This window comes from Pseudonaja textilis, chromosome 3 (genome assembly GCF_049901715.1).
Source record: "Pseudonaja textilis isolate UNSWEBS1 chromosome 3, rPseTex1.2, whole genome shotgun sequence".
Classification (NCBI taxonomy): Eukaryota; Metazoa; Chordata; class Lepidosauria; order Squamata; family Elapidae; genus Pseudonaja; species Pseudonaja textilis.
This window is the reverse complement of record NC_141992.1, coordinates 152,979,585-153,082,488: the sequence shown is the minus strand read 5'-3', so window position 1 is coordinate 153,082,488 and position 102,904 is coordinate 152,979,585. Positions and strand designations below refer to the sequence as shown.

General features: G+C 37.0%; 1 protein-coding gene across 3 annotated transcripts; it reads left to right on the top strand.

Moving 5' to 3' along the window:
• The first annotated feature begins 3,781 nt into the window (after nucleotides 1-3,781).
• Nucleotides 3,782-91,877, top strand: SMCHD1 (structural maintenance of chromosomes flexible hinge domain containing 1). Of its 3 annotated transcripts, none has more exons than XM_087931142.1 (48): nucleotides 3,782-4,158; nucleotides 9,299-9,374; nucleotides 11,694-11,855; nucleotides 13,564-13,646; nucleotides 13,730-13,860; nucleotides 15,656-15,770; nucleotides 16,192-16,311; nucleotides 16,515-16,681; nucleotides 17,043-17,136; nucleotides 19,347-19,542; nucleotides 20,902-21,034; nucleotides 21,121-21,304; nucleotides 22,081-22,275; nucleotides 23,500-23,619; nucleotides 28,426-28,532; nucleotides 29,291-29,373; nucleotides 29,517-29,618; nucleotides 32,552-32,629; nucleotides 32,713-32,832; nucleotides 35,880-36,024; nucleotides 43,619-43,715; nucleotides 44,221-44,293; nucleotides 45,714-45,853; nucleotides 46,083-46,217; nucleotides 50,333-50,560; nucleotides 52,087-52,235; nucleotides 52,993-53,081; nucleotides 53,511-53,626; nucleotides 55,201-55,368; nucleotides 55,616-55,741; nucleotides 56,076-56,155; nucleotides 57,824-57,981; nucleotides 59,625-59,725; nucleotides 60,709-60,770; nucleotides 61,227-61,314; nucleotides 69,241-69,372; nucleotides 70,370-70,522; nucleotides 71,298-71,424; nucleotides 72,284-72,403; nucleotides 80,769-80,854; nucleotides 82,361-82,480; nucleotides 83,345-83,535; nucleotides 84,180-84,289; nucleotides 85,190-85,260; nucleotides 87,745-87,916; nucleotides 88,520-88,672; nucleotides 91,095-91,203; nucleotides 91,665-91,877. In XM_087931142.1, exons 1-48 carry the CDS (start codon nucleotides 4,015-4,017, stop codon nucleotides 91,729-91,731), a joined length of 5,976 nt encoding a protein of 1,991 aa, XP_087787268.1. In that variant the 5' UTR covers nucleotides 3,782-4,014; the 3' UTR covers nucleotides 91,732-91,877. The 3 variants fall into 3 exon arrangements, 2 of the variants coding, with proteins under 2 accessions (XP_087787268.1, XP_026555131.2); XM_026699346.2 differs by having other exon boundaries at nucleotides 20,896-21,034; XR_015743170.1 differs by lacking the exons at nucleotides 80,769-80,854; nucleotides 82,361-82,480; nucleotides 83,345-83,535; ... (4 more) ...; nucleotides 91,095-91,203; nucleotides 91,665-91,877 and adding an exon at nucleotides 79,449-79,648 and having other exon boundaries at nucleotides 20,896-21,034; nucleotides 72,284-72,803.
• Nucleotides 91,878-102,904: the final 11,027 nt, after the last annotated feature.

Sequence of the window (102,904 nt, the reverse complement as noted above, 5' to 3'; positions counted from 1 at the left end):
GAGGTCTAGCATTGTTGTGCATTAGGAGGAACCCAGGGCCAACTATACCAGCATATGGTCTCACAAGGGGTCTGAGGATCTCATCTCGATACCTAATGGCAGCCAGGCTACCTCTGGCGAGCACATGGAGGGTTGTGTGGCCCCCTAAAGAAACACCACCCCACACCATTACTGACCCACTGCTAAACTGATCATGCTGGAGGAAGTTGCAGGCAGCAGAATGTTTTCCATGGCGTCTCCAGACCCTGTCAAGTCTGTCACATGTGCTCAGTGTGAACCTGCTTTCAGCTGTGAAGAGCACAGGGTGCCAGTGGCGAATTTGCCAATCTTGGTGTTCTCTGGCAAATGCCAAACATCCTGCACGGTTTTGGGCTGTAAGCATAACCCCCACCTGTGGACATTGGGCCCTCATACCACCCTCATGGACTCTGTTTCTGACCGTTTGAGCAGCCACATGCACATTTGTGGCCCACTGGAGGTCATTTTGCAGGGCTCTGGCAGTGCTCCTGTCCCTCCCAGCCCAAATTTGGGCTGTTTTGGCCTAAAAGAAACCGGTGGGGGAGATGACATGGATTAAGTGAATGAGAAGCTAATTTCCCTTTCTCAAAATATTGGAATTATGGGTGAAACTGAATGCTGGAAGACTACAGACAAAAGGTCAAACATTACAAAATATATAATTAAATTTTGGAATTGGCTACCACAAAATGATGTGCTATTGACCAGCTTGGCTGTGGTTTTTTTTTTTTTATGATTGATAGCATCATTGCCTTTGAACAATTTGCTAGAGAAGAGTTTGCTGGTGCAATTGATTGGCCACAGTCAGAACAGACTAGGCTAGACAGGGCAGGCGTCCAATCCATGGTTATATTCTGAAATAGAACATATTTATTAAATTTATACAGGTTCTCTAGGGTACTGAAGGAACGAGCTAATGTTCTGGTAAACCTTTATGTAATACCACTAAAGAATTCTGGAGAAAGGGTTAGGTGAATGTTAGCTAAAGGGGGGCAAATGCTTCAGTGAACATCGGGGGGAAATGGCTAGCGATGAAACCTATTCAAGAATGAAACAAAATGCCTTAAAAGTGGTGGGCTCTCCTGGAGGGGAGATATTTAAACAGTCTGCATGACCTTGGTCAGGGATGCTAGACAGGTGAAACTCAAAAAATTAGAATATCATGCAAAAGTTCATTTATTTCAGTAATGCAACTTAAAAGGTGAAACTAATATATGAAATAGACTCATTACATGCAAAGCAAGATAGTTCAAGCCGTGATTTGTCATAATTGATGGCTTACAGCTCATGAAAACCCCAAATCCACAATCTCAGAAAATTAGAATATTACACGCAATTAATAAAACAAGGATTGTACATAGAACAGTATCAGACCTCTGAAAAGTATAAGCGTGCACTTACTGCACCCTTTTGCAGTAATTACTGCCTCAATGCGGTGTGGCATGGAAGCTATCAGCCTGTGGCACTGCTGAGGTATTATGGAAGATCAGGATGCTTCAATAACGGCCTTCAGCTCTCCTGCATTGTTTGGTCTCATGTCTCTCATCCTTCTCTTGGCAAAGACCCATAGATTCTCTATGGGGTTCAGGTCAGGCAAGTTTTCTGGCCAATCAAACACAGTAATCCTACAGTTATTGAACCAGGTTTGGATGCTTTTGGCAGTTTGGGCAGGTACCAAGTCCTGCTGGAAAATGAAGTCAGCATTCCCATAAAGCACGTCTGAGGAAGGAAGCATGAAGTACTCAAAAATCTCCTGGTAGATGGCTGTGTTGACCCTGGACTTAATGAAGCACAGTGGACCAACACCAGCAGATGACATGGCTCCCCAAATCAACACAGACTGGAAACTTTACACTGGACGTCAAGCATCTTGCAGTGTGTGCCTCTCCATTCTTCCTCCAGACTCTGGGTCCTTGGTTTCCAAATGAGATACAAAACTTGCTCTCATCAGAAAAGAGGACTTTGGACCACTGAGCAACAGACCAGTTCTGTTTTTCTTTAGCCCAGGTAAGACGCTTCTGACATTGTTTGTTGTTCAGGAGCGGCTTGACAAGAGGAATACGACATTTGAAGCCCATGTCCAGGATCCGTCTGTGTGTGGTGGCTCTTGATGCACTGACTCCAGCCTCAGTCCACTCCTTGTGAAAGTCCTTTGATACAGCACTTTGGAAACATCCAATTCTTTTATTAAATTATGTCCTTTTTCCATAGCTTCCTCTAAGAAGAAAACCATGTCATCTGCAAACGCTTGTAATTTATATTCCTCTGCTTTGACCCTTACTCCTTTAATTTCAGGATTTTGTCTTATCTGCGTTAAAAGTGATTCTAAAGCAAATATAAATAGGAGGGGTGAGAGAGGGCAACCCTGTCTGACACCCTTTTCAATATTTATTGGACCTGTTTGTTCACCATCAATAACAGTTCTTAGATTATTTAAAAAATTATTTAAAATTTATTTAAAAATTAAAAATAATCCAACTTCTTTTACAATTACCTTTTGAGGCTTTCCCTCCTTATGGAAGGTGTCAATGATGGTTTTCTGCACAACTGTCAGGTCAGCAGACTTTCCCATGATTGTGATTCCTACTGAACCAGACTGAGAGACCATTTAAAGGCTCAGGAACCCTTTGCAGGTGTTATGGCTTAATTAGCTGATTAGAGTGGGACACTTTGAGCCTAGAATATTGAACCTTTTCACAATATTCTAATTTTCTAAGATTGTGGATTTAGGGTTTTCATGAGCTGTAAGGCATAATAATCTCAATTATGGCAAATCACAGCTTGAACTACCTTGTTTTGCATGTAATGAGTCTATCATATATTAGATTCACCTTTAAGCTGAAATAAATGAACTTTTGCACCATAGTCTAATTTTTCAAGTTTCACCTGTAGTTCTGGAGTTCTGCATTGGGCAGTGGGTTGGACTAGAAGATGCTCAATGTAATCTCTTACAGTACATTCTATAAGCCTATATTAACTATTGCTTCTGTTCAATCAGCAGTGGGTTGATCAATAATGAATTTGCCGCAGTATGAAAGTTTTCTCTCCCCTTTCTGGGGAAGAGTGAGTGTGTGTGTGTGTGTGTGTGTGTGTGTGTGTGTGTGTGTGTGCGCGCACGCACACAGTCACTCATGTCCGGGTCACTTCCGTCTTGATTATTGCAACTCGCTCTACATGGGGCTGCCCTTGAAGAACATCGGGAAGCTCCAGTTGGTGCAAAAAAGCCCAGTTGGGAGTTGGGGGGGTGATTTTTTTCCCCATTTTTTTTCCAGATTTTGTTCTATTATACTTTATTTGATTCTTTTTGTTAGTTTTTATGGTTTTATGTTTTTTGTTTTGTTTTAAATATGGTTTTACATTGTGTAAGCCACCTTGAGTTGCCATGGGCATATGGGAGGCAATATACATTTTATACACACACACACACACACACACACTTTCCTTATAGTATGGTATCAGTGCTATGATACCTCAGATATTCACTGAGGTTTTGCCTTTTTAAACATGTTATGTTGTATTCTGTTAATAAAGCTAACAATATTTCTTTTAATTGAATCCAAAATAGAGAAAAATATAAATAAAAAATACCATGATGCACAAAAATTAAACGAAACAATTCTTAAACTTTCAAAAAGTAACAGAAGCCAGAAAGGGGGGGTGGGGTGGGGGAACAGTTCTCTCTTCTGTGTCTTGCATCTCCGAACAGCCAATGGCATTTTGACTTTACTCCGAAACTTCATTCCGTCGGAGCGCTGCTTCCTGAAAACGAAACGAAACCCCTGCGATAGCTTTCGTTTCTTCAGTTCCTCACCGGTCCTCTCCCTCTTCGCCTCGCCTGCTTAGTTTGGCCAGCCCTCGTTCCCTCGTCCCACTGTCCACACCCCATACGATTATATATTTCTCCTCAGCCCCTCCGTTCCTTTCCTCCGCTAAAACGCAACTAGATTGCGTTCGGCAGAACAAGCGCTCGGCTGGGAGTTCGGCCGTCGGGGCAACATGGCAGCGGCAGAAGAGGACACCGACGGCAAAATCCTAAGGGTCTTCGTGTACGACCGGCGTCGGAACCAGTCAGATGACGCCGAAAAAGAACTTCAATGTCACCCGAAAAACTATGGGAGCTTCCTTACGGACGTCCACAAGGTAACGTTAAGGGAGGGAGGCGAATTAAAATGCGGCGTCATTCATGGAACTGCGCCACTGGTCTCGCGGGCGGCGCCCCCCCCCCCCTCGTCCCGGTCCCGGTCCCCTACCGTCGGGCTCCCTTTTTTCGGGTCACTTGCCGGGTCACGCAGCGCACCGGGAACCAGAACAGGAGCTTTTTAGAAAGGGACAGCGAACGGTCAAGGCAGAAGTTCCTTTGACCACCTGAAGGGCGAGAATTTATAGCCCGAATCATAGCCGAGAACAAGACGGCGGCAGCGGAAAGAAAATGTGAACCTGCGATGTATCTTTTTTTTTTTTCCTGCATACCGAGAATGACTTAAGAAACAGTTTATTAAATGAATTAGAAATACTGTAGGCTTCCTGTCTGCTATTATTAGGCTGCTTGGGTTGGCTTGCTTTCTTTTTCTTTTTTTTAATCGTGTTGATTGTATTATTGTAGGTATTTTTCCACCATGAGATAATTGTTATATGCTCTTAATGGTAAAATAATTTAGAAAAGTTGGCATGCAAATATCATAAAAAACTCAGTTTCCTGACAACCTAGCTCAACTGTCATAGTAAAAGTCATAGATGTATTTAAACGCATGCTCATTGCTGGTAAAACTACGGTTCAGTACATTCTTAAATGTATTGGAAGCAGATCAATCTCTTGTAAAAAGCTAAACTTGAAATCTTTCTGCAAATTGAGCATATAGCTCTTGTTTTGTAACATGTCTTTTAGCAGATTTTGGGGGGGAGGGGCGGAAATGTCTTTGAGTTAGTATTGACTCTTTGTGACTTCCTTGACAAGCAAGTTCCAGCAGTTGCAGTTTCCTTTACAAGATTTCAGAAGTCATTTGTCACCTAGAACTGAGACTGGGCTAAGTTACTGAGGTGGCTTTGTGCCTAAAGCAGGAATAAAACTCAGTCTCCTGGTTTCTAGCTTGGTTCCTTAATGGTTATATCAAACCAGCTCTCTTGACAGAGATAATAGTTGTTTCCATGTTTCCTACAACCTAACAATACTTTTTCTTCTGAAATTTTTCTTAAGTTTTATAATCACAATCTCTGTAGTTTTCATGTTCTAATATTTTAGTTATTTTTTACTTATTTTATAACTGTTATATTTTATAGCTTGTAAGCAGCCCAGAGTATCTTCTGGGGAGATGACATAAACATTTAATAAATAAATTTATAAAATAAATCAATTTTGTAAGCTGCCCAGAGTCTCCTCGGACAGCAAGATGGGAAGCATATGCATTTAATAAATAAATAACATATCCCATTATTTCTTGCAGAATTCTTCTAGCTCAGAAATATTCTTAAAGGCATTTCAGAACAAAGAAATTCAAATGGCAGGCTCTGACTTCTTTTCCTTTGTATAGATTTCTACAGCATAATGAAATGTTCTGCAATACTCATTTTCCTGGGATAGTCCATAGATACAGATAATCAGAGTTGGAAGGGACCATCTAGTCCAACTCCCTACCCAAGTGGGAGATCCTACACCATTTCTGACAAATGGCAGTTCAATCTCTTCTTGAAAGTCTCAAGTGATGATGCTCCCACAACTTCCAAGGGCAAGCTGTTCCATTGGTTGATTGTTCTCAATGTCAGAAAGTTTCTCCTTATTTCCAGGTTAAATCTCTCCTTGTTCAGTTTCCATGCATTATTCCTTGTCTGGCCTACAGGCGCTTTAGGAAATGGCTTGACCCCTTCCTCCCTGTGGAAGCCCCTCAAATATTGGAAGACTGCTATCATGTCTCCCCTGGTCCTTCTCTTCACTAGACTAGCCATGTCCAGTTCCTATAACTGTTCTTCATATGTTTTGGTCTCCAGTCCCCTAATCATCCTGGTTGCTCTTCTCTGTACTTTTTCTAGAGTCTCAACATCTTTTTTATAATGTGGTGACTAAAACTAGATTAGGAATCTAGGTGTGGTCTTACTAAGGCTTCATAGTGTGATATTAGTACCTCACTTGATCTTGATTGTATCCCTCTGTTAATGCAACTTAGGGTTGAATTAGCTTTTTTGACGGCTGCTGCACATTGCTGGCTCATATTTAGCTGGTTGTCCGTTAAGATTCCAAGATCCTCCTCACAGTTACTGCTACCTTGTTTCACAAAATAAGGCCAGGCCTTTTTTTTTTTTTTACTTAATTTCCTCCCCCACCTAGAGTGGCCCATGTGCATGTACCTCTCTATGAGGCTGTTTCTATCGGCCGATGAAAGCTCCCCAAAGGCCTTGTCCCCAGCCACTTCGGGGCGAGGCGTGGCTGCCCATGTCCCCTCGCCATTAGGCAGTGTCTTTTGGGTGATGGAAGCTCCCCAAGGGCAGTCACCAGCCACTTCAATCGGACGGTAGAAGCAGCCTCGGGGCGAGGGGAGTGTGCGTGTGCACTTGCCCCAAGGCTGCTTCTACCGGCCAATCAAAGTGGCTGGTGACTGCCCTTGGGGAGCTTCCATTGCCCGAAAGACACTGCCTAATGGCGAGGGGACATGGGCAGCCACGCCTCACCCTGAAGTGGCTGGGGACTCTGCCTTCGGGGAGCTTCTATCAGCTGATGTTTTATCAATAGTAGATCGGGGAATTTTCGCCTATACTACCTGCAGGGCACTCCTAAAGGCAAGTTTTCTCCCCTCCCCCACCCTTCCCCCCCCCCCATTTCTCTTCACCTTGTGTAGTTCTAACGAACAATGTGAGAAATGGCGGGAAACGCATGGTTTAAATAGACCTAAATTTTGGGGGTGGGGCTCAATTTCACCTCATGCCTAGAAATCATGCTGGGCCTTCCTATTGGTGGAGGCCGTATTGTTGGAGAAACACGGTATTCAGCTGGGTTTCACCCAGTCTATATGTGTCCTTTTGGTTTTTCTTGCCTAAGTGTAGGACTTTACTTTTCTCTACATTGAATTTCATTTTGTTAGATACAGGTGCTCCAGGATATTTGAAAGATATGGTGCAGTGGTTCTGAGATGACCTCTGCCAGTTCCTTCAGAACTCTGGGATGTAATCCATCAGGGCCCCGTGATTTGTGCTCCTCAAGATCAGACAGGTGTTCTCTTACTATTATTTTTTTTTTTTGCTTATTTTAATTTTTATTTCTGGTCTGTCTTTTACAGTTATGTTTTGGGTGAGTTGAGGTATAGTTTTTTTTGCATGAAGACGATGCAAAGAATGAGTCAAGCAGTTCTGCTTTCTCTCTGTTGCCTGTTACTTCCTTGCCATCTTCTCTCTTTAGTGGACTGACTGTTTCCTTGATTTTTTTATTGTTATTTATATGTTGGAAGAAACTTTTTTTATTATCTTTGACTTTTGTTTCAAGTCTTTGTTCGTTCTGAGCCTTGGCTTTCCTTACTTCGTCTTTGCAGATTCTGGATATCTGCTGATATTCTGCCTTAGTTGTATGTCCTTCTTCTGTATCTTATGCTGGGACACAGCAAAAGTTTTGTGTTTATGGTCCACAGCTCTCACCCTGCCAGATCCCACGGTTGTCCATACTGCCCTTTTGCTGTAGAATCTTTGTGGTAGTGGGGGCTGGTTAAAATGGCAGCTCAATAGATGGCTGGATTGGGCACCTAATTTCTGCTTGGAGAGCACAGATTAGAGATTCTAGACAGGTAATCTGTCAATGTAGACTAGTAATTTTTTTTACAAAGAGGACAGTACTTGAAAAGAGTACTGCAAAAGACAACTGCAAAACAAGTATTACACTGAACTATCATTTTCAAATAAACTAAAATCACAATCTCAAGCGCACTAACCCTGAATGTATTGGTATTTTTTGTTTATAATTATACGATTTGTGCACCGTTACACACGCGGGCCACTGCCTTTTTTCTTTTGTACTCAGTCTCTGCCTCCCTCACAAGCAACCAGCAGCTCCTCCCACTCGCCTCTAGGAAGCTGAAAGGAAATGGAAGCAGTTCAGACTGCCTTTCTCCTTTATACTCACGCTCTGTCTCCCTCACAAGCAACCAGCAGCTCCTCCCACTAGCCTCTGGGAAGCGGAAAGGAAGTGAAAGCAGTCCAAACTGCCTTTCTCCTTTGTAATCACGCACTGCCTCCATAACAAGCAACCAACAGCTCCTCCCACTAGCCTCTGGGAAGCAGAAAGGAAATTGAAGCAGTTCAAACTGCCTTTCTCCTTTGTACTCATGCTCTGCCTCCTTCACAAGCAACCAGCAACCATATTAACATGATCAATACAATTAAAAACTTTTCTATAATCGAAGTTTATATTGACTTACTTTGGGTATTTCTTGGCTTTTTTTATTGTCCTCAGCAATAATAGCAGTAGCATTTAGACTTATATACCACTTCACAGTGCTTTTACAGCCCTCTCTAAGCAGTTTACAGACTCAACATATTGCCCCCAACAATCAGGGTCCTCATTTTACTGACTTCGGAAGAATGGAAGGCTGAGTAAACCTTGAGCCTGGTGAGATTTGATCTGCCACATTGCAGTCAGTCAGCAGAAGTAGCCTGCAGTACTGCATTCTAACCACTGCGCCACCGTTGCTCTTATTCCCCAGCATTTTTTCAATTTGGGCACATTTTTATATTTAGAGCTATAATCTGCACTGCATGGTCCTGAGCGTTATTTTGATAATGTGATATTAAGGATATTGTATGACAATTTGGATATGCTGTTAAGTATCTTGTTTGTTATTGATATGTAAACTGCATTCATTTTTTTGGACATTGTCCTTTTTCAGATTTGCTTGGCATGGTTTAGTTAGCATGCTTCTTTGCTGATTCTCCTTCTGTTGCCTGTCATATTCCTGGAGTTATTCATTTTAAAAAAGTATTAAGGGAATTAAAAGTTCCCTTAAATATTAGCTTTGATAACTGTCAGGCTTAGAGCTGGGCACAGCTAAAAATCTTCACTCAAGAAATCCTAACCCTGCATTTAATAATTAAATAACAGCAGAATCTTCAGATTGGTAAATTTCCTTATTATAGACATAAAAAGTTATAAATAACTAGAAGATCTGTCTATTGTAGAATCCAGATATCAAGCCAAAGAAATATGAAAAGCTGTTATGGGAAACATTTATTGGATAATTCTTTCATGTTTTTAAATACCTGAATCTCATTCTCTCTATTAATCTAGAGATTTACCTTGTACTTATAGGTATTTGGTATTTCCTCCAGTGAAACTTTTGTTATCACAACAACTGACAGAAAACAAATAACAAGTGAAAACTTTGGTAAGTATATTGTATTTATAATGACAAATCAATTTTATACCAAGGAACTATTAATTAAATATTAAAGTTTTGCTACTATGCTTCACCAATGTTTGTCTTGCAACAACCACCATTTTTCTAAAAAGATTATTTTGGTTTTGAACTTAAAACTTCAATTTTTCTTGAAAGAATGTTTTGGTTCTAAATTAAAAAACACAGATTGTGGATCAAATGATCAGGACTTCAAAAAATTTCACACAAAAAAAAATTCATATGAGAATTAAAAATTAGAATTTTTTTTAAAAATGTCAATATAAACATTAACAGGAATGGTTTGGGATGCAGATAAAGCTTTTATTAGGATATTTTATAAGATATCATACTAAAAAATGAAGTAAATAGAAAAAAAATGACAAAGAAATTCCCAAAGAAATATCTCTTATCAAATTAAACTTTTAGAACTGTTCTTGATATTAACAGTGAAAGAATGGAAATAAAAATGAATTACATAAAGCAAAAAATATCTTCTTTGAATTTGCAAATAACTAAGGAAATTAATAGCATATCATTTAGAAAAGAAAAAGTTATTGTATCTTCAAAAGGGAGATGCTGGATAATGGGGCAATACAAAAAGCATTTTATCATTATTGATCTTACTGCTTGAGATTTGGAAGACACAAATATAGCATTAATATCTAAGTAAGACAAGGTTTGACAGGCCAGGAATTATAGACCAGTATCATTAATAATAGTTATAAATTGTTTAAATGATTTTAGTTGGTGAACTAAAAATAATTTTTGCAAGAGTTTATTCACAAAGCTGAATGCAAATTTTATTTTAAGACAATGTTAGAATTATGTTAGATATTCTAAGAATAGCACAGTGAAAACTGCCAGTTAAAACCCAGATAAAAAGGTATTTTTCTCCTGAGTTTTCTAAAAAATTTAGAAGAGTATAAAGATAATCTTGATGAAATAATGTATTCACCATTAAAAGAAAATAAAAGAAACATTTCAGTCTAGGGAAAAGGAAAAAAAAAAACCAAAATAATTCTGTCAAAAGTAATAAGAGAGGGCTGACTGATACTATGGTAGGCTTTCACAATTGGATTATGCCCAAGAATAGAGTAGTAATTCTGAAATTCTTGTTCTGTTTTCTGACCTCGCCTATCATGAAGGGATGGCAAAAATTAAGTAAAACAGTTTATTATAAAGCTCTCCACTTATTTAAAAAATGCTCCAAAATTACTCAAGAAAAGAATAATTACAGGTTATCGTTCACTTACTGACCACAACTGGAACTGTCAACTCTTTCACTAATCTTATGTGGTTATAAAGTGAAATATTAACACGACCACATGCTTGCTCTGAAGGTCATAAATTGCAGTCCGGTTAGCCTGTTAACTCCCATAAATGTGTACTAGTTGCCATTCACCAAAATCACCATCATATGAGTTATGAGGGTGCTGTGACAGCCTAAACTTCAAATACCAGTTATACCAATAAGTCTGTTTTTCCAATGTTGTAACTTGAACAGTCACTGAATAAATGGTCAGGAATAAGGACTATCAGCATAATTAAAAATCTGCCTTGTTTTGAACCAGCAATCTTCTCCATGCTAAGCAAATACCACAGCCACTGTGCTATGCAAATTCTATTATTAATGAGAAGAATAGATAATATCAGAGTGAGTAGTAAGCATTGGCTTAGATTGAAGGATCAGTCCTTCTGCAAACTAGCAGGTGATTTGCAGATAGCCCTCGACCATATTTGAGACAAGAATTTCCATTTGTAAGCAAGATGGTGCTTCAGTGGGTGCCCAATTTTACAACCATTTTTGCCATTGTTGTTAAGGGATTCACTGCAATTGTTAAGTGAATTGTGGTTGTTAAGCAAATCTGGCCTCCCTCATTTGTCTTTGCTTATTGAACACCAACTGGGAAGGTCATGAATGACAATCATATGACTTGGACACTGCAACTGTTGTAAATCCATGCCAGTTGCCAAGAGCCTGAAGGTTGATCACGTGATGGGGGTATGGGTGCTGTAATGGTCATAAGTGCAAGGACCAGTTGTAAGTCACTTTTTTTCAGTGCCATTGTAACTTTGAATGGTCACTAAATGAATGGCTGTAAGTTGGCGACTACTTCCATTTAAGGTGAAATAACAGAAAATTATTTTGGGAATGGAAGAAAAAATATGAGTAAGGGAGTAGTATGTGGCAATAGGACAACTGGAAGATTATAAAGCAGTATTGGAAACAAGCATTCACAAATTAAGAAATTAGTACATTTTAGTAATGAAATTTTCCTTATTTAAAGTTCCATATGTATCTTGTAGGTCAAATTGTTAAAGACAAGATGACTCTCTACTTGCTACAAAGACTTAATCAGTCGCTCACTTCAGCAATAAGGGAACGCATTGAGTTTTTTCCACATTATGACACACTTCTGAAAAGTGGAATGTATGAATACTATGCCAGCAGAAACCAAAATCCTCTTCGTAAGTATTTAAATATTAACAGTATATCTGGAAGTCCATGAGTGATGCGGTAGCCTAGAGATGGAGCTCTCACCTCAGAATGGCTGTGAGTCTGTGAGTTCGATCCTAGGTAGAGGCAGGTCCCCCTTTTTGGGCACAATGAGAACATATTTGCTGAAAAAAACTCCACATTGACAACAGGAAGGAGATCTTGCCAGTAAACACTCTGCTTGATCCATTCAGTTGCACAGACTGCACCCGCAAGAGATTATGGGGTTGTTAAAAGAGGTGGAGAATATCTGGAAGTCAACTCATTGATTGTGCTTGGATTGTTTAATCAAGTTCTGTTGTTTTAAATATCCTTTAAAAAAGCAGATAGAATGGAAGCTTTTCTTTTTATTTTTCTGTAAAAGAACAGATTTCTTTCTTTCTATTCTCAGTATAGTTAAGCTCTCTTGCTAGACCATCCTTATCAACTGGGTTACTAAGCTTGACATGCCCTGCAGTTTGCGATTTTTTAAACTTCAGTTTGATTTATTTCAGGTCTGTTTCACTTCTAGTTCATTCGTCATCTATTTTCAATCAGGGAATTAAAAGTTTGGGGTGAGGAAAATCTTTAAATCTTTTGCACTAATTTTGGCTTGAATTCCCATGATCTGTTGCTAGCCAGGGGCACGATTTGCCGGTTTTCCGAACTGCACAGAATCATAACAACCAGTTCTATAGAATCGGTCCAAACCAGTAGAATCCCACCCCTGAATGAACCCTTACAACAAAATAGAATCAGTTTATCTAGTCTTCTTTCCTGTTTGGCTCACCTGGGATGGCTGACATCAATCTTGCCATTCTTCTACTCTTTTCGAAAGAGAGAAATTTCAAGAATGAAATCCGATTCTTAAGAAACACCATAAGATATACTAGAATCTTCCATTTGACTTTGATTATATTCATCTTCCAATTCTTTTATCTATCCAGTACAGTAGAGTAGAACCTCTGGTCCACTCTTCTGACCATGACCAAATCGGGTTCCAGCCAAAAAAATCACATTTTTTTTCGCAGCCAATTTCTTCTTCCACGCCAATTTTTTTAAAGCGCCAAATTTTCAAAATTAGGTTTGGGTCACGACCAAATCGGGTTGCGACCAAAGTTATTGAACGAATTATGGTTGTAACCAGAAGTTCTACTGTAATATGAAAAGTAAAGTGAAGAAGAAATTATTCCTGGGACATATTGAACTAAGGATGCAAATGTACTATTACTTTTGTTAGATCATGTTGACTAATACAATGATTTGCCAAAATAAACAGAGCCCCCCAAAGGGATTGTAACTTGAGTATTTTCTAACTCATAAGTTACAGAGTTATAAATAAAAGTGTTGTGATACACTGCAACAAAGGTGGTATTCATCAGGTTCTGACCAGTTCTAGAGAACCAGTAGCGGAAATTTTGAGTGGTTCGGAGAACCGGCAAATACTACCTCTGAGTGGAGATTTTACAGTATCCTTCTCCTGCCACACCCACCAAGCCATGCCCACAGAACTGGTAGTAAAAAAAGTTTGAATCCCACCACTGTACTGTTAACAATACTAAAATGCAGCATGTACAGTGTTTGCAATTTAATTCCAAAAAGGTGGTCTATAAGCATGAACTTGGCATTTGTGTAACTTTTAAAGAAATTATAATTTCTTTTCAGTAATGATAATTCTTAGAAAATTTTCTTTTTATTTAGCATATGCACTTGCAGAATTGATTGATAACTCTTTATCAGCTACTTCTCAAAATTCTGGAGATCGGTACATACGCTTAAAACTGGTGAGATATCAAATAATATTTAAAATGTTTTATAGACAGATTTTATTTTTGTATTTTGATATCCTGTTTTTTTTCTATAACAGTTATTTGATGATACCAAAGGAAAACCAGCTGTTGTTGTGATAGATAATGGAAGAGGCATGACTTCTAAACAACTAAACAACTGGGCTGTGTATCGATTGTCTAAGTTTATAAAACAAGACAATATAGAAAGGTTGGGACATTCTGATGTCAATTTATGTTTAAGTATTAAATGTATGCATTTTGTCTAGCATTTTGGAATAATGGACAAGAAATGTTCATTATCCCAATGTGCTAGACAGTTATTGTAAGGGAAAATGTATGCAATGTTATATATGACTCAATGCACAACACTTCTTGTGGCAAGAAATTGTAAGTATATCTATTGATGCAGTCTCTAAATATTTATTGAGGCATAATAAAACCCTTCCTCCCCATCTTTTAGTTATAGTGGATAATTTGTATTTTATAGTGTTTTATTTTTATTATGTTCATTTTTTCATATTGGTTCATTCTTTTTAACATTGTAAGCTGCCTAGAGTTAGCTTGTGGTGGGATGGGCAGCAACCAAATTTAATAAATAACATAAAAAATAAATATCCATGAAATATATCCCAGCTAATTGTGCATTAGTTTAATTTTTAGTTCAGGTATGGTCTCAGAATATCAGGTGCAAATAACCAGGTACTCATGATCAAATTAAACTGATTTATTGCTACACAGCCTATGTGCAGGTATCTTCTCAGGTAATGAATTAGATAAGGGTCTACAGAATTCAAGGGAGGGAGTTGGACTTAGTCCACTTGTGGGTACATAGGGATTCTAGGTTGATTCCCCTTTTAACTCTGCCCCTGGTCCTTCCACTCTTCTATACAACATAATGCAACAAAGCCTACTAACTCTTTTCTGTGATCCAGCTCTTTCTGTTATTTCTAAATACTCAGAAATACAAATAAAAGTTCAAATACATTTTGATATTTCAGAGTTTATCTTCTACTTTTAATCAATTGCACATTGATTTCTGGGCATCTCCTAACTTGCAAATATAGAGATTCAGTGGAATCTTGGGTCTGGAACACTTCTCTTCGCACCCAAATTGGATGACAACCCAAAAATCCACCCGATTTTTGAATCGGGTCACGATTCAAAAATTTGGTGGCGAACAAAATCGGTGCGGAAAGATTTCTTTTCTGCGCTGATTTCCCCTTCGGCACCATTTGTTGTTTTGTTTTTTGTTTGTCCGCACATGTGCAGACGGTTGTGCTTCAGATCATGACCAAATCGGGTTGCTGCCAAAGTCCTGGAACCTATTATGGTCGTGATCCAAGGTTCTACTGTATTTTCATATTTCTCGTTGTTTCAGTCCTGTAAAATGCTGTAGGACATAGATGGGCAATCAGTGCATGCAAGTTGCATATGGTTCCCTGGCACTCTATTAGTGATCCATAGGGCTCCACCAATGAGAAGGACCAACATTTTTTGCCCAGACATTGTTCAGGTGAAGAGTTGCAGAGTTTTGAGGGACAAATGTGTGATTTAAGTTTTATCCCTAACAAAATCAGATTTGGTTACTTTTTCTCATGAGAGGTTACGGGACAAAATGAATATGTTAAAGCACCCATTTTGCCAATAAACTGTCCCCAAAACAGAAAGTCTAAAATTGTCAGCTCACTCCGATTACATCATCAGTCATTTCCTTTATCAGCTTTGGGCAGAGCCTATAAACAGTGTGTCTCCTTAGGCTAAAAAAGAAATGTATTTCTCCATTTGTAGTTTCCATAAAGTACTGTGGTGTTCCTGAACATTTCTATAAATATATGGTATATGTATTATTTTATAATTAGATATCAAAAGGTATTTCACAAAATGTATATATAACTCTTTTTAACCAGCCCAAAGCATTATTATTGATTATTGTTTTTAATTTCATTTTGTACCTGTACACTTAACAATTTCTATTTTTTTCTTCTATTTGTTTTTTGGATCAGTGATCATTCAGGATATGTACAGCCTCAATTTGTATCTCGCAGCTTAAACAGTGATATATCGTATTTTGGGGTTGGTGGTAAACAAGCTGTGTTTTTTATTGGACAGTCTGTTAGAGTAAGTAAATTTAATATTGCTTAATTAACCTGGATTAATAATAGGCTGACCTATTCCTTCTTCAAAGGAACAGATTGTGAATAAATGGGGAATGGGCCAATTGTTTGTGGTAGAAGACCAAGTTTGCCAAGCTGTATTTGGGATGGTAAAGAAGATTTCAGTGTCAAGTTACAGTGTTGAAAAAACATCTGCAGTCTTTGTGTGAAAACTATGTTGCAGGTATAGGGTAGTAAGTCTTTCCCTTGCTAAGTTTTTATATTTAATAGAATTATAAAGCCAGGTTTATTTTCCATTGAGTGTTATATTTGAGAAAGTACATAATCTTCATCCAGTGCAGTTTTGGTGATGTAAATTGCCTGTATCTGAGTGTTGACTGCTAGAATTGCTTCCAAAGTAACTTCATTTTTTTAAAAATTATTAGATGATAAGCAAACCTGCAGGTTTTCAAGATATTCACGAACTTGTCCTTTCAAAAGAAGATTTTGAAGAGAAAGAAAAAAACAAAGAACCTGTATTTACTAGCCATATAAGAAATAGAAAGGTAAGACAATAGTAGTATTTTAATCATTGGATTATTGCCACCTTTGAAACAGTCCTTTCACATTTACAACCTTCAAGAATTTAGGAAACAAAAGTATTTTATAAAACCATAACTTTCATTTTCCTGATTTCAAAATGAGTGAAAACTAATCAATATCATTCTTTGTCTAATTTAATGTCTTTTTTAAAAAAAAATTCCAATAGCCATATGATTCTTCCCACATTGTTAATGTTGATGAGCGATTTCTGCACACGCTTATTAAGGAAGAGGAAGGCAGAGATAGTTTTACTGCTGTTGTCATTACTGGAATACGGCCTGACCATGTAAAATACTTGAAAGATAATTTTCACCATTGGATTAGAGAGTTAAAGTAAGTATCTTATGTCTCTAAGCTTTCAGGTAATTGAGTAATATGAGTAACTCATATCTTATCATACTTAGAATTTACTCCTCTACTTTTAAACCTAGAAACAGCATTATATAGTATATAGTATTTTAGAATATTAAATAATAGACTAAAGGTTTTTGTTTTATTCTATTTTTGTTCTGCTTTCAGTTGACATGTATGGAGTGGGAATATTTTTATTAAACCTTGAATTTATATATAATCCTTCTGGCTTCTATATACAAGTTGTATTTTGTTTTATATCTTTAAAGTATTCAGTGGCCTGTTAAAAAGTCCTGCAGTGTTTATTTATTTACAGTTTGGTTAATGAATTTTATGATTACAGAAAAATATATCATTACTATATCCATGGACCAAAAGGAAACATGACTGATTTGCCAAAAAACGAAGAACAGGTTTTCAATAATATAATTATTGAGGTAGGATCTCTCGATATTGGAAGTAAATCAATGAAATATACTTGTTCTACTAGTTCTATATAACCTTAAGCAATATTAATGATGAATGGAGCATTTTCATCCTTTTCTTCCATAGTCTAGTCACCAATATATCCCTCCAAAATCTCTCCACTGATTTAGGATCCTATTGTAATAATTAATGATTAGAATATATTTTCTTTTTATTGTAACCAGGTCTGAGAATTTTGGTTAATGGATGCCAAATAAATGCAGTTAAAAAAAATATGAACTATGTTTTACTGGTCATGATAGAAAAGAGAGATAGAAAACATTGTATATAAAGTTCTCGATTTATGATCATTCATTTAATGACCAAAGTTATGGCACTGAAAAAAGTGACTTAACTATTAACAACCATGATCAGAATTCTGGCACTTGGCAACTAGCAGGTATTTTTAAAAGTTACAGTGTCCTAGGGTGTGTACTCACCATTTACGATGTTTTCAAGGGGCTTCCAGCAAACAAAGAAAAAACTGGATTGTCTTAGCAAATAGCAATAATAAAATTGGGCGCCACTCTCTGACCGGATCACTTCATGGGTGGAATTCAGTTTTTTTAACAACCGGTTCTGTGGGCGTGGCTTAGTTCGTGGTCATGTGGCTGGTTGGGTGTGGCCAACTCGACATCACTCATGTCAAGGGGCGCTTCTCCTCGCCTGGCCTCTCATGACAGTGGGGATGCTGCAACGGTCATAAGTGTGAAAAATGGTCATAAGTCAATTTTTCAGTGCCATTGTAACTTTGAATGGTCACTTAACGAACTGTTGTAAATCAAGGATTACCTGTACAAAAATACAAAAAGCTTCTTTGCTTGCAAAAAGCTGCCCTAAATACTAATCATTAGATTAAAAATACCTGCAAGCCAAAATTACAAATCAGGCAGGGTGCCAGAGCGCCTTGAGAAATGAAAATAGTTAAAATACAGTGTTAACTATCAAGCAGCCATCACTTGCTCATAAAGTGAAACTTTTTAGCAGAGAGGTTATTTAAGCTCTCATTATTACTCAATTATTTCTTCAAAGTGCTGATTGTCCAGGGAAGTATTTCCTCCCAACAGCAGTGTAAAAATCTTAAAACAAACTTTCCCCTTTAAGAAAGTCAAGCCTCAGAAGCTCCGCAGACAGGAAGTCTAGGTGTACTGGCAAGAATGTAATAAGGGTGGAAAAAAAACAAAAGGAGATTGATTCTAACTTCCGGTTCTCCAAACTGCTTAGAAAGTTAACAAGGGGTTCTATAGAACCAGACAGAACCAGTAGAATCCCACCCCTGCATCACTTAATAACAGAAGCTCCATTCCCAATTGTGGTTGTAAGTTGAGCACTACCTGTACCTGTAGTACTCTCGTGTTTCAGTAAGTGCCGTGTTTGGATTCAGTTCATTAATATCATCATATTTACCATATTTTTTGGACTACAAGATGCTCCAGACTATAAGCTTTAGAGGAGGAAAACAATAAAAAAAAATCTGCCTCTGCCTCCCAGCAATTTGCCTTCTTGCAGCAAACAGCAACAGCCTGGTAAGCTTCAGCACAGCCTGATATAGCATGAGCAGCTGATTGGTTGGATCGGCCTCCCAGAAAACTGAAGACCATTTTCAGCCTCCACATCCCATTTTCGGCCTCTGTGCACCCTGTTTTCAGCCCATTCCAGGTGGCACTGATCAGAACGGGCTGAAAATGGGGCATGCGCAAAGACCCAAAACAGGGCTTGGGAGGCCAAAAATGGGATGCGAAAGCCGAAAATGTGGCGCAAGGACACAGCGATAGGCTATGGCCATTCCTGCAGCCTGAAACAGCCAGGAGGCCGATCCAATCAGCTGCTCATGCTAAATCAGGCTGTGCTGAAGTTGTCCAGGCTGTTTGCTGTTTGCTGCAAAGAGGCCAATTGCTGGGAGGCAGAGGCCAAAGGGTGGGGGCAGGTGGGCGGGGATTTGTCAACATTCACTGCATAAGATGCACAGACATTTCCACCCACTTTTTTTTGGGGGGGGAGTCCATCTTATACACCGAAAAATACGGTATATGAGTTATCAGTTCTTTGAACTATTGGTTATAAAATTCAAATTTTAAGTAAATTGAGCCATTTAATTTAATCTTCCTTGGGTTTTGTTATTCATGACACCTTTTGTCAAAAAATTCATAGAATGACAAACTAACACTCATTATCTGTTTAGGTTTCACTGTTTGAAAAGGGGAAGAGACCTCGGATTGTGAATCTTAGAGAAATCAAGGATATGCAGACGTTATATATAAATACAGCAGCAGAAAGCTTTGAGTTCAAAGCTTCTGTTGAAGGAAATGGAATAGTGGAAGGAATTATACGTTACCATCCTTTCTTATGTGACAAAGAAACCTATCCTACCTTTTCAAGTGAGTAATTGCTTGGGATAAATGCTATTTATCATTCACATACAAATATGATAAATTTGATCATGTTCCCATGATTTTAAATATTACACTACCTAGCATTAGAGGGCATTGTAAAATGCCTATATTGAAGGACAGCTAGTTTCTGAATACCAATTTTTGGTATATTGGAGCTATATTAAAAATACATTGTGCTATCCTAACTTCTATAATCCACTGATCTCCACTCTATTGCATACCTGCCACTATCTTAGCTATTTCTTTGTTATTTTAATGTATTGTCTTATTATTTTTATCATTTAATTAGCTAAAGTTAGTTTTAATTGTTTTGTCAGATTGTAAGTTTCCCATGACAAAGTCTCATGACAGCAAGATGAGTGATAAATAAATTTAATAAATAAATACATAGGGAGTTGGGGACATAGGATTGTTTTTATGTGTTTGGTGACAATTAAAATTATTTATGTAACTTTCCATGAATCATTGATTAATAAGCTACATTTCAAACCAATTTTATAGAACGGATTGTGATTCATCTGCTAGCTCATCCATTCTCAGTTTAGTTAGGTCTAGATATTTTTCTGTCCTTTAAATATAATAAATACACCTTCAATCTAAGAATTCAAACAAGGAATGGGCAGGTAGGTGAAGAAGCAGGGAATGGGGAGAAATTTCCAGATCAAGAAAGAATTTGATGATAGTAACAAACTTCTTAGAGAGATCTCTTGGCCAGAGAAATTGCAAGTTTAAAGAAAAATAAGAAAAAAGACTCCAGTGATAGTAAGCGTGATGGCATGTGAGAATGAGGAAGCACACTCGCAGCCAGGATAATGGTCTGATAAAGCAGTTCATTCCACAGGTGCATGCAAAGCATTTCAGAAGGAATCCTTCACATTTTCCAGAGACTAAAAAGAAACCAGGAGGGAAATAATTTCAGTCTGCCAAATTCTGTTAATGTAACCTTATAATAAAGTAAGCTTAGTTATCTGGTTGTGCTTCTTGTTTAGACCCTGAAAGCTTGGCAGTTTTTAGCAGCCAGCCACAACTATTGGTGGCTGTACAGTACGTGCTTGATAATACATTGGCCTCTAAAGCAACAGTACCCAGCTTTTTCAAGCCAAAATGTTGGCTAATATACAGTTTAATTATAGGAACTGAGCACAGTTATACAATACTCTCCTTATACGTAAACTTCTCATTTGATTGTATTAGAAATCAATTTTATTATCAATTTTTGAAGAAGAATTTTAAGTAGGCATCTTGTTTGCGTTTCTTTTCCAGAATTTGGAAAACTATTCTGTTTTGCATTTCTACATACAATGATATGAAAATAACTTTTAAATTTATAACTGACAGATGAAGATGATGAAGATGAAGATGAAGATGAAGATGAAGAAGAGGAATGTTGTAGAATAGAAAAAAGAGCCAGAGGGGAAAACGCTATTTTTGAATGTTTTTGGAATGGAAGATTAATCCCATATACAACTGTAGCAGAGTAAGATTGAATTAGTTCTAAAGTTTATACATATACATACATATTTTTTCTTTCTATGTTTCTAAATGTTATCTTTTTTTCCCAAGCTTTGAATGGTGTGCTTTGCCCAAAAAGAGAGGGTCCGTTCCAATTGAATGTTACAACCGAATATCTGGAGTATTATTTACAGATGGCAGCTTTGAAGTCACCACGAACAAACTGAGTTTCATAAATCTGGAATCCAAGTTGAAAGATAAAAATACAGTTTTTACACAAGTGATTAATGGAAAGGTGATATTGAATCTATTTGTTTTCTAATACTGTGTATACGCCTTTAGCAAATAATTAGATCTTGTAAATTTTATTGTGGTTTGTGCTTTTACATAGTAAGAAAATATAATCTATTGCATTTTGGGGGGCAGTCTGAGATTTGAGAGGACCTTGGTAAAGTACCTTTTGTTGGTCCCTAGCATTATTATAACTATAGTGGAAGTGATACATCAACTTATCCTCATTCTTGACACAAAACTATTAATATTATGGTTGTAAAATGAATTTGACTCTCCCATTGACTTTGCTTGTCTGAAGATAGCAAAAGATTATCACAAATCCCTGGGACACTGCAACCGTCATAAATATAAGTCAGTTACCAAGCATCATGTGACCAAAGGGGGTGCTGCAAATAGTCAAGTGTGAAAAACAGTCATAAGTCACTTTTTTCAGTGCTGTTGTAACTGAATGGTCTCTAAAGAAATTACCATATGTTGAGGTCTACCTGTATGGATACAAGGAAATATAAATCAAAATTCCTAATCAGAGACAATGAACATGCCACTGTCTCTTTAATTTTATTGTCCTGACCATCTTTTAAAAATAGGATTAGAATTATAAGTATCACTTTTAAGGTACACATTGGGAAAGATATAAATTATTAACTATTTACATTTAAGCTGCAATTCTGAATAATGCAAGAAGAGTAAGCTTTGTTCAACAATAACCATTCAATAATTGAAAAAAATTATACATGTTACATATATATATATGTATATATACACAACTTTCCACAGGAATACAGAATGAATGATAAGCAATTTGCATCATGGCTCAAGAATTGCCATGAAAAGTATGATAAAGAAATCAAATTTTTTGAGGTTGATGGAACATTTATACGTACTTTTAAGGATTCTAAAAGAACAACGGCACTTTGGACTAAATATTTCGCAATTGAATGGGATGGAAAAATATATAAAAAAGGGCAGTTGGTAAGTTAATTACTTTTGAAAAGATTGCATAATGTATATTTGATGGGCTATGAATACTACACAATCTAATATAATTAAATTATATTCTCTTCGTTGATTAAATACGCTAGTTAAATCATTTCTCAAATTGATAAAGTTTGCTACATGCATAGAAATAATGTTTGGTAGAAATAATGCTTCCTTTTTCAGCTAGTGGAAAAATCAGTAAGATTTTTGAGAGTATATCATTGGTGCTTTTAAAAAATTGTTGCCATTACAACATTTATATATTCATAAAATAGCTTTAACAGTGGATGTAAACCGCCTATTTATTCAAGGCATGATAATGAGGTTACTGATTATATTTGCCTGGCTTTCTACCTTGTTCCCCAGCATATTGCCCAGTAGCTATCCTTGTAAGTGCATATTTGTTCCAATGTAGCTATTTCTATAATATATAGTTTGGAAATTGCCATGGGTATCTTGGAAGACTTCTAAAAAAAATTGCTAGAGGTTGGCCCTATACTTACCAATTTAAGTGTAATATTTTTAATTCATTGTATTTGATTATTAATTTTTTCATGCTGCAAATCTCCCCTGCAAGTTGACTGTGGGTGGCTTAATATAATAAAATAAAAATAATTAATATAATAATTTTAAAAAGTTAAATTTTTTTAAACTATAAATATTAAAATATTATTAAAAGTGTACTAAAACCAAAACTTTTGTTTCAGTTTCATTTGTTCAACTGAGTTCTTTTTATTTGATTTTAGGATTTGTGTAGAGAACAGGTCATGTTTTTAGTCATATATGTGCAGAAAACTTTAAAAAAAATTACAAAAAAGTTTTAAAAGTTTAAAATCACAAACTTTTAAATCCTGGAAAGAAAATCTTAAAATAATTTTAAATTGATTTTTTTTTAGAAACAATCAATTCTAATCATTACAAAAGAATAAACAAAGAAATTAATTACTGTATAACTCCCTATTATTGAAGCTAGTTGCTCCCTAGAAAACAGTGCTTTGTATTATCGCCCAAGAGGAGACCTTAGGAACTGCATTAGAAAATATTTTGTCAAAAATTGTTTCTGAAAAGCTATAATAGAACTATAGTGATGAATCTTTTTATTCGTTATTTACATTTATGATAAAATGTTAGATATTTTACAAATTATAACCACATAGAAATTATTTTTAGATTAAGTTAAATCTTTATGTAAAAAAATAACTGCTGTTTATGTGTTAGGTAAAAACGGTACGATCAAATAAAAAACCTTCACTTTATGGCAGCATACAATATTTTTCTTTACCTGGAAAACATGATGGAATTGTCTATGGTCTTGGTGGAGATGTTCATATAACTTTGGTAAGTAAATAGTTTCAAATTTTTAATTAATCCGTTTATATCTTTGATTCAAGCCTGAATAGAAAAAATATGTAACATAAGAAATGTACTGAATCGTGTTATGTAAGCCAACATTCTATTCCCATGGATTTCCACTTATCCACTTCCAAGCAACTATATTAAGAAATAAATTTATCTGTTATGAAGACTTAGCCACTGTGAATCAATAGCCTTATTCACCAAATATTTATCTACTCCAATTCTAAAATGCCACAGCTTTTCATAGTAAACTACACCAGAATCAAAATGGAGTTGCATGGTGCAAGTATTGAATGTCAAAATTACAGATAGCCTTTGCTTATCTTACCAACTGCCTTATTTAATAATCACTCGAGATTAGGACAGCACTAAAAAAGTACCTTGACAACTGTCTTCATACTTACAACTGAGGCAGCATACTTACAATTGTGAGAGCACTCTGTGGTCATGTGATTAAAATTCAGGCACTTGGCATCCAGCTAGTGTATACAACTATAGCAGTATCTCATAGTCATGTGAGCACTGCAATTAAAAGGCTGGAAAATTACTTCTGGTCATGTAGGGGCCTCGACTTATGACCGCAACAACTTATGACCCTAATTCTGGGCTCAACTGTGATCAAAGTTGAGGACTATCTATACAGAAGAAAGTGCAGGTGGAAGAAACGGTAAACAAGGAAATATTTAATTCAGTAGTGTTATGTAATAATGAATTAGTTACAATAAGATTGGTGCCAGGTCTTGATCCAAAGTCTTTTCAGAAAACAATACTTTTGAAAAGATACTTGAAAAAATATAAGGAAGAGAGGAGGGTTTGTAGATTAAATGTTCACAAAATATTTCTCAAAAATATTTGATCTTTACATACCTATGGTAACAAGCAGCTTCTTAAAAACTGATCAACTATTCTGTAAGAGAAAAATGTTACTTAAGAGCAAAATAGTGCTTGGTGCTTGTCATTAGAAATATTTTGCTTTTTTATTGCTTATTATTTTAGTCAATTCTTAAAAAGACAATATTAAAATAGTAATAATAAACAAGCTGTAAGTGAAATGAAAGAAGTACTTTAAAATGCCTCACCAGTTAATACTTAATTTCTTAATCTGTAAATATTTATTAGAAAATACATTAATAAATTGACTTAGAATATAATTTTTACTACAAATGATTATAAACCAGAATTTTAAAAATTAAGCTGTATTTGATATTGTGGGGTTTTTGGTTTTTTTGAATATATGTTTTATTGGTACATTTTTCTTTTAAAAAAGATAAAAATTCCATGTTTGTTTGAGCAGTGTGTTGTCTGGGCACAATTAATTTTAAGTAAAGATACAATAACCAAAGTAATACTGGTAATCTTAATAAACATATAAATATTAATCACAGCATAGTAATACAATTAGTTTATCCATCTTGCAAAATTTTCAATACAAATTCTTACTATCTTTCTAAATTCTGTTTAGTTTGTAACTTCTGTTTCTGTTAATTAACCATTGGAAAAATAAATCCCATGTTAAAAAATATTCTGTTTCTTCCTTTTCTTTTATCTTAAGTGTCAATCTATCCATCTCAGCACATTCTGCAGTAATATTTTTTTTATTATGCTTTCACCTGTCAGGATCTCATCATTTTTCTATTGTTATGCAAACACTATTCTTGTTGCTGGTACTGCAAAACTAAATATGTATTCCCTTTATTATATTATTCTGGTGGTATACCCAGCAGGAATATTTCTGGTTTCAAATCTATATGTTGCTTTATCATTTTTTCTAACCAAGTACGTATTTAGTCCAATATTTTTTTGCCTTCGGACATGTCCACCACATATAATAATATGAATCTGGTATCTGATTAAAATTCCAACATTTAGCTGATAGATTTTCAAACATCTTTGCCAACCTCTTTGGTGGCAAAAGTCACCTATAAAATATTTTGTATAAATTTTCCTTATAGGCTTTTGACATTGTTAGTTTACAATTTCTATCACACAATTTCTGCCATTTATCTAATTCTATTGCATAACCAAAGTTTTTAGCCCACCTTATCATTGTTTCTTTCACTTGCTCTTGTTCCATTTTAATAGTCAGTAAGCATCTATATTTTTTAAAATTAATTTTTCATCTGTCCCTAGCAATATCTGGTCTAGTTCTGTTGGTTCTTTATAGAAACCATACATTCTTGCATCTTTCTCACATTTTGATTGTATTTGTACATTTGGCCACCTTGCTAAATCAATCCCTTGATTAGTCAGTTCTTGTTTAGATTTAAGTTCCCTTTATCATTGAAGATGTCTTATACCTTACAATTTTTTCCATATTAATCATATTCGGATGTATCAGTGCCTCCATCATGGAGACCCAGACTGGTATTTTCATATAATGTCATTCTTTAATTTTCCTCCATGCTGACAATAGTGCATTTCTAACAAGTGTCTTTGAAAATATACATGTATTTAATTCTTCCCATGCCATAGAAAAGCATGCCACCCCAGTTGGATGTTATGTTCCTCCAAAGTTAATAGTCTTTTATGTCTCAGATTTACCCATTTCTTTCACCCAGAAATGTGCAGAGGCCTGGTAATATAGCTCCCAAACTAGCAACCCAAAGCCCCCTTTAAGTTTAGTATCTTGAAGCAGTTGCAATCTTATTCTTGCTTTTTTCTCTTTCCGGATATATTTTAATATCATTTTATTTAGTTCTTCAAAGAATTGTTTTTCTAATTTTATCAGGATTGTTTGAAATAAGAGTAATAATCTCAGCAAGATATTCGTTTTTATTGTGGCTATCCTTCCTATCAACTACAGGTTTTTCAATTTCTCCAAATCTAATTTGATTTGTTGTAACAGTTTCATATAGTTATCTTCTTGAATAGTTGCGCATCTTGCTGTTAGTTGGATTTTCCATCAACTCTTTTTTTTTTTGCTTGTTTGTTTCTCTATCATTCTTAACTAGTATTTTAGTTTTCTCTTTATTCATTTTCAGTCCTGCAACTTCACCATACTCTGCTATCATTTTTATTAACTTGGATCCAGATTTTTGTGGTTCTTCTAAAATAAATATCAAGTCATCTGCAAATGCCTTTAGCTTATACTCTTCTGTTTTTATTTCCATTCTTTTTATTTCTGAGTCTTGTCTAATATTTTTGTTTAATACTTCCAGCGTTAATATAAATAGTAGGGAGGACAGCAGACATCCTTGTCTCATGCCTTATGTTAAAATTCTCTGTCACATCCCCATTAACTATCACTTTTGCAGTTTGGAGTATATTGCCTCAATCACATTAATAAATTTCTCCCCAAAGTCCACATATTTAATTGTAATAACATACATTGCCAATTTACATTATCAAACGTTTTCTGTGTATCTAAGAATATCAATGCCACTTGTTTTTCAGGATGCATTTCATAATACTCCAACATGTTCAAAATAATTCTCACATTATTCCTAATTTGCCTTTTAGGTAAAAATCCATTTTGGTCTGAGTGTATAAATTCATTCAAGAATCTTTTTAAACTCTCTGCAATTATTGAAGCATAAATTTTGTCATCTGCATTGAGTAGCAATATTGGCCTGTAATTTTTTATCTGCATTAAATCTGATTCTTCTTTCAGTATTAAAGTTATATTTGCTTCCATCCATGTATTTGGTATTTTGGCCTCTAACAGTACTTCATTATAAACTTCCAGCATCGGCAAACCTAAAGTATCTTGTAGACATAAAGTTCGGCCGGTAGTCCATCTGGTCCAGGTGTTTTATTATTATTTTTGTGTGTCTTGATCACCTCCGTTAGTTCCATCATCGTTATCTTTTCATTCATCTTCACTGTTTCAGGTACTTTAGGTAATTTAGCTTTCTCCAAGTATTGTTTTATTTTTTTCTTCTGATACCTTCTCTTTATTATATAGTTTTTCATAATAATTCTGGATAATTCTTTTTGTGGTCTTAATTACAAGGGAATATGTGTATGTATGTGTATATAACTTTATATACACGGGTACAGGTATGCAGGTCTTGGTGTGTTCGGGTCTTTTCCCGTGTAAGATTGAGAGTGTCTTGGCGACGTTTCAACGAGGTCCCACTCGCCATCTTCAGGCTGGTGTTTTCAGCTTCATGCTTGTGCAAGCAAAGCGTGATCTGAGCTGCCGCCTCTCTGTAAATACTGGTGGGGACGTTGGCTGTGTTGTCATTTCTTGATTAGTTGATGGAGTTGATGCTTGCAGATTGGCTGGCTTTTTCTTAAGAACATGTGTGGCTATGGTATTGGCTGTGTGTCTATCAGCCTCCTGTGTTGTAACAACCTGGGTAATGGGCTGTGTGATGGCGTTCTGAGTTCTATTGTTTTGACATCCTGGGTCTTGTGCTGTAATCTCCTGGTTTGTAATGACTTGGGTAATGGGCTGTGTGATGACCTTCTTAGTTCTATTGAATGTCACAACAATAGAATTCAGAACGTCATCACACAGCCCATAAAATCAAGAAATGACAACACAGCCAACCTCCCCACCAGTATTTATAGAGAGACAGCAGCTCAGGTCATGCTTTGCTCGCACAAGCACGAAGCCGAAAGCACCAGCCTGAAGATGGCAAGTGGGACCTCGTCGAAACGTCGCCAAGATATTCTCAATCTTACACGGGAAAAGACCCGAACACACCAAGACCTGCATATATATGTTTATATAAAGTTATATATATACCATTATTTTAAATATATTCAAATTTCAAAATATTCATAAGAATAGATATACATAAATATATGTAGATATAGGTTCCATATAAATATAATTTTCAGGAGCCTCGAGCATTATACAATGAAACAAAGATCACTCCAATATGCAAACTTGATCGTTCGGTGTCTGAAGCAAAACTGGAAAAACACATTGAAGAGGAAAAGACTCGGTAAGTTTGTTTAGCTAATAAATTATTTTATCAATTTAGAAATAAAAAGTAAACACAAATAAAAATATTAGCCTGTCACCCAATTAAACATTACATTAAAAATTGTTCCATTAAAATTAATTGACTTAAGCTGCACAGTTTGATGATATCTGAAATAATACTTTTGAGGGGAGAACATATTTTCTCCCATGTAGTGCACATTTTATTTCTTGAAGCAAGCACCATTTTACATGACTTTTCTTGAATTTTGGTAAATAATTCTTGCTAAGATTACGTATTTTGTACAATTGGTAGTAGGTTAATATTAATAATTAATTAATACATATAAAGACTAAACTAAAGACTCCTTTGAGTCAAACTCAATTCCTTGTGATTGTACAAAGATGGCTATTAGCATTATTTGACAATAAAAGATAAGTAGCTTACCATTGCCTCTTAAGATTTTTTTTCCCAACTTCCCAGTCTTACCTCTAACCCTGAGATTTTTCCCGAGGCCTTCTCATCCAATCCTTCTCACTTTAGTCTATTTGAGTTAAGCTAGAGTTAAGTTACACATTGCTATATCCTGCAGTGGCTAAACAAATTACTATATTGTTGGGATTTTTTAAAGAAGAAAATTGCCTAAGTAATTAGATGCATTTTTATTGTCTTGATAATTTAATTCATCAGTGTTTTACTTGGTTTGTTTATTTATGTATGCAATTTATATAAATAATTATTTCACCAAAGTGGTCACTTAACACTTCTTTTCTTACTAGATTTCCTGATAGTCTGTCAGTAACATGGCCTAAAGGAAATGAATTACTTTCAGGTGACGTTAAGTGTGCAGGATTTACAATAGGTTAGTATTAACTTCAGAGATAGCTTATTTCAACCTATTTCTCATAAGTATGTGGATTGATTATTATTTCAGATAGTAATTTAAATTCTGATTCAATTTATTTGTTTTTCATGTTTGTTGGTTGTTCTGTTTTTTCCCCTTAGGAGATCTACAAATTGAAATACTGAATAAAAAAGGCAAGCCTATCCAAACTCTTCCAGGAGGATCAAAGAAATTACTTGTACAACTTAAGGTTGTTTTGCACTGTAAGCATGCAAGTTGTATTTTTCCTACATTATTAATGATAATAATACAATATTATTAATGTATTAGTATATATTAAAGTAAGATACTGAAATTGTGGCCACTCTTTCTTCTACGACAGTAAACCACATAGGCAAAACATCTTGAATTTTGATTATTTATTTAAGTAGGCATGTATGTGGCAGCCCAACTCTGGGAGGTGTAGAAAAACCTTGCCCAGAATCACTTGTGGGTGGCCATATAAATAGAATAAATAAATAATAAAGGAGGAGGAAATTATCCTTTATTGGATAATATGTTTTAGAACAGGCTTGTCCAACCCGCGGCCCAGGTCGCCTCGTAATGCGGCCCAGTGCCCACCCCAACCTTTGTGCCAGAGCCAGCGAGGAAGAGGAGAGGCAGGCGCGAGGCAGGGCGAGCGCCAGGCCAAGCAGCAAGAGAAAAGGCGGGCACCGTCAGAGCGCCACCTCCTGCTGTTGCTGCTGGTGGCACTGCCGCCGCTTCTTCCACCGCTGCCGCTTCTGCCCCCGCCGCCACTTCTGCCCCTGCCGCCGCCACTGCCGCTTCTTCCCCGCCACTGCTGCTGCTTCTGCCCCGCAGTCGCTGCCGCTGCTGCCCGGCCGCTTCTTCCCCCCACCACCGCCACTTCTGCCCCCCCGCCGCTGCTCCCCGCAGCGGGGGCAGAAGCAGCGGCGTGGTGGGGAAGAAGCGGGGTGGCGGCGGGGGCAGAAGTGGCGGCGGGGCAGAAGCAGCAGCAGTGGTGGGGGAAGAAGTGGTGGAGGGGAAGAAGCGGCGGCGGCGGGGCAGAAGCAGCAGTGGTGGTGGGGAAGGCTTCTGCCCCGCCGCTGCTGCTTCTGCTTTCCAGTCCTGCCTCATCCAGCTGGGCCATTTGCAGGAGGAGAGGTAGGCGTGAGGAGGGTGAGCTTTCTCCCCCCGCAAAATTTGGCCGGAAAATAAACTGTGATAAAAAACCGTGATAAAAATAAATAATTTTTAATAAATAATAAATAATACATAATAAAAACATCTCACTAACTTCATTTCCAAATAACTTTAATATGTTAACTATGTTTTCTATGTTTTTTGGGGATGATCAGGTATCGTTACTGTTATTTTATTTTATGTGCGGCCCAAGCCAAATTTTCATCTTCTAATGTGGCCCAGGGAAGGTGAAAGGTTGGACACCCCTGTTTTAGAATTTTAATATAATGAACAACATGCCGATATAATATACAAATAGAGGTAGTCCTTAACTTGCAGCCACAATTGAGCCCAAAATTTCTTTTTTTTTTTTAACAAATTTTATTCAGTTTTTCACAATAAGAACAAAAATCTCTTTTTAGTGGACAACATGTTTCTGGGTCATCACCTTTACATACAAATATGACAGCAATTATACATTGATATATTATACACTTAATTCTATTATTACCTTTTCCATTCCAAATTTTCAGTAAGAAGAGAAACAAACACATTAATTCTAGCCCATTTCATTAATTTCAATTGAAACATCTTTTTGTTTCATTTCAATTATTTCAAATATAATCCTTTAATATTTATTTTAAAAATAAAGATAAACAATATGTGTTTGGATAATAATGATAATAATAATAAAAAGGTTACCAATGTCTCTCCTCGCTTTTAATAGTCTATATTAACTTATTAATTTAGTTGGTTCTTTAGTGTGTCATATTCCCTTTCCATTACACATTCTTTTTATAAATTCTAGATTAATGCAAATTTTAACATTAAAAAAAAAACAAGTCTAGGTTTCCCCCCTTTTACTGTTTTGAGTGTGACACCTCAATGATTAAAATATACCTTTATCCCTCATCTTGATTCCCAGTAAACCATTATTTTTAAGAAGTTACAATAATAATCATTACATCTTTCACTTGGATTCCACAGCATATTTTCCCCCTTCATTTTTAATAAGAGTTATCAGTATCTATACCTATTTTCTAAATATTTTTAATTGCAGAAATATTCTTATTACCCCTTGTCACCCTGCAGAATCCCCTTTTTAATTCATCAACCATTATCTCTGAAAAAACAATTTTTTTTCAACATTTTACTATTTCCGTATTTCTTTATTTCATGCACCTGTTTCGTACTGCTTCTCCTCCCCCTCTTTTCCCCATATCTTTTCTCATTCCAGTTTATATCCCTCCCTTTCTTAATATCTTCCTTTCCCCTTTTCTGCTGGATCTTTCTGCCTTTCCTGACTTCACAGGTATTCCCCCTTTTGATTGCCTTCTATTATCTCATCTTTTAACCTTCCTTCTTTTCCCCGCTTCTTTGTAGCGTTCTTTGTGTTAATTGTCTATTTAAAATGTCTTTTCCTTGAGTCGACTCTCCTCCTCCAAAGCTGCTTCTTCTTGTTCTTCAGTCGCCATTTCCATTTTTTCTAACACAGAACAAAGTGATTCGCCTCTTTCCTGTAGTAATTGCTACTTTTTAATGCACTTTAAGAACAAATTTGTTATTTTAGTTCTTAAATGAAAATAGATTTTCCATTGTTAAATGTTTGAATTGGTTTTATTTCAGCTTATTAAAGATAAGCTGAAATAAAACCAACAACCCAAATCTATCTATCTGTCTGTCCATCTATTTCTACATATTTACATACATACCCTATTTCCCCCAAAATAAGATGCACACTTTCCGCCTCTTGTGCATGGGCTGGGGGATGGGGTACTGAGCCGGGCTGTAGTCATGTTTCCTAAAAAATAAGCCCCTGTGCTTATTTTGGAGCCCCCAAAATTATAAGACCAGGTCTTATTTTCGGGGAAATGGGTACGTACATACACATATACAGTGTGTGTTTGTGTGTATGTGTATCTATTTATCTACCTATCTTCAAAAATTTTCCAAATGGATTAGAATTAATAACAGATTGATTTATAGTATAATAATGTCTTTGTTTTTCTGTAAGCTTCTGGTCAAAAGAAGGAACTCATTTCTCATACCAGTCAACATACACAAAACTGGGGTTACTGGTTCAAAAAAATGGGTAAGTAGTGTTGTTTTTGTATACCCTACAGTTGAATAATATTTGATATCTTAAATTTAACATTTATGTCTGATTATACACAGAAAATATTGTTGACCTGGGAAACTACACGCTAAATTTGCAAGTGGTGTTGAATGAAAGTAATCCAGACACTCGTGCAGAAATCCCTCTTCCATCTAAAACATTTAAATTTCGTGTAATAGGTAAGTTTTTACCAATAAAGGCAAATATTTATAGCTTAGGAATAAAGGGTCCTTGGTGCTCTCTGAGCTTGCTTGTTTTCTTGCAGACATTTCATTACCCAAACTAGATAACATCATCTGTACTAGAAAAGAGTGCAGTTTGCTGACAGTTTATATTCTAGAACGTTTTATGAATTATATTCTAGAATAAACTGATAGCAAATTGCACTCTTTACTAGCACTGATGATGTTACCTAGTTTGGGTAATGAAACGTCTGCAAGAAAACAAGCTCAGAGAGTACCAAGGACCCTTCATAGTTTTTACTAATAAAGACAAACATTTATAGCTCAGGAATGAGGGGTCCTTGGTTTAATCAAGTTTAATTGATGTTCTCTGTTTTCACTTTTTCTATTCACATGTAACAGATTTCATATTTTTATGCAATGAGATGTACAGTAGGTAATCCTCAACTTACAACCATAATTGAGTCCAGAATTAAGGTTGTAAGTTGTGACAATTGTTAAATGGTTCAGCACCTGACCATGCCTGATTTTATGCCTGTCATCAATGAAACGATATGGTCATTAAAAGAAATCCATTATATGCAATGGGCATTTTTTGCCAGAAACAGTAAGTAAATGCTGAAAACTGGCAAAAAAAAATTGCTGAAAATTGCAGTCATGTAACCACAGGACACTGCAAATGGTCATAACTGCAAGCCAGTTGACAAGCTTCCAAAATGCTATCATCTGCCTGTGTCGAAAATAGATTGTAAGTAGTTCTACTGAAGTCTGCTGTAAGCAAAGACTATTGGTAATACATTGAAAGCATTCTTGAAAATGTTACTAAAATATAAATGAGCTAAGTATTTGGGCAGTTCTCCAAATAATAATTCTTCCAGTCAGTGGAGGAAAAAACATTTAGCTTTCATTTTACTGTATGTAAGAAGAGTGGCTTCCAAAGAAAAACCAACATAGAAATATTAGGAATGTATATTAAAAGTATGATTAATACTTGAAAAACTGATCAACTGAATGTTTTTAGCATTGATTTGTTCTTTTTGGGAATATGCATAATTATATAAATAGTATTGTTTTTCATTTGAACTATTAATTTTAAAAGTGAAACACAATTTCGCTAAAATAAATATATAGTATTATCATATTTTTGTTTATCTCAGTTCATCCCAGGGAGAAAAAAGCTGCAATTTAAAGATGTTGAATTGTGAAAGTAACTCCATGTTTTACTCTTGACAGTCTATTTCTGTTCTGTAAAACAGAAGAAAATAAACGTTGCTAAATATTCTATCAGTATATACTGTAGAATTTGTCTTTACATATAGCTTGCATTAAACAACTGTTACAACTATGCATTTCATGTACCATGTGTTACTGCTATTCCTTAAAATACCATAGGCTATTTAACCTGAGTAAATTTTATTTAACAAAACCATGATACTTGGTGAACCAAAATCACAAACATTGAAGGGTAAGGTGAGCTTTGAGCCTCTCTATTGTATTATTTGGAGAATTATCTTAATGCAGCCGCAGAAAACTGAGCAGTATCAGAAATTATAAATAATTAATTCCATTATATTGTTTTTGTTTTTCTTAATAAATAAATTTTGTAAACATTTTGGCAATTAAGTTGACACTGAAATACAATAAATCCATAGCACTATGCCAAAATATTATTGCCCCCCCGCCAACTCTTGGGTACAGTTCTGATGAACCGGTTGCTTTCATGGTGTGGAGACAATAACTTGGTCCTCAACACCAATAAGACCAAGGAGCTTATAATGGATTACAGAAGGAACAGATCAGACATCCAGCCCTTGCTTATCAATAGAGACTGAGTGGAGCAAGTGGCCAGTTTTAAGTTTCTGGGTGTTACCCTAAAAGAGGACCTGACCTGGGATACCCACACTGCAGCCCTGGTCAAAAGGGCCCAGAAGAGATTATATTACCTGAGACTTCTCAGAAAACAACAACTGAATGAAAAACTGCTTGTGACCTTCCACCACTGCACCATAGAGAGCATTTTAACATACTACACCTCTGTATGGCTTGCAAACTACACAGTGGCATATAGGACAGCACTCCAGAGGGTTAATGTCATGGCCCAGAAGACCATTGGTTGCCCTCTCTTCACTTTGGAAGAACTTTATAGCTCCCGCTGCCTTAAGAAAATTCAAAACATTCTCAAAGATCCATCTCATCCTGGGAACCCTTTTTTTTGAACTATTACCATCTGGCAGACGGTACAGAAAAATAAAAACAAGGACAAATAGGCTGAAAAACAGCTTCTATCCCAGGGCAGTAGCTCTTTTGAATTCTGCTGTATAGTGCAGTGTTGGTGTGGTGTCGGGGGTTTCCATTTCAATGGGTGAAGGGTGAAGCATGTGTTTCTGTTTATTTTCATGGTCATGGTCTTGATGTACACTGAAGATGGTGTTCGATTTCATTGTACGAGGTGCAATGACAATAAAGTAAACTAAACTAAACTGTTCATCACAATTCATCTTTACACTTATCCCAGTATTAATATTAACCCAGGATAAGTATACTGAGATTAGTGAGATATGATATTGTAAGTAAGATATGCCCAAATCATTAGGGAACTATCATTACCTGTTGACCCATGGGAGATCATTTAATGTGATTAATAACTGGATATCATTAAACTGTACATTAATATAGTGAATGGAAGATTTGACTCTGTTGATAGCAGAATTCTACTCTAATTTTCATTGTACTGAACGCATCTTATTTCAAATATATATATTTATTTTTAAAATCACTGTGCAGATCAATGTTTTGTCCTCATTTGAAGCCTTATACATAAAGGAAACAAAGTATTTCTACAGATATGCATCAAAAATTTTACCTTATAAAATAAAGTTAGCCTTTAATTCAGATAACAGGGAAATTCTCTTTCATTTTATGTATGACAAAATTAATAACTGAAAGCTGATGAATATAGCAAAAAGTGAGTAGAACCATCAACAGTGTGATTGAAAAATTCCACTCTCCACCAAGATGTTGACTTTTGCTTTTCGTTTCTTCAGAAGGCAAAGCTCAGAAGTTTACAATAGGTAATTTGGATCCTCCATTTCGGATAGGGCATCCATTCAGTATTCCTCTAGATTTCCAGGATGAATTTGGACATAGCACTCAACTGATGGAAGATATTAAACCAGTCCTTCAAGCAAGGTAACAGTTATTATTTCATTTTTATAGCATAGAAAACTACCATATGATTCTAATTTGGTGTGAATGCTGGGAATTCTGTATTTCATAACTATTTGCTATGTGTTGTCATAAAATTAGAACACTTTCCTTTAAAATCTTATATTTCAGCTAATTACAGGGAAAGTGGAGTGGAATGGAATGGAAATGTTTCTTCTATCATTGTTAATTTTTTTTCTGCTCTCTTAATAAAGTGAGAATACATAAAATGATGGATGTCACAACAGATTTTTTTTTAGGCATGAATCAATAATATCATGTGTCACTATTCTTTAGAGCAAACAGTTAGCTGAGGATTCCTTTTATCTTTTTTCTTCAAGCAAATACAGCTCCCTCTTCTTTTTCTTCTACGTTCTTGTCTCCCTTTTTTAAAAAAACAAAACCAAACCTTGAATCAATTACAGATTTGGGAGTATTTTACTCCTGTGTGTATGTACAATAGTTTGCACATTCTGTTAAGTCTCTTTATGAACATTGTTTAAATACTGCTTCTTGTCTCTTTTAATAGTTCTCTGAAACTCTTTGTTAAATTCCTGAGATTTTTGTCTCCCTTAGGTTTGGTTTTTCTTTGTTGTGATATCTAGTTTGCTTTCTTCTCTTTCTTCATTTTGGGCAGTCTCTTTTCACATTCATTCTTAACAACTTCTTTAAGTTCATTCCATAATTTTCTTCTCTAACAATCAAATTCTGAATTTGAAAGCAATTTCTGATTTTCTCCTTTAGAATGGTGGGAAGAAGTTGAAGATTATATTGTGGAACCTAAATGGCTTTCTTCTTCTTTAACTGTACTTGGAGCCTGCACATGAGCAGTTCCTGATTTGTTCCACAGTCAGTACCCGTCATGTCTTTGGTGCTATAATTCAACTCCTTCACCTCCTTTCAACAATAACATAGTCAATTTTATTTCTATGCACTCCATCTGGGGATGTCCATATATAGAGGCATTTTGGTTGTTTGACAATGTTATTATGATAAAATCATTGGAGTGCAGAAATTGAAAAGATGGTCACCAGTTCCATTTTGGTTTCCTAAGCCATACAGTCTAACCACATTTTCCTCTTTTATGTTTCCAACTAGTCACCAATCCCAGGACTTCTTACTTACTTACAGGTTCCATTGATTTCAAACTGAATTTGATCACAGAAATCACCAACCTCCTCTTCTGCATCGGTGGTTGGAAGTTAAACTTAATAATCATATTAAGGAGCCTTGTGGCACGGTGGTTAGAATGCAGTACTGCAGGCTGACTCTGCCCACTGCCAGGAGTTTGATTCTGATAGGTTCAAGGTTGACTCAGGCTTCCATCCTTCTGAGATTGATAAAATGAAGACCCAGATTGTTAGGAGCAATATGCAAACTCTGTAAACTGCTTACAGAGGGCTGTTAAAACATTGTGGAGCTGTATATAAGTCTAAGTGCTATTGCTACTTTATATTAAAAGGTTTCCCTCAAAATTTAACTAATATTGTTCAGTCATTGATTGTACTGTAGCTAAGTACTATTCTTATATACCATTCGTAACTATAAAAGCAACACTATTTCTTATTTGTTTTTCATGTTCTGATTATAATACAGTACTCTTCTAACTGAAAGTGTCCTATCTCACTCCATCTCAATTGATGATGCCTAAAATATCAATTTATAGCCATTTCATTTCATCTTTCACTGTGCTGAGCTTTTCCGTGTCCATGCTTTTCAAATTCTGTATTCCAACTACAATTCTATCTCTGTAGTTTAAGATTATCTTTTCTTGTATGGAATTAAACACCCCAAAGGCTTTAATCTAGCCACATCATAAACACCATGAGTATTCCAAACAGTTCTCAGCTCTTCCTCAGTAGGATGTTAATGCCATCCGATCTAATCATACAGCACTAAATTATCCATCATTTTGTATTTTCTATCCATGTAGTTTTCTTGCTAAAAATACAGGAGTGGTTTATCATTATTTTCTCCAATGCATTATGAATTGATGCCTTAGGGGGAAAACAAGAACAAAGTCTTTCCCACTTTTATATGATATGAATGTTTCTCCAGTACCATAAGAATTCTTTCCCAATTCTTTCCATTGCTTGGACAGAGTAAATCAGTCTGAACAGATGCATTCCTAGATAGTGATACACTATGCATATTTAGTTGGCAGCCATTGTATTTGTTTCCAGAGAAACAATAAACCAGAAATGATCAGCAGTAATAAGCTCAGTAGCATTATGAGAGGTATGGTACACCTCCCCACTTACATTTTAGATACATTGCCATGCAATACTAGCAGCAGTGATTCTCCCAGAACCCTCTAGAACTAAATGGCTGAGAAAAGTGGTGTGGCATTAGATCTCTCTTTGCATCATCATCAGAAGGCAGTGGAGGTCAAAAGTTCATGAATAGATATTGAGGACATGTGAGCTTCAACAAAAAAGGGAATCATGGATTTACAATAGAATGATGAAGCCCAAGTGGGGGAAATGTAAAGAACTATGCTTCAGAGGCAGGTTATCTCTACAGCATAGATGAACATGTTACGTAGAAGCTTGATTACAGCTTAATGCTGTACAATCAGGCCAGAAACATATTAACAAGAAAGTTCAGAGGGGCAAAAAGAAGCTCTCTGAAAAGTTAAGGAATCAGTTCTCAACAAATGAACCAGCAAACATGTGGAAAACTCTTAAAACTTCACTGGCTGATGGCTACAGCAAACCTCCTTTCCAGGAAGAAAGATATCAACAACTAGCAGATGACCTGCATGTGTTTTACTGCAGGTTTGAAAGGAAACTATAGCCACCTATCTCCACAACCCCCATCTCAAACACGCCATCAGCCAAGCCTCCTACAACTGACCGCAATCCATTGGGTTCACAATCTCTGGTGATGTTGTGGTTAGCCAGCAGCAGGTGTGGACGACTGAGGAGACAAGGACTCAGATGTGGGGCAGGACCATTAGGGAGGGGACTGCTGCCTTCAGAGATTGTGGCGGCTGGCAGCAGTGATGAGGAGGTTTCTGAGGAGCCTGTGCTAAGTGCGCGTGAGCACAGGATTGCTCAGAGGAAAAAGCAGTTACAACAGCACAGAAGACTCAGGAGTAAGGCTGCAAGATAATGGAACCTCTTCAAGAAGATAAAAGCCAGCTGTGAAACTAACCTTCTTTGCAGAAGGCAAAAACGTTTTGAAACCCCAGCCTCGTGGACATTTCCAGTATCCTGAATTTGTATTTGAAGATTCTTATTTTGCAAATTATTTCTTGTCTGTTATCTTTTGGCAAGTCTTGCACAGCTTGGCAAGGCTTGTACTTATCGCAGCTAATTATTTTGTAAAAGCATTATATGGTTTCTGTTTCTTTTTGAATTGTGTTTGATTTGTCGGAAAAGGGCATGGGTCAGAACAGGAGATCACAGAAAAAGAAGTGCAAGATCTATTTCACAGACAAAAGCCAGGAAAAGCACCAGGGCCAGACAAGATAACTCCTTCTTGCTTAAAAGTCTGTGCTGACCAATTGGCCCGCATCTTCACCCGCATCTTCAATAAATCACTAGAGATGTGCTATGTTTGTTCCTGCTTCAAACACTCTCCTATCATTCCAGTGCCAAAGAAGCCCTACATCAAGGAACCAAATGACTACAAACCAGTTGCTCTAACCTCTGTAGTTATGAAAGTCTTTGAAAGGCTAGTGCTGTCCCATCTGAAAACCATCATGGATCCGCTGTTAGATCCCATGCAGTTTGGTATACTGAACAAATAGATTGACAGATGATGCTGTTAATATGGCTCTGCACTACATCCTACAAAACCTTGAACCTCCAAATACCTACGCAAGGGTCCTCTTTGTAGACTTCAGTTCAGCATTCAATACCATCATTCCAGACATTCTCCTAAGTAAATTAAACCAGTTAGCGGTATCTGAACACATTTGTAAGTGTTTGTAAGCTTCCTAACAGACATGAAGCAGCAGGTGAAGCTAGGAATCTGATACCTGTACAATTAGCACAGGGGGGCCCCATGGCTGTGTGCTTTCTACACTTCTCCCTATATACCAATGACTGCATCTTAAGTGATCCATCTGTTAAAATACTGAAGTTTGCAGATGATACAACAGTGATTGGTCTCATATGAGACAACGATGAATCGGCATACAGACAGGAGGTTGTACAACTTGCCTCGTGGTGTAACCGGAACAATCTGGAACTGAACACACTCAAAACCATAGAAATGGTGGTAGCCTTTAGAAGAAACCCTCCCATACTACCACTTCTTACAATACTAGTCAACACAGTATCAACAGTAGAGACCTTCAAATTTCTAGGTTCTATTATATCACATGACCTAAAATGGACACCTAACATCAAAAACGTCATCAAAAAAGCACAACAAAGAATGTTCTTTCTGCGCCAACTCAGAAAGCTCAATCTGCCCAAGGAGCTGCTGATCCAGTTCTACAGAGGAATTATTATTTTTTTAACAAATTTTATTCAGTTTTTCACATAAAAACAAAAATCTCTTTTTAGTGGACAACATATTTCCGGGTCATCACCTTTACATACAAATATGACAGCAATTATACATTCATATATGCATACTTAATTCTATTATTACCTTTTCCATTCCAAATTTTCAGTAAGGAGTGAAACGAACACATTAATTCTAGCCTCTTTCATTAATCTCAATCGAAACATCTTTTTGTTTCATTTCAATTATTTCAATATAATCCTTTAATATTTATTTTAAAAATAAAGATAATATGTGTTTGCCTCATGATAATACTAATACTAATAATAATACTAATACTACTACTAATAATAAGTTGCCAATGTCTCTCCTTGCTTTTAATAGTCTATATTTTAATAGTCTTTATTGCATGCGCCTGTTTCTTACTGCTTCTCCTCCCCCTCTTTTTCCCATATCTTTTCTCATTCCAGTTTATATCCCTCTCTTTCTTAATATCTTCCTTTCCCCTTTTCTGCTGGGTCTTTCTGCCTTTCCTGACTTCACAGGTATTCCCCCTTTTGATTGCCTTCTTAAATCTCAACTTTTTAACCTTCCTTCTTTCTCCGCTTCTTTGTAGCGTTCTTTGTGTTAATTGTCTATTTAAAATGTCTTTTCCTTGAGTCGACTCCTCCAAAGCTCTTTCTTCTTGTTCTTCAATCGCCATTTCCATTTTTTCTAACACAGAACAAAGTGATTCGCCTCTTTCCTGTAGTAATTCTCTCATATTTTTAAGTTCCATTTTTAATTCCCGAAGAGATATCATCATTACACACTCTTATATTTTTTTTTGATCATTAAAGTCCACAAAAAAAAACCACTTTTACTTTCCTTCTTTCTTTTTTCAATTTTCTAAAGTTCTCAATTATTCCAGCCCAGGGTCTATACCAAAAACATCAAATCCCACAGTCAGTCTTTCCTTGCTTTTTTCTTTATTCTGGTTCTGCTTTCACTTTCTAAGATTCTTACTTTGTTTCAGTATTTCTTTAATGTTATATCCACACAAGTTCATTCAGAAACAGGATGCTTTCTCTTTTTGTCAAAAGATGGCATTCTCCATTATACAAAGTCTTCACCTTTTTCCCCTATTTTTTTATTTAGGGTTTTTCGAACCTCAATATTCCAACACAGTCCAGTCTCCAATTTGTAAACTTTACTATTATTATTTTTTGACAATCTTAAGTCCAGCTTTATTTTATACCTGTTTATTGCCAAAATATTTTAGTCCAATTTAGTTAAATCTTTAGTTCCAGCTTCTTCCTTTCTTGGTTCGAAGCCCTGCTTAGCTGTCAGAAATACTTTCTAATTTTTTTTCCTGTCCCTTTGTAAGTTCACCACTCACTTTTCTTTTCTTAAAAATTCCATGTTACCTTAATCCCGGGGTACTTTTGTGTAGTTGTATCACCCAATTGTCCCAGTTCAGATGTTATCCACCTCTTTCTTCCCTACTGCACAAATCTTAATCCAGTTGAGTCCTCCTTTTCGGAGTGGCCATTTTAAACCACTGCTGCAGTTGTCTTTGGGTGGAAAAAGACCAAGCCCAGGAGGGGAAATGCGGCTCCACTCAACCTGGCTTGCAGCTTCCCCTTACTCCACCGCCCCTCCAAGGCAGCTTCAGCCCCTAATAGTAATGACCGGGGCTCTCCAACGAAAGAGCACGGACCATAGCTACAGCGAGATGCGATCTACGGTCTGTCAGAGAGGAGGCTCCGCCTTCTGGAGTCCTTCTACAGAGGAATTATTGAGTCTATCATCTGCAACTCTATAACTGTCTGGTTTGGTTTTGCAACCCAACAGGACAGACACAGACTTCAGAGGATAATTAGGACTGCAGAAAAAACCATTACTACCAACCTGCCTTCAATCGAGGACCTGTATACTGCACGAGTCAAAAAGAGGGCTGTGAAAATATTTACAGACCCTTCACATCCCAGACATAAACTGTTTCAACTCCTTCCCTCAAAATGACGCTATAGAGCATTGCACACCAGAACAACTAGACACAAGAATTTTTTTCTGAATGCCATCATTCTTCTAAACAAATAATTCCCTCAAAATTGTCCAACTATTTACAAAGTCTACACTACTATTACTATTAATCTTCTCATCACTCTTTATCACCTATCCCCTCCCACTTGTGACTGAATGAGTGTAACTTTGTTGCTTGTATCCTTACAATGTATATTGACTGTTTCCTAGTATGATTTGATTGCTTATTGTGCCCTATGACTATTATTAAGTGTTGTACCTTATGATTCTTGACTGTTGACAAATGTATCTTTTGTTTTATGTATACTGGGAGCATTTGCACCAAGACAAATGTCCAATCACACTTGGCCAATAAAGAATTCTATTCTATTCTCTTCTATTCTACTCTATTCTATTCTATTCTATTCTATTCTATTCTATTCTATTTTTCTAGATATCCTTAAATCCAGTGTACCTTGCACTAAGCTCAGTAATCATACTTTTCGACAGTGTTGAATCATACATCAGTCATGTTTAGAAGATTTGATATTTTTATCTACAAAAGATTCTTGTTCTAATAAGAATAAGCCGCACAGAATCACTTTTGCGAGTTCGGTGTTGTAATCAAATAAATAAAGAATAAGTATAATTAAGTAAAATCCCATTTATAATGTATCATTGCCATCTTGTGGTCCATTCAGACATTGTCATATGAGATTTTTCTTTCCTGTTTTATCAAGTTACGTCTCAATCATTCATTGCTAAATGTTTACACTTTGAGTGTTCAATGTTTAGTATTTTTTTATAGTATCTTCCTTTAAAATAAAGCTTTTATTTTTGTGGTATTGAGCTGTTTCTTTAAAGAAGAATGGATGAGTTAAAACTTCCAGCAACTACAAGGCCACGAGATTTCTTTCTAATTTTTTTACCTTTCATTGACTATAAGATAATACAAATTGTGAGGACATGCATCTCTCACACATGCTATTTGGTACAGTATGATTGGTCTCTAAGATGAATTAGAAAGAAAAAATCCTTACTGAAACAACCATTTATCTCATCAATGATAACTAACATTAAAAATGTATTGATGTCTTCTATTGATTTTATTTTGTAGCGGTCTAAGATTACAGTATGAAGAAATAAAAAGAAGACGAAATTGTGTCATTACAGGCATAATTGCTAAAGGCTGTGTAAATAATTGGCAAGGCAAGGCAAGTTAATCTTTTTCAATACAAAATGAAAATTTTTATTATCTAATTAATGGATAGTTTTAAAATAGAATTTGCAGCTATCACAACAAACCTGTTATTCTATTAATAAAACATTTAAAGCTGTTTGCTTTAAAAACATTAAAGTTGTTTGTTTAGTTCAACTGATTTTGATAGATTATGAATCTGAAGTAGCAGCGTGCCTTTCAAATGATGGGATAATCTGAATATAATTTGAAGCAGAGTTTGGGAAGGAACTAAAAAATCAATAGTTGGGGATATTCCATAATATTCACTACAAGTAAAGATGCAAACATATACTTTGACAATTTTTTGTACTTTTATGTAATTGCTTTTTAAGAGTATTCACTATAAGTACTAAATAGTCAAACACAGTTGTACTATTATTATTGGTTGCATAATCAGCTAAATATACTGAATTTCATGTTTCCTGAGGGCCTGACATTCACAAATGTTTTATTACTCTTATATCTTATTATTTCAACAGAACTTTAATCTAAAGATCATTGTTCCTGGTCTAAAGGAAGAATCCCAAGTTTTGAAAATTAAATTTCTCCCAGGTAAGTAAAATATTTGGAATATATTTAAGCATATGTTGAAAATGACACTAATGTAATGATTTACAAAGAGATGTACATTTTGTAGACCTATTGGAATCCAGTTTCTGCATAGATCAGATCAACTTTTGTGGTATTGTTTTTCTGGTTGATTAACATGAACATAGTACAAATAGCTGTACTGAATATCAGGAGAATGAGATGAATATGAAAAATGAAGATTTCTGATTTGTCATATTTCAGAGGAAAAAATAGTGTAAGGGTTTTAGAAGAGAGCCAGTTTGGTGCGGTGCTTAAGGTATCAGGCAGAAACCAACAGATGAGTTCTAATCCTGCCATAGGCATAAAGCCAACTAGGTGATTTTGGAGCCAGTCACACTTTTTTTATCTCAAGAAGCAGATTAAAAAAAACAATCCCTAAATTTTGTCAAATACACATAAGGGATTTATCCAGGCAGAAGCTAGAAGTCAACATTTATTAGCCATCACATATACATACACACGTGCCCACACCCACACATACTTATTTTGGACTTAGACCTTCAAATAACTTAGGCCTTTTACCTTTTGAAAAAAAAATGTCTTTGACATTGCCTGGACAATGAGAAGCCTTATCTTTGTTCAGGATTACTGTGAGAGAAGGGAATGGAAAATGTTGAACCATATAGAACTTTGAAATGCTTAAACACCATATAAGCATTAAAAAGAAAAAAGAAACAGGTAACATTCACTACAAGGGAAGCTTTGTTTATTTTCAAATGGTCCCTGAAATTTTCCAGTTATTTTATATGACCATTTGAAGTGAACCAATACATAATAATGAACATTCAGCATTCTCTTTCACTGTTGAATGTAAGAAATATTTTTTAAAAAATATATCTTTAGTGAAGCTGACTCCTGGTGACTACATGAACATCTCCAAACCATAAGTGTTTTGCCAGTGCTGCTATCTTTTTTTTTCCGGGGGTGGGGGTGGGGTGTTAATCTTTTAGTTTAGTTTCTATAGTGTTTTCTCATGGCTTTGAAGTACGTGGCAAGGGTAAACAATCATCTCCCCAATTTACTTTGGCAAAATAGAGTAACACAAAATATAATTTAAACATTAATTTTACTAAAATATATAAAAATGAAAATGTGAAATCTCTTTTTAACTTTAGGTTATCTTATATAAAAATCATTAATTGAAAAAAATAGAAGATTGGCTGCATTGGCTTACATATCCATATCTTGTACATTGTATTGTATTGTTTATGGCATGGATATAATTGAAAATATTGACATTTTCAAAGTTTTTAGTTTGTTTTTGGACATTTTATTTTTTATTGATAAAATTAATTGGCCACCCATTTTACTTAATGCTAAAAAGGTAATTCTTTTAATGCTTGTAGCAATAAATTAAATGTCAGTTTCTGACCTCCAACAGGCCTTCCTCAGCAGCTAAGTGTGAAACCAGATTCTGATGTCTTGACAATTGAGAATGGAACAGCTTTCTCTTTTCATGTTGAGGTATTGGATGAAGTAGGTAACATAACAGTTCAACCAAACCTGCTTGTTCAGTGCAAGGTAGGCAGTGTCTCTCAAATACAATTGCTTATATTGCTGAAAATAACATTATGGAAATATTCTGTGAACCCATAGCATATGTAGTTACTGAAAACGTCATCCTTTTTATAGGAATAAACCATTGTTACTTCATCATGTTTGTAGTCTTGTCTTAAAATTTAGTTCTAAGACAGTTATGCCAGCTTGAATGGGCCATAACCTTAATCGAAATTATTCTTGATTATATTAGTTTTTAGGAGTTCCAGGCCTTCCTGTATATTCTGTAGATTTCAGCAGCCCTGAAAAAAATACATTAACTGGACCAGTTCTGCACATTCAAAATATAAAGAAAGATCAAAACCTTAAAGCAAAAATTGAAATACCAGTAAGTTAAAGATATTCCCCCTCCTCCTTCCAGAATGCTAGAACCCTTGCATATTTTTTTCTCTGTCTACTATCAATGCTTTTAGCCTAACTAGAATGTTTTTTTTCAAAGCTGACAAAGCATAAAATAGTCTTTGGTGTTGATATAACTTTTAATTTCTTTTAAGATTATAGGTGAACTTCAGACATGAACATCATGGGGAACAAATATATGTAATTTCTTAGACTATTCCCTGGCATATTAGAAAAAAAATTGTGTTAACATCTGCAGCAACTGAAAGAAATATCTTTGAATCTTGAACTTGGTTAATTTTTGTACAAGCATGTCAGTCATGGCTTTTACAAGTAGGGAGTAACAGCATTTTATAAGAACGCTGTGTTTGTTAGCACTAAATCACTTTTATTGGAAATGGCTTATAAATTACTTTTTGGACATTAAGAACTTCCAAAAGTATACGTTTTGTTATACTGGATGATCTTCCTCCAACCCACAGTAAACTATAAGTTTGAAACTTAAAGAAAAACTTTTTAAAAATTTGGAATTAAGCAGCTAAAGGCAATTAGACTGTTATTTTTGGAAGGAAATTAACTGGATCAAGATTGAATGGAAATAAGACTTTGAAAAAGTTAGAATATTGCTTGTATAAAATCCTATTTAACTATATGAGGATCTGAGTTTTAGTGTAAGAAATCCTTTCCTGGAAAATGTTCTGGATGAGAGAAAAACATGCTAAGAAAAGAATTTGAAGACTGGTTAAGGAAGCAATCAGAAATAAATAAAGATTATAGTTAAAGGAGAATTCCCACTAATATAGAATGAAGAAAAATATTTTAACCCTGAAAGAATTTAAGGATACTTGGCAAAAAAACCATACTCTTTAGACCAATGGTAGCCAACTGGTCGGCCGTGAGAAAATTTTGGTGGGCCGCAGAGAAATGCCCCCCAAAACACCACCCAAAGCCTGCCCACCACTGGCTCTCACCCATTAGCCAAGCGCAAACCTGCAAAAAGCAGCGCAGTCCTTGCCGGGCAGGACGAGGTAATGGTGCTGTTGCAGCAAGAGGGAGCTGGCGGCATAGGTGGGCTGAAGCGGCAATGGAGATGGCCAGAAGGAACAGGAGCGCCATGCTATTTGCAATTGCACGGCACTCCGCACCTTCCAGTTTGCCTCTCCTGGCCTGGGCTCTTCCTCGATGGCTGCAGGCTGTAGGGATGGCCTGGGGCAGGAAAAGCACTGGCTTGTGGTGGTGGAGGGGGCAGAGTGGGCAAGTCTGCGCTCACCATCCAGTTCAGAGGTTTGGAATCGGGCAGCAGGGGAGGCATCAGTTTCCTCGTCCCTCTTGGTACTCTGCTTTGCTGCTGCCCACTCCCCCATGGTCCAAGCCATCGCTGCCTGTGGAAAGCACAGGAAAAGCGAGCAGAAATAGCTCTCGCTGGGGCGAAAGAGCTGAGGTCGGGGAAGGCACAGGCAAGAGGAGAAAGCAGCTGCCTTTGAAAAGCGCTGCTTTCTGTGGCCAGTGCCTTCCGACCTTCTGCTCTTTTGCCCCAGCGAGAGCTGTTTCTGCTTGCTTTCTTTTCCTGGTGGGGCAGCAGAGACATCAGAGCTGTTCTCCCCGTTCAGCAATCCAGGCCTGGAGGAACGTGAAGAATTGCAAGTGAATGCTGGAGAAAAGCATGTTGGAAAAGCCAACACACATTTCCAGCATGCATTCCCCCGGGGGAGGGAAGGAGTAGGAAGGAAGGAGAAGCCTGGCTGGCTTTCTTTTGGCATGGGATGGGGGAGGGAGACCAAATGCCCAGACCAAAAAAGCGCTGAGGAAGGTGGGCTCGTAATAATCATCCTGCTTGTGCAGGCGAGAGCTCCAGCTTTTCTGGACTTGACCCCCCCTTCAGCCTCCACACAGGGAGGGATCCTTCTCTGCTTGGAAGCGAAAGGAGAAACCTGGAGCTTAGCCTCGGGGAGTCCTCTTCTTGTGTTGCGGCTAAAGGGGTGGTGTTGCCTGGTTATTAGGAGCCCATCGGTGATTCCAGCCCGGCCCTCCTTCCCTCCCCCAACTAACTCCAGGCAGCCACACCTGGCAAAGGAGGGAGAGGTTTCCTTTGACTTGGGGAAGATATGAGATGGCTCTGCTTTTCTTCTGTTTGAGGGGGAGCCAGTTCCTCCCCTTCCAGATCTTCCCAGCCTCCAGGCACCATGTGGTTTCTTAAATCCTCCCTCTTTCCCGCCCCCCCAAAGGATGAGAGAGGCCCTCCTTTTCCTTCGCTCTACCCATGGTTATGATTAAGCATTTATTGATTTTGTTATAATTAAATAAGCATTTGTGTGTGTGTGTGTGTGTTTTATATATAGATAGATTTAAAATTATGAGTTTGGTGGTCCCCGAGTTCGAAAAGGTTGATGACCCCTGCTTTAGACCATGGGTGTCAAACATATCATTTTGCTGTCACATGACGTTTTGTGACATTTCTCCCATTCGCGGAGCTGGGATGGATGTGGCCTGTGCGCAATGCATCTGGAGTGCCAGTTTGACACCCCTGTTTTAGACTCTCTATGAATCAATAAAAATGGTCTTAAAACAAGACATAGGATATAACCGAAAATCAGACTGTTTTGGATATGAATTTAAAATGAATTGATGTAGGAATATTATATAAGATGTTATATAAGAGCAACAAATGAAACTGGCTGAAGTTTCAATAATTAAAAGACATACACAAATAATAAACCAGAAGAACAACTTGGATACTCAAGTTTTTACAAAAGAGAAGTGTTTATTATGAGGGAACTTTGAGAAAAGCAAAAGAGAGAAGAACCAATTTGGACATTACCTAAAAGGAATCCAGATCTTTAAGACTAAAACTAAGATCTACAAAGTGAGCCTATTTGATCAAGGTTTATGTGTATATTACAGTATATAATCCACTTCTTTTCTTAAAGCTTTTAAATGGTTTTTCCTGACTAGGACTTAACGTTGAGCCATTAAAATAGTTTTTAATGGAAAAAATATAAGAAGATTTTGTTGTATTTTTAGAGGAAATAATAAGCTATGATATGAATAATTGAGTAGAGATGAAGAGAAATAATAAGAAATTAATTTGTGGAATAGCAATTGAAGGAATTAAATATTAATATTTTCAATTTGTTGTTTCTCGTAATTAATGGATTTTTCTTGATTATGTTTGAATGATGAAGTTTTAAAGATTTGTTTTTATATATTAGCCATGGACTTTTCGTGATTAGGATTAAAAGATTTTTATTATTTGCCAATAGAATAAAAGATGATTTATGGAATGAAGAGAGTTTTGGTTGAAATATCAGAGATGGTATTAAACTATTAAAAATGTTTATACTTGTTTGGATGAAAGAAGTTAAGTGATTTTATACTTTCTATATTATTTTCCTTAGTTCGTATTAGTTTTTATCTTTGTAATTTTAAATTTCAATTAAAAAATCAGATAAAACAGTGGTGGTATTCAACCCGTTTTACCCAGTCCTGGAGAGCCAGTAAGAGCAATGAGCAGCAGAGACTGAAACGGTTTGCTCTGCTGTTGGGCCCACCTGCCTGCCCGGGCTCCCATACTCACCTTTATCCACTGAATTGGAAGTGCAGCTGCTTTGCGCGGCACAGAATAGTGCCGCACGGCGGCGGCTGAAGTGACTGGGACCATCCAAGCTTGCAGGAGGCAAGTTAGAACACCTCTGCACCTGCTCAAAGTGTGCATTTGCTGCACACGTGCACGCAAAGTGTGTGCATGCATTCACCAAGTGACACCCACCGAACCTGTGGCAACAATATTTGAATCCCACCACTGATATAAAAATGTAATCTTTTTAAAAAAATCAAATTTATGTTTTCTTCTTTTGAAAGAAAAGCATATAACCATCACAATTGTAACTGACATCAGAACTATTATGGTAGGAACAACATATTTAAAAAACAAATGTAGTGTTTCTTAGTTGTATTTTGATATATAGATATTATATTTTATGTTAAAAATACATTGCAAATATTCATAGTATACTATTATTAATTAGGTTTATTAGGTAAAATATTGTTATACACCTTTGAAAATTCAAATTTCCTTGTGATTTTTTGTTTTGTTTTTATTGCTAGAGTTTTAAAAATGTGCCACCAGTACACAAGACTATCATACTGCTTCCTAGTGGGCGTCCTGCAGGACTTAAGATTTATTGCAGTGAAGGAGAAAACATTGTTCAGATTAAAGACAAAGAAGTAATTAATGGTGTTGCAGGTGAAACGCTAAAAAATCTTACATTTCAAATGTATGATGAAGGAGAAAGAGAAATCAAAATAATTCCAGCTCTAGCTGAAAAAATTAAAGTAAGTATAGATGATGTTGTGAATATAATAATGGAAATGTGCCTGGAAATGTTCTTATTAATTTATTTAATTACAGCTCTAAATTTTCTAAGCAAAATAGACTAATACTTAGGCTGCCCATTTATAATGAATTAATATTTGTAAACCTTCAAGGAAAAGAAAAAAAATAGCAGTTCAGCTTGTTCTCTTTTTTGTCACACATATAGAACTTAGAAAGCTGCCTACTTCTGTTCAATTTTTTTTAAATGCTCAATCTTAAATGTTACTGTGGAATGTGAAGAGCTAGTCCTTAAAGAATATTGAATGCTGACTATTAGGATATGCTTAAAAGGAGAGTTGTGTTTAAAGTCCAAAAAGGAACTATACTTTTCAATAAGTTAATGCCAAACCTTTTTTCAATTTACTGTAGTTTAGCAGAAACAAAAATTTAGCAGGAGTTCAATGTTACTTTATGGGACAATGAGGGAAAAACTGATGCCTGTTCCCCCTTCCCCCATCTCCTTATATGGCTGCATTTTTTTCTTCACCTTTTGACCTTAGATGCATATTAGCATGAGTCTCTGGCAGTGATGGCTAACCTTTTCGGCACCAAAGCGTGCACACATGCACCCCCAAAATGCAACACGTGTGCCCGCGTGCATGTATGTACCCCCCCACACATGCGTGCATGACCCCCATGCATGCACGTGTAATTCCCATATGTGCACTCCGTCCCTGCGCATGCACCCTGCACGCATGCACTCCACCCCCATGCATGCACGTTTAACCCCTGCGCATGCACCCCAGACCCACACATGCATGTGCAATCTCGCGCATGCCCCCCCCACCCCGTGCATGCCCCCTGTCCCTTGCACATGCGTGGCAGAAACCCAAAAATCAGTTGGCCAGTGGGAGTCGCACACACACATGCGTGACAGAGCTGAGCTGGGGCAACGGCCTCACATGCCCACAGAGAGGACTCTGTGTGCCACCATGGCTCTATGGTATCTTTGTAAGCCTCCAAAAGCTTCCGCAGCTTTAAGGCACAATCTGAAGGTACCAAGAGGATATCAACTCCAGATTTGAAGCATTGTTACCTTTCTGATCTGGATACCACCCACAAGCATTTAACTGGGAGACGCAATGCATCACAGGTCAACAACTTTTGGATGAAGTTTTCTCAAATGGGCTAACTTACAAAATGTGTTCAAAATCCAGGATCCATGATTCTGGTGGGATTGAAATTTACATGGACTTTGAAGTGATTCACCTTTCTTGAAAAATATTTTTTGTTAATTATTTCAAACAGTTGTCATAGTCTACCGTGACAGCATTATATTGGGAATATATTTATGTTACACTTTTATTGCATGTACATAATTTTGGATATTCAGGTTTGCTTATATTAAATTGAAACACTTTCAGTTCAATCCATTAACAGTATTTCCATTTAGGACATCCAGGTGTTCATGGATTTCCCAAAAAAAAATCATCAAAACCAGGAAAAATGTTATTTTCTAGTATCCAAAGTATTCTTTTTATCTTAGGTAAGCTGGACTCCAAAGCTTAATAGCAAAGAACTGATCCAAGGATCACTACCTAATGTGAAAGTTCCAACATCTGTAAAAGATGAATGCTGTTGTCTGCTTACATTCAGTGATGAAGGCGTGTCTTTGGCAAGTTCATTTGTGGTCAGGTTTGTACATTTTCTTCAATCATGTTTCAGTAATGAAGCTTATACTGTAGCTTTTCCTGCTGGGCAAAATACTGTTACTGCCAACTTTTGTTTATACAGACATACAGTATGAATGTTAAGAAGACATACTGTATATTAACATATATAAATGTTACACCTGCCCAACTATAATCAAATCACCACATTTAGGGTGGTTGGCAGCCTGCTCACATTTACAACCAGTTGCCAACTGCCTTCACAATTGTGTGATTGTCTTTCTACAGTTTTCTCTGGAAAAGATCAATGTTCAGGGGGACACTTAGTGAAGCCTAGAAGATTGTGTCTGATAAGTAGAAAGTAGAAGCACAACTATTTTTGGGCTTCAAGCCACAAGATCACTTCAGGAGCGGGAAAAGAGGTGCTTTCTAATTACTCCATCGTAGGGTTTGTAGTTATTGGGAATGAAGAAGATCAAAACCTGCATGTTGCCTTAATGATGCCAAATGATGCCAAAATAACAAAACATGTATCATGACAACAAAATGGATGGTCTGCCCTTTTGTATTTGTAGCAGTGTCATATGCAAAGTATACAAGGGGTAGAATTTGCATTACATCACAACACATGTTCTGTCATTTTCTCCCCTCCTCCACTCCCATTTCTGCAAATGTCCCTGCCCGAATCTCAGTAAAGATTAGCTATACAAAGTATGAACAATATGAAATTTACCTCTATTTCCTTAAAATGTATATTAATCTCTTGTTGTTTATTTCACTAGACCACTTGCTGATGAGCCAAAACATATCAAATGCAAAATTAAAGGACCAAATATAATAAAAATGGGTGAAAAGCTGCAAGATGAAATTGGTATATATGTGTAACTCTTAACATTTTTAACTGACACCTTGATAGTACCATGGCAATATATTCACCAGCTGCAATCGTGTTGCTTTTATTTACTCAGTCAGTTCTGAAGATATTTGAGTTCCAATCTGTCCATATTATGCAAAGTAAATCTACTGTTAAATTTGCATTAATGGCATGTTGACTAAGATTCTAGGCTTCTATTACATTTAGACTTGAGATAAAATATTATGTTTGCGTAGTTAAGCCCATTTCAGATCTTGAATAAGCATGAAATCAAACTACTGTTGTATTTAACATCAAGGAGAACTTTTAAGCTTTATGTAGAATGTAGTTTACAATAACATATTATAAATATGGTAATATTTTAATCTGTATTGTAATTCTACAATATTTTTATAACTTGTACTTTATATATATATATATATAAAGAGATAATGATTACTGATCAGCATGGAAATCAGATTCAATCCCTGTCATCTTGTATGAATGCCTTGAAGATTTCTGGAAATGGTCTGGATAAATCAGAATTGAAAACTTTTTGGAAGGTATTTTTTTTAATATCCCACATTATATCTATTAAAATATTTTTTGCTTTAAAAAAATAGGGAGAGGAATTTACACCTCTATCTCTGAAGAAGCTTACAAGAAATTCTTGACCTCTAGTCATTCATTTAGAAGTCATTCTAAGTTATGACAGTACTGAAAAAAAGTATTTTGCAGCTGCTCCTTAAACTCACAGCATCCCTGCAATCATGTATGTGATCATGATTCAGGCAATTGGCAGTCGGCATGCATTTATGACAATTACAGTATCTGAGGAACATGTGGTCACCATTTGTAACTTTCCCATCTAGCTTCCAAGAAGCAAAGTCAATGGGTGGAAAAACGGATTCACATAACAACTATGATTCACGTAAAGACACTAACTATAAAGGTCATAAAATTGGTGTGACAATTCAATTGATCATGTGATAATTCACTTAATGACTACATCTCTAAATGACAGAGGTTTTAGTCCTATTTGTGGTCATAAGTCCTTTACAGTTACATGAATATTAAGAGATGGCTAGAATACCTTTTCAATCCTAGGAAAACTATTTTATTATTCATAAACAAATGTGTTAATTGGGTTCTCTTTATCTACTTTTAGAATTTTGTGAAAAACCAGTCAAGTTTTAGGTTATATTGCTGTAGAAATACTTAATATTTAAAAGGGTTCCCAACTCCTAAACATCACTATATGTAAAATGATATATTTGATCCAAATTTCTGTGAAATATATTATAACTTTTGTCAACTCACATAAATTCTTGGACCAAATTTAGCTTTAGATTTCAGTTACTTTGTATCAGATATGCAATATGTACCATATTTTTCGGTGTTTAAGATGCACTCCCCCCCCCCAAAAAAAAAACAGGCAGAAATGTCTGTGCACCTTATACAGCAAAGGTTGCCCAAGCCCCGCCCACCCACCAGCTCCCACCCTTCCTCTGCCTCCCAGCAATTTGCCTCCTTGCAGCAAACAGCCTGGTCAGCTTCAGCACAGCCTGATTCAGCACAAGTAGCTGATTGTCGATTGGAATTGCCTCCCACCAATGAGCTGTTTCAGGCTGCAGGGATCACCATTGCCAATTGCCACCTCCGCACGCTCCATTTTCGGCCTCCGCATCCCATTTTTGGTCTTCGCACACCTCATTTTCTGCCTGTTCTGGGCCATGGGGATTGGCATGGGCAGAAAATGGGGCACACGGAGGCCAAAAGTGGGATGCAGAGGCCGAAAATGGGGTACACAGAGGCGGCAAAAGGCAATGTCAATCCCTACAGCCTGAAACAGCTGGTTGTCTGGAGATAATTCCACCAACAATCAGCTGCTTGTGTTCAATTAGGCTGCGCTGATGCTGACCAGGCTATTTGCTGCAAGGAGGCAAATTGCTGGGAGGAAGGGGCAGTGGCAGTTTTTTTTCTTGTTTTCCTCACCAAAAGCTAAGTGCGTCTTATATTTTGGAGTGTCTTATACTCTGAATAATATGGTATTTTCTTGTTATGCTTTTACAATTAACTAATTTTCCCCATAAAATTCTAACAAGTTTTCTTCAACTCTTATTACATATTTTTATAGGAAATTACACAAACTATTTCTATCAAAGGAATTAAGTTTGAACCAGGCCCACCAGAAGTTAAAGAACTGCACGTTGCTTGGCGTGATTTGTCCCATTACCTGAAGTTAAATTTGATTGCTGGCCATCCTGCTAAATTGGGTCTTCTGGATTGGATAGAACCAGGCAAAGTAAGTCAATGGCATATGATAGAATACTAACCAAATGATGCTATGCTAACAATTTTGCGAATCTGTAAAATTTGAAAGTTGCATGGTTTATTAAGTATGCTTGAAAGCTTGACATATTTATTATCTGGTATAAAAGTGAGCACTGAAACAAAAAATGTAATTTGAATTTATATTCATAAATAATTAATGAAATAGCATATGCATGCTATATATTCTACATAATTCCAAATAATAATCTTTTTTAAAGGCTATATCTGTAATTAATGGCAAAGAATTACCAAAGGCTCTTATAATCCAGCTCTGTGATCAGTGGAATAATCCATCCAATGAACCTAATGTCAAAATCAAACTTGTAAAAGATAATGAAATAAAGGTAAGTAGAACTTGCTCTTCCCATTACAACTTCCTTATACCATAGAGATTGATTGCCCATATATTGTACTAAAGTTTATTTCCTATGGCATCTTGTTTCTTTCTGCGGAATTATTTCACTTGATAGATAAAACTTCATTGATTAAATCAATTAAGCCTATCAAATATACAAACTGATACAAAAATACAATTAGAGCAAAAAACATTGGAACATGTTCATAATAAATCATCTCCAGAATATTGTATTTTACTGGGAAGTCAAGAATATATAGGAAAAAAAAGGTTATTTAGTAAGCTTTATCAGTATTTTGTCATAAGAAGAATTTTTTTTCCAGATTGTTCCTTCAAATATGCTGTATCAAACAAATGTAACTGGTCGAGCGAACTTTGGAGTTCTTACTATTCATGCTCCTAAGTAAGTGATTAAAATTCTTCCTATTATTCAGAATATACTTAAAATATATATTTAATAATCCTGCTATGATGGCATAGAAACTTACGTATTTATCTTAAAAATTGTTCTCTCTAATTCTGGATCTGGTGGGTGCTATAAATGGGAAATAAGGATAAGCAGGAATAATACCAACAATTAAACCCACAAGAAAATCAAGATTCAAAGAAACAAAAATCACATGACTGCAAACATTACAAATTTTGTTTAAAAAGCAAATGTTGCAAAATGCCAGATGTAAAGTCCAGATGAACAAATTGAATGTTAGTCATTGAAAAACCATAAAGGTGGGGTTTGTATATATTTAAATTTGTGTCATGTTAATTTAATGTATCAGCTATCATATCCTATAATGAAAAAGTTGAAATAATAATTAAATGATATGGTATATGATATATGGGGTGGGTGTGTATACATATATATAAATATGATACAGCTCACAATAATTACATCAATAGCAAGGACAATAAAAATAGACAATTATATTAAAATCACTATTGCAAATTCAGTTCAGTACAAAAATCAGTAGTTAAATATCAATACATCTAATTCAGTATAACTATTAAAGAGGTTCACCATTACCACCGGACTCTCAAGTATGGTAGCACAGCCATACCTTTAGTGCTTTCAAAAAAGCCAATAGAGTAGGGGGGATAACCTAAATTCTGGGGAATGACATTTCAAAGGTAGATACCAAGGTAGAAAACGTTCTCTTCCTATCAGATGAAAGTAGACAGGAGCCGTAACATGCCTCTCTTCCAGATCCAATGGGACAGGTAGATATAACTGTGGAGTTGCACCTGGAAGCACAGTTTAAAGGCAGCTCTATGTAGGGCACATGACAGTAATATTTGGGAGGTAATCAGTAAATGAGTGATAGAGAGCAATGTGTCGTGGTCCAAGAAATGGTACAAATGGCACCCAACACAAAACTACATAAAGAAATCTGGAATTCAGGAGGATGTCCAGAATGCACACAATGTCTGTTCAGGGCAGTGCCACCTGATTAAGAACAAGAGATGATAAATCCCTAAAACCAGAAGTCCCCAAAGCCACCGAGTCTTGCTACAGTTAAGCTGAAAGCTTTTGTTCCCAGCTTCCAGTCACTACAACATCACAACATATTTTAGTTTATCATGGACAGATGTGTTAAACTGAATTTCATCAGTGTATTGAAGACAGTTACTCCATAGTGATGAATGATCTCACCCATCAGCTTTATGTAGATGTTAAATGGGTGAGAGGAAAGTACCAAATCTCTTGGAATTCCACAAAGCAAGGACCACAAGCTTCAGACACTGACTGAAACCATCCAGGGAAAAAGGAGGAGAATCAGCACAATATAGTGCCACCTATATACCTAGTCCCTGAAACCAGTCCAAAATAATTTCATGGGTGATGATACCAAAGGCTGCCAAGAGACCAAGAAAAGAAGCCATTCGTGTGCTGTTTGTAAATACACGCCAGTAGCTAAATGTCAAAATTTTAATCACATGACCAAGGGGATGCTGTGCCAGTTGTAAAAAAAATGGTTGTAAGTCAAAGATTACTGTATATTGGAACTCCTATATTTCTATTTAAAATGTTGAAGCCTTCAGTAGAACTATACTGATGTTTATTATTGTATTTCAGAGGAAAGTACAACTTGCATTTCGAGGCCTCCTATAATGGGAAAGTACTAAGAAGTCCAGTGATCAAAATAAAGGTTTGGCCTGACCCAGAAAAACCTGTACATTTAAATATTAAATATGATGAGAGTGCTATCTTCACCGCTGGAAACATTCTTCCTGGTGAGTGCTTTAACATTTTTTTTATTTTCTAAGATAATCATTAGAAAGTTGGAATGCTTTTATTTCTTATTTTTCAACAGAATATTTTCGGCCATCTTTTAAAAGATAGTTTGCTCTATCAGTGTCATTTTTAGGTTATAAAATGGTAGTTACTCTATAGCCGTGTTGATGAACCTATGGCACGTGTGCCAGAAGTGGCATGCAGAGCCACTTCTGCTGGCAAGTGAGAGGTCGCCCAGAAGAGCCCCACTGCATATGCGCACACACCGCCGTTGCCCGACAGCTGATTGTCGGGTATCTGGCATGCATGCGCGGGGCAGGGTTGTACGGGAGATGTGCATGCACAGACATGCAGCATGCGTGGGGGTCTAGCGCACATATGCAGAGATGAGCAGTGTGTGGGGGATAATGCACACTTGTGCAGACACATGGTGCGCAGGGGGATCGCGTGTGCATGCACAGGGGGTGGGGGCCAAACACGCATTGCTTTCTGGATGCTGGCACATGAGCACGAGTGCAATTTTCGGCACGGGAGCCAAAAAAGGTTACCCACTACTGCTCTATAGCTTAACACAGCAATCTGCTGATGTGTTGGTGCTAAATGCCTTTACATTGAACTATCATATGAATAGATCTGAATTTGCGCTGCTTAAAACCTTTTTTTTGCTCCACAGGACAAAGTATATTAAGTATGATTGCAAGATTAGTGGTAGGCCTATAGAAAGTAGTGATAATTTTCAAGACCTACATTGAAGCTAAGAACAGTTTATTATCTGATACCAAATCTTTTCAGAGCTTCTGCAAACTCTGAAAAGCAGTGATCTATAGGGATTAGGAATATTGTTTTTCAATTGATATCTTGCATTATTGGATTGGCGGAATACAAATTACTCTCACATTATATTCCCATTGGAATATGCCTTCATATTCTTTAATGTAATCCTACCAAAATTGAGATTATTCACGCCTTTTTTATAATAAAGATAATTAGTACCTTTTGGAAGTAAACTTCTATTATTCCTTTCAGTTTTTCAGCAATTCAGTTTCGATTTGCTTCTGTAGATACCCCTCAGTGTTCTTAATCTCCAAACCAAAAGAATTTATGTGTTAGTTATTTATTGTATTACATGTATTCATTTTATTTATTATATTATTACAGAATTTATTTATTTTATTACTGTAGCCTATATCGGTCAAAATGGGGAATCAGTTTCATGATTTGGCTTTGGTCAAAGTGCTGACATCAATCTTGAAACCTGATTGCATTTTCCTTCTTCTTCACTATAAAAAGTATCTGTCCCATCATCCTGGTCCATGGCATTGGAATCAGTGGATGCTTTGGCACCAGTGACTCTGTAAACCACTTAGAGGGGGCTGTAAAACACTGTGAAGCAGTATATAAGTCTAAGTGCTATTGGCTATTCTGAGTTATGGCACTGGATTCTTTGGCTATGATGTGATGTCATTAAGTGTCTGGGAATAAAGTGATGCATTTTTATAGAATATATATCATTATAGTATCCTTATCAGTTTCTTATATTCTTTGACATGTATTTCTGACTAGTAATATTTTACTTCAGAATTTTAATCTGGAAGTTAAGTTTAGCAACATGTGTGAAAATAGATTTCTTTCCCTCATGCAGATTTCCTGGTTAGTGTTATTTCTGAAGATGGCAACAATATTAAAAATATAAATCCAGAAAGGATTTGTATGAAAATTAAGGAAACAGACAATGATGAAAATGTAAGTAACAGGAAACAATGTGTGCAACAGATAGATAGACAGACATTTTACATATGTGTACAAATTTAGTTCCAGTTAAACCTATCCATCAATTTATTGATGTTATTTTTTCATCATACCAGATGTTTCACAGTATTGCCTTGTTCAGTAATTGATCAGGTTCCATAAAAGAAATTTCAGTGTTGGAATAAATATCTTGACAAGTGTTTTTCACACTCTCCTAAAAATATGTCATTTGAGCATTAGTGTAAATCACTTCAGTGTTTTAGAGAACAATTGCTCATTTTAAATTAATACAATAATCTGTAATTTTATTTAGACAAAGATAGCTTTGCTCTGGTAATATCTTCATTTATATTAAAGCAGTGAATTTTTATTATTATTATTTTGTTACCTGTAAAATGATCTTGAACTTCTGTTGATTGAAAGTAGACAAGAATGATCATTGCTAAAAGCATTGGTTTCTGTATCCTTAAAGCCCAGAGAGGTTAGAGATGAGAATACATGAAGAATCACATCATTATTATCTACTTGGATCATGAGATAATTTTATGAGCACTTTTGAGGTTGAAAGATAATACTTTCTAGTAGGGGAGTCCAATTACTGAATGTATTCAAAAGAGAAATTTGTCTAGCATCTATGATTTATCCTCTCCTATTTATATATACCCATTAATTTTAATGTTGTATGAATTTGTTCTATGTGCATTTTACTTTACATTTTCTTTAACATAAATATGAGCTTAATTAATATTGAACTTTGGTCTTTTAAGATAATCTATTGATTTGATTTTGACTAAAAACTAAAAAATGAGCTTAATTTATACTATATACTTTTTAAGGTTCTTAGTTAAAATAATGTCTATCATTTTATTTATTTAGATTCTAAAGGATTCAAAGTAACTGAATTTAATAAAATTACTTTTTAAATGCTTACATATATAATATGGCTTTCTCATTATCTTTTTACTTTTTCTTTTTAGATTACAACATTTCAGTGTATCAAAGCAAACAATGACATGGATGAGGGCTGGTTTTGCTTCAGGTTAACAAATAATGTTACTTTATAGTAGTTCTATAATGCTGATTACAAAAATAATCAGTTTTGTTTTTAAATATAGTTTGGTTTGATAGCAATAATTTATTTTTATTAAGATTGAAATTCATATTGCAGGTATGATTTTTTTCAAACTAGGTATTGATATATTGTCTGTTAAATACCTGTGTCTAGAATAGTGTTTCAAAATTGAGAATATATATGCAAAAGTATAGCAAGTATTGCAGACATTAAATATGAAAATTCTGTTTATTTCTTTTTAATCAGTCTGAGTATTTCTTATTTTCAGACTGCCTAAAATATATAATAAAACAAGTTATGTTGAAAAAACTGATTTTGGTTCATTTGTTTCAAAGAGCAATGTAAAAATTTAATAGGGAAAATATTGAGAATTTAAGTATTGTAAATTTTAAAGAAATACTAACATTAGTGTTTATAATTTAGGAATGAAATGAATCCAAAAAAAGCAGGCAAATACAGCATCCAATTTATATTTACAATTGACAAAAAAATTGTTCTTAGTAGTAAAGAGGTGAGTTTTTGAAATAATATGTAAAAATGTTACATGTTAAAAATTTTACATTTTTAAAATTGTATTTTATTACTTCTCTCTGGTAAGATTTTGCCCAGCTACAAATTGTATTGATTTTTTAGCATTCATAAGCATGTCTTATCTTTATTAGATTAAAAAATTTAAAAAAATATACCAAAGGGTTATCTAATCAATTGACATCTTTGTTAGTTTTAGATTTATTGGTCCAGGAAAAGGCTTAAAAAACAACAAACCAACTTTATACAGTTTAATAAGGCTGCTGGATTTAAAATTTGCTCCAATGAATGGTATCACTTGATTCAAATTTTTATCAAAATCTAATGAAGCCATACAGAACTGTTGATTGCCCTGTATCAGTGACAGTTATGTCTTATGCCTATAACAGTTTAAATCTATTGCCCCCCCTTCCTATCTGCATTACATGATATAAAACTGAGAGGTTGTTGTTGTCTTAATTTATCTTCCTTCTATTCATTTCATGTCTACTTTCCAACCAACTGTACGATATATTCCAGATCTCATCGTGCTCTCTCTCCTCTTTGTTTTTATGCTCCATTGACAACCTATCCATTTCTGCACATTGTAAAGTCTTCTTTATAATCATAAAGTCGGTGGGGGGGTTGTATTTTCACATTTCCAATTTTGGGCAAAGGCAATTCTTGCTGCTGTTAGTATATGGAGTATAATATATATAATATAATATATAGCAGGTTTTTTTGCCAATTGTTTGTTTTAAAATCCCTAATAAAAATACTCTCTGGTTTCAATTTGATTTTTACTTTTGTAATTTCTTCTAACCAATTTCTAATTTTTTGCCAGTATTTTTTCGCTTTTGGGCAGGTCCATCACATATGATAGTAGATTCCCTGCTTGTGGCCACATTTCCAACAACTTGCGGAATTATTGGGGAACGTTTTTGCAAGCCTCACTGGCTGTAAATGCTAGTGATAAAACGTTTTATATAAATACTTCTTATAGTTTGCTGATAAAGTTAATTTATAATTTATTTCCCATAAGTTTTCCCAATCTTCCAAATTATACTATGTCCAAAATTTTTGGCCCAGGTTATTATTGTTTCCTTCACTGTTTCTTCTTCCATCTTATGCCTTAACAAATACTTATACATTTTGGTAATTGTTTTTTCCTCTGCCCACTGTAAAATTTTATCCAGTTCTTTTTCATCCAAATATATCCCATATTGTTCTGTGTCTATACTTTTATATCCTGCTTGGATCTGTAGGTACGGCCACCAATCTATCTGTGTTCCTTGTAACTTGAGCTCCTGCTTAGATTTTAGTTTCCCTTGTTCATCTAGTACAATGGTTCCCAAACTTTTTCAGTCCACTACCCCCTTGGTGCTAAAAACTCATCAGCGGTGCCCCACACCCAGGGGTGGGATTCAAATTTCTGTGGGCATGGCCTAATTTGAGGGTGTGGCTTGCTGGTCATGTGACCGGGTGGGTGTAGCTTGCTGGTCACATGATTAGCTGGCGTGGCTTGGTGGTCACATGACCGGGTAGGTGTGGTTTGATGGTCATGTGACTGGGTGGGCAAACCAAATACAAGTGATCCTCACTTAATGGTCAGTTGTTTAGCAACTGTTTTAATTTATGACTGGCCTCCCCAGAGCTACTTGACCTGTTTTTGGAGTTTTGACAGCCATGCACACACATACACACACACAATCCCTTCTAACCCCTTCTAGTCGTTGGACTAGAATCGGCAAAGGATCTCTGATTAGATTCTAGTAGTGAATAGAATCTAATCAGAGATGCTTTGCCAATTCTTGTTGATTTGTTTTATGTTGTTGAATTGCATCGACCTGTGTGTCCCTTCTTGTGCACAGCCCAGAAGCTTTTGTGATTCTTTGCAGCAAAAATTACCGACCTCTGACTTTGCTCTACTTTTCAAACGTGCCACCACGGCCGCGTTCTAGGTGCTGACCTTGCAAGTCCACCCCATTGGACACCATTGCACCGGATGGACCTGTCCAAGCAAGTCCTAGTGGAGCTGTGCACCAAGTCAATGGGGTAAACCTGAGAGAGGGAAAGAGAAAGGAAACAAAGTGAGAGAAAGAGAAGGAAGAAAAGAAAGAGAAAAGGGAAAAAAAGAAAAGGGGACAGACAAAGAAAGAGGGGGAATGGAAGGAAGGGACAGAAAGAAAAAGAAATAGGGAGGGAGGGAGGGAGGGAAGGAGGAGAAAGATAATAAGAGATCTATTCTTGTCCAATCACCTGCTCCAGCAAGGTTAAAAGGGAGTGTGTGTGTGTGTGTTTGTTTGTGTGTGTGTTCTCCTTGTAATTTACCAGTACATTTTGGTTTTGCCTTCTTCAGAATTGGCACTGTAATACATTGGGCAAAAGTAATTTTTCTGGGTGGAGGTCTGGTCTAATGGATCCTGTTAAAAGCCTCAACAAAATGTGAGAGCTTCCTGATAGTCTTGACCATGCTTCATCCACAAAACCTTTAATAGAAGCCAAAGATGTTTCAATGTGGAAAAGGGCCTCAGTCTAAACTAGGCCTCATTTCAATCTGATGCATCAGCGCTCGCTCGCTCTCTCCCTCTCCTTCTCCCTCTCCCTCTGCCTCTCCCCCTCCCTCCCTCCCTTCCTCCCAGACTAGCTTTGCTCTGCTTTCCTGATGTGCCTGTGGGGCTGGCGCTTCGAACATAGATGGATGAATGGATGGATATATAGATAGAGACAGGTAAGTAGGTAGGCAGGCAGGAAGACATACAGACAGACATACAGGCAGGCAAGCAGGCAGACTTTTTGGATGGATGGATGGATGTGGATGGAAGGATGGATAGATGTATGTATGAATGGATAGATAGCTAGATATATTGGTAGATAGGTAGGTAGGCAGGCAGGCAGGCAGGCAGAATGCGACAGCGGTAGCACATTTGAAAAGTAGAGCAAAGCCAGAGTGGTGGGCAGGAAGGCAGGCAGAAAATCACTCTGGCTTTGCTCTACTTTCCGAATTGTTGCACCGGAGCAGTGCAAGAGGCTCAATGGAGTGAACCTGCAGAGCCGGCACCTCAAACACAGCGCCAGCACATTCGGAAAGTAGAGCAAAACCAGAGTGGTTTTCTGCGTGCCTGCCTGTCTGTCTTTCTGTCTACCTATCTATCTACCTACCATTCTGTTAGTGTTTGGGGATAAACCCCCAAGCAGAGTATGCAGCAGCAGTCCAGCCAGGCAGGCAAATGAGAGAGAGAGTGGGCCCAAGAGTATACACACACTGGAGACAAAAACACTGTTTGTGGTTTTAAAATAGTTATTTATTGCACACAGAGATTAAGAAGTGTCATTCAGTCCATATGTCATTATCCAGTATATCTATCCAGTTATCTAGTCCTTTAACAGTAAATACAATGTCTATATCTGCTTGTAAATCTTCTCATCCCGATACCTTTCTCTCAAAGACAAACGCTGAATCCACAGCTCACCAAGCAAACAGTCCTTGTGTTCAGTTGAAATGGTATCTGGCACAGTAGCCTCCAAAAGTAAGCAGATAGACGTTCCAACACAGCAGGCAGCAGACCAGGAACAGAACCAGGTGCATCCAGAAGCCAGTGACTCAGACAGTAACATCCAGAAGCCGGGGTTATTACGTTTCCCTTCCTACCTATATTGCTGCCTGCAACCGCACCCACAATGACATTGCAGTTTCTTGTGCTTAAAGCTACAAAACACCTAAACCTAGGTTTACATATTTATTCAACCCAAACCTGGTTGGTGTATCCATATACCCAACACATTCTGGCTTTGCTCTACTTTTCAAACGTGCTGCCACTGCCACTGCCACTTTCGAGGCGCCAGCACCACAGGCTCAGTTGCACCAGCACAGTGCAAGGGGCTCAATGGGGTGAGCCTGCAGAACCAGCGCCTCGAACACAGTGGCTGCGGCACGTTGGGAAAGTAGAGCAAAGCCACTATGCAACAGTCAATGGGGTGAGCCAGTGGGGCCGGTGCCTCGAATGCTCCCCGTTGCCTCTTAGTGCCCCCTGCTGGCCCCCTTGCCTCATAGCTCCCCCTAAGGCATCCCACTGCCCCCCAGGGGGTGGTACCACCCACTTTGGGAACCACTGATGTAGTAGTTCTTTATAATTCACTGTTTTGTTTAGATCTAGAACATTCAGATATACCATAGCTTCCATGGTTGACATCCAGATTGGGACCTTTGTATAGTGATTTCATTTTAGTTTTTCCCAAACCCCTAGCAAGGTGTTTCTAATTTGATGTCTTTGAAAATACAAATGGGATGTATTTTCCCCCTCCCATATGAACATGTGCCAGCCAATCTGCAGGTCATGTCCTTCTAATATTAACACTCTTTTATTTTTCAAATTTACTCAATCTTTAATCCATGTTACTATTGCAGCCTGATAGTAGCGTTCCTAATCTGGAAGTCCGAACCCTCCCTTATTTTTACTATCCTGCAGGAGCTTTAGTTTTATCCGGGCCTTTTTCCCTTGCCAAATAAATTTTGTAATTGCTTTATCAAATAAGGATTTGCCTTGTTTGATTAGAATTGTTTGAAAGAGGAATGATAACTTGGGTTGTATAGTCATCTTAATGGTAGCAATTCTCCCTGTCAACGATATCTAAAGTTTCTCCCAATTTTCCAAATCTTTTTGTATTTGTTTTAATAATTTCCATAATTATCTGCTTTTATCAATGAGCATTTAACCATCAACCACACCACACCAACTAAGATTTTCAGGTTTTTTGTCATTTGGATCCCCGATTTCTTCTTCTTCTGCTTCACAGTCATATTCTTCGTTAATATCTTTGTGTTTTCTTTATTTATTTTTGTCCTGCCACTCTGCCAAATTCTTCAATTTCCTGTAGCAATATATTTTCTGTTTCCAAAGGGTCCTCTATGATGAATGCCATATCATTGGCAAATGCTTGCATTTTTTATTTTTCTGTTCTGATTCTTAGTCCTTTTATTTCTTGGTTATGTCTAATTTGTGTTAATAGCACCTCTGTTGCAATGATAAATAGTAGTGGCGATAGCAGCACCCATCTTACTCTTTTTGATATATTGAATTTTTCCATTACTTTTTTTTTCTGTTACTTATTTTTCCGTTCAAGATTATCTTTGCTGTTTGAGTGGTGTATATGGTTTTGATCGTGTCTATAAATTTTTCTACAAAGTTCATCAGATGCAATTGGTTAATAAAAAATTTCCAATTCAAATTATCAAAAGCTTTTTGTGCATCCATAAATATCAATGCCACTTGCTTATCTGGGTGTGCCTCATAGTACTCTAATACATTCATTATCATTCTGATATTATTTGTTAAATGTCTCTTTAGTACAAATCCATTTTGGTCAGGGTGGATGTATTCATTTAAAATTTTCTTGACCCTGTCCACGATTATTGTGACAAATATTTTGTAATCAACATTGAATAGTGAAATCAATCTATAGTTTTCGATCTGGTGGTCATCGGTATTCTCTTTTAGAATAAGCGTAATGTAAGCCTCTGTCCATGAATTTTGGAGTTTTGCCTGTTCTAATGTTTCACTATACAAATGCAACAATAACTGTTCCGATGGTGTTTGAATTTCTTTATATAACTCTGCGGGAATCCCATCTGGTCCCGGTGTTTTATTGCATTTTTGTCTGTTAATTGCCTCTTTCATTTCGGTTATTGTAATTTCAGCATTTAACATTTCTTTGTGAGGTCTGGAATTGTAGGTATGTTTCTCTCATTCAAATATCATTTAATCTTTTCTTCTGGTATCTCATCCTGGGTATATAATGTTGCAAAATATTTCTGAGCAATGGTTTGTTTTTCTTCTGCCAAATGATGTGGGATTTCATTTTCATCCTGTAGGCTTTGTATTATTTTTTTCTACATCTCTTTTTTCAGTTTATGGGCCAACCATCTCCCTGGTTTGTTAGCATGCTCAAAGTAGTTTTCTAAGGAGGAGACACATAAGGAAAGCCGGCGAGAAGTGCCGAAGGAGAGTAAAGGAAATATGACCGGGACAGTGACTGTGCATATTATAAGAAAGAGGACATTTGGTAATGAGGAGAGTTAATGGTGAATGTATAAAGAACATTAAATACAGCCCTCACCAGTCCACTCCAAATATTTAAACTGTCTGTCTTGGATGATTTTTAGCTAATATCAGCTTCAAGTTTTAGTCTCTGGTCGTTTTCCCCACTCTGACAGACAGTCACTATAATCAATCTTAGTCTTTCGCTCCCATCGCTAGATTGCCAAATTTCCCTCACCATAGACTCACTTATCTGTCTCTCTCTCCAGTTCTTTAAATCTCTGAGGATTAGGTACCTCTCTTTGTCAATTCTCACTGCTCACACTCGTTATCTCATTCTTTGCTTCTTTCTCCATTTCTCAAGCCATCACACCTCCGGATCCGACCCTAGGGCCAGTCTCTTACATGCCGTTTTCAAGGGGTTTCTCTTTCAGGAACAGGGGATCGCGTCTCCACCCGCTGCCCTCGGAGCTTCCCCTCTGTACCGCAGATCTCTCCAGGGTCCTCTGTCACTTCTTCCGGTATCCAGACACGTAAAAATCAGATATTCAGAAGGGAGCCACCATTCCTATGTCCGAGCCATCATGACGTCACCCCGGAAGTCGCCTAAATTATTTTTTTTAAAGGATTATTTTTCTCATTTTCATTCATTCTTCTATTGTTTGATATGGATATTGGAAGAATTAACCTCCTCTTTCCAGCATTATCAGTTGACATTATCAGAAGGCAAGACTGTGTATGTGAATAGGGATAATAGAAATTTCTGTGTTATTCCTTACATAAATTTAATGTCTGTGCTTGTAGTCCTCAAATTACAACCGCAATTAAGCCCAGAGTTACGATGTAACCATGCCGGTTGTTAAAAGATCATCTCATGACCAACCCAATTTTATATTTTTTGCAGCATTCATTAAGCACAATGGCTATTAAGCAAATCCGTAGTTTCCTGACTGCTGACTGCCAGCAGTTCAGCAGTTCAATCTTCACCAGCTCAAGGTTGAGTCAGCCTTTTGTCCTTCCAAAGTTGGTAAAATGAGGACCCAGATTGTTGAGGGCAATATGCTGACTCTAAACCATTTAGAGAGGCTGTAAAGCACCGTGAAACAGTATATAAGTCTAACTGCTATTGCTATTGTTAAACAAACACTATCGTGATTAAGCAAACTCATTTTCTACAATTCAGGTTTTGCAGAAACCTGAACAAGCACCAGTTTCGGGGGGGGGGGGAATGTTATAAATCAGTCACATAAATGTGGGCCGTTGCCACATATATAAAATATAATCATGTGACCATGGGGGGGAGCCATCTGAATTTGAATCTGGGTCCTTTGCAATTTTAAACGGTCACTAAGAAACCAGTCATATCAAAGACAATCTGTAGTTTTCAATAAGTAACATCAAAAGTCATAAATACTTAGCTCTGTTGGGTATGTTTCTAGTCCATTGCTATATATGAAACAGTGAGTAAATGCTACTAACATTCTCAAAAAATTATTTGAACAGGGAAGTCAGTTCATTCTGCTTTTGTGTGGCCAGTGCTGAAATTTAGGGAGATGAATTACTCAACTATGCTACTATTTTCTTTGATATGTTTTGTGATTTTAAAAAAGCCTCAAAGAATAAAAACATAAATGCAGACAAAATTACTCAAGCATTTTGAACCAATTATTCTAAAACAGTTTACAGTGTATTTTAAGCAAACCAACAAGAAGCACAATTTCAACAGTGATATTGGAGTAGTAATACATTGCCAGTTGCTTCATAGGCCCAGGCTAGAAAGGAGTGAAATATGACAAGAATATGCATGGACACTTCTGCAATTAGGGCTAATGCTGTTGATAAATTTCTGTATTGTACATTAAGTCTCTATATGTTGTGTTTTTTCCCTCAAGATTATAATTAATGTGGTGCCAAACCAGCCAAAACTGTTGAAGCCACAAACTGTGCCAAATACCCCTGCTGTGTCTAAGGTTCAGGACGTTGACAGTCGGACCCTTGTCAAGAACTTGGTCCTCATTGTAACGGTGATTAATTGAATTGTGGTTTAAAATGGAGTTATATACATACATACAAACGTACATTCATACATACATAATTTATACACATATACATACAAACTGGCGAGATCTGTGTCAGATTCAGAAAAATCCAAAGTCAAATTAGGTCAGTTTGTTAAAGCTTACTTTTTAAGTCTTTTTGAACCAACTAGAATTTCCCAAACCTTCATGATCACTGTGACATTTTAAGGAGCTTTTTATAGATATTTTACATGTCTATAAAAAGATTGCTGTGTTGCTTTGCAGTCCATACAGAGATGATACCAAGACAGAGAAAAAGAAGAAAATTTAAGCAAAATATTATTTAAATGGGTTTGTTAAAGTTTTGAAGGATTTGCTGAGAAGAGACAAAGAGAAGCTGAAAATTAATCAAGTCCGCATTATTTGAGGGATTAAAAACCATGATTGTTAAAAGTACAGAGAAAGGATATAGAGATGGCTTATTTCATCAAGGTTAAAATAAATATGCAGTTATTTCTGCAGCCCTAAATGGACTTTTGCTAAAGGAAAAGGAATGAATAATAAAGCTTTAAGGTTTTTTTTTTTTTAACATAATATAACAGAGGAGTATAGAATGTAGACAGCATTTGTTGTATTTTAAGATATGGTGAAACATTACCAAAATTGTTTGTACATTTCATCATTAAGAGGGAAGTTACTTACTTATAGGTTTTTTTCTTCTACTTTTTTCCTTTTCTGCACTTTTTTTCAATTTTTATATTTTGTTTCTATTTTTTGCCTAAGTGTAATCTTTAATAAAATGGCTTTAAAAAAGAACTTATAATTTTCATCTTAAACTCAGGACTGTGTAGTCTGTGGATGGTATTCTATAAAATTCAAAAAATATACCATAAGCAAATGGAATACAAACTCCCAAATGTAGGTAGATTCTGTATGAGCTTTAAGATATGTATTGAACATTTTTAAAAATTCAATTCTAATTCAAGTGCCTTTTTAATTTAAGGATAAATACGATAACTGTACAGGAAGTGATTTAAATGGAAAAATTGAAGCAAAAATTAAAAGTGAAACTGAGAACAACTGTGATATTCCCTGGTTTCAAGGTGAAAAAAGGACAGTTGTATTTCCTTTTCATAGAGGAACTGTTGAAATTGAGGTGAGTCTCCTTAAATAATCTTTCAATAAATAATTCAGGAATGGAAATGAGCAGTCTACTATATTCATGTACATATTATTATCTTAATACTTATCTTTCTTTGCCTATTTTTTCCTATAATTTAGAAAATGTTGTTATAAATGGACATGATTCTATTGCTTAATCACCATTCAGAGTTACAGCTGCTTCAGTAAAGGTGTTTTATGACCTGCAAAGCACTTTGGGCCATCATAAAGTATCATGCTGTACACCCTTGCAGTCACATGGGTAGTTAGCAACTAGGTCACATTTATGATTGGTTATAATATCCTGCAGTCACAATTTGCAATTTTACTTTTGGAAGAATACATTTGCTTACTGACTGCATGATTTGCTTAATGACTGCCACTGCAAAAGCTTGTTAAAAAAAAGGACTGGCCATAGGATGATTTGCTTTACAGTCATAATGATATAGGATTGGAATGCTGGTCCCCTTCTGTTGAGGATTTCCTGTAACAATATTTGAGGTTGCTGATTTTGTTCTTATACATAGCATATATATATATCTGATTCTGAGGACATGATGTTTGGGTTAATTTTAAATTGAGAGGAATAAAAATTTAAGTTTATTGCTAAAAATGTGCTATTAATAACAGGTGCCACTTATTTTGAAAAAAACATTTTGCAGTTGTTAGTATTGAACAAAGGTTAGGGCTTTATATACTAAGTAAATGTATATTCACATTAGGTAAACAATTCTTAAATATATAATGCAGATCACACTGTTCTTTTTCAGGATCTTGTGCTAGCAGAAAATAGTCCGGGAAAAAATAAAACTAAGTATATTCTTGAATTTGAGCCAGTCATACATAATTTAGAACAACCTTTGGAACCTTATTCTTTACCCTTTATGTTTTATCATGGTGAGTTTCAATAATTCCATTTTTTTTAATTTTCTAAAGTTTATCTTTTTCCTCTATAATGTTTAAGAAGCTATTTCTAAACCAGATGTACAGGTATAGAATAGATGAACCCTGGCTCAAAAGTAGTAACAGGGATCTTGGGAGTCCTAGTGGACAATCACTTCAATGTGAACCAGCAGTGTGCTGCAGCCACCAAAAAAACCAATGCAGTCCTAGGCTTCATTAACAGAAATAGAATCAAGATCACATGAACCATTAGTACCATTTTAGAATGCCTTGGTAAGACCACACTTGGAATATTGCATCCAGTTTTGGTCACTACAATATAAAAAAAGCATTGAGACTTTGGAAAAAGTGCAAAGAAGAGCAACAAAGATTATCAGAGGGCGGAGACTAAAACATATGAAGAACTATTGCAGGAATTGAGTATGTCTAGTCTAGTCTAGTGCAAAGAAGGACCAAAGGTGACATCATGGCAGTGGTCCAATATTTGAGGGGCTGCCACAAAGAAAAGGAGGTCAACCTATTTTCCAAAGCACCAGAAGGCAGGATGGATGGAAACCAAACAAGGTGAGAACCAATCTAGGTCTAAGGGAAAAAATTCTGATAGTGAGAACAATTAATCAGTGGAACAGCTTGCCCTCAGAAGTTGTGGGTATTCCATCACTGGAGGCTTTTAAGAAGAGATTGGACAGTGATTGGTGCAGAATGGTAGGATCTCCTGCTTGAACAGGAGGTTGGACTAGAAGACCTTCAAGATCCCTTCCAACTCTGTTATTCTATTATTGTATCTAATTAATTCATTGTATGTATATCTGTTATTGAAAGGAAAAAATGAATTATTCTTTTTTATCTTTAGATTATACGACTCAACAGAAGATGGCAAAACATACAAAAGAGAAAGGCATCCTTTCACAGTTAATAAAGAAACATACAGATTGGTTCGAGTCTAAGAATCAGCATATTGCTACAATAGAATGTAAGTATTGTGAGGATATTCTGTTCCTGTACACATAATTTTGCAAGTCAAACAAACCCACATTGTTCTCGGGTAACTGATTTTGATGTTTTATCAATGAACAGTCTTTATGTGCAGTTTTTTCATATGTTTTTAGTAAGACGGAGAAAGATCTAAAGTTGATTGCAGCCTATGGCATGCCCCAACACATGCAGTATTTTTGCTACTTGCAAAGATGATACCACCAGTTTTGGGGTCATAGTACCTACCTAAAGAGCAACCAAAGCCCAGCTTTACCCAAAGGATATGAGAAGCTATGGAACTTACATGGAAGCTATGATCACCTATATTACCCATATGCCATCAAGTAGGAAATATATGCAATGTATTGACACATTTTTAAAGACAAGGATTTCCTGTGGTGGTCTGGCACTTGAAATGAGACGCAGGGAAACGTCTGAGCAAATGCCAGCCCCGAGTAAATTCAGGTAGCAGTATTTATTTAAGAAAGAAATCAAAAGTACAGAATCAATAACAAATGACCTCAACCGAATGAGAATATGCAGCTGTGGAAAGTCCCATGAGAATATACAGGCACGAAAGGTCCCATGGGAATGGCTCGGCTGTGTACCATGAACTTTCACCTATATTCCTGGTCCTTTTAAGCTCGCAGATCAAACAGGATGAAACACCCATTGCAAAGGCAATACTGCCCCCACCAGGAGTGTTTGCAAACCCTAGATCTATGCGAAATAGCTGTACAAAGGATTTACAGAAAATGATGAATATATTACCACATTCCCTCCTTTTTTATTTATTCAAAGATGGGGGGTGTTTTAGTGGCATAGTACACAGTTCCCTCACGACCTGGTCCCATACGTTGAAAGGCTGAGGTACACATTTGAAATAGATTAGGAATACATTGAATACAGCAACATAACATAATAAGTATAACAACAATTACTACAACTGATTGAAGCAATAAACGTAACCATGAGCTGTCAGGAAGCCAATCCCATAGCAAAGCCCAAAATGACTTATTGAAACCATCTTTTCCTGCTTCGTGTTCAGCTATGCGGTCTTCCATATCATGAACAGTTCTTGTAATGTTAGGCTCATAATTATGTATAAAAACACAACAATGTGAATGAATTAAGGCACAAACTCCTCCTTTGGCAGCTAACATGTCTAAAGCATAACGATTTTGTAAAGTAACTTGGCGAATTTCAGACACTTCTTCATTCAACATCTTAATACTTCTAATAGTATCATTAAACATAGCAACAGTAAAATTATTTAAAATATGAATATCTCTATAGTTCATAGCTATTCCCAAAGGTGGGAAAGAGAGTCTGTATAAGGTAACTTAGGCAACTCCAATTGACACTGATATTGTCCATAGTCTGAAACAGAAACATTAAACAGGATCAGAGTTGTTGCACAGGCTGAAGATATAATATCCTTATCAGGTCCCGAGTAAAGAATGTCTTGATCCTTATGCCAGGACCAATATGCTGGAAAAATCAAAGGATGCCGCTGTTTGCAGATCAATTTAGTCCGATTCCCCAAAGGAACCTGCTGCATACAAGTTGGCAATCTCAGATAAGCAGTCATCTTTTCCCAGCCTTCACAACGCCGCGCCTGGACTGCCGGCATCAAGAGAATCAGGAACCACAGGTACGGAATCAGGAACCACAGAAATGCCATCCTGCTCCTCCGAAACCTCCTTCACTGGTGCCTGCGAAGGCGCCTGCGAATGATCAGGCCGAACGCACCGACCAGGAACCCAACGAATTTGACCAAGATATTCGACTGCTGCATAACCACGTCCCCATGTAATCAGCTCAGCAGGAACCCATGCCGGATCCGGAAGGAACCGCACCAACACCGAGGCCTCACTGCATCTGTAGAAGGAGAAGAAAATGCCTGCTGGCCGCACTTCGCAGGGGGTTACCAGACAAATTTAAAAAATTTAAAGTATATAAAGCTAGATTCAAATGATCTTGAATTGCCGGAAGTCCCAGGAGCTTCCTCCTTTTTATTTAATTTAGCTAACATGTTATTGAGCGTGCCATTATGACGCTCCACAATAGCCTGTCCTGTGGAATTGTATGGAATCCCAAATTTATGTTCCACGGACCACTGTTTGCAAAACTGATCAAAGACTCTGCTCCGATAAGCTGCACCATTGTCTGTTTTTAAAGTTTGAGGCGTACCAGCAACTGAAAATGTCTTAATGCAATGATTAATGACATGTTTAACCACTTCACCCCTTTGAGGGTAGCCATTAGAAATCCTGAATAAGTATCCACAGTCACATGTATATACTTCCAGGGTGCAAATGGTGGATATTGAGTAACATCCATTTGCCAAATCATTGAAGGTTTCAACCCCTGGGGTTGACTCCCATAGGGATAGCCGTGCCCTGCTTTGAACAAGTTGGACATTGTTGAATTATGGCAGCAGCTTCTGCAGCAGTAAGCTTGAATTGGTGTGCCAACGCTTTAGCGTTTTGATGAAAATAACTATGGCTGTCTCATGGCTGGACAGTGAGAACTGAAGTTACAGCACTGTCAGCTTTGGCATTACCTTGTGATAAAATTCCAGGCAAATTACTATGACTACGAATATGAGCAACAAAACACACATGCACACGCTGCTCCAAACATCCTTGCAACAACAAAAGCAATCGTAGAATATTGGGTGATATTCCAGGAGACAAATAAGAACCTGCTACAAAGGGTAACAAATTATACACATACAAAGAATCCACTATTAGATTAAAATCCTGATTTTGAAAATTTTGAAAAGCCAAAACTACAGCAGCAAGTTCTGCCTGCTGGGCAGACTTCTGCTCTGATGTCACTTTTGTATGCCAAATTCCAGATTTATCTTTCCAAACACAAGCACCAAAAACTTTCCCTCCATCAGTAAAGACTGTAGGAGCATCTGATATAGGCTGAGTCACAAAAAGATTTGCTAAATTAATTCTAACTGATTTATACAAAGATAACCGAGGATCGGCTGGAGGATGACAAGAAAACTTCCCTGGCCAAGAATCTACCAAAACCTGCAAAAACTCACTATTGCAAATCATTTGTTCCTAGGTAGCTAAAGCAAAAGGAACATAACATGTTACTGGTTCCATACCAGCAATAGCCTTGCAGCGCTGACGAGCACGATTAAAAATATCAGCGAGCTGTTCTGTGACACAATTTATGGATTTCGATGGTGTATGAGACAAATGAATCCATTCCAGAATCCTTAAAGCTGTTATTTCTTTTACCTGAACTATCAATGCAGTAGCCCTTCATTCTGAGATTAAAATCACTGATAATGGACAATCTGGCAAACATCTATCTGTCCACCTACGGCTTAAAGCTTGCTCAATCAATGACAAAATCCCCTTTTGCTCTTTATTCAGGGTTATTATGTCAGATGCTTGCTTAGCACTAGCCAAAGCTTGAAACAAAGGACTTAATTGAAGGGTAGTTAAACCCAAATACGGTCTGATCCAATTTATATGACCCAAAAATTGTTGTAAACCTACCAAAGTTAAAGGATCAGGAAGAACAAATTCCAATTTCAGAGGTGTAATGTGACTCAAGAATAATTTATGACCTAAATAAGCAAAAGGATATTCCTTTTGCAATTTCTCAGGACTGACTATCAGCCCTTTCTCTTTCAGCATAGCAGTTAAAAGAATGACAGCAGAATCCATTGCAGCATCAGAAATATTAGCAGCTATCAAAATATCATCCATGTAATGATAAACCTTCCAATCCGGGAATTTACTCCGGAAAGGTTGCAAAGCCCAATCCACAAACATTTGACACATGGTAGGACTATTTAACATTCCCTGCGGAAGGACAGTCCATGCATATCGCTTAGCAGGCTGCCCCTGATTTATACTCAAAATAGTGAAAGCAAACAAATCTACATCTTCAGGGTGCAGAGGAATGGAGAAGAAAGCATCTTGCAAATCTAACACTCTTATATTCCATCCATCAGGTATTAAATTAGGATTAGGTGTCCCACACTGTAGTGGGCCCATTGGCTTTAAGATTGCATTTATCCCCCTCAAATCATGAAGAAATCTCATTTTTCCGATTTCTTCTTGATTACAAAGACTGGAGAATTATAAGGACTAGTGGTAGGCACTATATGTCCCTTTTCCAATTGTTGTTGAACCAATTCATGTAAATGAACTAATTTCTCACTAGTCAAAGGCCATTGATCTATCCACACTGGCTCCTGCTGGAGTAACTGTAATTTTAATAACTCCACAGGTGGGTGTTCAGTCATCATGAATGACAACCTTTGTATCAAACTGTTGCATCAAATCTCTGCCCTACAAGTTAACGTGAAGGTGCAAAACAATCGGTTGGAAATGTGCAATAGCACTTCCCTGCTTTGTTTTGGCAGAAAGAATCCTCCTACTGACCCGTGCGTCTTGAAGTCCTCCGACTCCTCGAACAGACGGTGTAGGATCCGTCGGCCACCCCTAGGCCACTCACTTTCGCTAATCACCGAAACATCCGCTCCAGTGTCCAGCAATCCAATAAACTGTCTGCCTTCAACCAAAAGAGTTAATTTTGGTTTCTGATCAGCCTTGACATTTTGCATGATGGAAAACACACTAGACTCACTAAACATATCTGTAGATCCAAATCCACCCTGACGAATTCTATCCGACTCCCCCAAAGACAGATATGGCAAAACTAAAAGCTGTGCAAAACAATCCCCTTTTTTCAAAGATTGAGGAACAGGTGAATGAACTTGAATTTTGATCTGACCCTCATAATCCGAATCAATAACCCCAGGAACCACAAACAATTTACGTTTATGAGCTGATGATCTAGGAAGAAGAAGACCCACAGAAGCCGGAGGCAACAGTCCATAGAAATCCGTTGACCCTAAACAAACTACATGTGGATATCCTAATTCCAAATCCTCAGCTAATGGAAGATCAATTCCTGCTGAACCTTTTGTAGCTGGCGACCATATTTGATCCCTACCTCTCTCTGGTGGCTCCAACCCTTCGGACATTACTTCACTCTTTAAAGTAGGGAGAATGCCCTGATCCCTGCTTCCTAGTTTTTTCCCTCAGAATGAAATCTGCACTGATTTGCCCAATGGTATCCTTTCTTACATTTCGGGCACACTGATTTAGGACGAACACCCTGTCCCATTAATCTCTTGTTTTGCTGACTTTGACCCCCTCCAGGAGCCCAACATTGCGCTTTAAAATGTCCAGGCTTCCCACAATTGAAACAAGTTCCCTTTTTAGCATTTCCTGCCTGCAGAGCCAGAGCTAAAGTCTCCATGTTAAAAGACTGACTCCCAACCTTCCTACATGCATTAATCAAATCTGCGATCTCTCGCTCTCCACTTGCTACAAGTGGATTCAAAATTTTTTTACAATCTGTGTTAGCTTGTTCTACTGCTAACTTCAAAAGCAATTCGTTCCGGGCGAATTGATTATCAATTTGTCTTTCAATAGCCACTTTCAATCTGCTAATGAAATTTTCATAGGGTTCATTGTTCCCTTGTTTGATGTTAGTGAAAGTTTTCTCACCACCTTCGCCATCAGGGAGAGCCCCCACGGCTTGAAAAATTAACTGTGGGAGAAGAACGAACCCCTCCTCAGGCATTCCATCTCTCTGTTGTTCTACTGTTGTAAAATTACCAGCTCCGTAAAGCTGATCTGGGGTAACATTTGCTGTTCCCCTCTGAACTGCCAGCTGTCTCCATTTCTGATCTAACACCAAATATTGAGCTGGAGTTAAAATCATATTCAACAGAGCTCTCCAGTCAGCCGGAATCATTTTATTTCCATAGCCAACTGCTTCTAACAATGCCTGAGCATATGGCGATCTAACACCATATTCTTTTGCTGCTTGCTTAATTTCCTTTAAAACTCTGAGAGGTAAAGGCTTCCACACCCGCTGCGGATTTAATGCAGCGTCCACGCCAATTTCTACTGGATTAAGTTGAATCTCTACTCCAAATTCCACCAAATCATCTCCTGATAATTCCCCTCTATTTTTGCTTCTTGAATAGCTGCAGTAACTGCATCTACTTGAACTCTTAAAGGCAAACTCTTATCTTCTGACAAAGTATTTTCAGCGCCTGACAGTCCTCTGGATTTATCTGGAGGTGCCGTCGGCGGCAATAAACGTACCGCATGGTAAGGCGGCAAACCTTCTTCGGGGGGTGCTAGGAGCAGTTGTTCATGAGTAGCTAACGCATCCATAACCACCCTCCAGGTTAACAAAATTGAAGAAGGGGCACGAGGTTCCTCATGCAAAAATTTCCCTATCTTTTTCCAGGACTCTACTTTAATACTACCTCCCTCTGGATATGACTGAATATGTTTCCAAACATACTGTAATAAGTCCTCAATTTCTTTCTTTCCTACGGCATGTCTTCTACTATGAACTCCAAAACCAAAACTATTCCCAGTGATCCCTCTCAATTCCCTGATGTGCTCTTTCTGAGCCTTCGAGAGATCTCCCCCCATACTCACGAAAAGAATCTATCTCCATCCAGCGAAGAAGATGAGGGCCCAGTCGACGTCCGCGACGATGAGTATAGGATGCGGGAACGTATAGCCTTCCAAGCTATCACGTCGGAACGTATAGCTCTTCCAAACTATCACGTCGGGGTCACCACTTGTGGTGGTCTGGCACTTGAAATGAGATGCAGGGAAACGTCTGAGCAAATGCCAGCCCTGAGTAAACTCAGGTAGCAGTATTTATTTAAGAAAGAAATCAAAAGTACAGAATCAATAACAAATGACCTCAACCGAATGAGAATATGCAGCTGTGGAAAGTCCCATGAGAATATACAGGCACGAAAGGTCCCATGGGAATGGCTCGGCTGTGTACCATGAACTTTCACCTATATTCCTGGTCCTTTTAAGCTCGCAGATCAAACAGGATGAAACACCCATTGCAAAGGCAATACTGCCCCCACCAGGAGTGTTTGCAAACCCTAGATCTATGCGAAATAACTGTACAAAGGATTTACAGAAAATGATGAATATATTACCACATTTCCAAAGACCAAAATCAATGTATGAAGCAATATATGGGTATGGTGGAAGTAAGGACAGAAAGAAATGGATTGCTATACTGAATAGTATTTATATAAATTACTTGTATTGCTGCAGGTTTTGTTTGATTTATATTAGTGCATGTCTGTAATTGCTTTGGCTTACTATCACTTCTATTTTTTTTTTCTTTTCATAAAATTGCTTACTCTGAAAGAAATTAGTGTGATGCATAGTTCTTTTTAATAATGCGTATAGAAGTTTTTCAAAAACAGATAACTGTCTGTATCAGTTATTTCTTCTGGGTGGTCTTCACAAACTGTCCCATATAGAGTGTATAGCAGTAGTCAAGCTATGAGGTGACTAGGTCATGAAGGGACCATGATCTAGGAAATGGTGCAACTGGTACACCAGATGAAGTTGTACAAAGGTCTTCCTAGCCACAGCTGACACCTGCTCTTCAAGAATCCTGGAAAACCTTCAGATTGCATGCCAGCCTGGAAAGGGGAAATGCTATCCCATCCAAGGTTAAAGATGGAATCTCCCCAGATCTGTGTGGCTCAAACACCCAAAGTCACTCAGTCTTAGTAGAACTGAATCTGAGTTGGTTTCTGCCTATCAACCTGCATAGCTTCCACCTATGGAATATTTCAGAAGTATTTTCCTAGTGCAGGCTTGCAAATTAATCAGAACAACAGAGACACTCGCTAACTTCACCTTCAACAAGATAAAGTATCCTTCAGTGCCACAGTACTAATATTCCATCTAAATTTTAGAACTGCTATTAAACTGCTATTAAATTTTAGAACTGCTATATTAATGGGTGCTCAAATAAATTACACAGGGCAGCAAAGCTGCCCTTTAATATAGATATAGCCAGTTCATTTCATAAGCACGCCCAAAACAGCTTTTGGGACAAGGAGTAGAAGGTCTGTTTTTCACAATATATCTAGTTGTTAGTTTGCCAGGTTCTTACAAATTTTTCCCTCCTTAACCTACGTCTGTTTACAGCGATTACTTTAAATTTCATGCCTTCATTATGTGCAAAATGTTTCTCACGGTCAATTTCTCAACAACATAGATATCTCAACTGCAGCATACATTAAAGTAGAAAAGAAAAATAAAAAACATTTAAGTGATGAATTTAGATCTAAATAAAAAGTAATATAAAAATATGATTAAAAGGTTCCTGCGTTAATGTTGAAAAAAACAAATCAAATTCCATTTTAAACCTCTGGCTTGAAAGATTATTTTAATTTTTATCTGGTACTGCTTTCACAAAGCAATGAAGTCACCTTTTAGTCCAACTTGTTATGCTGATTTATTTTCCAGGCCAAGCACAGGAAGCTAGGAAAAAGGAGTCACAGCTCAAGAATAAACTGAAAAGACATCAGATTGACATACCTGAGGCCAATGTGGTAATTTAATTTTCTTAATTTTTATTCATTTTTAACCATCAGAATTTTCATATAGAATAATTGTATCCAAAGAGATATAATAGACTTCTTGTTCTTGTACACAGAAAGATGTGCTGACAAAGTGGCCTGACTTTAATACAGGTAGTCCTCGACTGCTCATCACAGTTGTAAGTTGTGACAATTGTAAGACAGGCCACCCACACAGCTGACCCCGTTTTATGACCTTTTTTTGCAGCAGTCATTAACGTGAATGCCACAATCATAAACTGGTCAGCACAGTCATTAAGCATGCCATGGTCATAAAGCAAACCAATGGTTTGAAATGGGCTGGGTTTGGCAAAAATCGGAAGTAAATTCCAGGTTTTGGCAAAAACATTATAAAACACAGTAATGTGATCAGGGGAGATTGCAAAGGCCATAATTGCAATGCGGTTACCAAGCTCCCGAAGTGCAGGCATGGAACTATGGGGTTGGCCCAGCCATTGGAACTTCAGAATAGGGCCACAACTACTCTCAGGGAGGTCCATTGTACTAACCAACTAAGTTAAAACCTACCTAGACCATATTTAACATGAAAGAACAGTGTTTAATAAGAAGTTAATCTGAATATGGAAAGAACATTCATACCTTACCTCTGTTAGTTTGCACGTCTCTTGGCCCTTGATAAGTATCTTTAAAACCAGGCTGCTCATCCAAGAGAGTCAGTTTGGTGAGTGCTTAAGGTATTAGGCTAGACAGAATCTAGGATACTTAGTTCTAGTCCCATCATATGCACAAAGCCAGCTGGGTGAGCTTGGGCCAATCACTCTCTCTCAGTCCTAGGAAGCAAGCAGTGACAAACTTGCTAAGGAAACTACAGGGACTTGTTCAAGCAGTTAGCAGAAGTCACCACTGACCTAAATGCAACCCTCCCCCTATCAAAATAAGTATGCTATGTCAATCAATTTACAAATAATTGTGAAAGATAATGTAGGATTTCGTTTCAAGGTAAGCTTACATAAGGTTGCAACTTTCAGTGCTAATACTGTGATTTGCTTATATTCCAGGATGGAAGAATTCTTAGTTTCATTTACGGATCATAAATAATACCTCATGTAATTTGTTTTCATTTTGGTCTATTTATACACCCCTTACACATTTCGATTTGCTCCTGCTTTTGATACTTTTTTATTGTAATTCCTTCATCTGATTGAATTAACATTTTATTTTTATTACATTTTATTACATTTTCAGATATAAAACCAATTTATAAGAGTAGTTCACAAAGTAAAAGGGAAGTACAGCTGCCAGTTGATAAAATTGATAAAATAATATCAATAAGAACTATATTTCTAGGCTGTTTTTAGAAAGCAATGAACTTTACTACTGTCCAGTGGAGGCTTGTTTCAGTAAGATAAAAATTCATAAGAGCTTTAAATTAATTGTATGTTTCTAAGTGGTTTGTATGTGTTGTAAAGTACATTTCTATAACAACACATAGTGCTATTTTTCTGATTTAATTTTTAGCTGCAGCATATTGATACCTTAATAAAACTTAAGGCTGAGCAGGAAAAACTATTGAAACAACGTAGAAGAATATGCGCACTTGACAATTATCCCAGAAGTAATAGGGATATTTTGGGCAAGGTAAGTTTGTTCTCAATTTTCTTAAAAAAAAAAAAAAACCTAATAGTTTTGTTATTTTATTTTTCTTTCCTTTCTATATAGTATATGTTTTTCTTACCTATTTTATCATATCCACTTATTGTATGTCTCCAGGCGTTAATATCATTAGTAGTATTAGTATAAGTGATGGTAGTAGCTAGTAGCAATAGTAGTAATATTTTTCTTAATATTATTAGCTTTAGGGAATCATAATACATGCCTGTCAATTCTAAGTGAAAAAAGGAGCAGAAAAGGGCATTATTATTGATATTTTAATTAAGTGTGTTTTTTAATATGTAATAATACCATCATAGGAGCCACTCTGGTAGAGGCATCAGGGAAGAAACCAGGAGATTAATTTTACTTTACGTACAAAGCCAGCTGGGTGACTGTGAGCCATTCATTCTGTCTTAGCCCTAGCAAGCATGCAATGGCAAAATATTGCTGAGAAAATTGTAGGGACTTTTCCTGGCAGCTGCCAGTAGTCCATATTGACTTGAAGGCTGTGTGTAATGCATATGTGAAAAAGCGACAAGCAAAGCTATCGTTTTTCTTTCATGGTACTTCAGGAAAAACTGCATAATTATAAACATGTGCCTGACCAATTCTTTTTACACCTTATTAAACCCAACTTTTTGTTTATGTCAGAATTTTCTTGAAGAAAGACTTCTGAGTTCGTTTCTCTTTTTTTTGGGGGGGCGGGGAAATGTTGTGGACCTAACATAAAGTTTAGCCTCAAAACTGAGTAGCGTAATCTCCCAAATAGATTAAGCACATGGGAAGGCTAAGTTCCTTCCTTTACAAAATAACCAAAATTCTTAACCCTTTGCTTAATTTTGGTGCAAGATTTCACACTTAGCACAAATTGAAGACGATGAAGTAGCAAAGGTCATTTCCTGGCATTTGACAAGTGATATGGATTGTATAGTCACTTTGACAACAGCTGCTGCATGTCATATCTTTGAGGAGACTAACGGTACACAACAAGTGTTGCCTCTTGATTGTATTCATAAGAAGAATCTTCCAGATTGGAACAGGTAAAGTTTTGTTTTCTTCTCCAAATGTAATTAATATTTTATTTCCAAATGTAATAATTCTGACATTTTTAGATTTTTTTTATTTAGTCGTCCCCTGTCCCCCCCCAGTTACTGGGAACATAAGAACATACAAATGTTGGACATCATTTAATTCGTGTTCCTGCATTGAGAATGAGATTGGCTTAAATGGTCCCTTCCAATTCTAAAAGCTATCAACTCTAAAGTTTATTTCCTTGCTTAAAACTAGAGCTGAGTTGGAAGGGATGAGGAAGGGTGCTAGTTCATAAATTTATTTCCACATTTCAATCTGTTTTAGAGTTCAGTCTGTTTTAGAGCTATCATGCCCAAGGAAGGACTAGAATGCATAGTCTCCAGTTCAGCTCAGGATCTTAGCCACTATACCTGAATTGTTAAATAATAGCTTCCGATTTGTTTTCCTAAGTTCCTAATGGTGATTTACTTTTGAAAGAATGGATTTGTCTCATATTCTGTTTCAAATCCTGTACCTTGTAAATTATATATTCAAAATGCAAATTTCCCCTTTAAAATGTTAGTAGTCAACACTAATATCTAAATGGTTGCCATATGTTTTGTATTTGTCTGACAAGGTCAACAGTGAAATAATACCTCTTTGTTTTAAGCAGACCTTTACCTCATTTGCAAAATAAAAGAAACTCTTTCAGTCCTATTGGAAATCCTGTATTTGCTAGGAACTTGCTAATATTTCCAGAGCACATGGAGAATTGCAAAATGGGTAACTATCATAGAAACATTGTTTTTTAGATTTTTATTTCCACCAACAAGACTGTAAGGGAGGTTGGGCTGAGACTGAATAACTGTGAGTTTCCACGGTTGAATGTGGACTTTAACTTGGGTCTCTGTAGTCAAAACACCTGAACATTATCCCAGGCTGGTAATTGAAAGAGTTTGAAGAAACTATATCTTTGCAAAGTCATCTTCTTCATCAAATACTAATGCCACCTGGCTATTAGTAATTGCTATCGAGAAATTTCTCTGTAAGCAAGCATTAAATAAATATTATAACATAATAAATAATAAATATTATTATTTACCCCATCTTTCCTGTAAGGAAATTATTACATTTCCCCCCTCCCTTTTTTTTTTTACTTAAGCTCCCAAACACAAGTTAGTCGGAAAAACAAAAGATTAACTGATGAACATGTAGTGTTATCAGAGCAGAGCACAAACTTCCTGTAACCCCCCCCCCCCCAAAATTGTTTGTTGAAATATTCCTGATACAGTGAGGCTTAAATAAATGGCTAGTAGGACTACTTTTCCTTTTACATGCGCTTCTGCATGAAATTTTTTACGGCAGACATCTTGGAACATAGCAACTAGAGAACAAGGAATAAATACAAATGCCTGTGTACCTTGAATTTACATACACATACGCAGTTTCTTAATACCTGTAGTTTATCAAATCCAGTACTTATTAGAACAATGTAGTTGTTCTTACCCTGATTATCTTGACAAATTTTCTTTCTAATGTAGAGGTAATTCTGTTAAATATATCATGATGCTAACATCATATTCACTATTGAAGCTCCATAATAAGTAGGTGTGAATAGAAATGTCAGTTTGTGTATTGCTTTGTATTCTAAATATGGTATTAATATTTCATGTATCTTTACAGTGTTTGGGGTGCTCTTGCGTAATACAATTATTATTGACAATTTGGAAGCTGCCATTCAGTACAGAAGAGAGGTATGTATTACAGTTGTAAAGTATTTTGTTTATTGCTTATATACATATGAGTGTCTGAAAAAGAAAAAGAGTTAGTCTGGCTCCATTGATATTTTATTAAGAAACTTATAAAGGCCCTCTTTCCTAAAGGGCTTGCTCAGTGCTGTGATGTTTATTTTCTAGAAGATAATAGATCTTCCTATGATGTGCAACTCCCTGTTAAGGTTAAGCCTGTTCTATCCAGACCATCTGGGGGTGGAGGTGGGGGGCGATGGCTCAGTGGTTAAAGACACTGAACTTCTCAGCTGAAAAGCTGACAGCTCGGGTTTCAGAACTAAATGTCATATGATAGAGTGAGCTCTGGTTACTTGGCCCAACTCCTGCTCACCTAGCAGTTTGAAAGCATGCAAATACAAGTAGATAAATAGATACTAGTTCAGTGGGAAGGTAACAGCATTCTGTGCACCTCAGGATGTAGTCATGCTGGCCACATGACCACAGAGATGTCTTAGGACAACGTTGTCTCTCTCGGCTAAGGAACCGATTTCAACACCTCTAGAATTGGGCATGACTGGATAGGGAAAACTTTTACCTTTTATCCAGACAATCATAGTTATCAAATACTGAGATAAGACTTCAGCAATATCTCCGGGATTAAATGTACAAGTGGGTGTCATCAACAAATATTGTCCTCACTGCATGACCACAATGGTGCTGAACTTGGCAGATTTATAATAGGTCCTTGTAGTTGCAGCTGTCACAGTGTGCCTGCAATCACATGGTCACCATTTGGGATCTTCACTGCCAGCTTCCAAAAAGCAAAATCTGTGGGGAAGCCAGCAGATCACAAATGGTGATCATGTGACCATAGGATGCTATGAATAAGCAGATTTGGCTTAACGAGACAGCAACTGAGATTGAAAATTGACAGAGTCATATGGTATTACATTTTACAGTCACCTTGTTGCCATTGTTAAGCAAGGATTACCGAGATATTAAAAGAGAGACCACTCTGACTTTCAGACAGTTCCCATCAAAATTAAGTTTACACAGAAAAACATTCACCCGATTCTTAGCTAATTTTAAACAAGCCTAATTTAAAGAAAAATTATTGCATTTAAAATGTGTGTTGGGGTGGGGTTTCACCACATTTTTTTCATCCAAGTGTTGTCCCCAAATGAAGGGGCTGCTTTTTTTAGATCAATCCAGTGTTGACCTATTTTGTTTTCAGTACAGATAGTAAATCTAGGCTTTACTTCCTCAGAAAATTTGAAGGGAAACCTTTATAAACAGTTGGTTTAAGGGAAGGAGCAAATTCAAGAATAAAAATATGTTCAAAAGTACCCAGGATTCATGTTGAAATTCAGATTCTTTTGATTCTGTCAACTATGTGCCCTGTGCTTAAGAAACAGATTGGTTGCAGTATGCTATGGGACAAGGGACAAGCTTAGAACTGAAGGAATATGTTTGCCTCTTAGTTAGCTGGAATGAGATTTCCACATCATATGTAACAAAAAGGTTCGTGTGCAAAAAAGAGAATGGAAAAAGAACTCTTAACCTGCTTCCAATCCGACTCCTCAGAAGCTGAAATTGGAAGGGAAGCAGTAGGTGGGAGCGGGAAGACAGTCTCTTCCCGAAATACCAAAAGTGGTAGAAGGCATTCAGGTTATTTGCTGTCTTAAAATATTATTCTGGGTGAGGTGGGAGGTCATGCTCATTCTGAAGGTTGCAGAATAGGCAGATGCAGATGCTGGTGGTGATATAAAGGGGCATGCTTTTGCATCCTTCTTTTAAATCAAACAGGGTTTGTATAAAATATATAATCGAGAAAGAGTTCATACAGGGCCCACTGAGTTCATACATGGACCCCCATTTCATCCTATATCATTTAAATAGCAATTAAGTTGTTCTTTTTTTTAAAAAAAAACACTTGCATTTGTTCTAATAGGATCACAACAAAAGCTTGCTTAGGGGTATAGAACAGGGGTGCCAAATTCGACTTCCTCACGGGCCAGATCAGCATTTCAGTTTTCCTTCATGGGCCAGTGGCAGGGGAGTTGGGTGCATGCGTGTGCAGGAGTTGGCAAATGCATGCACGCACAGACCCCACCATCCCAACTGCCTCCTACGCGTATGCACGCTTACTGCGATGGCGTGGCTGGGACTGTCCACGCACATGATCTGCATGCATACATGCCTGCCATGATAGAATGGGCCAGGCCAAAGCTTCCTGGAAAGCCAGCTGCAGAGCTCCTGCTGCCAAAACACCTCACCCCATGCACACACATCTGAAAATGCGCATATGCGCAGTCAGGATGAGGTGGGCCTGGCCTATGCATGCAGGCAGTTGCCGCCTCCTGTGTGCACGCAGGATTGGGTGGGCCTGGCCAAAGTAACATGGGCTGGCCTGCTGCAGGCCTTGAGTTTGACACCCCTGGCATCGCATTACTTTTCAACAAAAAAGGTACTGAATTTTGATAATAAATTCTTTCTTTATATATATAGGTTGTGAAAACGACAGATTGTCCAACTTTATTAACAAGAGACGGGTATAGAATTCTCAGTAATGGAAAGTTTGGAGGCCTTCCAAATAAAGCCCCGCCTATAGAGAAGCTTCGGGGGATGGTTTTTGGAGCACCTCTGCCACCGGATTACAATATTGTCTGCCTACAGAAAGGTGCATTCAGAGTTTAATAAATGAAATCAACTGTTACACATAATGTTTTATTAAGTGTTTCTGTTAAGAATTCAATTAAAATTACTGCTAGATTTGAATTAAATTGATTACCAAATTGCTGCTACTATTATTGTATATTAAACTAATGAAATAGAAGTTTTTAGCTGGTTACCAATATGACGTACATTGCAGCCATTAAAAAAACATTATAAAGTAATGTACATTTTATTGTATCTTCAATGAATAAAATTATTTTGATTGGGTTCGTCAATGAACCCAATATACAAGCCTGATGATGGCAGATGAGATTCTGCCTAAACGTCACTACAACTTTAAAAGCACAACTATAATAACGTGGGAAAATACCCGAACAAAGCTGAATACCATACATATATATGTATGTATGTATGAATGTATGTATATATGTATATGCATATATATATGTATATGTATTCTCACTCAAACAAAACTATTCATCAAACATTCTTCAATACTTTTACTTAATGACAATGAATAGTGACTTCATTGTTTCTGCTAATTACTACTACAGATTATAGTGCTGTATTTTATTAACCCCAAAAACCTTTTTTCTTTATATATTAGACCTCCTTGAGCAGTACCAAGAAGCATTTCTCAAATGTAATGAACTAAATGATAAACTTGAAAAACTACGATCCTTTGATATTTCAGAAATGGAAAAAAAAGAACAACTTGATGAATTGAAAAGCAAACTTGCACTAACAGAGGAGATATTAGGTATGGATGTATTGACCCCCACATATATATTGCCAAAAAGCATTTTGGCACACCAGTATAATGGAATATAAACTTAAATAATGAAGTCATGTATAACCAGGCCCCAAGTTTCAATAAATCAAACAGGGTCTTCTATACAGGTACCCCTCAAACCATTTGTTTGGTGACCATTCAAAATTACAACAGCACTAAAAAAGTGATTTATGATCATTTTTCATATGATCATTGTAGCATTCCCCATGGTCAAAGGATCAGAATTCGGGTGCTTGGCAGTTGGCATGTATTTATGACAGATGTAGTGTCCCAGAGTCATATGATCATCTTTTGCAACTTCTGATAAGCAAAGTCAATGGGAAAGCCAGATTCAATAAACAACTGTGTTATTAATTTAATAACTATAGTAGTTCACTTAACTGTAGCAAGAAGTGTCATAAAATGGAGCAAAACTGACTTAACAACTGTTTTATTTAGCAATGGAAATTTGGGGCTCAATTGTGGTTGTAAGTTGAGGACTACCTGTCCTTCAAGAAAGAGAGCATTACAGGTAGTTCTCAACCTACAGCCAATTCATTCAACAACTATTCAAAGTTACAGTGGTGTTGAACAACTGATCCTTTGAGTTCTGGCTGTCCGTGGTCAATAATTATGATTTGGGTTCTTGGCAACCGGGGTGCTACAACTTATGACTAGTTGTAGCATCCCACAATCATTTGTAACCTTCTCTGCTGGCTTTCCCAGAAGTCCATTGGGAATCTGACATGGAAATTTGTAAGCTACTGGGCTAAGTTTTCCCAATTCATGCATCCTTCCCAGCCTCTCTGTGCTTGTGCCAAAGAGGCCACGCACATGCTGTCCCCATCTTCACACCCTCTTGCACCTTCCCCAAGTCACACCTCTTATGCAATCCCTCGCAGTCTCGAACCTTCTTGCACACCCATTTGCATTCTTCTGAGTCTTTCCTCACTCCGTTGTAAACCCTCTCTAATCCTCCCCTCCATCCCTGTGCACCCCTGGTAGAAGCCACTTACCCTTCTGCCAGCTTGGGATTCATAACTGCCTGCCAGCTTTCCATTAACTTTGGTTATGGGAAACCAGCAGGAAGGGGTTCACCTAAAGGCCATGGAATCTGATTAACAAATACTGGGACTGCAAGGATTGCAGTCACTAAGCAGCACAGTCAACATTTTATGACTGTATTGCTTAGCAGTGGAAATTCCACTCCCAATTGCTGCCGTTAGTTGAGGACTACTTGGAGTTACTTTGGAGAAGAAGGGAACAAAACAAAACAAAAACCATTTTTGCCAGCTTATCATTCTACGTACAGCCATCACTGTCATATTCTAACTTTTGCCAGATAATTTCTCCAAGTGTGTGGAAGGGGTTTGAGATTGAGGGGAATAATGAGAAATATGCTTACTGGAACACCTACTTTAATATTTTTGTTCCACAAAACTTTGAATCAAAGCCATAGTTCCTCTTTTTTGGCAGTATTAGAAAAAATGTTACTTGTGGGATTAGAATATAATTATTTTACCATATAATCCATGAAATTGTTTTCAATACAATTGTAAAATACATATTTGGATTTGGGTGAAATATATCGAACTGCCATCGTAACAATGTTATGGTCATTTGTATATGTACAGTTAACCTGGAAACATAAATGAAAAGCAGAAAAGGGTAATAGAAGATTTCTATTAAATTGTTATAAAGGGAAATGCAATAACCCCCCATTATGTCTCTGAAACCGGCAAGGTCAAAGCTACTAATAAACATTAAAAGAAACAGTACCAGAAAACTCTTGCCAGGCAAGATAGGAAAGCATGGAATATGGGACTCGGGTCTACCGGAGATGGACGTTCAGAAGGCAGATTGGAATTTAGAGGACTAAGTTCAGTTCTCTCCTTCATGCAGTCTGGAGGATAGTGCCCTGGGCCTGGGCTTGAGCCTTGAGCCTTGGGCCTTGTCTCAATTTCTACAATTCATAATGCTATTTATTCTCGGAGGGAACAGTTTGAAAACAGATTTAAAGCTATTATGTCCTGACAGTGTTATGCCTGCAGGTGATCCAATTCCCACCTTATATCTTTTCTTTATTGGAAAGAAATAAAGCAGAATGATTATTTCAATCAATACAAGAGACGGGAAGGGAGAAGGCTGAATGGGCCAGCTTGGGCAGAAGGGTTGGAGATAAATGTAATGGATTGATTACATGCATTTTCTAAGCCAATTTCACATAAATATATACCATCTTTTAGCATCAAATGGAGTTGTAAATAATCAAGTATTTTTGAAATACGGAGAACTTTATGCACACCATTTCATTACTTTTTTACATTCTTGAACCATCCATCTCCTTTGGATGCTTACAGCTGTCCGGTATCAGAAATTCTAAAATTAAAATTAAGATTTATTTATATAGGTATGATCTCATCAAATCAATGCAACGAATTATTGCCGCTTTCAGAAGAACTTGGGACGTGGGCTCTAAACCCATCAGAAACAAGAAGAGAATTGAACCGTTCACGCAGGTTTGTCTATCAGGTCATGGGCAGGGGCTGGTGGAATGGAAAGCAGGCCCAGTGCCTGCAGGGATCCAGGTGGGGAGATGGGGGGAAGATAGGCAGGGGGAGTGGCATTGTCTCTGCAGTTGGCATAGGGACAAACGATTGATGGGCGTGCTGCAGGGGCCAAATCCTTGAGAATGGGTCGTAAGCAGGTTTTGGGGTAGAGGGTCCATCATAACTTCAAAAGGCCACTAAGTGAATAGTCATATTATAAATAGCGACTTTAATATTTATTTTTCTTTACTTATAAAATATTTAGTTTGATCAGCATTATTTGCATACTAAACCTGAAATAGATATATTTGTTCATAATGGTTATTAGCATAAATGATATGCATTTGTGATTTACAAATTATATTCCTATTATAAAAATTAATTTATACACAAATTTAAATTAGTAATGTTTAAACTAATTTATTTGTCAGGTTGGCAGTTACCCCAAGTCCTGCAGAAGAAAGTGATTCATCTCCGCCTAGGAAGATGAGAAAATAATACAAAACAGCAACTAATGAACTATTACCAAAAAAAGAAGACAAGATTAATTACATTTGTTAAAATGCAATTGTATATTGAAATGTGTATATTCTACAAAAACCAGAGGTGGTATTCAGCAGGTTCTGACCAGTTCTGGAGAACCGGTCAGAACCGGAAATTTTAAATGGTTCGGAGAACCAGCAAATACCACCTCTGACTGGAGATTTTACAGTATCCTTCCCCTGCCATGCCCACCAAACCATGCCCACAGAACCAATAGTAAAAAAATTTGAATCCTACCATTGACAAAAACATGTTACTTTCATTGATACTTTTATATTTATAAATGGATTATTCTTATTAATAAGAGTTGACTTAATTTTAATAGAACATATTTTTTTGTGTATCATTTATGATATTTCAAGTTATGCAAATATAACAATGTTTTTTACATATGAACATTTTCAAATTTGACAATAAAAGTTTGGAATGGCATCCCTTTTCCTAGTACATAAATGTGTAACAAATTATCATTTTTAATTGAAACATGCTTCATAAACATGAACAATATTTATTAACTGAAAAAACTCTAATATTATTGAATATTACTGTCTGATTTGGTTCTGCAACCCAACAAGACAGACACAGACTTCAACGGATAATTAGAACTGCAGAAAAAACAATTGTTACCAACCTGCCTTCAATTGAGGACTTCTATAATGCTGAAATCAAAAAGAGGGCTGTGAAAAAATTTATGGACCCCTCACATCCCGGACATAAACTGTTTCAACTCCTACTCTCAAAACGACGCTGTAGAGCACTGCACTCCAGACAACTAGACAATAGTTTTTTCCCGAATGCCAGCACTCTGCTAAACAAATTCCCTCAACGCTGTCCAACAATTTACTAAGTCTGCATTACTATTTTTTTCAAATTTTAATTTTATTAGACAAACAAAAACAAAAAAAAATATTAAAAACAATGAACGTGGTGCAATCTTCCTAGCCCACGTAATTGTCTACATTGCTAAATCATATCTAAAATTAGTATACATTTACATTCTATATACATAGTATACAATATATACACTGCTCAAAAAAATAAAGGGAACACTTAAACATCACAATGTAACTCCAAGTCAATCACACTTCTGTAAAATAAAACTGTCCACTTAGGTAGCAACACTGACTGACAATCAATTTCACATGCTGTTGTGCAAATGGAATAGACAACAGGTGGAAAGCATAGACAGTTAGCAAGACATCCCCAATAAAGGAGTGGTTCTGCAGGTGGTGACCACAGACCACTTCTCAGTTCCTATGCTTTCTGGCTGATGGTTTCGTCACTTTTGAATGCTGGCGGTGCTTTCACTCTAGTGGTAGCATGAGATGGAGTCTAAAACCCACACAAGTGGCTCAGGTAGTGCAGCTCATCCAGGATGGCACATCAATGCGAGCTGTGGCAAGAAGGTTTGCTGTGTCTGTCAGCGTAGTGTCCAGAGCATGGAGGCGTTACCAGGAAACAGGCCAGTACATCAGGAGACGTGGAGGAGGCTGTAGGAGGGCAGCAACCCAGCATCAGGACCGCTACCTCCTCCGTTGTGCACGGAGGGACAGGAAGAGCATTGCCAGAGCCCTGCAAAATGACCTCCAGTGGGCCACAAATGTGCATGTGGCTGCTCAAATGGTCAGAAACAGACTCAATGAGGGTGGTATGAGGGCCCAACGTCCAGAGGTGGGGGTTGTGTTTACAGCCCAAAACTGCAGGACGTTTGGTATTTGCCAGAGAACACCAAGATTGGCAAATTTGCCACAGGCACCCTGTGCTCTTCACAGATGAAAGCAGGTTCACACTGAGCACATGTGACAGACGTGACAGGGTCTGGAGACGCCGTGGAGAATGTTCTGCTGCCTGCAACATCCTCCAGCATGACCAGTTTGGCAGTGGGTCAGTAATGGTGTGGGGTGGCATTTCTTTAGGGGACTGCACAGCCCTCCATGTGCTTGCCAGAGGTAGCCTGACTGCCATTAGGTACCAAGATGAGATCCCCAGACCCCTTGTGAGACCATATGCTGGTGCGGTTGGCCCTGGATTCCTCCTAATGCAAGACAATGCTAGACCTCATGTGGCTGGAGTGTGTCAGCAGTTCCTGCAAGGTGAAGGCATTGATGCTATGGACTGGCCCTCCCGTTCCCCAGACCTGAATCCAATTGAGCACATCTGAGACATCATGTCTCGGTCCATCCACCAACTCCACATTGCACCACAGACTGTCCAGGAGTTGGGGCATGCTTTAGTCAAGGTGTGGGAGGAGATCCCTCAGGAGACCATCTGCCACCTCATCGGGAGCATGCCCAGGCATTGTAGGGAGGTCTTACAGGCACATGGAGGCCACACACACTACTGAGCTTCATTTTGACTTGTTTTAAGGACGTTACATCAAAGTTGGATCAGCCTGTAGTGTTTTTTTCCATTTTAATTTTGAGTGTAACTCCACATCCAGACCTCCATGGGTTGCTAAATTTGATTTCCATTGATAATTTTTGTGTGATTTTGTTGCCAGCACACTCAACTATGTAATGAACAAAGTATTTAATAAGAATATTTCATTCATTCAGATCTAGGATGTCTTATTTTTGTGTTCTCTTTATTTTTTTGATCAGTGTACATATAATCATTTCTTATTATCTTGATCCTTCCTCTTTTCTAGCCAACAATAAAACTTATCCCATACTTTGTAATAATCCAATTCATCCTTGTTTTTTAAATTTTATTGTCAATTTGTCCATTTCTGCACACATCCAAATCTTCCTAATTATTTCTATTTCACTTGGAATTTCTTTACATTTCCACTGTTGTGCATAGGCCAATCTTGCAGCAGTAATTAATGAATTATTAGGTGTGTAATATCTTTGTTGTATTTTCCCACATTAATTTCTAACAAGGAAATTTCAGGTCTGTATTCTATTTTGATCTTACACATCTCTTCTAGCCATTTCTGAATTTTCTGCCAAAACTTTTGGGCTTCTTTACAATTCCACCATAAACAATAATACGTTCCATTTTCCTTATTGCACTTCCAACATGCAGGGGAAAGATTTGGATACATTTTTGCCAATTTTGATGGTGGCATAAAACAATTCATATAAATTTTCTATAAACGATGTGGCCAAAGTCATTTTTTTGTTTCGCTCCCATAAGATTTGCCAATCATCTAAATTTATACTATATCCAAAATTCTTCATCCATGCCACCATCGTTTCTTTTACTTTTTCTTCCTCTAATTTGCATTCCAATAGAGCTTTATATTTGTTTTATCAATTTCTCATCAGTTCCCAATAGTACTTCATCTAATTCTGTTTTGTGCCTACTAATTCCCCACTCTTTCATATCTTTCCCATGTCTCAGTTGGAGTTGTAAATAAGCCCACCATTCTATGTCTATTCCTTGGTCCTTCAAGTCTTGTCTCGATTGTAATTCTCCCCTATCATTTAAGATGTCCTCATAGGTAATAATTTCCCCTTGTCAGGGTAAGTGTGGGTACATCAAAGCTTCCAATGTAGATAGCCATATTGGTGTTTCTATGTAAATTTGTCTTTTAGTTTTGTTTCATGCAGTTAACAAGGTCTGCCTAATTTTGTGTCTTTGAAACAAAAGACCTACTTGTTTGTGCTGCCATAAAAAGGCGTGCCATCCTGCCTGTAAATTGTAACCCTCTAATGTTAATATTCTTTTTTTGTGTATGTGATTTGTTCAATCTTTAACCCATGTTAGAGTTGCAGCTCTATAACACAATTCCCAGTCAAGTAGGCCAAAATTTTTTTTCCAATTTTATGGGAGCATTCTGAAAAAGAAATAATAATTTAGGTAATATATTCATTTTTACTGTCACTATTCTGCCCATAAGAGATAATCTTAATTTGTCCCATTTTTCCAAATCTTCTGCTATTTGTTTAATTAATGGATTATAGTTATCGTTTTTGAGTGTTGTACATCTTGCCGAGATCATAATCCCCAATTATTTTACTTCATCTACTATTCGGATGCCCATTATCACAGCTAGTGTTTCCTTTTATTTGTCATATTTTTTGAAATTATTTTTGTTTTCTCCCTATTAATATTTAACCCCATGACTTCTCCAAAATTTTCAAAATTTTCTATAAGTTTTGGTCCCAAATTTTGTGGCTCTTCTAAAATAAAAACTAAATCGTCGGCAAATGCTTGCAATTTGAACTCTTCCTTTTTTATTTTTAACCCTTTTATTTCTGTTTTCTTCCTAATTGTTCTCGCTAAAACCTCCAGAGTCAAAATAAAAGTGGCAATAGTGGACATCCCTGCCTTGTTCCTTTTCATATTTCAAATTTATTTGTTGTTCTCCCATTCATCAATATTCTAGCAAGTATTATATATTGCCGAAATCACGTTTTGAAATTTTTCTCCAAAATCCATATATTTAATTTGTTGTAAGATGAAATTTCATTTTATGTTGTCGAATGCCTTTTTAGCCTCTAAAAACAGTAATGCCACCTGATCACAGCTATGTTCTTCATAATACCCTATAACATCCAGAATTGTCCTTATATTATTTTTAAGATGTTTATGTGGAAGAAATCCATCCTGATCTGTATGGATAAATTCATTTAGGATTTTTTAAAGTCTATCCGCTATTATGGTAACAAAAATTTTATAATCCACATTTAAGAGATATTGGTCTATAATTTCCAATGTTTGATCATTTCCTTCCTTGGGAATAACTGTTATCGTAGCCTCATTCCAAGATTATGGGAACTTTGCCTCATCTAACACTTCATTGAATATTTCGAGCATTTTAATACTTAATATATCTTGTGGATTCTTGTACTGGAAGCCAATCTGGTCCCAGTGCTTTATCATTTTTGTTTTGTTTATTTATCGCCCAATTTACTTCTAGTCTTATTTTCCCATTTATTCTCATATTGTTGCCTTTATAATCCAATGTTTTATCCACAACCACATTAAAATCACCCAAAAGACAAACTTCCTCACATTGCAAATCCTTAATTTTATTATATGATTTTTGAAAAAAAATTCTTGTGGCCCATTTGGTGCATATATTACCACCAGTAGTATCTGTTTTCCAATTCAATCTCAACCATTAAGATCCTACCCTCTTTGTCTCTAAAGATTTCTTTAGCCAAAATCCAATCTTTTATATATAGTGCCACACCTCTTTTCTTTTGCACATCTAGTGACAAAAATTTTTTTCCTAATTTTTATTGTCTAACAAATACTTTTGTTTTTCTGTTATATGAACTTCATGTACAGCTATTATATCAACATTTAACCTTTGCAAATTATTAAACACTTTTTTCCTTTTTACCGGGGAGTTTATACCATTAATATTAATCGATATCAATTCACATCGTTCTCTTTTTTTATCTATTCCTTTGTCTAGTGCTTCTTGTTGTTCTAATTTCTTTTGGCTCATTATCTATACTTTCGTATTCTTCCCTTTTTTCTCATCTTCCATATCGTCTATCTTTGTTATTTAATGAACTTCCTTGTATATCTGTTGTTTCTATTTCTCTTCATTTATAAATTGTTGGTCAAAGAACTCTTCTGCTTTGTCAAGTGTGTCTAGCCTGTATCTTTTCTCCTGCCACGTGACCATGTTACCCTCCAGTAGCAACCATCCAAAATTCACATTGTGTTTTATCAATTTTGTTGTTAAGAAATGATAGGATCCTTCAAATTTTGGAATCTTAAAAGTAGTGGGCTGCCTCTATCCCTGCAAAGTGGGGACAGAGGTTCTTGTTTTGCAGAGTCTCCTGCTCACATGTCTCCTCTCCCTGAAAGCTGGCTCCACCCCCCACTATTACTATTTCTATTAATCTTCTCGTCCTTCCTTTCACCATCTCCTCCCACTTATGACTGCATGAATGTAACTTTGTTGCTTGTATCATGATTTTTTAAATTAACTCTTTACTGGTATAATTTGATTTGATCGCTTATTATGCTTCCTAGTATGATTTGATTGCTTATTTGTACCCTTTGACTACTATTAAGTGTTATACATATTATTCTTGACAAATGTATTTTTTCTTTTCTCTTTATGAACACTCAGAGCATTTGAACCAAAACAAAGTCCTTGTGTGTCCAGTCATACTTGGCCAATAAAGAATTCTACTCTACTCTATTCTATTCTATTCTATTCTATTCTATTCTATTCTATTCTATTCTATATAATAATATCCTGCCATGCAAAGCATCTAAATACTTTCCTTTTTTGTATAGTATAGCTGAAATAAGATTATGTGTGCAATTGAGATTGAGAAGTTGATGTTACACCCTTACCAATTATTTAATTCAAGCAGTAAGAGACTCCAGTTAGTGAATACTTCTAACTTAATGAAATAATTCTTGAAGCTTGTTCATCCTCATTTTCTTTAACATCAGCCATTTAGTGTTATAACAAACAACTTTTTATTATGTAATGAAAGCACTTCCAATGTTGTTAGGGTTACAACACATCCTCATCAGTTATACTGACAAGAGGCAAGGCAAATATAGGGAATACATTAAGTCTGGGGTTCCCAAACTGTTTCTTGGGGATCAGGAGCAACTAAGAGGTACAACTCAACTTGCACAGGCAAAGCAGACAGTAAAACTTGGAGTTAATTTTGCAAAGTATCTAATGCTATGGGTCTAGTCTTTCATCAAACCATTCACAAATTGTAGCACTTTCTTTAAATTAATGTTTAATTTTATTTATTTATGATTGTGGGTCTTATCAAGGGTAAACACAGGATTCAGAAGTTCTTTACTGTCTGCCCCATTCTGTATGGTTCTGAGTGGTTCCCTACAAACAAGACAGCTCTTACTGCACTAACCAGTTGTGGTTGACCAGGAAGAACATCTTTTCCTATTTCCCTTCTTTGGGAGGTATTCTTCTGAAACTATGAACAGAAAAAGTGGGTTAAAAAAATAAATTCTGTGAGCAGAGAACAACAATCATGAAAAACTTCCACACAGCTTCTTACATGCCCCCACAAGTGCCCTTCTACTAGTTACCAGGTAACTTAATGAGTTGACAACACTCCCTACAGTTTGCTATTTAGGAAGCCCATAAAGTGGCACTTCAGTCAGCACCTCACATGTACCCCAAACTTTCAGACTCACTGCACAGGAAAATGCTGTCCGTGTTTCTGAGCTTTTACTGCTGAAAGATAATTTGTCAAATGTCTTAACTTGGAAAGGTCAAATTTAATAACATTTTTTAAAACTCAGATTCCTCTTGCATTGCAATTATATTATTATGAAAAAGATTACTGGTTTGACTTTTCAGGAGGTATAATTTTCAAATACTAACCTTATTATCCTAAATTGAAGAACTTAATAGTGGGAAATTACAACTACACTTAGTGATTCTGAGAAGTGTATTGATTTTCAGCGATACAGTGGTATACCACTGTAAAGTGGAACAGAATTAGGTAAAATGACTGAATTCAGTGCTACATTGGATCATAATATTTTTATTCATATTAAATTAGGAAAATGCATGAGCAATATTATTTGAAATCAGCAAAGCTATCCTGCTCTAGATGTGCCTTTGTTACAGAAATCTAAATTCTCTTAGATTGATCTTTCCAATCCATTCTGATCTAATGATTGATTAAAATAACTGAGGCTGTCTATAGAAGTTTACACCTGTGAATCAGCATAGATTGGGCACTTTCCTTCAGGAGGAAGCCAACAGACTGTATATATGGGAGAAGATATAAAGCAGTCTGAAGTCACCAAGGCTGCTTTGGCAAAGCAATTTGGATAATTCTGCTTCAATGAAATAAAGTTACCTCCATGTTCTGAATTGCTTCTCACACACCTACTAGAGACTAAAATTCACAACTGGGAACTTGAATTCCTGCACTGAGCAGGAGGACGTCTAAACGATCCCTTCCAACTCTATGAATCTTTGAGTCCATAGATAATTGAAGTAAACGTTCATTTGTTCATATATGGCTCTTTTACATAATCAGAATGTTTGTAATTGTAAAAAAAAACTAAAGATATTAAAAAATAGAGACATGATAAATATATATATAAATATTAAATAATCATAAAAGAGTTCACAAAATCAGGTTCTGAAGCATTCACATCACAGAATCTTCATATATACGAAGAAATTATCTTTTTACCATAACACTCTGTTACCAAAAAAAGAAACCGTCCTTAAAAGTTGCGGCTCTTTTATTTAAAGATTGAAATTGCAGTATTAAACAAAAAAGGTCTTAATTACATACTTTTGTTGCCTGTTTACTCTATGAAGACTACCTTTAGATCATGCTTGTTATCACATGCCATCCCTCTCATTAAGGCAGCAGCTTAAGATTGGTGCTTCCAACAGATTATTTTTTCTTTTCCTTTTTTACACCAAGGAAGGATTCTGGTTTAATTTAAAGGAAGAATGAATTTATAGCATTTATTTATACTGGATGCATTCTGCAATTTTTTAAAATAGTTTTACAGATTGTGGCCTAGCATTATGCACTTAAAACGGCAGAATATATGAGTGGGCCCGCAGAAAACAGGGAGTGCGTCTTGACTTTGAAATAATTTTTACACTACTAAGGCCATCCATCAGGAATTATGTGTCTTTGAATTCAAAAGAGCTTTTTTTTTTAGGCTTGTGAACTATGATCCATTAAGTATGCCAGAATTGAGGAAAGATTATAGGTTTTCTTTAATCATTTCTACTGTTATGTCCCTGGAACTTAAAGAAGTTCCCACCCAGGTCCGTCTGCGCTGCGGGGGCGGTTGCCCTCCTTCTCATTGGCTGGTTCTCCCCAGCAGCCAGCTATAAAAGCAGGCTGCGGGGTCCGACCAGTTGCTGATCGCTGCGAGCCAGTTCCAGGCTTGGCAAGCACGTTCAGTCCTTTATTATTCCTAATAAAGTATTGTTGCACCCATGCCCTGGTTCAGCCTCTCATTACCCGAACTTAACACTGGCGACGAAGATGGGATGGCTATCAGAGGCAAAATGCAACCGCTGAATCACCAGCCGCTGATCCACAGCCAGAGAGAACGATCAGCAGGCAACGAGAGCGAACGCTGATCCGCAGCCAGAGAGAGCGGTCAGCAGGCAACGAGAGCGAACGCTGATCCGCAGCCAGAGAGAGCGGTCAGCAAACAGTGAGAGTGAGAAGCGTCTGTAGCCGCTAGTTAGCCAGCTACAGGGGAAAGTGTGGCGCTGCAGAGCCGCAGCTCGTTGCTTTAGGCGCGAAATTCAAACGGCTGTCATTTGAATTTCCGCCCAAGAGTACAGCGCGGTGCTGTATTGCGAAGTCACTGACGCCCACGCAGGCGCGAATTTCAAAACGCTGCCAACGGCCGTTGCAGCCTAACCTCGTGTTAATCCAGAGAGAGGGAGAGAGTTGTGAAAACCTCCCCTGAGCTGAAATCACTTGCCTGCCACAGGCACAAAAAACCTTCCTGCTGCTGCCCCAGAGAGATTCTCTCAACAGATTATCCAACGAGATTCTCATCATGAACTCCAACCCAGCCTTCCCATCGTTCAAGCCGGATGAGGAGAAGTGGGAGTCATACAAGAATCGCTTTAACCATTACATCGACGCCATTGGGCTGGCTGATGCAGGGGAGCACCGAAAAAAATCATATTTCCTGATCTACTGCGGAGCCATCGTCTTTGATACTGCCACAGCACTCGTGGCTCCACGTGAGTTAAAAAATGTCCCCTGGACAGAACTGTTAGAAATCCTTACTAACCACTATTCTCCTAGACCCTCACAGATTGCCAGGCAGTTCACCTTCCGCATGAGGAAACAATCAGACAAAGAAACTATCAACCAGTACATGGCTGCCCTCAGAACTGCAGCACTCCATTGTGGGTTTGGGACCTACCTGGAGGACATGCTCCTCGATCAGTTAGTCTGTGGGGTCAAGGATTTTCACCTTCAAAGGCGCCTACTCTGCCAAGAAGGACCTCAACCTCGCTCAAGCCGTCGAGGAAGCCCTAGCAGCGGAGCTGGCAGCACACTCAGCCACCGAGATCCAAGGTCCTGTCTCCAAACAAATTGCAGTCTCCGTCCACTCTGAAGAGGTGGTCATCGAGGAGGACCCCAGTGATGCGGCCGACATCCACCGCCTAGCCAACACCAGACAACCGCAGGTAGGTGGAGCCAAGCGAGAGAGCATCAGTCCATCCAAGCACATCACCCTGTGCCTATCCTGTGGTGGATCTCACCTGAGGACCACCTGCAAATTCAAGGGAGCCACCTGCAACAATTGTCACAAAAGGGGCACATCGCCAGAGTCTGTCAAGCCACTCACAACTCGGCACAAAGGGGTCCCTTCCTTTTCACATTCCGGACCCCAAAGGCAAGTATTGAACTGTCGCACCCTCCACCATGCTAAGCACGCTTGCCATACCATTAGTAAAATTTCTCTCTCCGTTTTATTAGAAGGTAAACCTTGTCGTATGGAGGTTGACACGGGGTCAGCGCTCTCAATTATCTCTTGGAGCACCCTCAAGAAGCTACAGCCCAGTCTATCCAGAAACCGGCTCCAGAAGTGCCAGCTTAGCCTGAAGGACTACCAGGGGAAGATCATTCCTGTAATTGGCAGAGGCAAGTTTCTTGTTAATTTTAAAACTTTCAAAGGCCACCTACCTCTAGTGGTAGTTAGCGGCAACCTCCCTACACTTTTGGGACTTGATTGGTTCCCCCACCTCGGCCTAGGGTTAACAGGAGTCCATGCGGTCTCAACCTCTGACACTGACTCCCTATTCGCTGACTACTCAGACGTATTCAGCAATGAGCTGGGGTGTTATAATGGTACCCCTATCTCATTCTCAGTCGACCCCCAAGCAGTTCCAATCCGGTTGAAACCTCGTAGAGTTCCATTCGCTATTCGGCCTAAATTAGATGCGGAACTGGATAAATTATTAAAACAAGGGGTCATTGAGCCAACAGATTTCGCCAAATGGGAGACGCCCATTGTCACACCCCTCAAAAAAGACGGTAGCCTGAGAATTTGCTCGGACTACAAGACCACAATTAATAAGTTTTTACAAGTTAGCGCTTACCCAGTGCCCATCATTCAGCATTTATTACACACTTTTGAACCTGGCAGCATTTTTGCCAAATTGGACATGTCTCAAGCGTATCAACAGTTCCCTGTTGACAACCAAACAGCG

What these genes read in the sequence shown, in the direction of transcription:
- SMCHD1 (XM_026699346.2), top strand. Translation starts at nt 4,015, where the DNA reads ATGGCAGCGGCAGAAGAGGACACCGACGGCAAAATCCTAAGGGTCTTC. An exon ending in CCATATACAACTGTAGCAGA is followed by an intron (nt 21,035 to 21,120) that starts GTAAGATTGAAT and finishes TTTTTTCCCAAG; the next exon opens with CTTTGAATGGTGTGCTTTGC. An exon ending in ACTTAAGGTTGTTTTGCACT is followed by an intron (nt 29,619 to 32,551) that starts GTAAGCATGCAA and finishes TTTTTCTGTAAG; the next exon opens with CTTCTGGTCAAAAGAAGGAA.